We start from the raw sequence: 101,923 nt of genomic DNA on the forward strand, positions 1-101,923 counted from the left end.
TTCGGGAGAACCCGTCCGGCCTCAGGTTTCGTCTGCTGGGGGTTCGGGAGAACCCGTCCGGCCTCAGGTTTCGTCTGCTGGGGGTTCGGGAGAACCCGTCCGGCCTCAAGCCACGTCTGCTGGAGGGCCCGAGAGAACCCGTCCAGCCTCAAGCCACGTCTGCTGGAGGGCCCGAGAGAACCCGTCCAGCCTCAAGCCACGTCTGCTGGGGGGCCCGAGGAGCCCACCCAGCACCACGCCTCGTTAGCTGAGGGTCCTGGAGGACCCAGCCAGCATATCCTCACATCTGCTGGCGGTCCGGGGAAGTTTGTTCAGCTACCATCTGCTGAATCATCCCCTGTGACTCCTACACCGTTGCCTGCATCCACATCACCGCCTGCAGCATTCACGCCACCGCCTACAGCATTCACATCATCACCATTTGCATCACCGCCTGCAGCGTCGCTGCCGTCAGGTTCCGCAGCCGTCCCGCTGCCGTCAGGTTCCGCAGCCGTCCCGCTGCCGTCAGGTTCCGCAGCCGTCCCGCTGCCGTCATCCACGCCTGGTCCGGCCTCCGCGTCTTCAGCCTCGCCTGGTCCGGCCTCCGCGTCTTCAGCCTCGCCTGGTCCTGCGGTTGCCACACCGCCGTCAGAGCCAGCTCGACCTGTTCCGCCTAGCCTCTGCCGGCCATTTTCCAGGCCTATAAGGTGGCCTCATGGCCTTCGGGGACGGCCTCCGGAAAAGGTTTGTCGCCGCTGCTGGCATCGCGGCTGCCCTCCGGACCTGCTCAGTGGCCGCCACTGCCTTCCAAGTGGTCGGCCTCCGGAACTGTTCGCCCGTCGCCGCCGTTGCCGTGTGCACGGTCGGCCCCCTGAACTTGTCGTGGACTCTAGAGCTCCTTGTTTTTTGTTTGGTCTCTGTCCCTCCGTCCTGGACCCCCTCCACCCGCCCTGGCCTGGTGCTTTGTGCTTTTTTTGTTTGGGGCTGTCGGGAGCCAGCCCTTTGAGGGGGGGTACTGTCACGGTTCTGGGTCCGTTGGACCCAGTATTTTGAGTTTATTATGTTTTGGTTCACTTTTGCATCATGGATTATTCTTTGTTTCTCTGGTACTTTGTGTTTCAGTTTAAGCCCTGTGTTTTCCCATGCCCAGTGTTGCGTCGTACCCTCAGATTATGCCTGTGTGTTTTTGGTTTCGGTGTTCAGTCCTCACTTCATGTTTTGTTTTCTGGCCAGCAATAAAGCTGAGGTTTTTGAGTTGCATTCCGTTTTCCGAGTCCTGCATTTGGATCCTCCTCTCTGCCTGCCCGCACACAGAGCCCTGACAGTCTCAGCTGTGTCAAACATATCGCTCACTCTACCCACTGTCTGCCACACTGCACCGAAGTAAGAGACAGAAAGCATTAAAGGATGAACTGCTGAAATGAATAACAGAAGATTGACATTATTTTTTTGTATAAATGATACCATTAAACAAAAGCATCTCGGTGTCTTTCATAGTGGGCACAAACATTTCTGTAAATTAATAGAAATTGTTGATCATTTTGATTATGGAGCAAAGCACAGAAAAAGAACTCCCAGTACTGTCTCTGTATTTTTTTTTTTTTTTTTTTATATTTATTTAGAGTATAAGCTCAGATTTCTTTGTAATGACATTAGATTGGCTGACTGTGGAAAAACACCACAGGCTGCTCAGCGCAGGTTTCATACATGAAGAAGAAGACATTTTAAATTGTGGCAGTCTTTGTTTTATTAAGCAAACATTTTAGTTTTAATGGTCTAACACACAAAAGGGCTGTTTGTGACACTTGAACTGAACACCTGCTGTAACCTGACTGGACTTGACACCAGCTGTTCCTGCTCCTCCTTGTCATCTGTCTGTGCTGCAGTCAGAGCCTTTGACGATTCATCGGGATTCAGTCAGGATGAGAGTATACCTAATGAAGAGAGATTAAATGCTCAGACTGAAACAGCTTCACTCATAAAACATGTGCATGTATTTCATAATAAGTCATTTGCTGAGTGGCATTTGCGCCAACTCCAATAATGCAAATAAACAAACCTCAGTCATCTCTACAGGTTCATTTGGTTCAGTTTTTAAGATGATGCGCTTCTTCCTCCTGGATATAATAAAAAAAAAAAAACAACTTTAGTATAAATGTTATGAACTTTCAACTTTCAAGCTAAGGGTCTAATGGGAAAATAAAAGAGGGGTAAAGTGTTTGTATTGTTTTACCTCGTCAACAGACTCAAGACAAGCAGAGGAATCAGGATCAGGACCACCAGAGTCAGCCTGATGATATTCATGATTATTATTTTGGATTTCCCTAAAACAGAGACAAATACATGGCAGAGATTTCTCAGCAGTGAGATTAGATTGTTTGCCAGGTGATGCTATTAGTTATTTATTGTCATAATCCACTCATACAAACGTTTTTCCTTTAAAATGAATGAATAAATAACTATTTATCTTATCTCCAGCTGAACATATCTAAAATATTTTAGGAAACAACAAAATGGGCACGGAGTCACTTTAATTAAAGGTCAGAAAATAGAGCAAGTGCAATCATATAAATATCTTGGGACCATAATAAATGAAAAACTGAACTTTGATCAAAATTGCAAATCAGTTTGTAAAAAGGGTCACCAGCACCTTTATTGCCTTAGGAAACTTGTTCATTTCCACATTGACCAAAAAATTTTAACTTTGTTTTATCGTTCTTTTATTGAGTCTGTTTTATCCTTTTGTTTGGTGGCATGGTTTGCTCAGACCTCTGTCACAGAGAAAAACTCTTTAAATCAGATAGTGAGATGGTCCAGTCGTCTGATAGGTGAGCCACACAGTGGCGTGTCTAGAAAATTTTTGTTGGGGGGGCCAGGTAGGGGCACAGATTTGGAGAAGGGTGGCAGATTTAATTGGCAGATAATGTTTAAAAAAAAAAAAATTCTACCAACCCTTAACCATAATTCAATAATCCTATAAACCTAATAACCAAATGCACTTTTAACTCTTAATAGAATGAGATTTTACCACTCCGGTGCAAAGTTTTTAGATACTGCGTTGATAAAGTACAAGAGATACAATCAGTGCTTTGTCAGTGTTTACTCAGCATTCAAGGACAGCAATATTTGCATAGTATTTTTACTGACATATAGTGCACATATGTTTTGGGCAAAAACATTTTTGAATATTAAAATACGAACATTTGTAACAAACAATTGACAAATTAGCCAATGCCAATGCAAAACTTTATCTGCCTGTTAAAAAAAGAAGATAATCTTCTCACAAACTGGTGTTTGATTTTGAAACAGGAAAAAAGTGGGGAAACAAATGAAAAGACTAACATTTGAATAAAACCTGAAAGCAAGTAAATACTTTCTATGCTGCCTTATGGTAAACTTTGGTAATATTGATAAAGAACAACACTGGCTGATGATGAAATACAGTCAGCTGGCATGGTGACACTGCCAGTATAACCTGCAGGGCTGGACTGGGACAAAAAAATTGGGCATTTTCACTACAGACCGACCCACCAGGTAGTAAAGCCATAAAGACTTTGACTGAAAACAAACGCTGTTGTGACAGTGATGTACAGTCTTGTTGGTATATGTATGATTTCTATACATTTTACGTCAGATAAAAACTTTGGTTGTAAGATTTAGATAATTATTTAATAAAAGCTAGGTTTTTTAAATGAGAATAAGAAAGAAAAGTATTTCTTTGTGCCCCCCTCTCCCTGTTAATGCCCTGCCTGGCCCCCTGGCAAAACTTTGCTAGACCCGCCCCTGCACAGTTACCAGCTGTCTGCTACATAAAAAAGGATCCTGGTGTTATTTGTCTCTCAGAAACAGTTCATAACTTCCCTTCTACTCATTCATGTCACCTGTTTCTCCATCACCTGTTCAGCTCTGATGATTCAGTAAGGACATCTCCTGGTTTCATCTTCATGTTTACCTCTCACCACATATCCAAACCGATATCATGACCAGCAGCTTTACAGCTGTGGCTCCAGCAAACATCAGCTGATACTAGAAAGTAATATTAAATACATTCTAACAACAGCTGATCAAGCTTAAACGTGCTGCTGTTGTTTAGCGCAACATCCGCTGGTTTCCTCTTTCTGGCGCAAAGTGGGCGATAAACAAACAAGAGAGAAAAGCCGATCAGCTGATCATTGATCAGTTTCATGATTAAAGTAGCAACAGGAGAGGGAGGGGAGAGAATGAGAGAAGAAGAGGCAGCTGTGCAGCGTAACGACAGAATAACTCCAGCTTTGTGTCTTTTTCCATTCTAGCTAAAGTCCAGGACAAACTGCGTCTCTTCTCAGCTCAATACCAAACGTGTAATATTTTCTCTGAATGAGGGACCATTCCATTTTTTAAGGAGCCGTTGGCAACTCTACTAACTAACCTTATGAATAAAATAAAGTTCACTATCAGTAACATCATAGCACCCACCCAGCTGTATAAAAACTCCATCAAGCTGGCTAAAACGCAGTATGAGTTATTGCAACTGACAGTAAAAAGTCAGCAACATGAAAATAAACTCCACCTAAACTTAGTTTATATCTGACCCAGATAGACTGCAGCTCATAACTTCTTACCTGAAGTTCAGTTCACCTGACACTCGGACTGGTGGCTGCCTCGGGTCTCTCCTCCTGCCTCCCCTTCCCTCATCCACCTGCTGGCCTCTGTGGAAGCCCCGCCATAGCCACCACCAAACAACGGAGTTATTTCTACACATCGACCTGCATCTGGCCAATCCACCACCTCTCATTGTTCATGCCGTTACAAAAAAAATAAAAAATAAGTCACTGGGGATATGCCCGGTATGCCCGATGGCCAGTCCAGCTATGTTAACCTGCAACCAAATCTGCAGCTCCATACAGCAATGTTACGACTTAGATTATATCTTATAACTCATAACTCTTATGTTAGCTGCCCTCAGTAGCATACTGTCTGAAATATTCCACAGCTGCAATAATTCTTTAAGTGTTATTTTTTCCTTGGGATTCTAATTTCACCGAAGTTTACTAAACTCAAACTTAATATTACTTACCGGGACATTTATTCTGTCCTCATTTTCTTTCACCGAAGAATTGTTTCCTGCAGTGACGTCTTTCGTGCTTGGCTCTCCTACCTTTGCTAACCTGATGCACATAGAGCAGAAGCCGATGCTGCATTCACTTACACTCGGATATCTGAGCGTCACCGTGAAAACATAATCGGACATTTGATATTTGATTGAATTTTATTGTTTTGCCTTTGGGGTGGCACCTGGGGTGGCCAGTCTGGTTGGGGGGGTGGCCTGTGCCCCCCCAGGCCACCCCGCTGGACACGCCATTGTTTACACTACATTCAGTCATCCACCCATTCACACACTGGTGATGGCACGTCACATTGTAGCTGCACTGACAGAGGCGAGGCTGCCAGTGTTCTAGATTAACTGGATTTGGTTTAACTGGTTTTGTTGTTGTGATTTGGTGCTATATTATAGATATATGATAATAATAAAACTGATTTGAATTCAGTAGTTTATTGAAATTAGCCTTCACATTTTCTTCTGTTAATAACTGTTGAAGATGTAATATCTTCTTTTTCTGTTTTTCTTTCTTTGTGGGGGAAGCAGACGCCAAGCCTGACCAAAAGCACATCGTGGATAAACCACAACACCAATATGAAGATTTTTCTTGCTACAAACTCTAGATAATCTCTCACATGAATTTTCTACAGTGATGTATTCTCAAATCTCAAGCGAGTAAGCTGAATCTGAACCCTGTCTCCTCTCGTTACACTGAGTGACTCAGAAACCTGCTTCCCCGGCCTGACTCCCCTTTTCCCCCACACCACATCTGTATATAGTTTTTTATAGTTGTGTATATAGTTTTTTAGTTGGCGGTGGACCGGCGCCCATTGCGGTGGAAGATCTGGATATGTGTGGGATGAGGTATGAAGTTATTACACCGTCAGTTTCATTACCCTGGGCAGCAATGTTTGTTGGAAGTACTTATGTTTTTGTTTTGTTTTTTCTTTTAATGTATTTTTTTCAGGAGCAGCTAACGCAGGGCATTGTGCCTGTAAGCAATCCCCCCCTCCTCAGGGGGCAACACAACAAAGTAAACCCCATCCCTCACCCCCGCCCAGCCCCAACCCACAGCACAACTGATCAGGTAAACTGACTTCTCAACTGATCAGTTGTACTGTCTCTTGTCCCCCGGGGGGCAAGCACAGAGCTAGCCCCATCCCTCACCCCACCCCAGTCCAAACAAACTTTAGATAATCTCTCACATGGATTTTCATTTCTGCCCCCAACCACCCCCACTATCCCACCTGGGGGGGGGGGGGGGGGATCCCTCGCACCGGCCCAGCCCAACCCCACATCGACAGCCCAGAAGGACGAAGGAAAAGAAGGCAGCAGGTCCAGAGAGAATCTGCTGCAGGACTGTGCAGAACAGCTTTGTCAGGTGATCCTGTACATCTTACATATTTCTCTCATATTTCATCTTGTGTCAGTACCAAAGAATATTTCCTAATAGTCATAGTGTGTGTGTGTGTGTGTGTGTGTGTGTGTGTGTGTTCTTATATCTTATATATCAGAGAGTGAGTGTGTTTGGACTCGCCTTCTAATTTAATGGTTTTCTTCTTCATGACGATTTACATTGTAGATTGTATCTGAAAGAATCAAAACTTTGAATGAACACATATAGTATTATGTAGTAAACAAAGAAAGTGTGAAATAACTCAAATAATGTTTATTGTATAGTCTTCAAAATAGCCACCCTTTGCTTTGATCACTGCTTTGCACACTCTTGGCGTTCTCTCAATGAGCTTCATGAGGTCGTCACCTGAAATGGTTTTCCAACAGTCTTGAAGGAGTTCGCAGAGACGCTGAGCACTTGTTGGCCCTTTTGCCTTCACTCTGCGTCCATTTCTTCCAAAATCGTCTGGATTGGGTTTAGGTCAGGTGACTGTAGAGGCCAGGCCATCTGACGCAGCACACCATCACTTTCCTTGGCCACACATAGATGTGTTTGGGGTCATTGTGCTGTTGAAAAAGTTATGATGATCCAACTGCAGAGAGATCAAAGTTACTGTTTTTGTAGAATTGGAAAGTAAGCAATGTGCTTCCTTTGAGGTAGTACAGCACGAGTTGTGTGTACAGAAAGTGAGAACATTAAGCTTCTTCCTCATTACCGCACTTGACCTTGAACTGTGTCAGTATTGACTCTTTCAATCCTCTCGCTTTGGTAGGTGAGAAGCCCAGAACTAAGGCTGCCAACATCCAGAGACTGGTGACTCCTCATGCGCTGCAGCGCAAGCGCCGCCGCATGGCTCTCAAGAGACAGTGCACCCAGAAGATCAAGGAGGAGGCCTCGGAGTACACCAAGCTGCTGGCCAAGAGGATGAAGGTATGTGTTAATCTAGGCCTTTATTCTTAACCAGCTGCTGAGAATCAAAGATCACACTAGTCTGCTTTTGTCGTGTAGCTGAACACTACATTTATTTCTAGTGGTTCAGATCAATGAAGATAATGTGACAAATACATTTCTGGCAGGTGTGATATTTCCACGAGTGTTGGAGCGGCTGTATTACATCAAGTGCATTGTGTCTAACAACATATTGTAATTAATTTCCTGACCTTAAATATACTTTTAAGTTGTGATTTAATCGTGAGTCACTTGAAATTTAAAGTACCGGACTGTGTTTTTCAGCAGTGTAGTTCTGAGTTGCCTTGCATGATATAGCTGTAATGGCATTCGGCCGATTATGGGTTGAAAACCTTCAAGGAGCACCTGATGGTGAAATGTTAAGGAGACAAAGTTGGACATGTGGGAGCTGTTTGACTGACACGCATTTGTTCTTGTAGACAGGAGGCCAAGGAGAAGCGCCAGGAACAGATCGCCATGAGGCGCCGCCTTCATTCTCTGAGGGCGTCCACATCCAAGTCAGAGTCAGAAGTGAAACGGAATCAAATAAAGTCATGTTTTGCTGAAACAGTGTTGTGCAGTTGTCAGTTATTTTCTCTTCCACATATCCCCCCATGAAGAGACGCATTAGATGATTTTTGTCAGCCCCTTGTGTGTCTACATGAATGTGTATGCAACGGAAACTTTTAGTTAGTGGTGGATAATCTAGAGATACAGCAACAGCCTCAGGTCAGTCGTTGCTATTATGGAGTACTGCAATAGTACTTTTATTTTTTTGATTCTTTGGTATGAGTGAATTCTGGTTCACACTCCGAGCCAGTTGGTGGCGGTAATGGACCACATCGTTGTTTGACAACTGGCAAAACACAGAAAAGGAGGAGGAGGTAACCAATGAGAGGAAATTGTACAAAAAATGGTAAATGGCCTGTATTTGTATAGCGCTTTACTAGTCCCTAAGGACCCCAAAGTGTTTTACACATTCAGTCATCCACCCATTCACACACTGGTGATGCCAAGCTACATCGTAGCCATCCTGGGGCGCACTGACAGAGGCGAGGCTGCCGGACACTGGCGCCACCGGGCCCTCTGACGACCACCAGTAGGCAGCGGGTGAAGTGTCTTGCCCAAGGACACAACGGCCGAGCCGGGGCTCGAACCGGCAACTTTCCAATTACAAGACAAACTGCCAACTCTTGAACCACGATTGCCCAAGACTAAGAGGGGCAGAGGTTTTAGTTGTAGGATCTGGTGTAGAAACCCACTCCCTAACAACACAAGGCTGACGAGACCAGTAATTTTGACCATGGCCTTGGATTGCAGGACAGAACTGTCTTCTGCTGCTAGTCTGCTGCTGCTGCCTTGGAGGAAAAATAAATCTGTGTACCCTATTTTAAGTGTGGGTGTGTTGGTTTTCCTGATGGTCACCATTAAAACTTGTTGCTTTCTTGCACGCAGGCAAGTGACCCACTTAACGTGTTAATGAGCAGTTAAGCAGGTGCACCTAAGTTACCTGATTTTGGTCATTAGGCGTTTTAAAAAGTATTACTGCCATTTGTGGCTTTTTCTGGTGGTAAATTGAATTTATTTGCCACAGACAGTGACTAAATCCAATTTACTCCTAACCCCACTGGCCCTGACGTGAACCTACTTTTAAACTACAGTTAATGGTTATTTTGTCCAAATACAGTAATTACACTGTGTACGAATTTTTTAAACCACAGCTCCATGGTCCCAAAGTCCAACAACCCTACTGGCAACTTTTAATTGGAAAAGGGAGGAGAAGTCAAATGTATTATTATTCACATATTACACAGACTGTGCTGACTGGACAGGCTCAGTGCAGTTCCTGGATTATTTTCAAGCATCATTAAAGTTACAGCATGTAAACTCTCACCATTCTTATCTGTCCTTATTAAAGTCCATAAGCTGAACTACGGTAGCTCTGCTAACTCTGGTAATTCTGACTGTAAATCTTTCCTTAATCTCTTTATTTGCTATTTCGACACATGAAGTTACAAAAATGTACTTTGGTAGACAAAAAGAAAACCTTTGTAGACTTTTTGGAGTAACTTTTCATAATGTGGAACTTTAGTCTTGAATTTTCAAAAGTGAACTTTTGGCTTCTAGTTATGTTGCCACCGGAAATATTTTGTCAACACTGAGAAGTCAAATCATTAATGGTGTGTGGTCAGCCACAGGTGATGGTGTGGCTGTCTTAGTTCTCTTTCTGTACCAGAACTTTAAAAAACTGACCAGGAAGAATGTAACTATAATACTGAACCTGAAGTATGATCCTCCCACCAACCAAGCGGCGCCACTGGTAGCTGTGGGTTCCCCACCTCCTGCTGAACTCAAACAACCAGTCCAGAGACAGACTCTGATGTAGCATCACTTTCATCGCTCACTCCTGAACTCCTGTGAACCATAATGAGTGTGGCCTCTCTAAACATCAGTGACTAAGAAAACTTTTCAGTTTGTTATCATTTGAGTTATTTATTAATGACTCACTTAACTCAGTTAATATGTTACAGGTCACTGTTTAAGGAAAGTCAGAGTAGGGTAGTTTCAACGGGTGGAGAGGCGTGTAACGCTCATCGTGCCAGTGCAGCTTATCCTACAGAAATGTTTCCAAAGCGAGGACGATGGCTTCATGTTTCAGCATGCTGTGGACATTCAGACCTGAGAGAGAAAATATGACAAATAAACTGAGTTTTAAAGAAGAGATTTGTTACATATAACACTTAAAACCCTGAGCTTTTTATGAACTGTTTAATCACGTCATACTGGGCTCTTTTTCTGCCACTTTTTTTATTCGTATAAAAGCCATTTCCGCTGTGTTGGGTGTAATATAGCCAAACTTGCCACCCGGTTTCGTTTTTGTAAAAAATTCAAAATTTCAGTCTGATTTTCTTACATCAGCCTAACACGGCTTAGGAGCAAAAATACTCACACTTGACACCCTAGGGACCGTTTTGCGCCCCATTGAAACCCATTATAAACGCTATTTTTCACGGCAAAAAAATTACGGTCAAATCGATCGTGATCGGTAATGCTTCCGTTTCCGTTTGCAGTAGTGGCCTTAGAGTTGTAATTTTTTTATTTGTCCACCGGGTGGCGCCCTTGCTCCACATTTGACCCCGGGCTGGAAAACAGCGGGCTGCTTAAACAGACCTGCGGGAAACGAAGCCTCATTTCCGGCGTGCAGCAGCGCCTTCGCCCGCTGATCGGGCGGGACCATTTTCAGCCCCTAGGACCGTTTGAGGGTGCATTTTTTTTTAATCAACAGGAAATGACGTATTTGTTGTGACGTGGTACCGGACGTGTGTGTTGGAAAAAGGGGTCCGACGCAACATGCCCCGGTGATCGTCGCGACTTATGCCGGGGAAAGACACTTCTTTCGGCTTAGAGGAGCAACATTGGCCGCCTGGAGACCATTTTCTGCTCCTGCAAAAAAAATAAAAGGCGATCGAAATGAAGGTTGGTGCCAATCTTTAGTACATCTAAAGGCCTAATTATAATAACAATCAAATATTACTTCAAATGTTGTTTTTTTTTTTATATTTCGTTTTGTTTTGGGGGGCTAAAAAAACGGTGCGCTCATGTAATTAAACTGCGATTAAAAGGGTTAAAACCCCCGAAATATAATTAAAACTTTACATGAATATTTCAGGGAGAAGTAGTTTTAAAAGACTGGCTAATTTAAAGTGGAAAAAAATATGAATATATAATCTTTTTATAGCATTTTTCGGGCGTGGCAGAAAACGGTCCCCAGGGTGACGAACGTAAGTTTTTTAAAGTATGACGTGAGGGTTAAACTGTGCCAAAACCAACCCTTTGGTCTGATAAAGTATGTATTTTGTATTCACGCTTCTCTTATAAAGTAATTTGTGGCTGTCGTCAGTGAAAATTGCTCTCTAAATAAATATTATTTTATTTAAAGGAATTTGTGATATTGGCCAGGGTTTTCTCTTTGAAAACTCAGAAGGAGGTGACGAAGTCCAGCTGGCCACAGGATGTGGCATTAGGGCTCTAGGCCAGCCTGTTGATCACATCAGCAGCATTTATGCTCTTTGACATCAGGTAAGCATATTGATATGCTACATGTTACACTTGAACATAAGTTAAAAGAGAGCCTCTGTTCCACAATTTGACTGTTATTGGATATCATTTTTAGCTTCCTGGCTTTTCATTACTTAACAATTTCTTTCCTGATTTTATTTTATTTATGTATTTTTATTTGACCTTTCTCAACTTTAGTGCCAAACATGCTGAAATCTTCAAAGAGTTTGTGCAGTTCACTGACTCAGAGACTCTGAAGATACTCCAATACTGTGCAACCAGGTGGCTCAGCTTGCTGACTTGCATAAAGCGGGTGCTCAACCAGTGGGATGCACTGCAGGCCAGTATGAGGATGTGGAGAAGCCTGGTTAGGTGAAGATGCTGGCAGAGCATTTAACCAGCAAGAAGACAAAGTTCTTCTTCCAGGTTCTGAAGCCACTGGCAGAGTTCAAGGTTATGTTTCAGCTCAGCCAGCCCAGCAAAAGATAAACTTTAATAATTGTGATAATAAATAAAGCTGTTCTCATAATTTTTCAAAACTGATAATCCGTCTTGTGTTTCTAGGCTGAAGGAGTGATGGTCCATAGGCTACCCAAGGAGGGAGATGACCGGCCTGGTGAGAAGATTGATGGGAAGATTTCTCACTGCCAGCCTTATTGCTGACGTCCCACTGAAGGACATCAAGTTCATGGATGCCAGCCTACAGTTGCCAGGCAAAGAACTCTTTCTTGCAGTAGCTGCACAAAGCCTCTTGGAGGACAACATGGATGAACTTTACTCTTCTGTCCCAATGATGATCCAGTAAGCATTATGATTATTGTGTTGTCCAAATAAGCTTACCTCCTAAGAGCTAACTGACTGATAATCCATCATACAATGCCTGTAATCATTGATCCGATCATGTGTCACAAAGCAGTGAGAGACTTCTTTGTATCTGTGACCACAAAGATGATGACTGCATCCCCCCTCGACAACATCATCCTCCAAAGCCTGACCGTGTTGGATCCAGCGTCACGGCATCAATTTTCTCCAAACTCAGGTACATCCCCTTTTTTAATTGATGGTGGTAGTTGTTTAATAATCAACTTCAGAAGTTACAGAGTATAATAATAGAGCAAGCAATTATATCTCCAGCTCACTTGTGCTTAATTTGCTCATTTTCATGTGCAGTCATAGAGCTAGGGAAAAGTCTGCTGCAGCTGCGGTTGGGCCTGGATAGACTTAGGGAAGAATTAGTGGAGTACCAGGTGCTTGGCAGGGAAGATCTTCTTCAGGAAGCAAGGATTGACAGGGTTTGGGCCATGCTAGGGAGAGATGGGAGATTCCAGACTCTGGTGCATTTGATGAAGGCACTATTGTGTGTGGCACACAGCAAGGCATCATCAGAGAGGGTGTTCAGCATGGTTAGAAAGATGGTGACACAGAATAGAACAAGGATGGACAATTCAACCCATAACTCACTTCTTCCAAGTAAATTAAATTTCACAGGTGCTGCCCACACCTGTGCTGCTTCAAGGGGTGTGCTTCTGGCTGCGAAGCATTGCAGCTTCAAATACAACCATGTGTAGAGGAGTGTTGATGTTATGGATATTGTTATAGTTAGGGACGAGTATCCCCAGTTCTGCTTATGTATATAACTGTATCAGTTGTTGTATAGGATGTTTCTGTTGAACCATCACTACCATCTGTTGCACAGGTACTGGACAGCTGTTTAATTTAACTTCTTTTGTCCGATAAATAAACACTGTAAAATTCAAGTGACTCACGGACCGGTAGGGGCTGGAGCGCTGGGTCAGGGTTAAGAGTAGAGTGCTTCATCACAGTGTTAAAATCAGATGCTGGAGAAGTTCATGGGGAAGTTTATTATACAATGATTTGATTTCAGTTCAGTACAGTTTTATTAATGCAGCACCATTTAACAACAACAGTCACTTCACAGTATTTTCTGTTAACCTGTTGTCTGCTGGGAACAAGGCTCACCGTATAACCACAGAGGTAGACTGCATCAAGGTCTAATGTTCATGTCTAAAAATATTCACTCGAAAAAAACCCTGTAAAGTAGCAGGGAGCTACAGAGAGTTTAAGGAGTCTAAAAGCAAAAATAAGCTCAGTGCAAAAAGTCGAGCAACACAACATGTACCATAAAAAGACAGAGTATTGCAGATAGATGTGAACTCTGTGGGAGGTGTAACCAGACAGACAAAGCGACTCACTGATCCAGTCACAGACTTATGACCTTCATGATCCAAGCAATTCAAATTCAGTCAAGTATGAGTGAAGCACCCCAAACACCTGATGCTTACCTATTTAACTGATTCCATTAAAGTGGAGATTGAATATCTTGTATATTTCCAATCTTTCTAAGCCCTCTTCTGTTCTGTGACTTCTCTCTTCCAGAGTGGGTTCCCCAGTGAATACTTTCACTTCTTCTTGAACTCAGTGGAAATGATGACTGTAGAATTAACCTCGCCTGTGGATGCTGTTATGTCCTGCAATCCAGATGAGAAGATGGTGTTGAACAAAGGCAGCTATGACTCCACCAGCTCCAGGTTCTCTAACCCAAGTTACTCTGAGCTTTGTAGCCTCCTCCTATCTCCTCACTGACTGCTGGGAATCTGAAGCCCTGTGCGGCTGACACGCCTTATGGCCCTGTTGGTACTCGGGGTGAAGGAATAAGCACAGAACAGGAACAACTGGTACACGTGTTATTGTTAGCTGTGCTCTTTTTATTCCAGCTGGTGAGGGATCCACAGCCTGTAGCAGCCTCACACACCTTTTATCACTGCCTCCTCCTCATGTCCTCGCAGGGCCTGTCTGCACACTGTTATATCATGAGTAATAATTGAAAAGAAGTCTATATACATAAAAAAACGTGTGTGCGCACACACACAACTACATATGTGATATTTAGAGTCACGTTTAATTTAGATAAAGTAGTTTTTTAGCCTTAGACACAAACAGTGAAGGGCAGAAAGTGAGACCATTTTCACTAAGACAAGAATTCAAATGAACACTTATTTGTTTCTACTTTTGCAAGCTATAAAATTATGGCTCCTCTGACGAGACTCCTCTCTCCTGTCCCCAGGACAGTAAAAATCTTCATGAGTGAAGACGACATTGACTTTAGAGCTGGAATATAAAGTAGACCCCAATATTTCGCTTCACATAAACATCGTCATTTATTCCCTCTTACTGTGGCTGTTTTTCTTCCACCATGATAAAATCACACTTCATGCAGAGCTCTGTCTCTGAGGAAGAGTTTCCCATCTAAAAATCAGTTTTCTGCATTATTCTCTTGCTTATTACCCACCAGTCCAACGTTGTTTGCAGCACTGTCGGACGCTGTTTAATTGTATTTATAATGCACACACAAAGAAGTGTGTGTGTTCCTTACAGAGAGTTACTTACTGGCACTACTCCCTGTGCCAGCTGCTCCTGAAAAAATACATTAAAAAAAACATAAGTACTTCCAACAAACATTGCTGCCCAGGTCAATGAAACTGACGGTGTAATAACTTCATGCCTCATCCCACACATACCCGGATCCTCCACCGCAGCTGGTGGTGATCCCGCTCCCCCGGTGCGGGCTGCCTCTCCCAGCCCTTGCGATACTGGTGATATCTGCAGACATGAGAAAAACCAGTGAGCAAACATGTAACTATCACATCAATGTGAATCTGATGGGTGTGATCACTGCAGCCTGGATCCCTGAAATGAAAATTCATGTGAGAGATTATCTAAAGTTTGTAGAAAGAAAAATCTTCATATTGGTGTTGTGGTTTATTGCTGACTTACATGACAACCCTTTAGCCGGGCTTGTCTGCTTCCCCCACAAAGAAAGAAGGAAAAAAAAAGGAACTTCTTCAACCGTTATTCACAGAAGAAGAAGTGAGCTAGAGCTTGAGAAAAAATGTTAGTCATTTAAATAGTGTCTTACAAACACTGCAAGACGCAGAGGCCAACCTAAACATTTAAAGTTTAAAAACATTACCTAGTCAGAGTCGCTGTCATCAAGTGAAAGGTTAAAAGGCCTTTCCCAGAAGCGTCTGACTCCAAAAGAACCTGAGGATGTTGGAGGGCAACAGAACGTGTCATCACTTACCTTGCACCTGTTTGCACTTACCTCTTCAGTGCAGATGTCTTCTCTGCTTCTCTTTGCTGAGGGGGTGAGAGCTGAGGTTGAAGGAGAAGGTTCATGAGAAGAGGGGGAGGATGAGAAAAGGATATACTCACCATACTCACCTTCACTGACATGCTGGGTATCAGAGTCATCCAGGATCCTGATGACCTCAGGAAGGCCTCCTTCTGCGGGACGCTCAACCACGTAGTCGAGACGACCTGTGAGGAAACAAGTTTAAAATAACATTAAGAATGTAACAAACATCAAGTGCTAAAGGAACAGAGCTACATCTGTTAGTTTGAGCAGATGATGAGAGAAACGCATTTTAGGCTACATTTATGTCAGACTGAATGACACTTCTACTTGTTCACATCATTAAGTGAAGCATCCATTTTTAATAGAAGAGCTTCAAATCACTGCAGCGCGGATCCCTGAAATGAGAATTCATGTGAGAGGTTTTCTAAAGTTTGTAGCAAGAAAAAATCTTCATATTGGTGTTGTGGTTTATTGCGTGGTTATGAGTTCCACGATGACCCTTTAGTCGGGCTTGTCTGCTTCCCCCACAAAGAAAGAAAAACAGAAAAAGAAGATATTACATGTTCAACAGTTATTAACAGAAGATAATGTGAAGGCTAATTTCAATAAACTACTGAATTCAAATCAGTTTTATTATTATCATATAGCTATAATATAGCACCAAATCACAACAACCGTCCCCTGTTGTTATATAAACATATTTGTAAATCACCTTGTTGGTTCCAAAGTTCATCCTTTTAGTTAGGGGCATTTTTATTGATTGAATGATAAAGATCTTATTCATATGTGAGTGTCTTGATGACACAAATACTTTAAGAAAGGTCAGGTACAAGGACTGAATGGAAATGAGTGAACAAGCAGCCAAGTCCAGTAAAAAGCCTGGAGAACTATTTGTATGAGATGTCATGGCTGAAGGCCAAACCAGATAAACGGATTCAATTGCAAATACAAACAGAGGCATTGGTAAATGTGATTACAAAACTTTATTTACAAACAGAAATAACACAACTAAAACTATATAAACAAATAAAAAACTATATACATAGAGCCGCGGCAGGAATCACTGTCCCGGGAGTCACTGTAACGAGAGGAGACAGGGTTCAGATTCAGCTTACTCGCTTGAGACTTAAGAACACATCACTATACAAGATTCATGTGAGAGATTATCTAAAGTTTGTTGGAAGAAAAATCTTCATATTAGTGTTGTGGTTTATTGCTGAGTTCCACGATGTGCTTTTGGTCAGGCTTGGTGTCTGCTTCCCCCACAAAGAAAGAAAAACAGAAAAAGAAGATATTACATAATTAGCAAGCGAATAATGCAGAAAACAGAGATTGGAGATGGGGAAACTGTTCTCTGAGTCCACTGAGAGAGAGCTGTGCAGGAAGTGTGAGTTTATCGTGGTGGAAACAAAACAGCAAAGGTAAGAGGGAATTAATGACGATATTTATCAAATGTGAAGAGGTCGGAGAGTGATGAAACCTATCAGGAGCCTCTAGAATCATAATTCAGCATTATTGCAGGTGTGAGTCTCAAACAGAAGTGGCAGTCCTTTTAATTTTTGATCCACTACGTTTTGTAACTTGACCACCGGGTCGGCTTTCTCTACCGAGGGGGGGATCACTGCAGCGCGGATCCCTGAAATAAAAATTCATGTGAGAGATTATCTAAAGTTTGTAGAAAGAAAAATCTTCATATTGGTGTTGTGGTTTATTGCTGACTTACACGACGACCCTTTAATCGGGCTTGTCTGCTTCCCCCACAAAGAAAGGAAAAAAAAATAAAGATATTACTTCTTCAACAGTTATTAACAGAAGATAATGTGAAGGCCAATTTCAATAAACTGCTGAATTCAAATCAGTTTTATTATCATCATATAGCTGTAATATAGCACCAAATCACAACAACATTCCCCTGTTGTTATATAAACATATTTGTTATATAAACACAAATATATATATATATATATATATATATATATATATATATAAGTATATATAGCTGTACATTTGCATATGGTTTGATGTGTTACTCTATAAAAGCAAACATGTAACAAATTGTAAGGAAGAGTTTATGATGGATAGGGCCTAAACTGGAAGAAAAAGTGTGTTATTAAATATTGAAAAGGGGGCAGGATTAAATAAGATTATGCTTCTTCCTACTGCTTTTTGAACATTTAAGTTATTTATAATTATTATTTTGTTTTCCTTATATTTTGTATTCTTTGACTCTTTTTTTTCTGTTGTTGTTTTACTATTTTAACATGTTCAAAGTAAATATACAATACCAGCTGTTCACTGTCTATAATAAAGACAGTGAACAGTTAATAGTTAGTATTCCCATGTACTCATATTATATTATGATTATATTAATGTAGCACCAGGTTCTGTAAACTTGTAACAAAACTATCTGGTAGAAACTGAGTACATTTCAGAGCCCTCAGTACTTTGACTTAAATAAAGATGTTGAATCAGTACTTCACAGTACTTTAAATATCAAGCATTTTTAAATACTTATTAAGTACAAGTATCTGCACTTCTTCATAAGGACAAAGTGTCAGTATTTTGTCGCCTCTGTTGACAGACAGTGTTAATCTCTCTGTTTTGTGTCACATGTCAGATCAATGTGGGGATATTTCACTTTTTCTGACACAGAACATAAGTGTTTATCTGCTTGGCTCCACTGATCTGAAAATGGGTTCGTTAAACACTTTTGTTCTTTCAAACAGTTTCAAAAATGCCTCCAAAGAGAAACGTACAGAACCTTTTGGTTTCCATTTCCTCGTCTCTTCTAAAAGACAAATGACAGACGAGTGAAGTCAAATGAAATGGGTTTGATTCTTTCCTCTGACTTTTCTCTCTTAAAGACAAACAGCTGATGTGACAGTACTCACATCATTATTGAATGTTTTCAGTCCATAAATGCAATGATCAGATTGTCAGTGTTACACCTGTTACCACTTGTAACAGGTGTAACACTTGTACCACAGCTGTTCATTTTGCTGATGTTTTGATTCAAACTTGATCTTTATTTAAAGTGAAAACAGAGTTTCTGATGAATTGTGTTGTAACAACTGTTGTTGTGCAAGATGCTGCAGAAACACTGAAAAGCACCACAATAAACCAACTCTGCCAACCACAAGTGTAATATGTGTAGTATGTAACACACACAGAGCAACCCTCTGATGTCTTTTCTGAAGCTGCCGTGTGTATTAACCAGTTTGCATTTTCAATATTCATGTGTAACTTGATAATCTGCAAACGTGCATTTGTTGAATTTGTCTGCAATAAAAAGTCGAATCTGTCTCGTCATGCTTCTTCTGTCAATATCAAGAGACGGGCAGAGCTCTATTCTCTACTCTATGCTATCAAGGTTATTATGTACACTGTGTTTAGTCAGCAGATCATACGGGCACCTACACACACATTTAAACTATAATGAATATGCAAAGAAGATAACCAGGAATTAGCTTTCACAGTTCATGTGTGCTTTTCTCAGCACTCGTGGTTCAGACCACGCTCATCTTTAACTCTGACCTCATTTTGAGCTCAGCTCTAATTCTGTAAAGTGTTGTGAGTCCATCTCACACACTTGTATCACATCAAAAAAATTTGTTCACAGATTGAAAAAGGCTTCCTGCCACAGAGAGCATCTCCTGGATGACTAAGACGTTGTAAAGAATATCAGACACGCTGTCACTGCTGGTAAAACTGCAGCTTTGCTGTCTTGAAGTTGTATCCACTTGCATCTGGTTAACCATGTATGCAAATAAGGAGGAAGATGAGAGGGTGTCATTTTTTAACACTTCACTTCTGTATCTTAAAGACTGGGATGAGTCGACTTCTGCTTTACAGAAAGGACTGTCAGTTATCTACTTGCATTTTAACGGCTCACACAGAGCAATGAGAGGCGCAGCTATGAGTGTAATAACAGCAGTCAGTGGATTTGTTCTCCTCACTGTGACAGGTTGGTCTGCTGTGAGTAATTCTACTTTGAGTAACCAAATGTGACAGAAAATATAATTCAGACACTGATTTGTTTTCAGGTGAATGTATTTTTCTTCCATCTGTAAAATGATGCTGTGTGAAACATCGTCTGTCCTTACAGCTCTGCAGCTCCAGCCTTCTGTCTCCATTCTTGAATGTTTTTCTTTGCACTGTTAACACTCAGCAGTTCAGAGTTTTCCAGTCTAATCATTTTATCTGCGTTTTATTCCAGTGCCATAAATCTGGACACTAATGATGTTTGGGTGAAAGACCCAATAATTTAGTCTAATTATTATAAATCATCTGTCATCTTAGATTCACAGAATCTATTTGTTGTGTTTAAGTGGATTTCCTCAGGATGAACATGGCCGACGTTTATCAGTGTGAACTGTTTGTTCCTCTTTTTGTTTTCATGCTGACAAAACCCAGACTATCAGTCTCATTTCACCTCTTTCCTTTTTTCTTTCTCTACATAAAGACCAAATTGTAAAGTCATGGCTGCCATTGACTAAGTGATAGTGACACTACAGCCACTTCAAGCTGCTCTGTAAAATGAACGAGTCATTTAACGTTTAACAAAACTTTATCTGTGAAATGGAAGTTTTTAGCTCGTTACACAGAAAAGCCAACATGTAACGTCCCCATATGAGAACATGTCTCTGTGTCTGTGTTTGTGTCCTTCTTTGTGGTTCTGCTGAAGTGTCTCTATGTGTCAGTGTGTCTCTTGTTATATAAGTGTGTTTGGGTGTAATTTATCCTAGAAGTTCCTTGTGTAAGAAATTGTTAATTCCATAGACTACATTTTTATTTTTTATTCTTTACCCTTTAAATCAGAATGAGGTCCAACTACTTTTATCTGTTTTATTTATTTATTATTTTACTTTCTTTTTAAAATCCTGTCCTGTTCTCCTATGTTTTCCATTTTATTTCTGTTTATTGTGTTTCATTTTGGTCAGCAGTGGATGTTTTAAGTGTGTGCTAGAACTCAATTTGACTAAACTACCAAAATACTCCATTAGGCTTATTTTGGGTCTAACCACTGCTCTTCAGTAGTGCTTAGAGTACTACAGTAGTGATTAGTGCCTTCCTGTTTTGGAGTGTTTCTGAGTTAATAATTGATTATCTACCCTTTAATAACAAAAACTCTGATACTGACTGTGTAAGAATCTATATCATTGCAGTGACGGGCATGTCACTGCAACCCCCTCTGGCTTTTGCTCCACGGCTGCGGGGTGACCCTTGGGCTCTCCTCAGCTCTTTCATGGACAGTGGCACAGTTGTCCCTCCAGTTAATGTCCCATTAAAAGAGCCATAAATGTAATAAAAAGAGTACTTTAGGACCATGGTTGCCTCGATTTTTATTTCTTTCTTCTTCTTTGTGGTTCCGTTCGTCGCCACTCTGCCCGTGTAACCAGTATGTAAGAAAAATAACAAAAGATGGCCAATTTTAGAAACTTAAGGAATGATAGGAGCCAAGAGGATGGGTAACCACAAGGAAAACACAACCACAAGATGTTGAAACTGCATCTCGTTGTATTAAAATATTGTAAGCTGTATTACAACCAACAACAGTAGCGAATACAGCGTGCGTGCACGAATACCAAAAAAATATAATAAAGTAAAATGAATTCAGACCTGGGTCTTTTCAATGTCAGTGTTGTCCAGTTCAGGCCTGTTGGGTGATCTGGGCACTTTACTGGTGTGAAACCAGTCCAACAATCAACGTATGTTTTGCACATTTTGTTCTGCCACAATCGGACTGCAAGATTCAGTTCCATATGAGCTGTGCCTCACCATCCATCGCAATGGAAGATCATCATTCTTCTGTTGATTTCCAGAAGGTCTGTGGAAGTTCTCTGTGGACTCTGTTTCTTGATATCCATCACAAAAAACAGGTTTCCAGATGTAGCAGCTGACCGAACAGACCTCAGGCTTCAGCCGCTATCCAGCCTGAATAGCAACAACATTCCTTTAGCATTGTAGGTACACCTTTAGCGGGTGTAGCGCTAAGCAGCTTTACCAGTGTAAACAGACAGGAAACAGCTAAAGGCGGGACAACAAATCCGATTGGTTAAAAATGAAATCGTCCATCAAGGTCAGAAAATAATGATCATTAAACACAACAGAATATATAACAAAACAAAAAGTAACAAGGCTTTCAACCCAACAATAACTTACTTTTATACAAGTTTATACAATTATTCAAAATTTAGTTGTGCTTTATTTTTTTTTTGTTTCTTTTTCTGATTTTGAAGATTTTAGACTGAAATACATTAAACTACATGAGCAATAATTCCAACAAAGGTTTCTACTCTTATGTGTTTGTTACTGTTACACGTGCTTCTCCTCTCCCATGTCCTCTCCTGTCTCCATCATCAGTGCTAACCATCTCCATGCTGCCTTCACTCTCATACGATGGCTGAAATATGTTTAAATTAATTTCAAGCTCATCTTACCTTGTGCACAGAGCAACAGTGGGTCAATGCAGTCAACTCTAGCAGCCTGTAACTTCTACACATTTACCTTTATCATCAGCAAATCATTTTTCATTATAGTTTGTTTTATTCTAACATTAAGTGAGAGTCTAATTATCTGTCCAAATGACAACAGTAACTGCAGGTTCTCATTACACTCGGTCTACAAAGCAGCTGCTCTCACTCAGTTCCTGCCGTCTAATGTGAAGATCAGATGAATCTTTAGCTGAAAATAAAAACCTGCAAACTTTGTTTTCCATGACATGAAGCTGAAAATGTAGCCTACAGAAAAATACTAATCCAAATGAGTCTGTTTAATTTTTGTTAATCTAACTTTATTTTTTGTTATGATGTGCTCTGTGTTACAGTCGTTCTGGGTCAGTATGGCTGGGGAGTGACTTACACTTCTACTCAGATCTGTGCTGTAAAAGGATCCACAGTGGGGATACGCTGCACCTTCACATACCCATCGACTATAAATGGAATAAGAGTTGACAAAAAATTCTGGTTCATCAGAGACGAAAATAAGGAACCTGTGGACCTGAAAACAGAGTCAGAGTACAGAGATCGTGTTCAGTATGAAGACAACAACTGCACTCTGAGAATCACAGACCTGAGAGAGAGCGACTCAGCCGAGTACAAGTTCAGATTCATAACAAACGATCCAAGAGGGAAATATTCTGGTGTACCTGGAGTCACTTTGACAGTCACAGGTAAAATAATTTTCAGTGGAAGTAACTTTAAACATTTATAAGCTTTGCAGTATGTTGAGAGTTTGTTTTAATATAATATCTGTTGTTTGCTCCCAGGTCCACAGCTCCAGGTACATGTGAGGAGATCAACAGTAAACTCTTATTCTAACTGGACAGAGCTGACATGTCACAACAACTGTCAGCTACCTGATCAATCTTCCTACATCTGGTACAGGAATGGACACAAACTTTCATCAGACGAACAATATTTACACCTCAACACATTTGATTCTGCAGACAGTTTTCACTGTGCTGTGAAAGGATATGAGCAATTCCCTTCTCCAACAGTGTGTGAGTTCACTACTTTTTGTTTCATTAAGAGAATTATATTTAATTTTTCTTTATTTACGTGAATGTGTCTGTATGTTAGTTTTAGTCAGAGGCCTTTCTTTTGGGAGGTTTACAATGTTTTCTTTTTAGAATATAAATTTCTAAAATTTGGTTTTGTTGTGATTCTTATGTTTCCTCCTCCAGATGCTCCAAAGCTTCCCTCTGTGTCAGTGAGTCCCTCTGCTGAGATAGTGGAGGGCAGTTCAGTGAATCTGACCTGTAGCAGTGATGCTAACCCAGCACCTAGTTACACCTGGTACAAGGAGGATGTCATCAACCCTCTCAGTTACCAAAACCAACATGTTTTCAGCTCCATCCTGCCCTCTGACTCTGGAAAGTATTACTGTACAGCTGATAATGACCTGGGACAAAAGAGATCTGAAAGCAGAACTATTGATGTGAAATGTGAGTAAAATACATTTATAAGCTGTAAAGACTTTTTGAAGAGCTGTGAGACTGCTGCAGGAATATGGAAAAACTTGAATTACATATCACGAAGACCATGTTTGCAGTTTTTAGAAATACTGTTATTCTTTTTATTTTCAATGGTTGAGTGTGTGAGCTGAACTATTTTTATGCATTCAAATAGAAAAAAAAACAGAATTCCATGATTAGAAAATGTCATAAACAAATTTTACATGTTTTCTATTCATAATAGAACATAAAAAAATATCAGCTGAGAAAATGTACGATTTAAAGAGTACAAGTAAAGTATTTGTTCATTCTGAGTTTCATGACAGTAACACAAGTCCAAAAATTTGGATGGGGCCAACAAAAGGCTGGAAAACTAAGAGTTACTAAAAACATCTGGAGGAACATGTTGCATCAAGTTAACTGGTAACAGTCTCGCAACATGTTTGGGTATAAAAATAAAATCCGAGAGACGCAGTTTCTCAGAAATAAAGACGGGCAAAGGTTCTTCAATCTGTAAAAACCTGTGACTACAAATTGTGGGAATTTTACAAAATTATCGTCCACGATTTTATGTTTTAAGACTCTGGATATCTGACAAACTACATTACATGATACCATCAAATATTGAGCGAATCTAGAGAAATCTGTGTGCATAAGTTGCATTGACTGAGATGAATATTGGATGCCTGTGATATTCAGACCCTCAAAAAGGTAAAAGTGTCTCTGCTCCAGATCTTTTGAAAATGTGCTGCTGTCACTGAATTCAAAATATGCTTATTAGTTTGCAGAGTTTGGCTAACCTTAGCAGCACAGACAGAAGTTGGTTTCTTCCAAGCTAGCATCCACTCCTTTATGCCGAATGAGACTGCCTTTGCCAGTGGGCTGTCATTTGCTTCCTTTCCTGGTTCTCCTTTACATCCTTCCTTCTTTTTGGATGCTCAGTCATCGGTCAAGAGTGCAGCCCAGGTTACTGGCCAGTGGGCTCTTCATCTTTGAACAAGTAACTGCCATTATATATTAATACAATAAGAAGACCACAGACTAGAGTTTAAGGTGACTAGCAAGGGCAGCAATATTTCTAGTTGGTCATATCACTAATAAAAAAAAAGTGTGTAGGGTATGAATGCTGGGTATTCCATCCAGCCTAATGCAGAAATTAGTCAGCTTTATGCTTTTGAAAATTGGAGGACAAATGGCAGGATATGTTTTATAATCTAAGATACAGTGGCTTGCAAAAGTATTCGGCCCCCTTGAACTTTCCCACATTTTGTCACATTACAGCCACAAACATGAATCAATTTTATTGGAATTCCACGTGAAAGACCAACAAAGTGGTGTACACGTGAGAAGTGGAACGAAAATCATACATGATTCCAAACATTTTTTACAAATAAATAATTGCAAAGTGGGGTGTGCGTAATTATTCAGCCCCCTGAGTCAATACTTTGTAGAACCACCTTTTGCTGCAATTACAGCTGCCAGTCTTTTAGGGTTTGTCTCTACCAGCTTTGCACATCTAGAGACTGAAATCCTTGCCCATTCTTCTTTGCAAAACAGCTCCAGCTCAGTCAGATTAGATGGACAGCGTTTGTGAACAGCAGTTTTCAGATCTTGCCACAGATTCTTGATTGGATTTAGATCTGGACTTTGACTGGGCCATTCTAACACATGGATATGTTTTGTTTTAACCCACTCCATTGTTGCCCTGGCTTTATGTTTAGGGTCGTTGTCATGCTGGAAGGTGAACCTCCGCCTCAGTCTCAAGTCTTTTGCAGATTCCAAGAGGTTTTCTTCCAAGGTTGCCCTGTGTTTGGCTCCATCCATCTTCCCATCAACTCTGACCAGCTTCCCTGTCCCTGCTGAAGAGAAGCACCCCCAGAGCATGATGCTGCCACCACCATATTTGACAGTGGGGATGGTGTGTTCAGAGTGATGTGCAGTGTTAGTTTTCCGCCACACATAGCGTTTTGCATTTTGGCCAAAAAGTTCCATTTTGGTGTCATCTGACCAGAGCACCTTCTTCCACATGTTTGCTGTGTCCCCCGCATGGCTTGTGCCAAACTGCAAACGGGACTTCTTATGGTTTTCTGTTAACAATGGCTTTCTTCTTGCCACTCTTCCATAAAGGCCAACTTTGTGCAATGCACGACTAATAGTTGTCCTATGGACAGATTCCCCCACCTGAGCTGTAGATCTCTGCAGCTCGTCCAGAGTCACCATGGGCCTCTTGGCTGCATTTCTGATCAGCGTTCTCCTTGTTCGGCCTGTGAGTTTAGGTGGACGGCCTTGTCTTGGTAGGTTTACAGTTTTGCCATACTCCTTCCATTTCTGAATGATCGCTTGAACAGTGCTCCGTGGGATGTTCAAGGCTTGGGAAATCTTTTTGTAGCCTAAGCCTGCTTTAAATTTCTCAGTAACTTTATCCCTTCATGGTGTTGTTGCTCCTAATATTCTCTTAGACAACCTCTGTTGCTGCACTCAGACCAAAGGGGGCTGAATAATTACGCACACCCCACTTTGCAGTTATTTCTTTGTAAAAAACGTTTGGAATCATGTATGATTTTCGTTCCACTTCTCACGTGTACACCACTTTGTGTTGGTCTTTCATGTGGAATTCCAATAAAATTGATCCATGTTTGTGGCTATAATGTGACAAAATGTGGGAAAGTTCAAGGGGGCCGAATACTTTTGCAAGCCACTGTATATGAACACATGTAAGAACCGTTACAAATGTCTACATCGAAATCTCAGTAAATAGTGATATATAGTTTGATCCGATCATTTCCACTTTCAAAAGTGTGTTCATACAAATATTTGAGACATTTCTTTAAATAACAGACTGCTTTATCCAACTGAGAACATCAACTGCAGCTTCTCATTACACACAAAGCAATTCTTCAAAGCAAAGCGGTTTCATTGAGATTCCTCTAATATTGAAATCAAACAAGTTTTTAGCTGAAGAAAAACCTGCAGACAGTTTTAACTGTGCTGTGAAAGGATAAGAGCTTTTCCATTCTAACAGTGTGTGAGTTCACTTCTCTTACTCCTTTACTCCTCAATAAAGCTGATTTGTTTCGTTTTGGGAAGTTTACAATGTTTTCCTTTTAGAATATAAGCTATTAATATTTGAAAATTTGGTTCTAACTATATATTGTATATATTGTAATTACATATTGTATGTTTCCTCCTCCAGATGCTCCAAAGCTTCCCTCTGTGTCAGTGAGTCCCTCTGCTGAGATAGTGGAGGGCAGTTCAGTGAATCTGACCTGTAGCAGTGATGCTAACCCAGCAGCTAACTACACCTGGTACAAGGAGGATGTCATCAACCCTCTCAGGTACCAAAAACAACATGTTTTCAGCTCCATCCTGCCCTCTGACTCTGGAAAGTATTACTGTACAGCTGATAATGACCTGGGACAAAAGAGATCTGAAAGCAGAAACATTGATGTGAAATGTGAGTAAAATAAATATATTTTTTAAGTACATTGTCTTAGTTTAACATGTGGTATGTTTTCTGTGTTCTGATGATTTGCAAAACAATATATTGTATTTGTATTTTATTTATATTTTACACAATTTTGTCACACTTTTTTGGACTAAAGGTTATTTAGGATTTTTTTTTGTTCTGTGAATGTCTTTTAATAAATATAACACATCAATGTACTCTTTTACGTATGTAACTTAGTTTTTTCATTAACAGTGTGTGTGTAAGACACTGATAATTTACATTAAACTCTTATATATTAACAGATGCTCCAAAGCTTCCCTCTGTGTCAGTGAGTCCCTCTGCTGAGATAGTGGAGGGCAGTTCAGTGAATCTGACCTGTAGCAGTGATGCTAACCCAGCAGCTAACTACACCTGGTACAAGGAGGATGTCATCAACCCTCTCAGGTACCAAAAACAACATGTTTTCAGCTCCATCCTGCCCTCTGACTCTGGAAAGTATTACTGTACAGCTGATAATGACCTGGGACAAAAGAGATCTGAAAGCAGAAACATTGATGTGAAATGTGAGTAAAATAAATATATTTTTTAAGTACATTGTCTTAGTTTAACATGTGGTATGTTTTCTGTGTTCTGATGATTTGCAAAACAATATATTGTATTTGTATTTTATTTATATTTTACACAATTTTGTCACACTTTTTTGGACTAAAGGTTATTTAGGATTTTTTTTTGTTCTGTGAATGTCTTTTAATAAATATAACACATCAATGTACTCTTTTACGTATGTAACTTAGTTTTTTCATTAACAGTGTGTGTGTAAGACACTGATAATTTACATTAAACTCTTATATATTAACAGATGCTCCAAAGCTTCCCTCTGTGTCAGTGAGTCCCTCTGCTGAGATAGTGGAGGGCAGTTCAGTGACTCTGACCTGTAGCAGTGATGCTAACCCAGCAGCTAACTACACCTGGTACAAGGAGGATGAAGACTCACCTAAAGCATCAGGACACAACTTCACCATCAGCAACATCAGACCTGAGCACAGTGGGAGTTATTACTGTGTGGCCCACAACAGCAGAGGACGTCATAATGTCACCTTACAGCTGACTGTCAGGGAAGGTACATTTTTTATTTCACTTACTCATTTGCTCATAGATGTCATAACCCACTATATACAATAATGTGTGTGGTAGTAATGAGCAGCTCATGGCATTGTTTATAATCAGTGCATGGACACACTAAACAATAATAGCAAACTATTCACAATCACTCGGAGTTTAACTTATACAAATCTATTAATATGGTGAGATAACAATAATGCTCACAAAACAAACAAACAAATCAAGCAGTCCATCAATTACAACTTAAAAACCAGCAACATTTATATAGAAGAGAAAACAAAGCAAGGATTATTGTCTGTAATCCGTAATCTGGCTGCATATAAATACATGTTTTTATTTTTTATATTTGTTTTTAAATCACAGATTTCCCGCAGGCGGCAAAACTAGCTGTCACTGGAATAACTCTTGTGGTTTTCCTAGTTATTATATGCCTCTTGGTCTTTTTCCTGCTTGCGTGAGTATCTGCTGCACATTAAAAATCACCTTTGTTGGTGCTCAGATTGCTTACTTTTAATTAAGTTTTTCATTCCTCCCCCTGACCTAGAAAAAAGAAGCCCTCAGCATTATTTCCTGTGCCTGGAAACAGACGGGACAACAACAACAAGGTGAGCATTTAATAACTGAGTGTGAAATCCTGTGAAACTGCATTCTGGTTAAAATTCAATTTGAACAGTCAAAGTGAAGTTTAAAATTCCAAAACACCTGCAGAAGAAAAGAGTTGAGCCACCCCAATTAGACTCATCCTTAACAATGTTTTTGATAAACTCAAATGTGGCTGTAGTTCTCACAATATTCTCTGTAAATCAGAGTTTTCTGCTAAAAATGTCATGAGCAACTGAGACATTAATAATGTCCATTCAGGTGACATCACGACTGATAAACCACCCAGTGGTATCAGACCCCCTGCTGTCTGTGGCCATAGACGCACACTGATTTAAAACTAGCTTGGAATCTCTGGATGTCTAATCTAGCTGGCTCCATAACATTTCCTTGAACATTTTCTTGAACAGGTTTCCTGCACATCTCCAAGTCAGCACACAGGGAAGACAGAGGTAAGACTGAAAACCAGATCTGAACTGCAAAAGAACTTTATACTGAGAGTCAGGGTTGTTGAGGGGGAGCTCTGGGCAACGTTACTTATCTTACTTTAAATATGAGTATGAGTATGCTTACAGTGGGGCAAAAAAGTATTTAGTCAGCCACCGATTGTGCAAGTTCCCCCACCTAAAATGATGACAGAGGTCAGTAATTTGCACCAGAGGTACACTTCAACTGTGAGAGACAGAATGTGAAAAAAAAATCCATGAATTCACATGGTAGGATTTGTAAAGAATTTATTCGTAAATTAGGGTGGAAAATAAGTATTTGGTCACCTCAAACATGGAAAATCTCTGGCTCTCACAGACCTGTAACGTCTTCTGTAAGAAGCTTTTCTGTCCCCCACTCGTTACCTGTATGAATGGCACCTGTTTGAACTCATCATCTGTATAAAAGACACCTGTCCACAGCCTCAAACAGTCAGACTCCAAACTCCGCCATGGCCAAGACCAAAGAGCTTTCGAAGGACACCAGGAAAAGTATTGTAGACCTGCACCAGACTGGGAAGAGTGAATCTACAATAGGCAACCAGCTTGGTGTGAAAAAATCAACTGTGGGAGCAATCATCAGAAAATGGAAGACATACAAGACCACTGATAATCTCCCTCGATCTGGGGCTCCACGCAAGAGCTCATCCCATGGGGTCAAAATGATCATGAGAACGGTGAGCAAAGATCCCAGAACCACACGGGGGGACCTGGTGAATGACCTGCAGAGAGCTGGGACCAAAGTAACAAAGGTCACCATCAGTAACACACTACAACGGCAGGGAATCAAATCCCGCAGTGCCAGACGTGTTCCGCTGCTGAAGCCAGTGCATGTCCAGGCCCGTCTGAAGTTTGCCAGAGAGCACATGGATGATACAGCAGAGGATTGGGAGAATGTCATGTGGTCAGATGAAACCAAAGTAGAACTTTTTGGTATAAACTCAACTCGTCGTGTTTGGAGGAAGAAGAATACTGAGTTGCATCCCAAGAACACCATACCTACTGTGAAGCATGGGGGTGGAAACATCATGCTATGGGGCTGTTTTCCTGCCAAGGGGACAGGACGACTGATCCGTGTTAAGGACAGAATGAATGGGGCCATGTATCGTGAGATTTTGAGCCAAAACCTCCTTCCATCAGTGAGAACTTTGAAGATGAAACGAGGCTGGGTCTTCCAACATGACAATGATCCAAAACACACCGCCCGGGCAACAAAGGAGTGGCTCCGTAAGAAGCATTTGAAAGTCCTGGAGTGGCCTAGCCAGTCTCCAGACCTCAACCCCATAGAAAATCTGTGGCGGGAGTTGAAAGTCCGTGTTGCTCGGCGACAGCCCCAAAACATCACTGCTCTCGGGAAGATCTGCATGGAGGAATGGGCCAAAATACCAGCTACTGTGTGTGCAAACCTGGTAAAGACCTATAGTACACGTTTGACCTCTGTTATTGCCAACAAAGGTTATGTTACAAAGTATTGAGTTGTATTTTTGTTGTTGACCAAATACTTATTTTCCACCCTGATTTACGAATAAATTCTTTACAAATCCTACCATGTGGATTCATGGATTTTTTTTTTCACATTCTGTCTCTCACAGTTGAAGTGTACCTCTGGTGCAAATTACTGACCTCTGTCATCATTTTAGGTGGGGGAACTTGCACAATCGGTGGCTGACTAAATACTTTTTTGCCCCACTGTATTTATCCCTAAGTTGGTCAATCTTTATAACATGAATATTTATAAACATAAATAAGTAAAATGACTGTAAGTAGAGCAAATGAAGGAAATCAGCCAAAGTTCAACAGGTTTCTGAACTCTGTGTTTTTTCAGTCTCCACCCAGTCACTCAGAGGAAGATGAAGAGCTTAACTATGCTAGTGTCCGATTCTCAACGAACCAGACTGATCCCATTTATTACAACATCCGATCAGCTGGATCCCGCAGACAAAAGGTGAAAGAGGAGGATGAGCATGTAGAGTACGCTGCAGTCAACTTCAGTCCTGCCCTGAGGTAACCAGCACTATAGATGCATGCATCCATGTAAGGAAATCCAAGAACGTAACATTTACAGTGGGAAAAACATTTCATCCAACTGACTTCATAGCCTGAGGGTAACCGCTGTGGACTTTAGTGATTCTCTGACCGACCTGGCCTGCTGCTTTATACACTAGAAACATGAACTTGGGCACACATATTACAGCACGCCTCCTTCATCCATCCTATTTTTTTTTCTCCAGAACTGTACACCAGGACAGTGAGGAGGATCCGTCTGAATTGTACAGCACAGTCAAGAAAATCTGATAAAAGCAAAAGGAAGCCGAACTGTGGACCATTCTTTAATTGTCAGTTCCTAATAGAGCTACTGGACAGTAGATATGATTCTACAATATAATTTTGGTCAGGCGTTCATTGTCCCCTGAGGGTAACTGCTGTGGACTTGATTGTCTGATTTCATCTGAAGTTTTGTACTACACCTCTAGTTTTAACTTCAACTGATATTTCTTCAAAAGAGTGTCCAGATGTTTGGGGAGTAGAGGTTATTTTGTCATTTTCTTTGAAACTACTTGTTCAACACTGGAAAAAACAACAAGTCCATTCAAGATTTTTCAGGTTCTTAAAGTTTGGTACAAATATGCAGGTTATCTGTTGCTGTCTATTGCCAAGATTTAGTGCAAACCTTCATGTCCACCTTCTGATCCACCATCAGGCAAAAAATTCATCTCATACGTTTGTTGGAAGTCATGTATACTTGACTAAAATGTATATTTCTTTTAGTTTCATGAGACATAGGAAATGTTTTTGCACTGCAGCACTGTATGTAATAGCTAATACATGGTAAGCTTGTATTTATTAATATTATTAATATTATTGTTGTTGTAATACATCAGTATGCTGAGTTAAAGAGCACCGAGTTATTGGAAAAGAACATGCGTCCTGTTTCCACTCCATAGTAGTACAGAATAATATTTTACACATTTTCCACGATTCACTTTAGTTCTGTCTGTTTTATATTTTGTCTGCATCATTCCTGCTCTCAGTTGTTTAATTGTAATTTGCTTAAAGTAAAACCATCATTATTTAAAAGAACTCTTCTGTTTCCTGTTGTTAACTCTGATGGTGGTTTTGAATGTTGTTTTAAATGCATTCTTTTCACACTGATTGTTTATAACATGCTTTACAAATAGAATAATCTTTACATCTGAGTTCCCGAGTTCATGTTTTTGTGTCAGATATTTCTGTTTCAAAGCATTTCTTGTGTTATTTCTTGTATTATATTGTAACCATGTGCCTTTGTGTGCTCATGTTAGTTTTTACTTCATCTGTTAGCTTTTGTATTTTGTATATGGTGGTGCAGTGGTTAGCACTGTGTACTCTGGCTTCCTCCTACAGTCTAAACCATAGGCCGAGAGGCAGGGTACACCCTGAACAGGTCACCAGCAGGGCTAATACAGAGAGATAAACAACCACACAGCTAAAAAACCCATCTTTTTAAACTTGCTTTTAGTTGATTTTTATTTTTAGGTTTTAGCTTCTGTGAAGCACTTTGTGATTTTTATCTTGAAAGGTGCTATATAAATAAAGTTTTACTTACTTTTTACTTACTAAACACATGCAGTAAGCGGGGTTATGGTGATTTGAAATTGCTCCTAGGTGTGAATGGTTGTTTATCTCTCTGTATTAGCCCTGCTGGTGACCTGTTCAGGGTGTACCCTGCCTCTCGGCCTATGGTAGCTGGTATAGGTTTTAGTCCCCTTGTGACCCTGATAAGGGTAAGAGGATGGATGGATGTTAGTTTTCTGTCATTGTTGTTGACCGTCCTGAATAGTTTGTTGCTGAATACTCAGCTCCATCAGATCATCACTTACCCCAGTACTTCCTTGCCACCCTGTTTCTTAATTTGTCGTCATTTTTCATTTCTTATCTTCCATGTCTAGAGGTTGTTTTTGTGTCTGTGACTTAGGTTTTTTTTCTTTCTTTTTCTTTTGTTCATTGTTCTGCTGCATGATCACCAGTACGTGACCACTTCCTGGATTTGACTAAAGGTTTGGAACCACACCTGTTCAAGTAGATGGAACAGTAGATAAATAAGAAGTCGGGGGAAGTCTAATGTCAAACCCATGTGTTATGCAAATGAATAACAGATAGATTTCAGTACACCTATTAGTAATGCAGCACATTGTTAAAGGGCATAGGGCCAAGTATAGAGTCACAGATTCATTTTTTCTAGTTGTGAAACTATGTAAATACAAATCTAACAAGACGTTTCCTGTACAAAAAGGGCAGGAAAAGAAATGTTATGAAGCTTGCATCTCTTACCAAGTTGCCTTTTACTGGCACGTTGTTTATTCTGCAGAGAGGTAAAGAGGAAGGATTTAGCAACATCTTAATCTCTTTGAGTGTTTGAAGTGATTAATCATTTGTTCACTGTTTACTTTTAACTTCTTGTATTGTCACTAAAATCACAGAGAAAGCAGCTGTAAGTCTGACAGCAGCAGAGAGTGGATGTATTGTTCTTGTCCTCTTAGTGTCCCGTCAGTCCATCCATATTTACACTGAAGAGCACTTAGCCTTGTTATTCACAGCTGGTTTAATGTAGATTACAAAAATGAACCAGCCCCGTTCTATGATGACTGCTGAGCAGGTGTGTGTCTGTGCATTACTGCCTCGTTCATGTATCATTACAGATTATGTTTAATCAAATATTTCATTCAAACTGTTTATATATATCTGTGTGTGTGTGTGTGTGTGTGTGTGTGTGTGTGTGTGTGTGTGTGTGTGTGTGTGTGTGTGTGTGTGTTCACATGATGTGATGGCTCCTGACAGCAATCACAAATACAAATAAAAATGCAATCAGGTACATCCCACAGTGGATTTAGTTCTTGTATTATGAAGATAAAAGTATTAAAATAAGCGTCGGTGGAGAGTTTTCTACAGTCGCTGGTTTTACTGCAGGCCTGTGCATGTTATCATGTCTGTGGTCTTATTGAAAATTGCACAAACAAGTTACAAATCACTTCCTGTTGCTCTGCATGCATCACTTTTCTTCTTTCACCACAACGAACATGACATGTTTCTAAGTCACACATCAAGCATGTCTCATTACTATCTTGTTAATCTTCCCTTTCACTCTTGTTGTTATTCATCTGTCACAAATTACTCCACCCGGCCTGCACTCACTTCTTCATCTCTATTGGGCAGTGTTCATTTCATGGCTGACCCCAGGTGTTCATATTCATCCACCTTCACTATTGCTTTTGTGATTCTTGCACGTTCACCTTTCTACCCGTCTCCCTCTCATTTATACATGTATTTTGTCTTGTCTCCACTGACTTTGATTCCTTTTCTCAAACCACCAGCATTAGGGCAGGGATAGCTCAGTAGGTAGAATGGTCGTCCCTGTGATCGGAAAGTTGGGGGTTCGAATCCACTGAGCGGCTACCCTGAGGTACACCTGAGCAAGGTACCATCCCTACACACTGCTTATTGGCTGCCCACGGCTCCACTGAGTGACTGGGTCAAATGCAGAGAAAGTAATAATTCAAGCTGGTCCACTCGTTTCTCATGTGTTTATTTTCTATGTCATTAAAGATGTTTGCCGTACAAACATTCCACCGTTGAAAAAGAAAAGTTGGACCAGTACTCAACTTTGATCTCTCAAAGGACTTTTTACATTTTAAGTCTTATTCACACACACACACACACACACACACACACACACACACACACACACACACACACACACACACACACACATCTTCATTACACTGCACTTGCTTGTCCTTTAAGATAAATTGATCTTAATCTGTGTTAAACAGCGAGACAACTTTAGAGGTGAAAATAACATCATTCATGCGGTTATCTACCAAGTCAGAGCCAACAAGAAGAGCACTGAATCAAGAAATCATATAAATAGAATCTGTCAGACAAAGTGAAGTAGGCTACAAGATCAAAGAAGGTCAGAAACCATCTAAAGAAATTCAAGGACAGATTTAAAATACAATCATTCATATCTATCGGTTTGTTAAGCTTTACAAAGCCTAGGGCTTTGGGACTCAAGTGAACCACAGAGAAAACCATTATCTACACACAGAGGAAACTGGGAAGAGTGGTGAAACTTCCCAGGAGTTGCAGGCTAAAATGACTTCATGAGTGCACTGACTACTCATCCAGGAGATCATGAAAGAACCCAGAGAAACATCTGAAGAACTCCAGACATCATTTTTGACCAGGACATGTCCTTCAACGCACATATTAAACAAATATGTAAGACTGCGGTCTTCCATTTGCGCAACATCTCTAAAGTTAGAAATATCCTGTCTCAGAGTGACACTGAAAAACTAGTTCATGCATTTATTACTTCCAGGCTGGACGACTGCAAATCATTATTATCAGGATGTCCTAAAAACTCACTGAAAAGCCTTCAGCTAATCCAAAATGCTGCAGCAAGAGTCCTGACAGGGACTAGAAAGAGAGAGCAGATTTCTCCTGTTTTGGCTTCCCTTCATTGGCTTCCTGTTAAATCCAGAATTGAATTCAAAATCGTGCTCCTCACATACAAGGTCTTAAATAATCAGGCCCCATCTTATCTTAATGACCTTGTAGTACCATATCACCCTATTAGAGCACTTCACTCTCGCTCTGCAGGCCTACTTGTTGTTCCTAGAGTATTTAAAAGTAGAATGGGAGGCAGAGCCTTCAGTTTTCAGGCCCCTCTTCTGTGGAACCAGCTTCCAGTTTGGATTCGGGAGAGAGACACTATCTCTACTTTCAAGATTAGGCTTAAAACTTTCCTTTTTGCTAAAGCATATAGTTAGGGCAGGACCAGGTGACCCTGAATCCTCCCTTAGTTATGCTGCAATAGACGTAGGCTGCCGGGGATTCCCATGATGCATTGAGTTTTTCCTTTCCAGTCACCTTTCTCACTCACTATGTATTAACAGACCTCTCTGCATTCAATCATATCTGTTATTAACCTCTGTCTCTCTTCCACAACATGTCTTTATCCTGTCTTTCTTCGCAGCAGATGGCCCCGCCCCTCCCTGAGCCTGGTTCTGCCGGAGATTTCTTCCTGTTAAAAGGGAGTTTTTCCTTCCCACTGTCGCCAAAGTGCTTGCTCATAGGGGGTCATATGATTGTTGGGTTTTTCTCTGTATCTATGAAGCACCTTGAGGCGACTTTTGTTGTGATTTGGCGCTATATAAATAAAATTGAATTGAATTGAATTTTCCTCTGTTATGGTCAGATTTCGTGGTTCAACAATAAGAACGAGACTGAACAAAAATGGCATCCATGGCAGAGATCCAATAAGAAAACCACTGCCACAATAACTTGTCTCACATTTGCCACAAAACATCTGACTCCAGGGAAAATATTGTGTGGACTGACGAGACAAAAGTTAAACTTTTTGGAAGGTTTGAATCCTGTTACATCTGGTGTCAAATTAAAAGCATGTTATAAATCAACATCATAAAAACAGTCAAACATGGTGGTGTTAGTGTGACGGTCTGGGCTGCTCTGCTGCTTCAGCTTTCTACCAGAAAATCCAGCCATCATTTTGTGCCTGAAAACACAAGCTAAGTTTGGTCATGTAGCAATGACCCACAGCAGACCAGAAAGTGATGGCATAATGAAAGTCCAGACCTAAAGCCAATTAATATGCTTTGGATTGGACTTATTGGCCATTCATGATCGTAAAAACTTCCAGTGTGGCTAAATTAAACAATTCTGCAAAGAAGGGTAAGCAAAAGAATTCCTCCACAGTAATGTGAAAAACAGTTTATGGGGTTTTCAAATAGGGTCAGGTAGGTTTGAATAGCCTTTTACCCCTTAATAAAAAGATAATTTAAAAAAATGCATTTTATAATTACGTGTATTTTCTTTGTCCAGCATAAAAATTAAGTTGATCTCAAACATGTAAGTGTGACAAATATTCAAAACAAAGAATAATTACACATCTCTCTCTGCGGTTTATACTTCTTCATTCTTGTTCAAAGTTATGGTAACTGGCAAGACTCTCACTTCCCTTTTCACAGAGAAAACTAAATATAGATTGAAAGAATTTATCAGGAGTCCACAGTAAGTTGAGCATACAAAATGATTTCCTTTTTTTTTTTGCCACAAAATTGTGTGCGACAGCTGCCCTGACACCTCTACAGCCTGCAGGCGTTGACCGACAGTTCGTTGGCAGTGTCGCTTAGACTCCTGCATTTGGCTTGCAGGCTGGGATGGCTGGAGCACTCTGCGGGTGAAGGCCAGCGCTCCACCCAGGTGTCCTTCCCCAACACGTAGATGAACCTGACACACAAAATGAAAAAAGAAAGAAAGACAGATGGCAAGTTAACAAGTAAGAGCACCCAAGTGTCTCATAGTAAACTTGTCCTGTCATAGTTCCGTATTTGAATCAACACAAAATTATTTGTAAGCATTTATTTTTCCTGTTCGGCTCACTTGTTGGTTTCAGTATCAACATTCCACTGGTCGTCCTTGGGGCCAATGATGAGGTATTGGGAGCCCTGCTTCAAGTCTAGTCCATCTCTGCAACCTCCGTGAGACATGAAGATCCTCGTCTGACCCGCTCCAACTCCACCCTCCAGACCTGAGTGGGAGAAGAACAAATATAATAAGCCTTCATTTGTCTTTGAGTTACAAGAATGCACAAGCAGCACTTCATAAATGGGGTCACCAAATAATGAAAAAGTTAACTGGACCACATCATTCCTCCATTGCTCACACTGAAAAGACTGAGAGGTGAAAGCCAGTCACTACTAGGACTCACCCAGTTTGATAACTTGTGTGATCTCCATCTCATATTTGTCGTAGTAACTCTGGATGACATTCAGCACCTTCACCTGGAAAACTAAAACACAGTAGCAACCAAACCTGAGCATCATGAGCAAATTACTGTAAAATTAATCGGACTCTTAAATGGGTGAGGCACTGTTTCCATAAATTAATAGTAACTGTTTCCACGACAAAATAATAATAGCATTACTAACAAAAGGGGGAGGTGACAGTTTCCCACCCTTTTCCAGTAAGATACTAAACTGAAATTCTGTATGATGCCCTGGGGAGTTGCTATATGAGCGATTCATGGTCCACATGGTAAATGAGAGAAAAATAAAGCAGGAGAGCAATAGTGCCATCAGCTAAACTTTCTTTACAATGTTTTAAATATTACAGTTTCTGTGAATGCTCACATTATGCTTCCATTTATTACTCAAACAACATATTATTTGTTCCTACTCTAACAGCTGATTCGCTGCAGGGCTTATGTCATTGTTACTGCTTGAATAAGGGCATTTAATGTGGCTTCTTTTATTTCTATAAATATTAAAATCTTAATTTCTTCATCTAGCGGCAGTTTTGACAACGTACATCTGAATATTTTTAAATCATTTGAATGGCAGTCAGCCAATGAACATGCAAAAGTGTAAGCCTCCAGTGTGCAGGCATGCATGTTGAAGGCGCCGGAGTGTAAAAGCACATGTACCATGGTGTAAGCTCTTGCAGGCAAACGTCTCTCTTTCTTTGCTGGGGAAGTTTTCACTGTCCGCTTTGGAGATGCAGCAGTCACCTGGAGGTTTTGAAACCACGGGAGGTCAAATGTGCAGAGGTGGAAAAAAAATACACGCATCCTTTAATGCATTGTTGCAAATCCCATACTTTACCCTGTGTGCAGCGGCAGACGTTGTTTCTGCAGATCTGGCTGAGCTGCTCCTTGTTCTCACGGGGGGTGTAAGTACGACTGCAGCGGCGGTCTGTGACAAAGTGAGAGGGGAGAAATCTAAAAGCTTTAATGTTATTATTATTATTATTTATTTATCTTGGTTTTATGCGAAATATAAGGACGCAGTACAACTTGGCCACTTGGTTGGCTGCTCTTAGCCATGCAACATATGGTCACCTGCTCATCCCAGTGAGCTAAACTGCCGTTCCTTTTATAAGTATTTCTTATAATACTGTATCGCAGAATCTCTGATTTTTATGTCTACAGCTGTATTTCCCAACCTGGGTTGTAATACTCGTAAACAGTCACTGAGGATGGCTGCAGGAGGCCAACTTTGAAGGTCTGCTGGAGTCTGAATATTAGGATCTCAGGCTCTTTGTGAGAAACCTACAAAGAGAAACAATGCAGAGCAGGGGGAATGTTATAAGACATACTTCTTAAAAATGGTACATAAAACTGACTTAAACTGGACAGATTTTAACTCCTCATACTCTTTCTTCCTGTAATCCAATAAATGAGACAGTGGTCTACAGCACAGTTACCTTAAACAGGTGGATGATCAGGGATCCCCTGTCACTCAGGTTATCTACTATCTGGAAGTTGTTGATGTAATGATCCACTGAGTTGGACAACTAGAGACAAACATGTTCAGAATTTATTAGTTCAATTTAAACAGAAATAAAATGCTGCCGTGTAGAAAACATTCTATAGAATTGTATTTAAAGTGTAAATTCACAATGCAATGCTGTATTTATTACCGAAATATGTTAAACCCATTACAGCCTTAGGTGATGCAGGGGTCAAACAAGTGAGCTGAGGTGTGCTTTTTGGTGTGATACTGATAAATTACAGTAAAGAAAACTAAGCTTGCAGCTTAACTTTTTCACAACACGCACAGAAAAAAGTTTGAATAAAACAAAATAAAATAGATGTAAAATAAATTCAGGTTTACTCTGTGTAAGAAAGCTAAAACTAAACTTGGATCATTTCTTAGCCATGAAAGCTTTGTTTCAGATTTTTGAAGCACTGGCCTAGAGGCTGATTACCATCTCCAGGTCTGAGTTTTCTGGGGTGAAGCCAGTGGGCAAACTGATGTCAAGAACCACCATCCTGACGTCTCTGGGTCCTAAAGCCCTGCGAAAGAAAAGCAGAAAGCACTGGCAAAGGATATGAAATCTAAATCTGAAAGGACCCAAATGATCTGATTAACCTCATGAGAAATGTGAGCAGCTGTTCTGAATCGCTGGATCAATAACTCACATTCAGTGGACCAAATGTTCAAAGAAAATTTATTACGGTCAGACAGACTCACATTTGGCAGTTTTTGTTTAAAAATGTGGTCGTCCCATATTAAAAAGTTGACTGTTTTTGCTGTTTGCTACACTTTGTATGAAGTAAAAGATATAAAAATACACTTTTTTTTCTTATTCTCTAAAATTTAGCAAGTAATTGTATCTTACCTCACTTTGATGGTGATCTGATAGGACTTTTCTACATCTGCTGGAGGCTTTTCTGTTATGAGATGGAGGAAAAGTGTTATTAAATATGTAATCCATAAAGCTTGCTGAAGATACTTGGTGTGTATATGTATTGATAGTTTTTTTATGTATATGTTTGTCATATTGCAGTTGCTGTCTTTTCTACTGTTTTTAAAAAAAAAAAATCAGATGTTTGATTTCACACTACATGCCGTTCATGATTGAAACCTCCCATTTACTAGCACACTGGCTTTTACCTCCCAAGGTAGGGTTTGTGTCCCCTCCAGGTCTTGAACTGGGGATCTTTCATATAAGATAAGATAAGATAGAACTTTATTAATCCCTCGGGTGGGTTCCTCTGGGAAATTCGACTTCCAAAAAAAGCACAGCAACGACCGAAGAAAGTAGAAAGTTTTAAAATTATTTTTTAAAAAGCCACATAAATGGTCCTCCTTGGGGCCTATGATGTTTGTATTAATGTACATACATCAGTATTTTAAATGGTATTTCAGCCATTCCCAAAATTAAGAATAGAGAGATTTTCAAAAATCTTCTCCAGCCCACGTACACCTTAAAATCAAACTCTGACCACACACCAGCCTGAGAGGAGTTTCCTTCTTTGTTTTTATGTGAAACCTCGATCTGTTGATGACTGACTGTTTAAAGCTGATTCTCCAGTAACAGCTCTCTTTTCCCACCTAAAAGCTACTGTACAATTTGAATTCTTTCTGTACCAGTAATGACATATATAACATACACTCCAGATTCCATTAAAACATTAAACAAATAACATGTTTGTGTTACGGCAGGCTTGTAGTTTACAGTTATTTAAGAAAAGTTAAATTTGTATCTTTTGAACTAAGTCCTGTTTTATCTTATTTCAAAATATCAAGGAAATGAAACGTGCTGAAATGTGTTTCATCATTGTTTGACCCTTTCATTGACATGAAATTATCGCCACATGTCAGTAACATCCCAACACACCAACTGACATGTATTTAATGCCTCAAACAAAATTCTTTGTTGGTGATGAGAGCTTCAAGATGCCTCCCGAATGGACACGCTAGTCACATGCAGTGGTCAGGTGTGATTTGTTTCATTTTTCCACACAAACAGTCTTCAAATCCTGAGGTCTCTGTGGGCTCCTTCTCTGAACTCGTTCAGTAGATTTCTCAGCTGGATTCAGGTCAGGTGATTGGCTGAGAAACCAGCTGAGAGTTTCCTTGGCTGTGTTTGGGACGATTGCCTTGCTGAAACATCCACCCTCGTTTCATCATCATAATCCTGGTGGAGGGCTGCAGATTTTTATCAACAGTGTTATAGTACATGTTTCTGTAACATATTGGTCTAATGTTAGCTGTATAATTCATCTCATTGTTTGTTGTGTGAAGTTGGCACTGGTTTCGTGTGATTTTATGTGTCACATTTGCTGTGAGCCAATGGCTGTGATGGGGTTGGATTAATTGAAGGCCCACACTACAAACACTGCTGTGATATTTTGTCTCTGAGGTATGTTATATGGCCAGAACTAAGATGACTTGATTTAAATATGTTGATGGTGGATAGTGTGCTGCTCTGTGAATTGTATAATGAAGATGGGGTGATATTGTGTGTCTCTGTGCAGGCCAGGACCTACTATATGCCACAGCCTAAAGGCAGAGTTGGGTTGCTGAGGTTGGAGTAATTACCAGCCTTCTACTTACAGGGTGGGTCTTGAAGGACAACTACTAATCCCAGTTAAGTAGTTGGCATGTAAAGTGCAACTGACTTGTGCCATCGCAGGCTCGCGCCTTCAACTGGTGTGTTTTATACCTTTAGCAAGCGGGGCGCTGGACTGTGTATCTCTTCATTTTTTTGATCATTGTACTAATAAATTATGTCAGAATTGTATTAGTTGTCATCTTTTGCCCACAGCTGAGACAGCTGGTCAGACCTAGAATATGTCTGTGTTCGATTTCCATTCATCCTTCCTGAAATTACATGAAGTGTGCCAGTGCCGTATGCAGAAAAACAGCCCACACCATGATGTTCCCAATTCCAAGCTTCATTGTTGGTATGGTGCTTTTGGTGCTTTCTTTTTCCTCTGAAAATATGCAGTGCCCTTTGACCTCGTAACATTGTGTGTATTATGGTGTCAAAGGTCAGTTTTGACCACACTATAGTCTCCCAGTATATCACAGGCTTGTCTAAATGCTGTTCAGCAACTTTGAATTCAACATGCTTTTTCTTCAGAAATTGAGTGTTGCATGGTGAGTGTTCATGCAGGCCATGGTGGTTGACCGATTTTCTTTTTTCTGTAGGTCTCTGTAAGTCCTCCTTGGCTTTTAGACAACTCTTCTGAATACTTTTCACTCCTCTGTCTGAAATCTTGCAGGGAAGATCTGGTCCTGGCCGGTTTGTTGTGAAGTGGTGACTGCATTCTTCAGTAGTTTAGAAACTCTTCTGTGACCAATGCCATCAGTATGTTTTCCAACAATAAGGTTGTGACAGCCTCATATTGTTTTAACCCATCATGAGATGTTTCTTGTGTGACACCTTGGTAACGAGACACCTTTTTATAGACCATCAGCCAGGACTGAACCAGCTGATATTAATTTGCAATAAGTGGCATGATTAGTTCCTAATTACTAACAGATTTCAGCTGGTGCCTTTTAGTACCTCCACTTTTTGTTCAGTATTTTTCCCCTGTGTCATTTCTCATTATAACGCGTAACATCATTTGATTTCTTTGCATGTGTAGATGTCAATTGCACCTTTAGAGATACATTTAGTTAAATTGGTGACACATTCAACACTTATTTTATCTGCTGTATTTGAGACATATAAATGGAGTTACCCTGGGACTCTTCAACAGCAACACTGAGCTCAAAGTGCTGGCAGGGCATTTTCTCATCCACCTCATGCAGCTGGTTATAATGGGTCACAACCTTGGGTCAAATTTCAGGAAGAGAAATCGATCAGTCAAAAACGATTGTACAGCCAAATATAGGTACTGTCCTACTATTTAATTTAATTATCTCTAATGAGTTTTATTAATAATCATTCAGTGCATTTATACCTCAAGTATTCCCTGTCCGTTTCCTTGAGCTCTGACTTCCAAATCAAGGTTAGCAGGCAACTGTGCAACAAAAGCACCGCAGAAGAAGAAAAATATTGGATAATGATGTTATTACACTCAGTGATGTTCTTAAATCCCAAATCATCACAGTTCAAAGTTACGAAACTCCGCTACAAGCCTGGATTCTGTTTATATTTCTTTTAATGTCTCTCACCTTGGATGAGCGAGCGCCATAGGCTGTCCTTGGGTCAAAATGGTAGCGGATGTCTCTGCGTCCAGTGATCCTGATGTCTACATTCAGACTGAGGTCATCAGGAGGTCTCTTGATCATATACTCTGACAATGCCTGAAGCACCACCATGGTGGACTGGAAGAGTAGAGAACGAAAAAACCTAACTGGCAGCCTTCTGACAATTAAATCTGGCATGAAATATAATATCAACAAGTGAAATAAATCTAAATATCCTTTAACTGACCTGAGTAGAGCCAAAGCCGCCTCCTCTTCTTCGCTGGCTGTTCAGCCATTTAAAGGCTGCTGCTGCTTCCTCCATGTGACCCAACTTAATAAGAGCCAGCAGGGCATAGCCGGTCGCCTCCAAGGTGAAGAAGTGGTTTTCCCTGTCAGGCCAGTGGCTGCCACCTGCAGCAGCGACAGAATTAGAGGGATGTTTTACACTTATCCTCAGTGGCTTTTTGATACTATTTGAATGCCGGCTTTAAGAGCACACAGCTTTAGTCCGTACAGCAAAAGTGCAGTGATTAGGGCTATGTCATACCATACTGTCTGCCATAACATCAGTACAAACTTTTACGTGATTGAAAAATAGTGTTATATGACAATATCAACGATATAGCAAGTAAACAGAATCCTGCTAGTAGACAGAAATTAGTTAAATTCAAATATATTGTATTTTATTTATGTAGCACTAAACCACAACAGTTCCTTTAAGGTGTGTTTCATTTTCAGGTGAATACCTTATAATAATACACAGAAAACAGCCAGATGACTCCCTAGGAGTGATTTGGCGACAGTGGGAAGGAAAACTCCCTTTTAACAGGCAGAAACCTCCAGCAGAACCAGGCTTTTTGTTTTACTGATGCTTTGCATGATGATAAACCAGGACTTTAAGCAAGTTTTAGTTGCTTAAGGTACATTTACTCTGGTAACTCAAATGAAAACAAGAAAACAAAACAAATCAAATTAAAAAACAGAACTATAATCATTCTGATTGAGGATACCTCGGGCTGCAGCTTCGAGTAACGGTTGATGAACATTGTGAGGTGCCCCCACAAGAGCCAGAGCATAAGAGGTGATGGCCACGGTGTACGGTCTCCTCCCATTTCTAGTCAGTGCATTGGTCAAGTACTGTGTCGTCTTACCCATGGCATTCTATACCACATGAGTGGGTAGATGATGGGTTAGTATAATTACAATTACAACAAGTGTTAAAGAGACATTGCTGCTTGTAACTTACCTCCATCTCCAAACCAGGAATGACGCAGGTGATCCCTGCCTGCTTGGCCTCAGCTAGTGCGATGTGGACAAAGGCGGTAAGTGTTATCTCTGGGTCATCGCCACGGAGACCGCCCTAGAGGCGATGAGAGGGAGAAGGGCTTTATCGCAGTTATCAAAGATTTTGGGCAGAAAGCACCTAAAGTAAATTTCCTGGTTCCTTTATAGCACTTTTCTTTCCTACTGAGCACTCAAGGAGCTTAGACAACATTACCCAAAGAACTTCTATCTAATATTTGTCGATGATATAATCTAACAGTGATGATCCGATGAACGCATCAGAGGAACTCAGTATCTTTCCGAAGGATACTGTGCAAATTGCATGCAGACTGGAACAGTCCACCAACAACCATTCAGTTAGTACGGGACCTGCTCTACCTTCTGAACTAGAAACTTTTTAAGGGGTTATTCAGTATTTGAGACCTTCATCATCTCTTTCTCCCATGCCTTGTAATTTTGTATTACAGTTTTTTACAGACGCTAGGACACATTTCTCAATACTTAGGTCACGTTTGCAAAACTCCTCACACAGTGAGCACAACAGAAGTCTATGTGGGCTAAACTGAGGACCAGTTATCATTGTTTTGGCACAAAATGCATTCAATGACTACATCTCTCAAATTTAATGAATCATCTTCTCACTCAGACACAACAACTGCCAAAAAGCTTTGTACGGACAGGACATTTTGCATGTGCTTACATACTGTTTTCAAAACTGTTAAACTTATGGCCAAAACAATAACACAATGCAAAACTTGAAAAGACAGCAAAATTCAACAACAATATTTTATTGAAACATATTTTAAATCTAAAAATGCAGTTTAACCAGCCACAGCTTGTTCTCATTGTAGATGAACATCTACACAGGTGTTACTCCTTCAATTTTTCAACTCCTTCAATTCTGGCATGCCAGAAGATTCTTTCCTAGGTGTGTTGCCCTAGATGACATAAGATGTGATGTGGATGAGAACCTGTGGCCAAATGGAGAAGACCGAGTAGATTAGCATTACTATTGTATGTGTATCAGTGGATGGTGTGTATACAAATTCTTGTATTTTGGGATTACTTAGTGCAAAAAAATAAAAAATACATAAACAAATATTAACAAATTCTGCATGATGTCTGATTCATTCCAGTAACATATATTGAAATTATAAACAGAGATGTGTCCTTGTTTTACACAAGAAAACACTGTGTAATGCTACATGTTGTTAGTGTTTTTTAGGTCATTGTTTTGTGGGTGACAAAGTGTGTTTGTCGGCTGTCAACCTTTGCTAGTGTTCTGGAAGAATGAGTTTATTTGAGACCTGAATGAAGTGTTTTGGTAGTTGTAGTGCATTTTGAATGTGAAATGAACTGCTTTGCCAAGCTGACGGTCAGTTAGGAGGATTGTGTGAAGTGTTTTGCAAAAGTGACCTAAGTATTGAGAAATGTGTCCTAGCGTCTGTAAAAAACTGTAAAACCATCGGAATAATTCAAGTATTTGATTATTTAGAATTTTAATCACTGAATAAAGTGTCTAAAATAATGGAAACTATTTTAAATGAGTTAAATAAAGTTGTTTGTTAGATTTTAAAAATGTACAAATGCTTAAAGTTAAAGAAAGAAAATATGTCATCAGAAAATAGTGGCATGCTACATGACAGCGTGCTTTTTCTGTTGTTCATCAGCAGAAAAAAGGATTATAAAGACTGGGCCTTTTTGTTGTATTTACATTCTACTTTCATAATAATCTCTTTCTTTTCAGTTTATTGATTTGATTTTGTTAGTCTTGGAAGTTGTGATTGAATAATAAAGCAATCATTTTGAAAGGTGTAGTTTTTACTTCATATATGTGCCTGCATGTATTTTATCGATCTATCCTTATGGGCTCAAATTGTGGTCATAAATATTTTGTACAATGTGAAAGGACCATAAAGCAGCTCTATAAAGCACCCCTTCAATAGCCAAACCCATCTGTTCTCCGATTGGATTGTTAAATTTGTGATTGACATGACATTGGCCAATCAGATGAAAGGAAGAAAAATAGGGTCAAAATTTGTACTTGTAACTTGAAACTTGAGTGCAGAGTTTCACACGTATTTTTTGGCTAAGTCCACACACAAATCTTTTTTACGCACACACAAATTCTTTTTACACATACAAATCCTGATTTACAAGTACAAAATATTTATGACCACAATCTGAGCCCATATATCCTACCGACAGTACAGATTCAGACAACAATTAACACTCACATTTACAGGTGTAAGCGATGGTACAACAGGCCATCTACCAATCAGAAGGTTGGTGGATTGACTCCCAGTTCTCCATAGGAGAGTCCACGCTGTGGTTGAATCTCAGATTCAGAGGGAACAATATAGTTTTTGCCTGGGTTATGGATCACAAGAACAGCTCTTTAATCTGTAAAGGATAAGGGATTCTGCCCAACCAGTCTACATCTTCTTGGAGATGCCTGGAGAAGGCATCAACCGTGTCTCTTAGGGGATCATGTAGGGAGCACTGTGGGAGGATGGATATCTAACCTGTTGTGCCATCTGGTCATGAGCTCTGGGTCATGACTGAAAGAAAGAACGTCTGGGCTTCTCTGCTTAGACGACTGCCCACAAGACAGACGGACGGATGGACGGATCAATAGACTGATGTTTATTTTCCAAGTTACAGTTTGTCTGAATGGTTTAAATTTGATAAACTTAGCTGTAATAGCTATCATAATGAAACAGCTTATTTTGTTATTATACATTGTGGTGGGGCGTGGTTTGCGGTGCCGTGCGGACGCACCTGCACGGCATCCGCAATCACGCCGGCCGTGTTAAAACACGGGGACTCAGGGGTTGGTGTGTGTGTGGTGTGACGTGAATTAAATAAAGTTGGCTCTGAACGTTGCTCCGTGGTCCCGCCGTGCCTTATTCACGCCACATCACACACACACCAACCCCTGAGTCCCCGTGTTTTAACACGGCCGGCGTGATTGCGGATGCCGTGCAGGTGCGTCCGCACGGCACCGCAAACCACGCCCCACCACACACATTTATTGCAATTAAAGTTTTTATTTATTCTGTCGCACTCCATAAATTCTACATTTCTGTGGCTGCACTGAATAAATTTGTCCTTTTTCACATCTGATTTTCAGTCGTGTGTTCAGGCTGAGAGGTTATGCTCGTGAAGACGTGTAGTTTACAAGAGAAACAATACAAGGACCAGGAAATGAAAACTTTTCTCTCTTTGAGTGGAAACCACATAGATTACCAACCTCACAGTGTGAGTGTGTGGCTGTATACGTGCATGTGTTTCTCACCGTCATGGTAGTGCTGTAAACTGGGTTGTCCTCTACATACATTCCTTTATTTTCTCTGAGTTTGTTCATCACCAGGTAGACCAGAGGGTCGCACACTTGTTGCTTCTCAATGCCCATGATGGAGTGAGCCATGGAGAACACCTTTACCACATATGCTGTGATCCTGTCAATCACAATCTATGTCATATATATGATTTATCTAACAGAATAAATTTATCTATTTATGAATCTCAAACTGATTTTCCTCACTGACTCACTTCTGTACAGTTTAGCACAGTAAAACTGAAATAAACATGTATTGTTTTTGTTATGTGACACATGTAAGTTGGAAAATCACTACCGCAAAGACTAATAAAAATAATATTTTAGTGTTGTCAAAACTGAAATACTTGAAAGCTCTAAGAATGTAAGGATTCGTCAGTACCAGGTACTCGCTCCTTCCCTCCTGTAGGGCGGGTAAGAGCCGTCACGCCTTCTGTATGCCAGCTGATTGTCATAGCCTGAAAACACAAAAGAATTTCCTGTTTTAACCACAAAGACATAGACAATAACTAGGTGTTCATATTCCAGCCTTTTGTGCTTAGTCAGAAAGTTTTTTGCAAACTGGTTTTAGATTTCTTTTGCAAACCTCAGCTTTTATTGTAGAATTAAGCCATAGAAAATAATAAAAACAGTAAATCCCCCTTTCCTTCTTTTTTGTTCTTCGCTTTTTGCTTTCGTCTCACCTCTCTTGATGTACTGGAGAGCCTCTGCTCTGCGCTGCACGCCTACGCTCTCCCAGTTGTCAGTTCGGTCTAAGTAGAGGGTGGCAATGAGGGGCAGAGTAATGGAGGCTAGGTTCTGCTCCACACAGCCACCAGGCATCCTGATCAGAGATCCCAGAGAGTCCTCGTTGATGGAGTTCTCAATACTGTCTGCTAACACGCTGCCTAGTAGGGAAAAAGAAGTTTCATGAACAAGCCTCCTTCTTGGTTTCATTTTTGATCCTTCTCACCACTCTGACAGTTACTGACCTCTGACATTGATCAATGACTCAGGTTGAGAGTTTGGCACTACTGACTCCAGTTCAATCTTTCCAACACGGACTGTCTGCGTTCCTGTTTTGGATGCAAACATATTGACACCGAATTTAAAATGAAGAAACTCAAAGGGAGCAGATATAAATGTGAAACCTCATAACTTTGGTAAACTTTAGACCCAGTTCCATAAAATCTAAATAAAAACAGAATGCAAAGATTTGCAAATGTCACAAAACCACATTTTATTCATAATAGAAAATATCAAATGTGAAAATGCACCATTTTAAGAAAATTGTTATTTCATTTTGAATTTGATGGCTGCAACACAATACAGGACAGGGCTGTATTTATCGCTATGTAGCATCCCCTCTTCTTTTAACTACAGTCTGTAAAAGTCTGGTAACTGAGGAGACCAGTTGCTGAACTTTTGGGAGAGGAATGTTTTCCCGTTCTACATCCGAAATAACAGTCTGCAATGCTGGGATCCACATGGCCTGACCAACAACCCCAATGCCAAACGATGGCACCTCTCTTTGGAGAGTTTTTCAGTCTATCCCAGACCCTAGCTGTTCAACGGGTGTCCTGGGTGTTGGATTTTTTGTTTCACGTGTGGTTAAAAGTAGTTGTGGGTTTAAAGAATCGATTTTCCTGATTCAAATCGATTTTAGTTTTAGAAATCGCTCCCAAAACTATTTCAACAACCACCAAACAGCTAGTGTCAGCTTTGTTTTTATACATAGGCTAATTATAAAAACATGGATATGTCCTGATAAATGATCAGAATTATAACATTTCTGACTGTCTGAGTCAAATCAAATCGGGACCTTGTGAATCAGAATCAAAGCAGTTATAGAAATCGAGTCTCTTTTGAATGAGGTTTGGCACAGAGAAGATGAGGCAGGAACTAGTATGTGTGGATAGCTAAATGTATTCACAGACAGTGAGTTCGGGGACTGATCACATGCCAGTTATTACTGCAGTGCTGTCTGAGAGTCTAAAGATCAAGGGCACCCAATTTTTCAACCCTGCCCCCTTGCACGCAGAGAGATTCTTTTTTTAGATGATGTTATGTATGATAACTGATGATAAATAAATGAGGGATACTAGAGCAAAATTTTTCTGCAATTTTTAGACTCAGTTTGTGAACTCGGTGAGCCTCCGCCCTCCTAATCTGTTCGTTTTAGAACTATTCATGTTACTGAGCTGCTACCAATAAACCCAGTTAGTCTCCAGCTGTTCCTCCAGCTGTTTTGTTTAGTACCACATACTTTTCCCACTTTTTTTGAACTGTGCTTCTGCCATTAAATTCAAAATGAGCTAATTTTCCATGAAGTACTAAAGTGTGTCATTTTAAACATTCGATGTTCTTATTATAACTCTATTGTGAATATGCATCTATGAGATTTTCAAGTCATTACATTCTGTTATTATTTACATTTTACATATTTGTCACAACCTTTTGGGAACTGTGGTCATAAAATAGGGAATGACACATTATCATACCTCACTGCTTACTCATCTACTTACCCCCCTCAGCGGATGGGTTCAACACCACACTCCAAACTTCAGTCTTCTGCACTCCATCGAGCTGTTTGTATCAGGAAAAAAGGTTTTGATTCAAGAAGATATGTGTTACTTATTAATTATCTTCTAAGCACACAGAAAATGCCAGTTTCATCACACAGTCACTTACCACTACCCGTAAAAGCTTCTGGATACGGTCTCCTCCCGTCATGTCTCTCCCGAGCACCATCACCTCCAAGGGATGTTTTCCCACCACCAGCGGTACAATGGTGTAGGGCACAGCTATCGAAGAGCCAGCTGGCACTGTCACTTCCTGTGTGTGTCTGTCCTTGAAAGCAATGCTGCATATGCCTTCAGTCTTCATGAGCACCACCCTGACCTGAGCAGAAAGCGATCAGCCGTTACAGAAGAAGAAGCTGGTAATTTATGAGAAAGAGTAAAAGTAAGTCAATAATCTTACATGTAGTTCCTCAGAGCCGTAGTTATGGACCACAGCTTTTATTTCAACCTGTTCGTGTCTCGCCACTGAATATGGCAGCTTCAGCTCCACAAAGAAACGTTTCCACGCTCTGAAGTTGTAGGGCTCCGCAACACAGAAACCTGCAGATTCACAAGATGGTGAAAAACGTCTGTGAGGGATTAGGATTCTGACAATTTCTCTATCATTCGGGTTGATGATAGAAAACAGGATAGTTTGGAAACTTTTAATCGTGGAGCATTGTTTGCCACTGTTTGTTTTCACCTGGAGGTGATGGAGGTAGAGCACATTCACTCTGTTGCCAAGTGTGAAAGTATATTATTTTCTTTTGCTCTGAGAAATTGGTGGTTGACAGAATGTGAAAAACGTTGTCCTTAACTTTTAGTTAAACATAGAAAAGCAAAACGTATTTTTTTAAAATGGTTAATTTAAGAATTGGGTTAATTTTTGATTGTTGCCAGGACACGATATTTCTTATTAATATAAGACATCCCTACAAATCATGCTTTAATCTTACATGGTAGTGTAAAACTTGCTGTCATTTCCTCCTGATTAAACTACTGTAACTCCTTATACACTTGATTGAGCCAATAAAATACACACTGTCTGGAACAACCTCATAGAGGAAATCTGATCACAGTATCTTCCAAAACACTCTTAAGTTAACATTTGTATACATTTCTCACTGACTCTTGTTTTATGTTGTTTTTTTTTATAATATTTTATCATCTCTCCTCTCCAGATCTCTCCTGTCTCTCTCACTATGTCTATCTCACTTTGTAAAGTATTATGTCAATGTGTTTTGAAATACACTATATAAATATTGTGTATTATTACCACTATTACAAAAAAAGTGTTGTAACAGTATATCCATAATCAAACATAATGATAATTTTTAGATAACATCCTTTTTTGGGATTACACAAAATAACCGTTTTTTATCTGGAAGTTTAAACGTGTTTCCCATTAAAGCCAGACTGCATCAATTTCCAAAAACTGAGTCCCTAACCAGTTAAGCACTTTGATTCCCAGTTCGCTGTCATCTCACCTGTGTGGGGTGATGCACTGACAGCCAGAAGCCCCCATTCTGTGATGCTATCAGGTAAGGGGTCCCCCATTGTCAGCGAGGCCAGCCTGTTGATAAGATCCATGTTATTTTTTTTTTTTTATCTTACAATAGATCCAAGCTCAAAACTACAAGTAGACAATTGCTATACTATATTATACTATGTAGAAATTTTGCATACTCAACAGAAAATGTGTACAGTATAGATGTCTAAATATATATTTAAAGTAAGATTTTAAAAAAATAAACCTTTTACAGTTAATACACAGAACATTTAATTTTAAGTAAAGTTTTTCTTTTTTGTTTGTTTGTTTTTTGCTGTTAACAAACAACAAATCAGTGTTTAATCACTAACTCCATCCCATTAGTTTGAGTCTGATCTATCATGAAGTCTTTATTTCAGAAGAATAACATTTGGTAATGATTAACTAATGAATAATGGAGTACACTGAATTTTACTTTCCACTAATGTCATTAGACTTAAATTTATTTATGAACTTACCACCTATGACACCAAACATGCTGTATATAAAAAATAAAGCACTGACTAATAAATTAACATGAATTAGATATTACTAATCACCTGTGTATATTAGTTATCATTGTTAGCTGAAACATAACTAGCCAATAACAATTCATTAACTACCAGTTTACTGTAGTACGAGTTATGATTATGGCATAATAATGTGCAGTTTAAAAAATGACACTTCTCACTCTCTTTTATCTCTATTAAACTGCAGTGAAGGTTTCTGAAGTTTCAGCAAACAATCTATAAAACATTAACTTGGTTCTAGACACTAGCAGATGGTTTTCACAGAGCAAGCACGACACAGATACAGTGCAGGAATTTGTGTTGCTACATTGTGAGTGTACGCACACACACCGATGGTCACGATGGTGAAACACAGAATGATGTTGTGTTCATGTTTTCTGCACTTAGAACTGTTTGTTCTGCTGTTATCACTGACCGAACAGCACGATCCCGCTCGCTTAAAAAAATGTTTTTTTCTTTTATCAGACAGACAGATTGAGAGAAATCAGTGAGCGATGATCCTAATTAGTCCATTAATCTGTGGATGTTGACAGAAGGACAGCATTTCAAGCCAAGTCTTGTAAACTTTTCAAATACTGCGGACATTTAAGTGTTGCAGCAACACGTGTTTAAAAGTCTATTAGTTCAGTTCGATTTGATTTACTGTATCACACCAAAACACAACAGTATTCGCCTCAAGGACCTTTATATTGTGAGGTGCAATAAAAGTCTTTAAAGGTCAATGGATATAAAATACTGTGTTCCTGCTAACCCACAGAAACGCTGGTTTACTGTATATTTTTATCAGTGACGATGAATCATGATATTTTACAAACCGAGTTACACACTGCTAGTAGAGTGTACACCGCAGTCAAATCAACCCACTGAACTTGAGTTCAGTTTTTTCCCACTGGAGCCCACATGATATTAAAGCATCTGTAACTAATACTTTCAGTTTACCTGTTTCCTCCACCATGCTTTCACACTGTGATAAATTTGGTTTAATATGAATTACATGCAAGTGGGAACAATCACAAAGGCTACACTAAGGGCGGATATTTGCATTATTGTGATGCGGTAACTGTGGATTTGCCTAGAGCTGATACTGATCTGTGTTTGTCTCTGTGCTTGATTTTTAAGATTTCATTCAGGTGGTTTATCACTAAAGAAAAAGCTGTTACCAGTGTCCATGATGAAGGGGTGAGAAGTAAGTGTAGGAGAGAAAGGCAGTATATGACGATGCTTTAAATATCGGACTAGTGGAAAGTTAAAAGTATTAATGAACAGAGATGGGCAGTAACACATTACAAGTAACACGTTGCTTTTTTCAAAGAACAAGTAAAGTAAGGGATTACTATTGCAAAAAAGTAATTAGATTCCTATTACTTTCCGGTAAGCACGCTGCGTTATGGTTACTAAAACGTCATTGTGTTTGTGAGTATTGTTATGATATTTTGATACCACGGTTAGCATTTACAGAAGATTGTTTTATACAGAAAAGAGTTGCTCAATAAGGCCCATCTACTAGTTGTTTTTCTCTTTCTCTGTGACCCAAGAATTAATGTGTAGGACTCACAAGCTGGTACCCCAAGGTCGAAAACACCACAGAGATGAGACCACTTCCTTACTCCCATCCTCCCTTTTTCTTTATCTCCTGGAAAAGGCTCGTTAAAGGCTAGGTGGTTTGTTTCAGAATTCACTGATGAAAGAACTCTGTATTCTATGTCTAGGAGTGTATTTTGCTGGGATGATCATAAATTGTAGCTGAGCTGATAAACTACACACAGGATACTTCTTTGCTCACAAGGCAGGAAGACGTTTCCTTATTTGGTCTGTACCGGTTTGAACTGGGAAAGCTGACACACGAACCTTTTTTTCATCTATATAAACTGCTGTGTATCAAATAAACCTTTGAGTCGATTGGGAAGGCAACCTAAAGCAGTCTCTGTTTTCTTGTTCTCCCAAGCTGCTCCCGAGCTCGTACTAACACGCTGAATGGCATACCTGAGTGTTACTTTAAATAATTAGGAATCTTAGAAGGAAAGGACAAAACTCTGCTTATCGCTCACGCCACGGAGGAAACCCGGGATGGCAATTTCCTTCAATTTTGGTGTCAGAAGTGGGATTACTGACAGAAGGTAAATATGCGTCTTTCATATTTATATAGAGACCTATTATACCTCTCTCAGTGATCGATCCATAAAAAAACGGGATATGCTGACGAAGTTTCACTTAGTGATCCAGAGAGATACACTGACTGACTTCCTCAGTCCCCGAATAAAGTAAATTAACCCTTGTGTGGTGTTGGTGGACACAGGAAGTTGCCTGTTGTCTTGAATATTTTAATTTTGTTTAAGTTGCTCACTCAGAAAGAGTGACACAGGAAGTTGCCTGTTGTCTTAAATACTTCTCGTTAAGTGAGAAGTTGCTCACCAAAGAGTGACACAGGAAGTTGCCTGTTGTCTTAAATACTTCTCGTTAAGTGAGAAGTTGCTCACCAAAGAGTGACACAGGGAGAAGTTGAACGGGTCTCACAGACCCGATTACCATACAAGGGTTAAAAGCAGTAAATTAAAAGCAGAAAGACACAGGAAGTTGCCTGTTGTTTTACGAGAAGTTGCTCGTTAAGCGAGAAGTTGCTCGCTAAGTGAGAGTTGCTCACCCAAACAAAAATTGCTAGCAATAAATTTAAAGTGACCTCAGCTGTGCCGCAGCGAAAATACTAACATAAATCCTCCTAGCGTGTAAACCCCTCTGGAAATCACTGAACATGGGTCAGAATAATTCAAAGACCACAGACAGGTCCGATAAAAAATCTAAAGTACCTGTAAAACCAAAAATTAATAAAATACAAAATAAAGTCTCAAATAACGGCTCAGTATAACTCCCATTTCCGGTTACGTGTAACCTACGTCCGCGAATCGGTGAAGACGTCCATGATCACGTATCCAGAACATGCGGGAGTGCTTATGTGACTGACTTTGTTTACAACTTAAGAAGTTCAATGCATTCTAATTTCTTTTCGGAGCCTTATCCCGAACGATTATCGCCAGAAAACAGGTCAGTAGAAATGTTGAATATCATTTGTGATAAGAAAAGTAGTCTGCTTAAAAAGTCCTGTAGAAAATATATGATAGAATGCCGCGACGTGATGCATCAAATGTTACCGCTATGGACAAAAGGAGGGTAAATAATGACAAAGTCGCCGATTTCTTTAAGAATCTAAAGAAATTCCTGCTAACAATGTCCAGAGACAAAAGTGACTTAAATACAGTAACTATGTGTAAACAGAAGCCTGATGAATCTATCCTAGTATTCATGAAACGCTTTATGCACTGTTGGACAAGCTAGAGGTGCAAATTTAGCTCAGTTTTCCAGCAGCCGCAGACACCCAGAGCAAAAATGAATTTGTGTATTTAATTTAACACAAAGGGTGAAATGTTTGCTGACACTGATAACAGCTTATGTTTTCTCTGCCCTATGTACCGACATGATGGAGAAGGAACATCCTCTGTGTCAGCTGGACCCTCAGCAGAGAATGAACTCAACATCCTTTTTGTCCGGTACTCTATGTCACACACTGTGCCAAAAAAACGTGTACAGACGCCACTAACAGGTAATCCCATGACTGGGAGCCACACTTTTGTTTCTCTCACACTGTTCAACAACATGATAACTGCTCACACAAGTGAAGGTCAAACAGTGATTTTGTTACATAACTCAGACATAGGTTACGAAATATGTCGACACATAGATCTAACCTACCCTATCCACTGTACTATTTCTGCAGTTACATTGCCAGCTGAATACCAGAATATGACATTATGGTCTAAAAGTGAGAATGATATAGGATTTATTGACTGTACACTTTATCACGTACACCTATTAAAACACAACAAGCAGTATATGTCAAGCAACATCCCACTTCTGACACCAAAATTGAAGGAAATTGCCATCCCGGGTTTCCTCCGTGGCGTGAGCGATAAGCAGAGTTTTGTCCTTTCCTTCTAAGATTCCTAATTATTTAAAGTAACACTCAGGTATGCCATTCAGCGTGTTAGTACGAGCTCGGGAGCAGCTTGGGAGAACAAGAAAACAGAGACTGCTTTAGGTTGCCTTCCCAATCGACTCAAAGGTTTATTTGATACACAGCAGTTTATATAGATGAAAAAAAGGTTCGTGTGTCAGCTTTCCCAGTTCAAACCGGTACAGACCAAATAAGGAAACGTCTTCCTGCCTTGTGAGCAAAGAAGTATCCTGTGTGTAGTTTATCAGCTCAGCTACAATTTATGATCATCCCAGCAAAATACACTCCTAGACATAGAATACAGAGTTCTTTCATCAGTGAATTCTGAAACAAACCACCTAGCCTTTAACGAGCCTTTTCCAGGAGATAAAGAAAAAGGGAGGATGGGAGTAAGGAAGTGGTCTCATCTCTGTGGTGTTTTCGACCTTGGGGTACCAGCTTGTGAGTCCTACACATTAATTCTTGGGTCACAGAGAAAGAGAAAAACAACTAGTAGATGGGCCTTATTGAGCAACTCTTTTCTGTATAAAACAATCTTCTGTAAATGCTAACCGTGGTATCAAAATATCATAACAAGTATGTCTCATGACAATGACATGAGTACGTGCAACAACTGTGGCAGCAACAGACGTGTGTAGATCAACATGCAGCGTTTAAAGCTTGGAGGTACTGACATTACTTTTAGTTTGATTCCGTAAAAAGTGGCAAAAACATTAACGTCTGCTGCACACTATTTTCAAGTAATTTGACCAACATTGTTTATGACTCAAGTACTCAACAGTGGTTTAATTGCATGTCCCGCTTTGCAGCTGAAACAACCAAGTTACTAACTAACCAATCAGACTTGTCTTCATTAGATGTAACCTCTGGTCTAATCATTTACTCACCCGTCTCTGCTGTCTCTATCTGCCTGATTGGGCAGGTTAACATCCATCCACATCCAAGACTCATAGAACTTGGAACGCAGATATACGTCAGCCTCATCTGTATACTCTTCTTCCTCTTCGCCTTCCTCGATGATCTCTTTTGCAATTGAACTAAGCACATCATATTCGTCCTCTGCTTTCCTCGCATAATTCTCAAGGTACACTTCACGCCCAATTGGTCCAGGCTGGCCGGGAAATGAACGCAATACTTCAGTTTCAGGTCGTCCTGGTAGTCCAGGTTGTCCTTGTAGTCCAGGTTGTCCAGGTCGTCCTTGTAGTCCAGGTTGTCCAGGTGAAGGATATCTCCAGTCTGTAATATTTGAATATATTCACACAGTTATGCACATAGTGTTTTAGACAACACCCAGCAGATTGTTAATCAAACAATCAAGATGTGATTAAAGTATAAGCGTTTAGCTTTTACTGGTGTTGACTACATCCATAGTTATTATTGGAGAAATTAGTGAAATGTTTTTTTGTTTCTTTTTTTTACATAATAAATAAAATGTTTCTGTAGAACATGAGGTGCTCTTAAACTCCAAAAATCTATTGGCGATCTCAGTAGATGGAGCAGGAGATGCCTTCTGCCCTGATCAGAGAGTTTCAGTGCTGTGAGTAAAAGAGGACAAAATGCCGCAACTGGCGCTCCACAGGAAAACAGTAAATGTCAAGCAGACTGTTTTCCTAAGAAGCAGCTCCCAGTAAGCTAGCAGAGGTCAATGTCCTTAAACTGATTTGAGAGGACCCAAAGTTTTAGATTTGTGCCAAATCTAGAAATGTCTTTAAATAATAATATGAACTATTTTTGATTAACTATTTTATTGTTATACTGCTAAATTTTAAATTAAATGTAAAAAGCTTTGACATATCAAGCTAAAATCAAAGATATGAATGCCAAATTGATGAGAAAGAAGTATAGAAATTACTGAAGTTCTCTTGCGAGAGATGTATTCTCCGATGTGGCATAATAATGTGAGCAGCAGTGGTGGTGGGAACAGGTGTTGTAGTGGGTGATGGTGTCGTAGGAATCTCTGTATTAAACGGCTGGTCCCTCAATGTGGCGCAGCAATAGCGGAACGCCCGGATGCACTCCCATCCCTCAGTGATGTAGAGGGAGCGTCGTGTGCAAGAGTACGGCATCGGGATCTCCCGAAGGCCATCTTTACAGCAACGATACTGCAGCTTCTCCTTGTAGTGACTCTCTGGAGGCAGAGGGGTGGAAGAGAGGTAAGCAGCAGGGTCAGCACCAGTTGTATGATACTCTGTATTTTGCCATTTCTATGTTAATGAAATGCCAAATTCTAAATGTCTAAAAGTGCGTATAATAAAATTGTTGATAATGTTGCCCTGCATCTGCTGTTTAACCATAACATTTAATGAAATTCACCTTCTCTTAACTTAATTATTTATTTGATGCCATAAATTTCACACTAATGTTACAAGGTGGAAAAGCATAGAAAGCAGAGTTAAACTGCAGGCACAATTTATACGAGCTAATCTCAGCTGACTAAAAAAACAGACAGCACTCACCCAGCTGTGCTTTACGTCGCAGCAGTTCAGCAGAGCGCCGCCTTCTGGCATTGCCTGGACACTGCATGGCTGGGGGAAGAAGAGTAGAATAACACTATTAATCTTTGTATACATAATCAGGGTTTAAGGTGGGATTTGTGAAGTGTTGAGACATCTGGCATGGTGGTGTAACACAGGGAGAAGAATAAGATGCGCAACTGCACTGAGGTTTACTGCTTTGTATGGGTTTAATTCAATTCATCAAGACATATAAGGGGACAGATTGGCTTAAATATAAACGGATGCCTGCTACACTTAATGTAAAAAACTGAAACTACTTGCCAGTTATACCCTAATTTCAAAACAACTGTGACATTGTTTAAAATAAACATAAAAATGCAATGATTTGCATTTTTCATTGTGAATAAAATATGGGTTTATGTGATTTCCAAATCATTGCACTGAATTTTTATGTACATTTAGCTAAATGTCCAAGTTTTTATGGGACCGGATTTGTATAAATCTTAGTTTTAAGTCAGTTTTAGTATACTAACTTTTAGCTAAACCCATGCCTAATAGAAAGCACTGTAATATACAGCACTGTAATAGACAGCACTGTAATAGACAGCACTGTAATATACACCATGATGGCCCAAGTGATGAGCAGATTGTAGAAGAAATGGCCTTAGTAGATGTAGAAAGGTCTGATTTGCGGCAGAAACATGGTCTTCAGCTGCTATAAAGGTAAAGAGGGACTAAAAAGTTTAAACTTTCCACAGATGCTCCATGCTGATAGATACCTTTCCTATTTGGGGTTTGAAAGCCACGGCTGGAGGAGAAAAGCAGTCCTGCATCTTGAAATACCCCATTGGCATCTCGGCCTCCCCCTCGTGTGCAACCAATATCACCGTGCTCGACCACATCCCAAATCTGAGCAGAGGGTTCCATTAACAAAAGGTGAAAGGACTTCTGCATTGCAATTGTCTTTTTCAGTCTATTATCAATATTATAAAACAGAAATTTTCCAAATCCAAAAAAGCACACCTTCTTTTGCGTAAGTCTGTCCCTGCTGAGAAGATACACAGCGTTGTCCACGGCCACCAGGCTGACCTTTGCCCCCGGGTCACCTCTTATCTTAAAGCGAAACATCTTCCCAGGAAGGTAGTCTCTGGGTGCGCCGTCCACTGGCCCCACTGTGAGCTATAGCAGAGAATGAAAGCAAAAAAACCCAAAAACACACAAACAGAACCATAAAAGACTAAAGAAAAGAAAAAAAAAACTTTTGTTTGTTGGTTTTCTTGTTATCAGAAACATTTAAGAATGCAATAAAATCATAATTTAAGACTAGTTTAATAATGGTTAATGAACACACCCGGAGTAACTGGGGGTTCAGTGTCACGCCCAAGGATACTCTGACACGCAGACTGAAGGTGGCAGGGTTTAACCACCAACCCTCCAGCTGGTAAACACTGTACCTTCTGAGTGAGTGAGAGAGCTGAGGACTCACCCCTCCTCCAAGACAGGAATCCACCACATCTATCCAGAGGGAGTCGGACACCACCTCCTCTGTGTCCATCCAGGGAATAGTGTAATACGCCACAATACGAAATGATGGCATCATGTCTGGTGTTACCATCAGCCCGATGCTGGTGACCAGCTGACCAGTTATATCCATGCGCCCGGCTTGTATGATTTTTCCTTTACTGAGAATCTGAGAATCACACACACACACACACACACACACATATTTAGTGTATCGAGGAAGTATTCAAAGTGCTTCACTTTTCACTTTTATTTTGTCGTGTTATTTTAAAATGGATTACATTTATTTTTCACCTTAAACTTCTAAACACAACACTCTATTATTAAAAGATGAAAATATATATATATAAAACGTATACAAAGGTAATTCCAGCCTTCGCCATGCCATTTAGAATTGAGCTCAAGTGCATCCTGATTACACTCATCATCCGACAGATTGTCCTGTTGTAAATTTCTTAGATTTTTGCATATTTATCACACTTTTTTATTGCCTCTATCAGTTTGAATAGGGTTACAAAACCATTTCTAAGGCATTACGACTCCAGTGAACCACAATGAGAGCCATTATCCGTAAATGGATAAAACTTGAAACAGTAAAGAACCTTCCCAGGAGTGGTTGGCCTCAACAACTCAGCATCAACGGCTCATCTGTGAGGTTACAAACAAAGCTAGAACAACATATAAAGAACTGCAGGTCTCACTTACTTCAGTCATATTCAGTGTTGATTCATCAATAAGAAACACACTGAACGATAATGGCATCCATGGGACAGTTCAAATGAGAAAACTACTGCTGACCAAAAAGAACACAAAGGTTCTTCTCACATTTGGATTCACAAGACAAAATGTGAGTGCTGTTGCATCTGGTATAAAGCTAGCACAGCATCAAACAGTCATGGTGGTAGTGTGATGGTCTGGGCCTGCTTTACTGCTTCAGGACCTGGATGACTTGATGGAGCCATGAATTATACAAGACTTTCCTGAAGGAAAATGTCTGACCATCAGTTTATTTCCTGAAGCTCACGAGCACTTGGGTTTTGCAAAAGGACTATAATATGAAACAGATGAAGTCCACCCCCAAAGACTCAAAAAAAAGAGGTTTTGGAATGGCTTCATCAAAGTACGACCTTGCCATTCATGCTTGAAAGCGGAAGAAGACGGCTGTAGTGATATATTTTTTCTTGATAGATAGATAGATAGATAGATAGATAGATAGATAGATAGATAGATAGATAGATAGATAGATAGATAGATAGATAGATAGATAGATAGATAGATAGATAGATAGATAGATAGATAGATATTTGTATTTGCTTTATCTTTGACTGTGTGTTTTATTTTTTATTTTTGTGGACAGCTGATTGTCCCACATTCTTTTTTATGTTCACGTGTATTAGAACATGTCAGCTCACCAGGTAGGTGATAAATTTGATGAATCCTCTGAACGACTCATCTGCAGGACTGACTGTGAGCTTCACGGACAGTCTTTCTCCTAAAGACACTGTGGTAGTTCCTGTGGAGACATGCAGGTAGTTCTTTTCATGGTCATGGGTGCTGTAGGAATAAACAGTGAACTGCTGCTTTGCCTGCTGCTCTGGTCTCAAGCCATCCTGTGCTGTTTCAGCCTGCAAAAGAGGAACAAACAAGTAGAAAAGAAAAAAGTATTAAACTAAGACCAATACCTGTAGCTAGAAATGTAACTAACTTATTAGCCTTCATGACTTTAAAAAAAAAATAGATCACACACACAGGTAGAATCAGTGAGGTAGAACAGTCATACTAACAATGATGGTTTGTGGTTGATCATTCTTGGGCATGTTGATGGCAGCTCTGGTGGTTCCGGAGGGCACGAATAATGGGGTGTCCAGCAAGTTCAGCTTAACCAGGACGTTACGAGCCATGGAACCATCATGGTGGCTCACCTGAATCTGGAAAAGATTGCTCTATCTTTTTAGATGCTCACTACAATATTTATTTGAACTTCAATAATTAATTCAAATAGAATGAAAATGCAGAGAATGACCCTTACTGTGAAGTCAAAAGGCAGGCCTGGCTTGAAGTACTTTGGTATGTTTTGGAACAATAAGACGTAGGGAGATTCCACAATTTTAATGCCAGACTTCTCGGCCTCAACCAGATCACTTCCTGTAATGATCATCAAACAATCCAAAAAATATATATATATAAATAACCACTGACGTAATTAATGTTGTGAACAGAGAATCTAGCCTGCATCAGACTAGTGACATGTCCAGGGTGTACCCCACCTCTCACTCTATGATAGCTGGTTCTAGCCCCCCTACGCCCCTGATAAGAATTAGTAAAAGAGAAAGGATAGATGCATGGTGGAACACAGAATCAAAAGGTTCTTGGAGAAAAGAGTTCTGTGCAGTGTGGAGGTGCACTAAAGGTGAACCATTTCATGTCCATTTTCAGTTATTGTTGCTTGAGCTGTTAGTTAGTACTGCAGCAGATAAACAGGATTTTGCTTTTCAGCATTTTAACTGTTTCCCCCCAGCAGCAGCAACATGACCTACATTTCCAAATAATATGATACTAAAGAGAGTCAAAGGTTTTGATTACTTTGGTTTATCCAGAATGCTAAAGGGCATGTTGATACAATTCAGAGCGTAAGTTGCGTCAGTTTGGAGTTTCACAGCAGACATTATTGATCCTGGCGAGCAGTGGTTAATTACAACACACCGGAGAGTTTGATCTTACTAGGCTATCAGAAAAGGAGCAAGGCAAAGTTGACAAGCTGATCATCAACTAATGTGAGTAGATAAAGCAGTTACAAAGCCAACTTAACACCATGTCCAAAATTCTGAGTTAGTTGCATTAGAAAGCACACGAAATTAATCTGCTCATTTACAGCACATTTTATCGTTGTGTTAGATTTGCAGGATTTTAAATGTGCTTATTTTATTTTATTTTTTTTATTTATTGTTTTATTTATTTGTGGTTCAAAATGTTGACTTTCTTTAGTTTGTCTGAAATTCTGGCTCACACTTCATGTTTACCTGTCTTGGTGAGCACAGAGGCCTTGACATACACAGAGTTCCCGATCAAAGATCGAATGTTGGGGTAAGCACTTTTGATCTCCTCCATGCTCAGTGTAACAGTTCCACCATCAAGCTGCATGAAGAGAAGCAGTCATGACAACACATTTAGCAGCTATAAAGGCCATTTAGCCTACCCAGTATGTAAAATTATTAATATAAACTCTTGGCTCAAGCACCTCTTTACAGCCACTATGCTTTATGAAGACATTTGGCAAGGATGCTTCATCAGCAAGCTATTGTCTGTACACAGAGTACGCAAACTTCATACATCAAAGAAATATTTGAAATTTAGTTGAAGCAAAGACTTTGGTGGTTTCTTTGTTTGTTTGGGGGGGGGTTATAAGAACTTTTTTAAGTTCTTATAAATTACTATTTTTGTTCTCCAGCTGCACTCACACCGTATGTTTGAGTCCCATGGCTCTCATCAACTTCCTTTTTAAAACTACTTGCAACTATTTTGCATATAGATAAAAATGACTTAAGCATTGCGGTTTATGGAATAAGCCGGTATGGTCTGAGTCACCCAGCCCTAGTGACCAGTATGTGACCGCACTGAGTTGTCTGCAAATACTTCCCATTTGCTTTCTGAGTCGTAGTAAAACTTGTAAAAGTGCAACACAAACCAAAGACAGAGAATGCTATCTTGAGAGCAGAAGTTGTGTCTTCCAGTTAGCATTACTCTGTTCAGAGTTTCACTACTGCTAGGTGAGTAGGTTTTTGCAGGTGAGCTATTGTCTTTCACATGACCTGCAAGCAACCAAAGCAGTCACACAGAGATTTTTCAAATAGCAGGCCCAGGGGTCACTGGCTGGTCTCCAGGCCCATGTTACTGGGGCTTTAACAACTGATTTCACAGTGAATGCCACCAACCACTCACACCTGATTAAAGCATAGATATGTTATCCTTGCAACAGGTGGTTGCCAGATATGATGCTGCAGGCCTGTGTGACTAAGGCCTAAGTGTTATTAACAGAAGTAGCTGCTAACAGTGTCTCTTTTTGTCACCTTTTTTTTTTACTGTCCCAGTATGGTTGTTTAACACCAGAGCTAAACAAAAATAATAGATAAGTAAAAGGAAGCAAATAAGCACATTAATTTTGACATAGATCTGAAATACAGAGGCCAAAATCTACAGCCATAGTAATGTAAACGTTTAGAGTAAACTTACATCTGACACCTGCTTCACTGAAGGTAATCTTATCATTTCTTTATTGAGCTTGACTCCAAACACAACATAAGCTGTCCCCTGGACTGGCTCTCCATACAGGTACCTGAAACACAGTCCTCAAAACAGTTATCCACCAGTCAATGGTGTGTTTATAATACCTATCTAACAGTTCCCAAGCCAAATGAAGCCAACACAGAAAATGCAGTTGCTCTAATGACCTCTTGGACAGACAGTAAAAAACATGGACGTAACGTCTGGGTCAGAAAAACTAAGGCATTGCAGATGAGCCTTAAATATGTATTTTGAAGCCCCAACGTGCTGCTTCAGAGAAAATACAAAGTCCAGAAAATGATGACCATGAATGTTCTTATGGCTAAGAATGTCATTACATTTGTATTTTTAAATTCTAGAGTCTGTTTACAGGGTAGGACATCATTTCTAAGGAAGAGTTTAGAAGAGTTTATACTCAACTCAGCCCAAGATTAAATAAAATAACCTAAAATTCATTGTGATGGAAATAACATTTCATCATTATCATCATCATTTATTTATATAGCACTTTAAAACACACCTGGTAGACCAAAATGCTGTACAATACAAATATAAATATAATAATAGAAAGCAGAAACCAGACATAGCAATAAAATTAATAAAAATGTCAGTTATCCACAGAGTTAAAAGCCAGGGAATAAAAATAGGTTTTTAATAAGGACTTAAAAACTGGAACTGATGAAGCCTGTCTAATATGGAGAGGAAGGTTATTCCAAAGCATCGGCGCTGCGACAGACAACGCTTGGTCTCCTCTAAGTTTCAGCCGTGACTTTGGGACCGAAAGCAACAACTGCTCAGCTGTCCGAAGGGAACGAGTGGGGACACGGGGCTTCAACAAGTCAGACAAATAAACAGGTTTCAATAGCATTGAAAGGCTAGGATTTAGTTAGAGACTAAATATGACCAAAGGATGTCACAAGTAAGAGAGTTTGTTGGTGTGTTTAAGTGTAATAAACAAACCTGGCTGAGATTTCTACTACCAGTTCACTGTCATCCAAGCTAAGGAAGGTCTTCTTGGGTGTTAAGGTAACATTGAAGGCAGGAAGCACTAAAAAAGAAACATTACAATGAATGTGACATTCAGAAAACACAGGGAAAGATATTATTCATTTGATTAGCATAATAACTCCACCTACCATATTTCTTCACCTGAAACTGAGAGGTGAAAGTGTTCTCCTCCCAGTGGTCAAACCTTGCTTTAATAATCCATGTTCCTTCACTATAAGACATAAATGTTGCTCAACACCCAACGCACTGTTCATCCCAACAATGTAAAGGTCAAATAAAATGTCTTTGCTTTTGTTCTTCTCTTTCCTAACTGAGATTCTAACATTCTGCCATGTTGTTCGTCTTGCTGACTCGCTGCACATATTAAGCAGCAAACAGGTACTCTGTGTGCCACCCAGTCAGCATTTGTAAGATACTCTAAAATCTAAACTGGTGCAGGTGGTGGCCTAAAGTAACCATGTGCATGAGATAAAATCATACTGGAATGATGACTTCCTAAAAATTTGATAAGACGACTTAGAAGCCAAGAATCTATCAAACATCTGTGTTAAACTTTCACACAGCTTGTAATATAACGAAATAGTTACCAAATGAGTCGATACTTACTTGACGTATTCAGAGAGTGGAAATGTTTCTGAAAAGATCCCATCAACAGCCCTGGTCCTGGAGACCTGTTTAACCACCACACCATCTGGATTCTATAACACAGAAACTACGTCAGCATTTGAGCTGATACATTCAGTACATGACAGGGTTATCACCAAAATACTGCCAGAATCCAGTTTCTACAAAAGCTACCAAGTTATGTAGCTACAGGACAATCCCTCTTGTACTGTCACATGGATGGTTTTAACATCTTTTGGCACAACCATTTTATATTTCAGCATTCACAAAAAAAATTTTTATATTTGCAATCAATGGTTTGTTCACCTCAATATCTATTTCGATGGAGTTGTTGAAGGCCCTAAAGGTTGGAGAAGACACAAAGGCTCGAAGTCGAACTGGAGACGAAAGGAAAAGAAAGTGGACATTTCTTTTAAATCAGTCAAACAAAATTATTATTTATGATCTTTGCTACTGGAAACGTTTTAGCAACCACTATCACTATCATCTCAAAATAGTCCTTAACAAATACGCTATTTAAGATTCAACCTGAAAACTATCTCGTCTAGTCATGTTATAGTTGTTTTAATTGTTCGCATCTTTATTTTGAAGTTTTCTTTGAAGTTTTAATGAATATCCTCTGTTCTCACCGGTATCTCCTGGGTTGTAGATGGGTTTGTCTGTCTGGATAAAGATGTACCCAGAGTGAAAGGTTACCATCAATAGCCTCTTCTCAACGTGGAAACCTCCAAAGGTCACTTTCAAATTCACCAATTTCTTCTTCTTTTCTTCGCGATTCAGTAAATCAGAGGAAAGCTGCGATGAGATGTGATTGTGATATAGAAGACAGTTACTCTCAAAAGCTGCTCTCAGTCAGTGAATTTTATCAGTATTTTATTTCTAATTTCTTTCATTCACTTTGACTTTAGCATTTATTTCAATTTGAAACAGTTTGGATTACATTCTGTCAACCAGAATGTCAAAGATGATTTTGCTCAGGATCCATTACAGTTGACAGGTTACTACAATGTGTGAAGTACAGAAAGACAGTTATGTTGGCACTGGTTGCCTGTACGGCACAAGGTAGTGAGAACCTAAATTAACTGAGAAGTCAAGGAAGTTCACAAACATTCATATCCAAGACAAGCTGTACAAATTAATCTCGTTCCACAACAAACTGACTCTCAGGGGGACAAATTCTTGGGAATTTTAGGCGGGGCAACGTCTTACCATCGCATTAGCTCACTGGTGCTTTGACTGGATGAGCTAACAATAAATAAATATGAGCGAAGGCGGCTGCATGCAACAATGAGAATGACTTCTTTTTATTTTAAGAAAAAACAATCAACATCTAAGATTTTGCACTTCTCCTTTTGTAACTGTTTGAGGCTATTTAGTGAACATCATATCACAAATAGTTCACACATTTTTCAGATGTAGGTTAGTAGCTTCCGATAAATGACACTTGTGCACGTATCCTCTGTTTGAGTTGAATGGGTAACCTTAAATATGAGCTTGCTGAGTCACCTGTATAGGCTTGAGGGTGCTGAATCCATTTGCCTGATTTAGTGTGACTGAGTCCTGTAATAACGTGACAGCCTCGTTGAAGTTCTGGATCACGATGGAGACAGCAATGGGGTCAGACACACTATCAGCCTGTAAGTAGATGTTCTCATCGCTGTCTGTCCTCAGCACATCTGGAGCCAGCAGAACGAACCTGGAGGAGAGCAACAAAACATGGATTTCAGTAATACTACTGTCACCAGTGGTTCAGTCTTTATTGTCGCTACTGCAGCACCACTGTTATACAATTTCAGCACTCCTATGTTACTCTGGTGAACAATTCTAGCAAAAAACCAATTTCATTTTGAACCGACAAGCCAAAGCATGAAATATGAATATCTAACAGAGTAATAAAATTAAAAAAAAAAAAAAACAAATAAAGATAGAACACACTTTGGTAAACATAATATACAATTTGGTTTGACTGATGTATTAAGAGAAGGCATTTGGTGAGCATCTGTACCTTGGTGAAGGATTAATTGTTTTCTGTGGTTTTTCTTTCCTACAAATAAAGAGGAAACGTATTAATTTCAGTCATCACATAGTGCTGCTAACTGAGACTCGGATAAAACATATTTTGCACATATAACAATGTACGGCTCATGACACTGCATTTTTCTATTCATCTTCAGTGTGGGAACATTTACTTATGTAATACCAAGTACCATATTTGTTGCATGAGATTTTGTGAGATTTTGAGACGTCTGCATCAGCAGCGGGATTTTTTTCTTAAATAAAAAACCTAATTAAAAATGAATTGTACAAAATTCATTTTAAGAAATAAGATAAGATAAGATAAGATAAGATAAGATAAGATAAGATAAGATAAGATAAGATAAGATAAGATAAGATAAGATAAGATAAGATAAGATAAGATAAGCCTTTATTAGTCCCACAGGTGGGAAATTGTTTGGTCACGGCAGAAAGTACAAGTTTAAGATCAGTAAAAGTTAAGAAAAGCACAATAGAATAGGATAAGAAAAAATAGAATAACACACTATACAACAAGAATAAAATACTTTATACAATAGAATAAAGTGCTCTACAAAATAGAATAAAATTCTTTGTCATAGTAGGAAAAACTGTACTTGGTAATATTGCAAATCAGTTACAATTGTGTATGGGATGTGTGTGTGTGTGTGTGTGTCAGCACATGTGCTCATCTGCAGAAACCATGTTATAAATAAACTGCACAAAACATATGCCACATGCAGCAAATATGATACAAATTTAAACTGATATACAGTATTTCATTTCTTCTTCTTCTTTAAATGTCACCAGGTTCAATAAACTCTTTTCAAACAATGCAAATTTTTGGCAATTATTTCAGACTGGCTTAACAGGGTTACAATTAAAACGGAGAGGGGATAATGACATGCAAGTTGCAATAACAAATGTAAAAAACAAATGAATAAGAAACAGCATGCCTTAATGATATTTTTAAAAGGGACATAAGAAATTCTCAATCATTATAGCAGAAAAGGCCACACAAAACCATGATGAGAATATGTTTGATAAGGAAATGAGAGCAAATATCCAAAGATTGAGGGTAATAAATATGAATTGATATTTTAAAATACATGTTAAAGAAAAACAGTGAATCAACACATCTTAATTTCTTAACTTATTCCTTTTTTTAGTTTATGCATATTTTGCTTTCTGTTAGGCCGAATCCATCAAAGGTTACTTACTCATGAAGATGCCAGTATCGGTCAATTGGTACAAATCTGGGGATGAGATTCAAAAACAATAACTGAAGCTACCAGAGGCTTAACCTTGTCTGTACTATATGATTCTTGCTCACAGACCTCCTGTGTAAGCATGTTTGTGCACACACATACATACCTGTCCCTCCATGGATGCCTGTAAAGATCACAGCACGATTATTATACAAAACCTCAAAGATGTAATGTCCAACACACAGCAGGTACTGAGTAAGTAAAGCCTCTTACCTCCTAGAATGGTCAAATTGTCCATTTGAGTTGCAGAAAAGTACAAGGAATAAAATGTTGTGTAGCTTCAGTCGAACCATAACGATTGTCTTGGAGTTTCTGTGGACTATGGCTACCAGTCAGTCACCTAATTTGAGAGACCCAAAAACTACTGTAGTCAATAGAAAGGGGAGGGATGTAGCTGCTGATCAATAAAACAAACTATAGACTTGTTTGGCAAAGAATGATGGGGAGGTCTTAACCAGGGCAAAGGGTCATTTTGTTTTTAGTTCACTTATTTTACTTACTAACATGACGAATGAAGCTCAGCTGGAAGTTGCAGTAGCACAAACCGTGCATTTCATTGTCAACTGAATGTGCACGCAGCAGTCATGTGGTAATGAAGAAAATGTGTAAAGTTGTTGTATTATTTGTGACTGACACAGCACTGGCTTGGCTTTCTTGTTATCTGTGTCTGTTTTTTTCAAGCAACTGGTGGGTGGACCTGACCCAGTTTCAGATTTTGGCCCCATTGGGATCACCCATTTAAGCTGCATGCAGATGTCACATATCAACTCCTATCAGGTTTAAACTCAATGAAGAACCCAAATCACAGGCTCATCTGGTGGGCTTTCTTTCAGTCTGACAATTTGGACATTCAGCATATCAAAGATAATGTCATGGCAGATGCTTTGTCCCGTGTCCCTCAGGCATTTGTCACAGCTGTATCATTAATATGCTTTGTACTAGTTCCTCTTCAGTATTCCTTCCTCTGCTAGGATCCAAGACAGCTGAGTCTGGAGATGGAAGCGGTTTGAGCATATATCAACATGCTTGGCAGTGAGATTGATTATGAATAAAAAATCTGTAAAATGCATATGTTACATGTGTTAGGTTTATTTATAATGTCAATACAGGGAGTGCAGAATTATTAGGCAAATGAGTATTTTGTCCACATCATCCTCTCCATGCATGTTGTCTTACTCCAAGCTGTATAGGCTCGAAAGCCTACTACCAATTAAGCATATTAGTGTGATGTGCATCTCTGTAATGAGAAGGGGTGTGGTCTAATGACATCAACACCCTATATCAGGTGTGCATAATTATTAGGCAACATCCTTTCCTTTGGCAAAATGGGTCAAAAGAAGGACTTGACAGGCTCAGAAAAGTCAAAAATAGTGAGATATCTTGCAGAGGGATGCAGCAGTCTCAAAATTGCAAAGCTTCTGAAGTATGATCATCGAACAATCAAGCGTTTCATTCAAAATAGTCAACAGGGTCGCAAGAAGCGTGTGGAAAAAAACCAAGGAGCAAAATAACTGCCCATGAACTGAGAAAAGTCAAGCGTGCAGCTGCCAAGATGCCACTTGCCACCAGTTTGGCCATATTTCAGAGCTGCAACATCACTGGAGTGCCCAAAAGCACAAGGTGTGCAATACTCAGAGACATGGCCAAGGTAAGAAAGGCTGAAAGACGACCACCACTGAACAAGACACACAAGCTGAAACGTCAAGACTGGGCCAAGAAATATCTCAAGACTGGTTTTTCTAAGGTTTTATGGACTGATGAAATGAGAGTGAGTCTTGATGGACCAGATGGATGGGCCCGTGGCTGGATTGGTAAAGGGCAGAGAGCTCCAGTCCGACTCAGACGCCAGCAAGGTGGAGGTGGAGTACTGGTTTGGGCTGGTATCATCAAAGATGAGCTTGTGGGGCCTTTTCGGGTTGAGGATGGAGTCAAGCTCAACTCCCAGTCCTACTGCCAGTTTCTGGAAGACACCTTCTTCAAGCAGTGGTACAGGAAGAAGTCTGCATCCTTCAAGAAAAACATGATTTTCATGCAGGACAATGCTCCATCACACGCGTCCAAGTACTCCACAGCGTGGCTGGCAAGAAAGGGTATAAAAGAAGAAAAACTAATGACATGGCCTCCTTGTTCACCTGATCTGAACCCCATTGAGAACCTGTGGTCCATCATCAAATGTGAGATTTACAAGGAGGGAAAACAGTACACCTCTCTGAACAGTGTCTGGGAGGCTGTGGTTGCTGCTGCACGCAATGTTGATGGTGAACAGATCAAAACACTGACAGAATCCATGGATGGCAGGCTTTTGAGTGTCCTTGCAAAGAAAGGTGGCTATATTGGTCGCTGATTTGTTTTTGTTTTGTTTTTGAATGTCAGAAATGTATATTTGTGAATGTGGAGATGTTATATTGGTTTCACTGGTAAAAATAAATAATTGAAATGGGTATATATTTGTTTTTTGTTAAGTTGCCTAATAATTATGCACAGTAATAGTCACCTGCACACACAGATATCCCCCTAAAATAGCTAAAACTAAAAACTACTTCCAAAAACATTCAGCTTTGATATTAATGAGTTTTTTGGGTTCATTGAGAACATGGTTGTTGTTCAATAATAGAATTATTCCTCAAAAATACAACTTGCCTAATAATTCTGCACTCCCTGTAGTTGTCCAGGTTTGTAGGAACTGTTTTATGGAAATGAGCAGGTCAGGCTAAGACGCTCTATAAAGAAGCCCTGCCAGGACCTCCTTTCTTTTCCTAATGGGTGCTGCTTGGTTAACAAAGCATTTTGGTTTTTGGTGTTGGCACATGCTCACTCATACACCAACGCTTTCAGACATGGCATGCATATGCTGACAATTACTCAAGCTTTTTTTTTAAGTTTCTTTATTTCATGAAAGTATTTAACAACCTCCCAAGTCTACATATGGTCTCACACCTCATTGACATATACTTTGAATCTGCTGCTAAGGGGTTTTTTTACACTGCTGTAATTGCAGCTACTAGAGCAGCAAACTGATCTGGGTGTTTATCACCAAAGATAAATCAATAAAATTAATTGCTTTTCAATCTGGCAATAAACTACAGGGATTTCACCACAGCGCCTACATTAACCTTTAATGTTGAAATGTATCCACTTTAAAGCTTCAGAGCGCCAATGTGCAGCTGTCACTTTAAAAATAAACTCCAATACTGAGAATTAGCGATAAAATAATGATCTACAAATAATTACTTTCCACTTTGCAGGTTAAATCCTAAGAGCAATGATTTTCTGCAGTATTCATTTCCTATGTTATTGCAACAGTGTTCTGTTTCTTATATTCTTTATTCATTTGTAATCCCTGTTTCATCATCATCTGATAACATCAACGATTGGAGTAGGCAGCGCTCATAGAGATCATTTTGTGCCCCTTTTTGTGTGAGTGCACACAAAGTCTGAATCAGAAAACCTGGCTGGTAACCACACTTGTGACTGTGATTATCTTCAGCTGGGATTTGTAAAGCCAGCCGAAGTAAAAGGACCGGCTGTGTTGAAGCTCCTTTGCAGTAAACCCCTCAGGCCTGTGATAAAAATGAACTTTGCATCTGGTACAAGTTATTCTACTGTGGATGGATAATTTCAACACTTTGAGCCAACATACTGAACTAAAATTTAAACAAAAATGCAGCAATACTAGATGAAGCAGTTGACATTTAATTTTACAAGCTTTTTGGCTGTTTTATTACTGGGACACATGTTTGGGAATCTGAGGGATGTAGATTAGATAACCAAATACCATATGCTGGGTCAAGTTCTAAACATTTTTTCCAACACATTCACACATGACACTGTAATCTGCAGGCCACACAGATCTTAAAGATGAATGCAGCACTATTACTTCAGCAGATAAAAGAAGCATATGTTAGACGTCTGCAGCTGTGACAAATATCTACAGTTTGTTTTTATCTCCATTTTTCTTGTGACTCTTCACTGAAAACACAAAGTGTCCCATTTATCATTCAGTCTCACTGTCCAGACTCTGAATCCGAGTCACTGTAGTCTGCCACCAGAGATGTGACTCCTCCTGAGCATTTACTCTGGTCCTCCACCTTTCCATTTGTCAGTTTTTTGTCTGCTTCCTCTGTAGGTCTGATATGTACTTCCTTGAAACCATCACCATTTGTCTCATTCTGAACCATTTGTTCCGATACTATACATGGGGTTTCCACTGTGGGTGTGGCCAATGAAATGTCCCCATCGCTTGTGCTGACATCATGGTGTGACTTTCTGCGGGTGATGGTGGCACACTGTTCAGTCTTGTTTCCAGACTGTGATGTCCGTTTGCGGATTAAAGGACTGTGTGAGGAACCCAGGGCTTTGGCCACAGCTATTTCTTTCCCTTGGAGTCCAAGCTTATGGAGCAGGCTGCCTGCAGCACCACCTGGTGGTGTTGACGCAGAGTTAAACCATGAACGAGAGGCGATCTCCTTCCTTTTGCTCTGCTGTTTGTCCTCATATGCTAATCGGAAATGAGGAGAAAATGATGCAGAAATTGTAAAGGATTTCAGACATTTTCAAAGTGAGACGGTAAATAATTCACTATACGCTCTTTAAATTTATATACTTGTGACAAAATATGTTGCTTACAGTCAGGTGCCTGGTAGGTAAGTAGTGCTGCCAGTTTCTTATCCTCCTCCTTCTCTGGTAACAGTGGGATGGATAAGTTGGTTCTCATCCTCACCGCATTATCCTTCTCCTCCTGATCAGCCAGAACTTTCTTCTCTTCCTATACAGCCAAGCAACACGACAAGGAAGACATTGTATGAAACTTTTAATTTTGTCATTAAAATCCAGAGCTTGAAGGAAAATTTGAAAACAAAATCCAGTCACACAGGCCTAGAGACTAGGTAGTAGCTGCCTGGCAACCACCAAATACAGGAATGTGTATTCCCTGACCAGCTGAGAGTACTATAGGTTGACTCCTGTTGGTCTGTGCAACACCGTACACTTCAAACAAGTGTAAGCTGTTGCACTGAAAACCTGTCTGTGATTACTTCAGTCAGTAGCAGATTGCCACAGTCAGCCATGGTTTATAGGAAAGGCGCAGACTTATGTATAAGCATTCGCCAACTAGCAGTAGTAAAACACCCCAAAGTGTCATGCAAACTGGAAATGAAGCTTGTTTACCTTTACAGTAAAAGTTGTGTCCTTTGAAACATGCTGGCTTCAGCAGTGGGGCACAAATTTTGTTTTAACAATGAAAACTGTCAATTTTAAAGTTCTGTGGGACAGTGGGCAATCCTACAAACTATGAGCACTAAAGTTTGTACAGCACCCGCTTTCTGGACAACTTTACAGTGACAGCCAGAAACCCACAGCAACCAGCCAGAGAACGAACATTTTGGTCCTGATGTCCAGAGGCTGCCTGGTGGGGTCGCTGACAGACGTCTAGGCCCGTGATAACACAAAGGTATGTAAAAGGATGAGTAAAAGACTATTACAGAGAGTGTTGAGGAAAATGCAGTTACATGCATATTTTATTTTCACTAGCAGTAGTTTAGGTCTTTAATGTGAATATCAGTTCACAGACACGTGACTAAAATAAATGAAGAAAATGCTTGATTTTTTTGAAAACACACAAAAGAAAATATGAAAAGTGCCGCTGTAGGGGGCAACAAGATTTAGCTTTTCATTTGAAACATGCTATATTCTATGCATTATAAATTAACACAGCAGACATTAAAGTTTTACTGGCATGTGTTGTATTTTTCTTTTGAAATGTGTAATGACTGAGTGAAAATATAATAATAATTTACAATGGTGTACTTTATTTTATAATGTCTTAATGTTTTCTGCAAGCAAAGGGTGTCATTCCAGCCACCGACCTTAATTTTAGGCCTGAGTGAAACATTTAGAAAATGTTACTTCTGAATGTCTAAGCAAATGAGAAAAGTAGTATTACTGCAATGGCCAAAAGGATGTCAATATCTTACTCTGAATTTCCTACGGAGGGTGCTGTTGAGCTGGAAGTCATCCTTCTTCCCGGCCTGATAGTCCTGGATCTCTGACAGAGACGGCAGAGCCTTTTTTAGCTTCTCCTTGTCTTTCCCACCGTGGTCCAGTTTGTACATGGCATCCGTCTCCAGCTTCTCCTTCTCTGCCCGCTCTGTCCAAAGAGGAACAAGGAAAGTTACATTGTATCGAGTAGCAACAAACAAGCACTTTTTTTGTAAAAATGACATCAGATTACATCAAGTATTCAAACAACCATTTGTGGAGATGTCTTTTGATGTGATATGTGCTGTCTATATGATTCTGTCCAACACAGAAAAATGATTATTTTGTGCATAATATTTACACACAGTGCAGGTAAGAGCACTGACCAAACCATTTATTTGTTTGTAAAAGCCACAACTGTGTTACCTGTAGTGAGAATCTGTTCATTCTCAGCCATGTCCCAGCGCTCCTCCTTCCTGCGAGCCCCGCTTACTATGACATAGTCACAAGTGGCTGGGTCTGTCTGCATCTCAATGTAGTTCACACAGAGATGGCACTTCATCCGAAATCTGGTTAAGGAAACAAGATTTTAATTCGAGGACAGCTTCAAGATGAATTTTACTGTGATACTGTAAAGTGCAGCATACAAACACACACGTTTATAGTTCTGATTTAAAGTTTGCACAACAGCAAAAGCTTTTTCTTTTAACAGCTGACCTGATCCCCCGTTTACCTGTAAATTGGCGTGGTGTAATAGTTCCCCACTTTCTTCTTCTCCGCGTTGTACCGAACCCCTGTGCAAACAACACATCAGTGTTGTGGAAATGAAAAGCAGGACTGATTGTACCTCAAAAAAAATGATACAATCTTATCATTCATTCATTCCAAACTTACCCATGCCAATGTGATTTTTGCAGCCATCACACCAGATGTTGTAAGGCATCTCAAACCTTGATGGAACCAAAATAGATCATTAAAACATGTAATTTGGGTGAGTTTTAAAGAAAAACCCTTATATACAAAAGCTCCAGGTTCTGTTCAATGTTTCTGCCATTAAAAGGAAACGCTTTATTTTAATAGATTCACCATTTGGCTATTTTCTGTAATTTAACACAAAAATGATAATAAGTTATTATAAAACAATAAAATTAAATCCATACAATTCTAGACAGAAAAAAGCTAAAGCTGGAGAAAAAGCCAAACAAAAATGAATACTAATCAAAAACACACAAAACTCTAATAACTATATAATACACATATACACGTACATGTATCATTTTTCTTATTTTTAATCATATGGTGATGGTGGTGGTAGAATATCATTCATGAAGCCACAGCTATACTGTGGCGTCTGTCATTTGAATGTACAAATATTTTTGTGGACGGTAACTCATACAAGACTGAAAATGTAATAATTTCCCATCTCCGGCCTCAGTTCATTACTACTCTACAAGTGTGCACTAACCTGATAATGAGGATGCCCTGGGACAGTTTCCGGGCTCTCTCACGCAGGGCGTGGGTCTTATGGTAGCCGTTGAGGGATCCATGCTAAAGATAACGAATGATAAAAATGTAAGCCGTGCAAAAAAGTAAAATTAAAACAACTGACACCCATAAAGTTTGTGTGATCTAACATACCTTGGCCGGATCAAAATCTGGAGGATAATACTTGTTTGTTCCCTTTCTTTCACCCTGTCAAGAAAACAATGCAGAAGACTTTATTAATAAAGAATACAAACTATTATTCTTTAGCTAGTATTTCCAATTGTGTGCATCCCTGGAAACAGCTGAATTAAAGCTTACCATTGTGACAACTGGAACGCTGCCCCAGGAGTGAACTCACTCCTTTTCACCTGACAAAAAAAGAAGGTCAGTCATTGACACCACACTGTAACAGTAAGGTTAATGTACCTTTCATTGTAGCAATTTAAGCGCCCTCCTTAATTATTTTTAAGAATATTTGAAAAGTATCCTGTAAGTTAGGAAACATACTGATTTCGCAAGGAACACATAGCTTTGCATATGTTATCGTAGTTTCTTCTAAACCACAGACAGCATAAAACACCGCACCTCGCTACCTAATATTTCAAAAGCTGGTGAAACTGATTTCATCTGAAAGCACGTTGAAACAAATAGCCCAGTAATCTTTTAACAAACAGCTAAAGACAAAATGAAGCTCTGATTCGGATGTATAACAAAAGAAACCAACTGTCTTCGAAGCGCAAAACGTCGAAATTAGTTTGTTAAAGAGCACGTGAACACTGAAAGCATTTCTGTTACACTAGTGTCGTGTACATTAAACACTATATCAAAGGGTATTTTGACAAATTGCTGGAGAGGATGAGCTATCGCAAGCTGGCCGAAGGCTACGTAGCCTTAGCAAAGCTAGCTTGCTACTTAATGTTAGCGCCTGCTACTAGCGTGAATGAGAAGAACGTGAACACAAAAACATCCATAAATAAAAAATCACTGCAGTGACATTTGAAAGATCCAACAGCTGTGATTACTCGTGGACGAAAATCTAAGGTATACTCACAAACAACCTTGGAACTGCCGTTTGTACTGCTGCTGCACAACAACAACATCAGAGGGTTGATGGGTAATGAAGACGTAATTTCCTGGCATCGGAAGTGGCGTCACGTCGAAAAGCCCTCTGGGAAGCGCCGGTATCGGGAGAAAAAACGTGTTTTTGAGCGAGCTAAAAACAATTCGCCTGTCAATGCCGCAGAAATGGAAGCGAAAGTGGACTCATACAAACGTTATATCTGTTCGTTTAGCGGCTGCTCGGCTGCCTACAACAAACAGTGGAAACTGGACGCTCACTTGTGTAAGCACACGGGGGTGAAGCCTTACTCGTGCGAGCGCGACGGCTGCAGTAAGGCGTTCTGTAGTAAGTACCACCTAGCGAGGCACGAGCTCAGTCACAGCGGAGAGAAGCCTTTCCGGTGCACCGTGGACGGCTGCGCGGAGGCCTTCACCACCAACGCAAACCGGGCCCGACACATCGGCCGCATCCACTGCCTGGAGCCGAGGAAATACGTCTGCAGGTTTGAGGGCTGCGGCCTCGAGTTCAAGAAGAACAAACAGCTCAAATCTCACATGTGTGAGCAGCACACTCAGCTGCCCCCTTATCAGTGCACTTATGAAGGCTGCCAGATGCGATTCAGCTTCCCCAGCAAACTGAAGCGTCACGAGAAGGTCCACAGAGGGTACCCCTGCAAAGAGGAGAGCTGTGTCTTCACGGGGAAGACCTGGACCGAGTACCTGAAGCACAGGAAGGAGCAGCATAGAGTCACCCTGAAGTGTGAGCAGTGTAGCCGAGTGTTCAGGGACACCTGGTTTCTGCAGCAGCATCAGCACATCCACTCTGAAATGAGAGTGGTCCTCAAATGTCCCAGGGATACCTGTGACAGGTCGTTCACCACTGCCTTCAACCTGCAGAGCCACATCAGCTCCTTCCACGAGGAGCACCGACCCTTCGTCTGCACCCATGCCGGCTGTGGGAAGACGTTCGCCATGAACCAGAGCCTCCAGCGTCACAGCGTCGTCCACGACCCACAGAGGAAGAAGCTGAAGAAGCCAAGAGCCAAAAGATCTCTTGCTTCGAGGTTAAGCGGTTACTGTGAAACAAAGAGAGTGGTCTACAAAATGCAACCCGAACATGCAGCGCATAGACAGTCTTCACAAGAGAAAGCTGACCAGCCTGGCCCTTTTGAGCTGGTGTCTCTCCTACAGGACGCATCCTTGCTGTGCAGCCCTGCTGTGGACAGGCAGGGACTTACAAACACCCTGGCTACACCATTATCAGTGTAGCGTCAAATGAAGAGGAGCACCCCAGTTTTGTGTGGACAGCAGGCACTTTTAACAGAGCATTTATAATATATATTATTTGTGACATGGTTGTTGGGAGTCTTGGTGTTGAACACTGGTCATTGGTTGATTCATTATAATTTACAGTCTTTCGGAAAGGGAATTCAGAATGAAGAAGTGGAACGTGATCCTGGTTGTCTGTCCTCTGGGTTATGTCCGCTGCAGTGTTTCATTGTAGAAAAACATTACACTGTTTTGTTTTTCCCCAGAGCCATTCAGTTATTTATGTTTGGTGTTTGTATTTAAGAAAATATTTTTTTTTACTGTATAAAACTTGAAAAAATGTGATGGGTGTTTTGTTACTACATAATGACAGTATTTCAATAAAACCTGTGGAATGTATTTGTTTTTCTTGAGTGCTCTTATATGTTCATTTAAATAAGTGGGTCATAATATAACCTGTCCAGGAGTTCAGTACAACTAAAATGCAGAGCTCGGTGTTGACATTTATCTGTTGGTAATTCAAGTCTTAAGACTAATAATAAAACAGTCTTCAAATCCTTTGAACTCAGGGTTCGTACGGGTGCTTGAAATCCTTGAAAATGCTTGAATTTCAATGTTGTCTTTTCAAGGTTTGAAAAGTGCTTGAATTTCAGATGTGGTGGAAAAATGTGCCGTGTTGACCAATCAAAAATGATATGGCAACATGTGGCATCTGGTTGTTTGGGAAGAGGGGGAAGTTTTAGGAGTGACCGGCGAGAGAGAGAGAGAGCAAGAGTTTTGAAACCTGAGAGATTTGTGACGTTTACCGTGTTTGGAGTCTCTTTTAGTGTGTTGTCTTGTGTGGTTAGTGTGTAGTGTAGTCGTCGTTTTGTTTTGTGTGTCAGTTCTACTAGTGAACGTCACAGTTGCTGCCTTAAAGCCACCAAAGGCAGATTGCAGTGTAAACGCTGAGTGACACACCTGCTGTCAGACCTGCAGGTTTATCCCTGTGCTGTTCTCATCTGTGTTATAGTGGACACAGACTATTTTTTGGAGTTGCATAAATAATTTGTGTGCCTTCTTCTTTGATGTAGAACACCTGATTGTTCTGTAAATAGTTTTAAATGGTTATATAAAAAACGTCTGAGCCTTGGCTGCATTTTTAGGTAAATAGTACCATATAACTTTGTTGTTTGCAAAACTTGTGCACATTTTTAAAAAATGTACAGTTTCTATTTGCATTTCAAGTTATGAAAATGATTCGTTAAACGTGCTTGTGGTTTTTACAGTCAAAAATATCACTTTCTACTCATGTTTTATGCACAATATTTACATATTTACAGTATGTCAAAATGAGTAAATAACAGATTGGCAAGATAAACAGTTTTTAAAGGTGAAACATAGAGGCCAAAAGTAGTCAGAAACGGCCAATTATTCCCTGGACCCCAGAGGGTTAGACGCTAAAAGCAAAGTTGTCACCAAGTACTTTTTATATTTGTGTGTATTGCAGCTTTTTTGAGTATTAACTTGGTGCCTTTGGGTGAAATAATGGTAATATGAGGGACCGATCCATATGGTCACAAAGAATAGTCACTTGTTTCTGTGCTACCAAAGTTTCATTCAAACTGTTTATCGTCAGCACCGACACATTAAACTACTTAAACATTATAAATGTCTTCAAGCTCACACTGAGGCCTGTGGGGCACTATCAGCCGCTCAGACAGTTCACACATTTATGTGTGTTTGTATATGAATATTTCATACTTTAAGGCTGCCTGTTTGTTTAAGGGAGATGAACAAAATACATTAGAATTCTACATAATAATATGACAGATGATAAATTCAATAGATTTTAAGTTTAAGCTTGTGCATTCTTAAAGTCTTATATGTTGAATTGAACTATGTGATGTGTTCAAAGCCTCCCAGTCAGTGCTGTTCTCCATGCCTGTCTGACTGTACATGATGTTATTAGCACAAACACTTTAAAGGTGATCATTTAGGACTTCAGCAATAATACAGACAGCAATGTAGTTAGCAATAAAACAGTTTTATTGGGAATTAACTTAAAAAACAAACAAACATCTGTCTCCTATTTTCTGTCACACAGGAAAGAATTTCTCATCAATATCTGATGAGAAGACTTATTTATTTCTCTTTGGGGGGGTTTTCAACAGGAGAAGAATATCTAACAAGTTGATTTGTTCACATCTTAATTTTTAAGTGAAATGTGCATTTTGAGTTTATACACTATGTATATAAGGCGCCCGTCCTTTTGCAGTATTTTTGTGTGGTGTGTTTTTCTGTCTTAACAAAAGGGGATCAAAGGTATTTAAGTTCACCTGGGATGATTTGTTTTAATTTTCACATGGTCTTACAGAAGTGATGCGAATTGAAACATGCACTTTTTTGAAGGGGGGGGGGGGGTGCTGGAAAAAAGCTTGAAAAGGGACCTTGAAAGTGCTTAAATATGTACTTGAATTTCACCCTGTGAACTGCAGCATAATCTAAAACACTAAATTTTTCACAGTGATGATAACAGTGGTATTTATTTGGAAATAATGTCTTGCTGTTTAGCATTTTTGTTCACATCCCAGTCTTTAAAGAGTTTAGGAATGAAAACGAAACTTTCACCCTGACACTACATGGCTAAACATAACAATAAAAACATCTGGACACACCTGTCTATAAAATACAATAAATGAATTATATTCCGTTTTGCTTTAGAAGTGTTTCTAAGTTTCAGTTGTGTGCAGGTATCCCAGAAGTCTTAAAAATATATTAATTACATCTAATAATAAAAAGCCTTGAGTACTAATTTGTTTAAAAGGCTTTGCATCGTGATGCAACTTTGGTGCTCTACAGTTCCAGCTTTTTTTTCTATGTGAAAACCGATTACATTCTCTAACTTCAAAGTCTAAAAACCAGCTTAAAGATGGTAAAGTGCCACAGAAAAGGCCTTGAGGATGATGAAGATCTTGCTCACCGACCTGAATGTCAGTCTGCAGAAACAGAAGAAGCGAGATTAACAATAAATTGAGAAAATCTCTGAAGTCGGTCTCTGTATTTTTAAGGTGTTTTAGAGTCAGACTCAGACAACAGCATAATAATATGGACAACTTTGGTATGTTGGTATTCAAAGGGGTCTTCAGTTGAACTTTTGGCTACTAATAGACACCCTGAAAATGTTGAAAAACAGCAGTATCCTACACCCTGTGTTCAGTATGAACTTTATCTCACCCCATTCATCACGTTTGGGAAAACTGGATGAGTGTTTGGACAGGAGCAGATATCTGCAGCCAGGTTCCAAAATCTAAGAGCAGATTAATGCCAATGATAATGGAACTGCCTGCCTGTCTTATCACGTACAGGTGAAATGTCACTGTGTCATCATGGTCTAGGAGTTTTCAGCTGATGCCAACAACCTTGCACAGCCTCAATCACAGGAGGTGTGTGTGTGTGTGTGTGTGTGTGTGTGTGTGTGTGTGTGTGTGTGTGTGTGTGTGTGTGTGTGTGTGTGTGTGTGTGTGTGTGTGTGAAATCACCTGCTGCTCAGATTAGCTGGAATGAAGCCCTGTGCATTCTTGTGCCTTGATGACAAACGATAGAGCGTCTCCGCTTGGACCAACAGATTTACGGCATGAATAGGAGAAGCTCCGTGCAAGTTTGACATTCCAAGGCTAAATCCTCTCTGAATATTTCCAGTTACAGGAAGGCTGCTCCCTTCATTCCTGACCCGCTCAGCTCAGACGAGCCCTATATGGACTGACTGTCTGACCAGCTCCTCCAGGAATGCACCAGAGACTGCAGCCAATTAGTATTCATAGAATTCTTGGGGGTAACTGTGACCGAGGACCTGTCCTGGGGCAACCATATCACCTCAGTTGTACGGAAGGCCCAACAGCGCCTCTACTATCTGAGGAGACTGCGGAGCGCACACATTCCCAGATCTCTGATGTTGAACTTCTACAACTGTGCCATCAGCAGCGTTCTGACGTATGGATTTCTAGTGTGGTTCCCCAGCTGCACCAAGGCCGATCAGCAAGCACTCCAGCGGGTGGTGAAAGAAGCTGGCAGAATTATTGGAACAAGTCTGCCAGAGATCAGTAATATCTTCCCCACTCGCTGTCTGAGGAGGGTGCACAGTATCCTGCGGGACCAACATCACCCTGCGCGCCACCTTTTCCATCTGCTGCCCTCAGGGAGAAGGTACAGGTCTATACAGGCCAGAACATCCAGACTGGCCAACAGCCTGTATCCACAGGCTGTGAGGCTCCTGAACTCTCTGCCCCCCTCTCACGGACAATAACCATATCCAACTTCTTAATAGCAATGAACTGGTCTGCATTGGTGCATCATATCTTTATTCTCTTCCCCCTCCTGCCCCCCCCCCCCCCTTTCTTAAATAGATAACTATCATATCTGATATCATATCTCACAGTACAATAATATTGAATGGGTTGCATTGTTGTATTTTGTCATGTTTCTCAGGTCTTTGTCTGAATTTCTACGAACATTATTGCTAAGGATTGTCTTATTGCATTGGAGTCACACTGGGTTAAATATGTACACTTGGGTTTTAAGGGGTATTTATTATTTTCTTCTTTTTTTTGGGTTGTATGGAAGCCCCAAACGCAATTTCATTGTTCTTGACAATGACAATAAATAAATAAATACTAAAAATATGAGTGTAACATGTCCTGTTATCAGTTCCTATTTTAAGAGCTTCCTACATGACTATTAGAGTGATAAAAGCCAAATTCATCATGTAGAACTAATTCTTCTTGGATGACACAACTGCAAAACCCTGTGATAGCTCTGCAGTCATCAACACACAGATGCAATATAATACACACGCTCTTACTTTGAAATTGAATCACACTCTTTTTCTTTGATGAACATTAGTTTCTCTGTTTTGGGGGCAGGGGTTGTTGTGTTTGTAGGTTTTGAAACCTACACTGCACACTGTGTATTAAAAAACTTTCCCCATTACATGTATGATGGTGAACTTTTCACTTCATCAAATCAGTTTTTGCAAGGCCACAGTTATCCCAGTTTCTGTCTGAACATGATTATAGGCTGATGGCACTGGTTTAAATGTAACTGCTATACAAACTTGTATTTGTAACTCAACACTTCACTGATACTTGAAAATGTAGTTAGATTGTGGATAATTATATATTAGAAGCACACTATGTGAGTATATTCAGTCAGTTGATACAAAAAGCACAAAAAAAGTATAATTTGTATAATTTAAGAAGTGTTACAATTTTAAAAAACCTTGGTGACTAAACTCGCTTTGGTACTAACAATTGGTTTAGGCTAAAAAACTAATAACCACATAAAAGCATCTCTGAGTCCATCCTTTAACTTGCTACAGCATGGAGTGTATTGTAGGGCAATGAGGTGTCTTTCTTCGTGTTGGACTGTACAACATTTTCCCACATACTGAGACAATTTCTCACAATTTGACTTGTTCTAGTTTTTCTAAAAGCCGACTTGCATATAAAATTAACAGGTAACAGCAATTTCAAGTGTCATTAGGAGAAAATGTAGAATATATGACAGGAAGAAGACTTTAGGTCCACTGCACTTGCTTAGTGAAGGAGGTAGGAGTATCACAATCAAATGTTTAATGCCTCTCCTTACCCAGGTAGGATAATTTTCCTCATTGTTGAATGGACAGACACTAAGGAAGCAGTACACTCTAAAGGAAATATATCTTTGATTGTATGCATGTGCTTCACAAGATACAAAAAACAAGGTGCTCAGCATGTAGGAATGCAGAGGCAAAGTGTTATGGAGGGCAGTGATTTTCACTTTAAGGATTTACAATGCTTTGCAAATGTAAAAGTAGGCCAGGAACCAGACAGTTTATTAAAAACCTAGAAGTCAAAGAAGCTGTAATGTGGCCTCTGCAAAATTAGGCCAGTCTAAAGAAAATAGAAAAATACAGGCAAGCATTGTTTTTGGATTTGAAGAGGCCACCAGTACATGACCAGTGGCCATGGCTTATTGGAAAGATGTAGATTGTAGATTTCCTGTGTTTAGGATTGTTGTCATGCTGCATGCAGGACAATGACAACTTGACCAAGTTTTACCTGTCATACAGATGGCCTTACATTTGATTCTACAATACTCTGGCATACAGAGGAGTTCATGGTTGACTCGATGAGTGCAAGGTTCCCAGGTCCTGTGTCTGCAAAATAAACCCAACTGACCATGCCACTGTGCTGACAGTTTGTATGAGGTGTTTGTGCTGATCTGTTGTGTTTGGTTTTCACCAAACGTGGGAATGTGCATTATCTCCAGACATCTTCATTTTGGCCTCGTCTGTCCAAAGGACATTGTTCAAGAAGTCTTTTAGTTAGTTCAGATGAAACTCTCCAAAACAAAGCTATGCTGACATATTCATTTTAAAAAGGATTTGTCTGAATAAGGCATACTTGTTCAGTCTTGTTCTAATTGTACTCTCATGAACCTTCATGAACTGAGATGAAGCTCTTGGGGTTTATTTTGCAGTTTCTTCGGATATTGCACATCTTGGGGTGAATTTGCTGGGGCGTCCACTCCTGAGAATATTGTGGCATTGTGTTAGAACACACCTGAATGCTCCAGGACAGCAAACGGACAAAAACTGCTGACACTGCTGAAGATCATTTAATCGAGTAAATGTGATTATCAGCACATGACTTACCATCTTATTTCCTATGTAAGCAGTAAGTGTACTCAGTTTTCCAGGACTCCATAGAGCCTGCCTACAAAGTAGAAAAAGACCTTAATGGCAAGAGGTGTTTGCAGTGGGATGAAAACAAGCAAACAAAAAAGAAAAAACTATTCAAGGTTTGCCTTCGTTTTTAAGTGGGGCGTAACAGTTTGCACAGTGCAGGGCTCCGTTTTATTCAACCAAATAAGAAAGAGATGTTTCAAGCACCTCTGCTCTACATCAGGCCATTGGTTCTCTGTGGTGCATTAAAAACAGCTAGAGACATTGACTCATTTCTTTTGAAATTTTTCTAAATTAGAAACCATGTGTAAACATCAGCAATTGGATCCACAAAATTATATATATATATATATAAAAAAGCACAGTACTTACAGTGATATCAACCTACTTTGTTTTATTTTGACATACAGGTTTTGATACTGCTTTAAATGCTGGGTTTCTAACTTTAGAACAATATCAGTCAGTGTGCTTGATGATGTCTGATAAATAGCATCAGATTTCTATCTTTTCTGTTTTTGTTCATTTACAGAAACTGATGCCACGTTCTTTCCATTCCTGTCTTTTGACAACAGTGGAATTCCAGACGGGCTCGTCACCCTGTAATCCAAAAGGATTGCTCTTGCTCCACTGTATTTCTCCCACCACCTTCTCCCCTTTCCCTGTCTCTTCCTGTCTCTTTAAGAAGTGGAAGGAATGTGTTGGGTCCTTTGCCCTTTTGTTTTCTGGTTTTCTATGCAAATAGCTGGGAAATGGAAGCTTTCTGTAATAAAGGTCTTAATATTCTGAGGACAGCCAACTGAAAGTTTTGTCCAGGCTACATATACATTTACAATAAGACCAAAAAAGATAAGCAAGAATGGCTGGACACATTTAAGTGGTGTCTAGCTGTGGTATTGTGGTGTTTTTCTCTACTTGACTGGTCCTGTTCCAAGTCCTGAATCCATATGGCAATTTAGTCATATGAGAAAGATTTAACCTTTCACCTTTGGTTTTAAAAGAAATTGTTTGTTTTTCAATCGCATTCAATGGTTTTCATCAGAAGATGGAAGCAGCAAGTGTTATTATGTAACTAAAAAGTGGAACATCACTTACCACGTGTGACAAATATGGTCATAATGAGGGGGAGAGGGTCTGCGTACAAATAAGACTCCTGGTGTCAGATGTGAGCGAGCCTGTTGATTTATCCACATCAGTTCAGTGATTGTTGGTCATACACTCTCTTCTCCAGATCAGGAATTCATTTTAATGCCCAAATCCAGTTTCTGAACTTTGCAGACATTTTCATGTTTAAATTTAAATTCCACATACCAAAACACATAAAGAATAAGAGCTAAAGAATTACAAAAGATAAGACGTGCAAATCGTGCTGTGCTGATAGCAAGAATTACAACACAGCAATCACCAGAAAGAACATTAGTTTTACTGAGTCTTCTTAATATTAGAGGTCTGGCTTCAATCCTTTGGACAAAATGAGTGTGTCCAAAGAGATTTTAAGTGTATTTATTACTGCATTAAACAGCACCAGTTCTCATCTATTATACCACTGTTGATATGAATTACTGAGGACTCATCCGTAAGTCTTGAACTAATAATGGCCCACAAAAATTATTGCCAGGAATTTCAATAATTCTTTCAAGGATCAGGCTTTGAAGCCTGAGTAAATTTCTCGATTGAATGAAAAATGAGTATATTTTTAAATAAGCTCTTTAATGGTAAAAGCCTTGTCTATTCATCGAAGACTCAGGCAAATGTAATAATATATAATATAAAATAATATCATATTTTTTGCTCCTCCTGAACTGACTGTTACAAGTTTACCACTAATCATTTTGTCTTCTTCTCGTTTAATTTCTCTATAGGTAGAAGTCGCCACATTTAAACTAGATTTGGTTTAATTCCGTTTTTAAACATTTAAACGCTCACATAAAAACAGAGAGTACAGACTGTCCTGCGGGAAGTAATAAAATCGAAACACAAGGACATTATGTAAACTCCTCGTCTGCTAATTCTGTGTAAAAGCACTTAAAATGTTTCCTCCTGACCTGCTCACAATAACTTTAGTGCATTGGGTCTGTGCACATTTTTACTGCCGTGCAATGAAAACTTACAGGCCTTTTTCTTCGCCTTATATTTTTCAGAGCATTTCTGAATGCTCACAACTTCCGTAGTGCATGTTCAATATTTTGAATATAATGTTGTCATTCATTTGGGATTTTCATGGCATTAACTCTCTTAATCTCATATTAAACATTTACCAAGTGTATAAAATATGACCATGTTCATATTAGAAAACAATTTGGATACAATATGAGCCTTGTGTCATAAAAAGGAGACCTTTTTATAAGATGTTGCTGTTTAGACCAGCCACTTATCCCAAAAGGTGATATGACCCTTCAAAGTTTAGTCAAAAAATTTGCAGAATTAGGAGAAAACATCCAAATTAACAACGCCTGTCTCTGTTACTCTATGTCACGGATACTAGGTTTGCAGTGAAACTACAACATATCCAATCCCCAAGTTATCTCCAATGCATCCATTCGAGTATCAAAGTCTATGAATAATAGATAGAAAGCACTTAAAAGCATAGCAGAAGGTGCTTGTATGAGTGGGTGTAAATGAGGCAAGATGTATAAAGTGCTTTGAGTCCTCAGGTAGAGTAAAAAGTGCTGTATAAGAACCAGTTTATTTACTATTTGTTTTTCAGTGCTGGATTTTTGAGATAATGAGGACTCAAAAATGCAGGACTGAACAAGGCAACTTCAAAGTGGCACATCTAAACATACTCCTATATACTGTACTGTATGTAAATAATCATTGTATTTAGATACATTTTTTTAGGGTTCATTAAATTCGCTAAATTTGCTTTAGCCCAGAGAATATGATATATATACTTTCCGAAAGGAATTTTGAAGCGTTAGAGCACAGGCTTTCCACATCACCTCAGTCCATCTCTAATAATGGATGTCCCAAGCAGAATATCTTTAGTGGGAAGCACAGAGAAAGGCCAAAATAAATGCACAAAGTTTGGTAACTTACAAATGAATTTGAGCTGATTGCATATCTTCAGAATGATAAAGATCATTTGCTAAATAAGGACCAATCGGGCGTTCGCCCTGCATGCGGCTGGCAGAAACTGCCCCCAAATACGAACTTTGATGAAAACGTGAAATTCCAATAGCACTGCCTGTTTGGGCCCTATAACTGTTACATAATCCACATTCTACATATTCCACTTGTCAGCCACACATTGCTGGTGAAATCCCTCAATTTACAGACCAGCTCAAGAGAAGTCACCCAATGTGGAATGTCTGTTGAAGCAGCCCTGTTATGTTCTAATTATAGCCTCCTCTTGTTATTCTTAATGTGTTTCACATTTTCACGTCTCTTGCATTTAATCAAGAAGCAGAACATAAGAGGGCCCAAATATGAGACATTCCACAATGACTCAGTAGGTCTTTTTTATTTCTCAGCCCGTAACACTTCTCATGCATTTCCTCCATTGGTTATTCCCTGTATTTATGTTTGGATAAATTACTATCTATGAATGTTTGACTATTTGCTTGTCTGCATATCTACTGATTCACACAGTCGCACATACCTCTCAGCATTACCAAAGTGACATCACTGTCCACCACTGAGGAGCTTTTAAGAAGCCCTGAGCCTTTGGGAATCCATATTGCTAGGGGCCAGCATCCTCTGGAAAAACATCTGGGAGAATCTCAACAATAAACCAGTGATTTACATCAATTAGATAATCCCAACAGGACAAATTCTGGGTCAAGCGCCCGCCTGCCCTCCTACGCTCCCTGTCAGGCTCAGGTGAGTAGGATAGTCTGTTGGCAAGTAACGGGTTAGTGTCTGTCTCCCCGCTACACCTCCTTGCCTCATCCCTTCACCCCCCCTTATCTCCTGGGGCTATATATTGGAGGTCGCGACTCGTCTGCATCTTAGGCATCACTCGCAGACATACAAACCCACCCCACTTTGATCGACAGCGAAAAACGAAGACCAGAACATAGAGATGAGGTCCCTGTTGAAGTTTGTGGTGATTCTTTTCTGCGTCGAGAGGGGACAAGGCCACTTGCTGAGATCGCTGATTGGTAAGTGAAGACTCAAGTGACGGTTGGAACCGATGACTTTTCGCTTTGAGAATGTGAAAATGAAAGTAAATATAGTTGTAAGTGGGTTTATCAGTTGTATAAATGACTTTGTCTTTTCCAGATCTGAAACGACAGACAGCATCTGCACACATTTCTCCAGATGAGGACAAAAGGAGCAGTTATTCAGCTGTGGAAAACAGCCACATGGAAGCTTCTGGAGTCGGACCATCTTTGAATCCCATCGTACCGATCCCAGTTCGATCACGCCGCTCAGCTCTGGACTCCCAGTGCGGCCTCCACTCCATCCTGCTGCAGGTTCGGGACCTGGGGCTGGGCTACGACTCAGATGAGACTATTTTATTCAAGTATTGCAGCGGCACGTGTCCCCGTGTGCGCTCCAACCACGACCTCACCCTCACCAACCTGCTGCTCACTGGACTTCTCCCCAGCCCAGTGCTCGGGGAGCTGTGGCACAATGCACCGTGCTGCAGGCCCACCCACCACGAGGACGTGGCCTTTCTTGATAACTCGCACCGATGGCACAAGGTGGAAAAGCTGTCAGCTGCCGGCTGCAGCTGCGTGGGCTAGATGGCTGAGAGTAAACGGGTACTGTAAAAGGGGGACATGAACTTGGCGAACCTTCTCTTGTAATCTCTGTAAATGAATGAACTTTTGTTCTTTCGTGGTGTGCAGTTAATGAAGCGGAAATCAGTTCTTATGAAATGAGAAACTCAATAAGCTGAAAATAAGCTGTTTTCTTTATGACTTCTGGGTGAAAATATCAAAACTACTTAAATGTTTGATTGCAGTTGCTGTTCTCATTGACTCAGTTTTAATGGCATGTCCGCTAATAATATGTGTTTATGGGGCATTAGAAGTTATCTGTTCAAAAGTGCATTGATCGTTTTTTGTCTTTTAATGAAAGCTTTACTATTTTATTATTGCTAACTGATTTTTGTTGTAAATATTTTCTGATCTAAAAGGGTAAACTAAGCTTACGTGTCAACGCAATTCTTCAACAACAACGTGACCATTTTGTAAATACACTCATATGTATTTATTTAAACTCTTTGGTGCGATGTTGGGGTTGAATAACAGAACTGACATGTACAAAGCTGCGTAGACACGCCCAGTGGTTCGACAATCACTGCGGATTGCAGTGGACAGTTTTTTGTATGTAAGATAAAATGTATGTATGTAAGATAAGTTATTTATTTATTTGATACTTTTTTGTCATTCTCATTATATTTATTTTACAATTACAAATTACATTGCAAATCTACGATGTCCACAATCTCTGATAAAAATAAACTCTTGCTGACCACATCTGTATTTATGGGAGTTTTCTTAGTTGAAAAAGACACATGCAGTAAATGCGTTTGTGTAATTTACACAATGTTTATTATTGAAGGATTTTATATATATAAAAAAGAATGGCACAAATACAAAAATCACTCATTTTGCAAGCTTGTCTGTTTAACTTGTGGATTTGAAGTGGATTCACAATCACAATGTTTATGTCTGTGAACCAAAGCCAAGTATTTTTCTTTCTTTACTTTTTGCCTCTATATGAGTTGGCTGGTTTGTTAAGGATTCACTTGTCTTCTCGTCAGACTGATTACAAATTAAGAATTTAGTTTACTGATGTAACTCAGCTTCAAACAAAAACAACTCTAATACTTGGAACTTTTTAAGAATTAAACAGTTTCTTTTTAAGATTTTATTCAAGCTGAACCTTTTTCACTTTATTTATTTTTGAGTGGAACACAGAAATAAAATTAAATGGAGGAACATTTCTATTTAGCTCTGATAAAAAGCTTGGTTTCTCAGGCATGTCCATTATCACTGGGTGCACACCTAATCCCATTTGATTAGTATGCCAGAGAACAGGTTCTCCTGGTAAGACTCACATAACAAACACTATAGTGATAACTCCAGCACCAAATCCAGTGTTTCCAGGCACAACATCTGGCTGTGGGAGGAACAGGTTTGTGCGCTTCTCTAAGGTCCGTAAGATAGACTGTATGTACAGACAGCAGGTTCTTGTTTTCACCCTCTACGTGGCTATCACATCCTCCTCCATCTCCTCTTGCTCTGCGCCCCACACTTGGACACGCCCCTCCATAGCTGTGAGGAGACGGGTCTCTGTAGGGTGGAAGGACAGGGACTGGACAACTGCTTTCCCCACCGGCAGCTTCAACGACAAAGACCCCTGAAAGTAAAACAAGCAAAAATGTTAGTTTGGATGCTAGACTGTATGCTTTTAGTAAAGAATTTTTGTGTGGGTTTGACAAATAACCTCCACTATTCATTATTTTGTCACAAAAAATCACACAGGTTCTACATGATAATGATCTGCTGGGGGTTTGCACTGAGAACGCTCTATTTCCACCCACTGTGGTTCTGACTAACTCTTGCATTTCACCTATTATTTGAACAAGACATGCAATGTTTTTCATGTATTAGACGTTTCTGAAGACGACATTTTCAGACCATTGGTTGCCATCATTTTCTGTGAAAATCCAAAAGATGTGTTTCTTATTCAGTACTTCAGTGCTTCAATCCATCCCTGTGCTCTCATTTCCAAAAGTGGGCAACATTTTGGTGGCAATCAGATTAGCAAATTAGCTGAGATTAGCCAGCCTGCTGCTAAATTTATAATCCCAAAATATATCTGCATTAGCAGTAAGGCTAAAATAAGACACTTGAATGACCAAGTGGGAACTTAACCATCAGTGGAAATGCACAGTCAGGATTAGCAAGGCTAGTTGTGCATATTAAATCCACCTCTACGCAGTCTTTTTCCAGTAAAAAGTTAGTATACCAGCTAAAAAAATATTGTTTTTGAGCCTTTAAACTCACAGAGCTGATCTGGTAACTTAGCGGGCTATTTTGAAATTCAATTCATCAGCTAATGCTATAAGCTAACCATCACTAGATTTGTGTAGCAAAGCTAGTTTACACTCTGGATCTTGCCTGCTTAAGATATCATTTATAAAATGATACATGTGTCTGGAAATGCTACTTGATTATCTTCCCTGGTTACTACACCTAACTGTGATACTAACAAATGATTACAGATGTAAAACCACATTGATGCAAAAGTGACTGACAGAATACAGATGTTGTTCACTTCATTTAATAACAGTTGTTTTCTGCAGAGGCCCTTTAAGTACCCTTTGAAAATCAAATTCATAGTTACCTCCACCAGGTCCCAACAGTAAACGTGTCCGTCCTCTGAGCAGCTCAGGACGTGCGTGTCTTTACTGGACAGGCAGCAATCCAATTTGTAGCCCTTCATCTTGTGTCCGGTATACCTATAAAAACAAGTATATGATAAAAACACGAGTTAAAAAACGTATTTACATCAGTAAACCGTACCATTTAGAATCTTGTAATGATTCACTATAATTTAACTGCGCTCTGTGGTAAATTTCTAAATTTCATTTTATGTCATTTGGACCTGAGGTTATGTTAAATGTTGAGGTATCTCGAGTGATGTCATTCGGACATTATTCAAGAGCACAACCAACGGTCGCGAGGGACAAATGTATGTTCTCTGACAAGCTGATGGGTGGTTCCTGGCTGCTGCTGAGCGAAACTTGTTGCAAAGAAAATATTGCAACCAGTCAGCTTGTCAGGGAACAAGTTTTCAGATTTCAGTTAGTAACAAAAAGGTAACAAAAAAACAATACTTCTTGTATTGCTTTTACTTTATGAAGCCATAGTGGCAGCACATCACACTCTAAGTGAAAACAATCAGCACTCACTCTCCCAGCATTTCACCGGTGCTCTTGTCTAGAAGTCTGAGTGTTGAATCCAAGCTGGAGCTCAGGGTGCACTGACCATCTTGACTGAAACACACACAGGTAATAGGACCTGGAACGCAAGGATAAAAACACTTCAGTGGTTTTATATTTTCAGTGAAACTGTTTTGCTACAAAAATCAGTTTAAAACAGTAATATCTGCTGAGATTAAACTTTAGAGTTAGATTACTAACTGCTGATGAAGTCAACATGTAGCTGTCCCATTCTCAGGTCGTAGCGCCTCACTCTGCCGTCCACCGACCTAAAACACAAGATCATTATTATTATAAGCTGCCATAGCAAAAATGAACAAAACAGTTGAATAAACGAATCAAATCTCTGTTTTTAAATTGTGAAACTTTTAACATGCAGGTTGTTTTTTTTTTTCAACTATGTCTGAAGTGCTGACCCGGTGAGCAGCTCGTGTTGTGCCACCTTGAGGCTGCTGATGCCGTCCCGAGCTTCGTCTAGAACCTGGATTGGCTCATATCTTCTGGATCTGGTGTCCCAGCACCGAACCGTCCCGTCTATGGACCCTGAATGACGAGAATACATAAAAATGAAATGCAGTAAATACAAATGTAATAGTTTACACATTTGCTAGGCAAATACGAGAAATACTAAAAAGAGTTCCATTAAAGCATGGAAACTTTGAGAATTTACAGATAACTGACTTTGACATAAAGCAGACACCGGTTAAAACATCCACATTCCATAAATAATTTAATGTCATTATGACTCACCAGACAATATGACTGTTGCCTCCTCATTAAACTGCACGCAGTTAACTTTCTGCAAAGGAAAATTTGAAAAGGAGACATACAGTAAATATTACATAAAACAAGTACACAGGCACAAACAACAGTGCAGCCGCCATGAAAACATGCAGATGTTTTTCAAATGAAATACCACGATGCCCAAAGTGAAACAGAGCTAAAAAGAGAAGGACCCACCCCGGCATGACCCCTGAGTTTGCGTGTGACCTGGCCAGTGGCAACGTCCCACAGAATCACCGTCTTATCTGAGCTACATGAGCAAATCTGGCTGTTGTCATAGGACCTGTGCAAAGAGCCAACGAGAAAAGGTCATTCATTTATATTACTTCTGATCCTATATTCCTGAGACTAAAACCCTGTGGACAACCCAATGGTAATTCTCTCACCCATCTGCATCCAAAACCTCATATCCATGACCACTGTACGTCTTCAACAAGGTGCCTCGGCTCGTACTCCACAGTTTTAAAGACTTGTCACTGCCACAAGACAGCAGGTAGTTCCCATCAACTTAAAAGACATGGCACAGAGACAAGCTGATATAAGTGGATAACTCAGAACTGAGGAATAGAGCTTACATACTTTGAACTAATGAAATAAAGAACATATTTTATTGAGTTGACCTGAACTTGTAATATTTTATTATGCATATATACATTACAACCAGATTTAGCAATTGAGTCTGTTCAGTCTGTTCAGCCAGCAGCTGAACAGACTGAACAGATAATTTTGGTGGGGCTTTTTCTTACTGTTGAAGCGAACAGCCCTGACAGCTCCTTGCTGACAGTCTATGGTCCTGAGAAGATGTTGAGGAATTTGAGGAGCCTGAGGTCTGGGCTGAGGAAATGCCATCACTTAACCTCTGTTTAAAACACACACATACACACAAACATTTTAGCTACCCACATTAACATCTCCTTCTAAAATGAAAGTCAGAAGCAAGACAGAATACATGTGTATGAATGGGAGAGAGGCGGGTGTTATGGTGATGATGCAAAGAGTAGTAGTGGCACTGCAACACTGGGGGAGATTAGAATTAGATTAGATCAGAGAGACAGCTCAGGTCGAGCAGTTTGGAGACAAAGTCAAAGAGCCAAAGCTGAGGTGGTTTAGACCATAGTATTGAACAAAGGATGTGGAGGTGCCACGTGTGAGGGAAAAGACGAAGACCACAGAGAAGACAAACTGATGATATGAAGGACATGCTGTGGCGATCCCAAACTGTTAAATTCTTCTGAAAGTAGTAGTGTGCTGTAGATTTAAGACAAGAGGTTTACACGGCTACAAAAATTTAAGCTGGTTACGAGTATGATATTACGGAGTATATGATATTCATACAGAAAGGACAGGTTTTTTTATTAGCTTTCACAAAAGCACTACATACCAACAGAAGTATTTAAACTATTTAAGTTACATCACGGATACATTTTGTCAATTTCTCCTTATTCCATGAATGACTTAAAAGACCTCTTGACTAAAAGCAGTCAATTTTATTTACTTCTATGTAACTTATTTCGCTCACTTACTTTTACTAAGACACAGTTTCAGGGACGTGTCATGTTTGCATTCTTGATTAAAAGCAACGTTTCTGCTCAGTTTGTAGCTACAACCGGCTCCTTTAAATCATTTCTTCCATGTTTGTAGCACAGACACGCAATGCATCATGGGAACACTTATTCCCGTCAAAATAAAAGCTCAAATAGCATTTACCGCTTTGATATTGGCCTATGGATTGGGTTAAGCTTTTATTGTTAAATACACCGGAAACGACTCTCTCTGTCGACGCTTTTCCTGAAGTGGCTGGTCAGCTGTCTGTCGGTTTTCGGTGTTTAAACTTATTTTCATTTGCTTACAGTAGGAACACCTTGAAACATACTATGTCATCCAACAATATGGCAGACCCGAGGAGGCAAAATAAAATCTTAAGGTGGGCGTTTAAATCAGTAAACAAGTTTCTACGTTATAGAATAGAGCTAACAGCTAGCTAACCTATATCATTTATAATGAGTGAAGCCTGAAAGGATTAACTGGGCGAATTAGCTGTAGGACTTAATATATACTGCTCTTGGTTGTTTAATTTTTTCCATGACACAAAATCGTCGTGACTAACCCAACCTGTTCCCATTTTGGTTTAACCGTTATTTACCATTGTGATTGTCAATGGGTCTCTTTTGAGTTAGCTGTCAGTCAGTAGCAGTTTTCATAAAGATGTACAATGGTTAACTAAGAGGTTGTTGTAGGGAAAATGTTAACAGCTGCAAATCAAAAACAACCAGTACCAATAAATTAGGCAATAACTTGTAAAATGTGTGTTTATTTATATAAACTTAAGACCAGAGATTTTAACAGTGACCAAGAAACAGTAAGTTTCCCTTTTAGTTGTCTTTGGTTAAAATACGTTTGTGTTGTGACAGGTACAAACCTCCCAGCACAGAGACCAACCCGACACTGGAGGACCCCACGCCTGACTACATGAACCTGCTCGGCATGATCTTCAGCATGTGTGGACTTATGCTCAAGGTGACCTACACACACACACAGCCCTCCTCACACCAAAACTCTGACTTCCATCTCCTTTGTTCTCTGCATGTTTGTGTGTCCACATAAACATGTGTTGCCCAGGAAGGATAGACCTTAGTCCCATTCATTCCATTTAGAAGATTAAAAGTAAACCTGCCTTTTTAGATGAAAGGATGAACAGCAGCTATTGACGTGACCACAAAGGACACGATGAGTGGGGGGGAAAAAAGACGATAGAGCTGAAGTCATTCATTCAAGGTCCAAGGAGAACATTTTTATAACTGACTTTCTTTCAATCACCAACGGGTCATTTTTACTCATTTTTGATTCAAGTCAAAAATTTTAGAAAGAGCATCTTAAATTTTAGGCAAATGCTGGGAATTATTGCATTTGGTGTTTTTAAAGATGGTGTACAAACAGTGGCAACACCTAAAAATGTACTCTCTTGCTGTTTTCACATTTGCACTTAAGCTCTGAACTTTTGTACACATTACTCAAAGGATCCCTGTGTGAGAATGCAGCTTTCTGAATCAGTTGGAGCAGGCATTAAACACACTTTACTCTCTTCCAGCTCCTCAGTATATAAAACCTGTGGTCTTATTTTGAGCCCATGTGATTCATGTTCTTTCTGTTCCATTCTCTACTCAATACTGTAACTAAGGATTTAGTGATTTAGAGGCTTGTTTGAAAACAGATTTCAGGACCACCCTTGGCTTCAGACTAGATTTTTCCTGGAATGCTGTTATCCTATTTGGACCTCTGTCCAAATGGGATAACAGATGCTCAACACAGTATAACCCCCACACGGGTTATGCTGTGTTAAGCATCTCTGTATGCTTTCTGTGATACGAGCACTTCCAGACCACATAATTGTTCCTCATGTACTTCATGTACCAGTTAAGAGCAATTTAGGAGCTGTGCTGTTAGATGCCCCTCTATTTCTTTAGCAGATTTCAGCCTTGCAACTTTTTCACCTTTTTTTTTTTTTTTTAAAAAGGTGAAAAAGCTAATAAGCTCGTCAGAACATAAAGACAGTCTAAAGCTGACTCATGTGTTTGTGTTTCAGCTTAAGTGGTGCGCATGGATTGCAGTCTACTGCTCGTTCATCAGCTTTGCAAACTCCCGAAGCTCAGAAGACACCAAACAGATGATGAGCAGCTTCATGTGAGTGTACCATCCCATCTGTGGATGCACTATAAACACACTACGCAATGCATGTGTGGCAGTCCTTCGTAGATTGTTTAATATTTATCGATGTTGAAGGCATTTGATATAAAAGTAAAATTTTTTGGCTCGAACTGGAACAAACTTAAACTATTTTTGTTAGTTCTTAGTTATAATGGCAAGTAAAATGAACAAATGTTTAGATTATAGGAGAGGATTTTGCATTTTTGAAATTGGAGTTTAGACCTATTGTCTTGCTGCAACTGCAAGTCCAGACAAGCCATCTTTAATGTCCAAAAGCTTTTAAATGTGTGACCTGTGATGGACTGAGCAGTGAAGGAAACTTAGGCACAGGTTAAAGTCCAAAAAAATGATTTTTTTTATTTAACCCAAAAAACGTAATTGGTTAACTCATGCAAAAAGAATCAAAATCTTGGGCCCATAAAAGAGGTCAAAATAACAAAACTCTACTCAAAGTTGACAACACAACTGATAACTCAAACAAACTGACCTAACTTAACGAGACAAAGGGGAAACTTAAATAGTGGCTGATCAGCCCACAAAAACAGGAGAAGGGGTAAAAACACACAAAACCTAACAAAACCAAACATAATGAACTCCAATCCCCCCCCTGGTCCTGAGTTATGGCGTGAACCAATTTGTAGTCTTCCTTTAAAGCTCGCTCCGCCCCTTTTCCACCTCTTGGCTCCTTAATCAAGGGACTGGAACAGCTGCAACTACGGTAACTCAGAAAACAAAAAGTTAATCATACATAACAGTGTAAACTAAAATGTGTGCACTTATTTTAGAATGCAGTGTTATGTGGATATGTGAATTAACTCTAAACCAAAACCAGTTATTTATTGTCCTGTAAATTAATTCCTATATTTAAAGAAAGAAATGTGAATGCAATGTTACTAATAAGCCTCTACACTAACATGGTGGGTATTACCACTGTGTGGCTGTAAGTGCAGCCGTCACAGACCCCTCTAGGTGGTATGTTCGCCTATAAAGAGCACTACAGTAGGGCACCTGTCCAGGCTTCACAGACAGATTTGCAATGAGGAAAACCTTGTCCATTGTCTGAATGACGTCGTATTAAAAATGAACCTAATGCACTCAAAGATTAGTAATGCAAAATGTTTGGCTCGGCAAATAATGTCGGACGACGAGTTAAAGGCACCAGCCTTGTGTGTGTAGAAGCTGGTTCAAGGCCAAATTTAGGACACTGGTATCCTTGTGTTATTAAACAACAGAAAGTGGCTATGCAGGATAAATGGACAGTGGAGAGCAAATATGACATTGAGGTTATCAGATGAAAATGGTCCCACGTTTGTGGGTGAATTTATGCCATAGAAGCTTCAAAAGGTTCAGGCACAAATTCTACTCTTAGCTGTGCTCAACTGCAGTATTTCATAATACCCAAAGTATTCAGCAAAATAATACAATTAAAAGCAACAAGGAGTGTGTTTTTGTTTTGTAAGCAGTGTAACAATGAGTCATTTTAAAGAGCTCCCCTTTGCAGAAAAAGGTGCTACAAAGCAAAATTTTAACATGCCTTTAAAAACCCAAATTTCACAGTTTTCATGATGGTTTGAGCCCATTTTCTGTGCTGTCTTCAGGCTGTCCATCTCAGCAGTTGTGATGTCCTACCTCCAGAACCCACAGCCAATGTCACCGCCATGGTAACCAAGGGCCAATCTCAGGAGAGAGCAGAAGTTAATTGTGGATGCAGGAGTGGGTGACGGCACATCTGACTGAATCCCCCGGCCATCTATGAGCATAAACAGAGACGAAGAAGAGCATAATGTAATAGAGAGAAAACAGACGAGCAGGAGAGGTAGACAGCAAGGACAGCTCTACGTCAAGATAGAAAGATAAAATATCTTGGACTTCTGTTATATCTTGGGTTGGTAAATATCTTGGTTTCTCTGTTTTTTCTGTTTATAACCTTTTCTAAGTCTTTTGCTTGTTCATGAACTGATGTTGTCAATAAAGTTGTACGGTTTTAAAAGGATCTGCTGGCTTTTATTACTCTGGAGGAAAAGTGTTAAGGATTTGCTTATATGACATTTAAATTGTTTACTTGGCCTTAAATAAATATTTTAACATCTCATTTTTGTGACGCTCGGGTACATTTGACAGGTCACAAAATAAATAACAGACTTTGACACCTCCTATCAAGTTAATCTCTCCCCTATTTACAGTTTGGTTTATTCCACAAAGCTTCACCATCATAGTGAATTACACTAAGTCCTACTGAATCCTCCTGCGAATACTTGGATGTTACTGTATGTCAGTGTTTTGATGCGTGCTTAATTAACCAGGTATGCAAATCCCAGAAAGTTAATTCTGTACGTTTGGATGTAGAGTTTCCAGTGGGAGATACAAACGCTTCACCCAAAACTAAATCTGTCTGAACAGAGTCAACATTCTTGGATCTGCATGTCTCTCACCCTTTCCACAACTGCTAACCGCATCTGCTTTAAACTTGTCAGGTACACAAGTGTTTGTTTGCATGCCTTTCTGAACTCTCAGCCCTCTTAACCAAAAGTCTAACCATCATCAATAAGTTCTAAAACCCATCCTTAAGCTGTTGTTGGTCCCCAGATACTTCAAGGAATCCACCATCACTCCTGTCTCCAAGAAACCGGTGGATTCATGTCTTAAGGACTACCATCCTGCACCAGACAACACGAAGAACATGTCTGCTCTTCCATCCCTGACATGTTGGACCCTCTTCAATTTGCCTTACCAAAAAAACAGACCCATCAACCATGCCATCGTGTTGGCAATATACACTGTGCTCACCCATCTGAACAAGGGGAATACGTATATAAGAATGCTCTTCACTGATTACAGCTCTGCATTCATCACCATCATTGCTCTGAAATTGCTTCCAAACATCAGAGGTGTTAAGGTTGAAAGGGTCAGCAACTTCAAGTTCCTTGACAT

General features: G+C 39.8%; 7 protein-coding genes and 3 long non-coding RNA genes across 13 annotated transcripts; 5 read left to right on the top strand and 5 right to left on the bottom strand.

Moving 5' to 3' along the window:
• Nucleotides 1–1,613: 1,613 nt before the first annotated feature.
• Nucleotides 1,614–5,197, bottom strand: LOC147327182 (uncharacterized). Of its 2 annotated transcripts, XR_015129827.1 has the most exons (4): nucleotides 4,581–5,197; nucleotides 2,213–2,303; nucleotides 2,039–2,096; nucleotides 1,614–1,913 (listed from the first exon to the last, which is right to left on the bottom strand). It is a non-coding gene; the product is annotated as an uncharacterized LOC147327182 (long non-coding RNA). The 2 variants fall into 2 exon arrangements; XR_015129826.1 differs by lacking the exon at nucleotides 4,581–5,197 and having other exon boundaries at nucleotides 2,213–3,715.
• A 1,025-nt stretch (nucleotides 5,198–6,222) lies between these two features.
• LOC147327183 (uncharacterized) lies at nucleotides 6,223–7,956 on the top strand. Its single transcript, XR_015129830.1, has 3 exons — nucleotides 6,223–6,440; nucleotides 7,228–7,385; nucleotides 7,844–7,956. It is a non-coding gene; the product is annotated as an uncharacterized LOC147327183 (long non-coding RNA).
• LOC147327184 (uncharacterized) lies at nucleotides 6,552–10,692 on the bottom strand. Of its 2 annotated transcripts, XR_015129829.1 has the most exons (5): nucleotides 10,575–10,692; nucleotides 9,912–10,082; nucleotides 9,685–9,818; nucleotides 6,822–7,364; nucleotides 6,552–6,648 (listed from the first exon to the last, which is right to left on the bottom strand). It is a non-coding gene; the product is annotated as an uncharacterized LOC147327184 (long non-coding RNA). The 2 variants fall into 2 exon arrangements; XR_015129828.1 differs by having other exon boundaries at nucleotides 9,685–10,082.
• On the top strand, nucleotides 10,626–17,541 carry LOC147327185 (uncharacterized). Its single transcript, XM_086294818.1, has 6 exons — nucleotides 10,626–10,880; nucleotides 11,344–11,483; nucleotides 11,661–11,915; nucleotides 12,027–12,263; nucleotides 12,376–12,501; nucleotides 13,860–17,541. The coding sequence occupies exons 4-6, from the start codon at nucleotides 12,067–12,069 to the stop codon at nucleotides 13,894–13,896; spliced, it is 360 nt and encodes a 119-aa protein (XP_086150944.1). The 5' UTR covers nucleotides 10,626–10,880; nucleotides 11,344–11,483; nucleotides 11,661–11,915; nucleotides 12,027–12,066; the 3' UTR covers nucleotides 13,897–17,541.
• Nucleotides 17,542–22,422: 4,881 nt separating this feature from the next.
• LOC147327186 (B-cell receptor CD22-like) lies at nucleotides 22,423–32,729 on the top strand (the record flags this gene model as incomplete). Its single annotated transcript, XM_086297369.1, has 11 exons — nucleotides 22,423–22,789; nucleotides 22,886–23,119; nucleotides 23,303–23,563; nucleotides 26,766–27,026; nucleotides 27,323–27,583; nucleotides 27,856–28,140; nucleotides 28,506–28,596; nucleotides 28,687–28,747; nucleotides 29,153–29,194; nucleotides 31,053–31,231; nucleotides 31,459–32,729. Coding segments are annotated over 11 exons (2,106 nt in total), but the record flags the coding sequence as incomplete, so codon positions are not given.
• A 2,045-nt stretch (nucleotides 32,730–34,774) lies between these two features.
• LOC147327187 (venom factor-like) lies at nucleotides 34,775–70,466 on the bottom strand. Its single transcript, XM_086294809.1, has 44 exons — nucleotides 70,326–70,466; nucleotides 70,219–70,236; nucleotides 70,065–70,100; nucleotides 68,837–68,875; nucleotides 68,338–68,527; nucleotides 67,461–67,626; nucleotides 67,138–67,208; nucleotides 66,814–66,905; nucleotides 66,336–66,418; nucleotides 66,160–66,247; nucleotides 65,149–65,251; nucleotides 63,939–64,053; nucleotides 62,948–63,063; nucleotides 62,703–62,846; nucleotides 62,331–62,543; nucleotides 60,884–61,087; nucleotides 60,421–60,576; nucleotides 60,177–60,306; nucleotides 59,398–59,466; nucleotides 58,794–59,069; nucleotides 57,829–58,177; nucleotides 52,365–52,450; nucleotides 51,299–51,438; nucleotides 51,008–51,217; nucleotides 50,842–50,902; nucleotides 49,309–49,392; nucleotides 49,021–49,224; nucleotides 48,720–48,795; nucleotides 48,296–48,458; nucleotides 44,960–45,073; nucleotides 44,724–44,874; nucleotides 43,961–44,124; nucleotides 43,699–43,851; nucleotides 43,485–43,544; nucleotides 43,263–43,353; nucleotides 40,409–40,460; nucleotides 39,995–40,082; nucleotides 39,491–39,580; nucleotides 39,230–39,335; nucleotides 38,890–38,979; nucleotides 38,712–38,795; nucleotides 37,998–38,078; nucleotides 37,670–37,817; nucleotides 34,775–37,516 (listed from the first exon to the last, which is right to left on the bottom strand). Exons 1-44 carry the CDS (start codon nucleotides 70,403–70,405, stop codon nucleotides 37,372–37,374), a joined length of 5,379 nt encoding a protein of 1,792 aa, XP_086150935.1. The 5' UTR covers nucleotides 70,406–70,466; the 3' UTR covers nucleotides 34,775–37,371.
• Nucleotides 70,467–72,980: 2,514 nt separating this feature from the next.
• On the bottom strand, nucleotides 72,981–78,733 carry yju2b (YJU2 splicing factor homolog B). Of its 2 annotated transcripts, none has more exons than XM_086294822.1 (10): nucleotides 78,625–78,733; nucleotides 77,892–77,941; nucleotides 77,727–77,780; nucleotides 77,554–77,636; nucleotides 76,983–77,038; nucleotides 76,822–76,882; nucleotides 76,515–76,657; nucleotides 76,085–76,257; nucleotides 74,739–74,877; nucleotides 72,981–74,610 (listed from the first exon to the last, which is right to left on the bottom strand). In XM_086294822.1, the coding sequence occupies exons 2-10, from the start codon at nucleotides 77,892–77,894 to the stop codon at nucleotides 74,117–74,119; spliced, it is 1,206 nt and encodes a 401-aa protein (XP_086150948.1). In that variant the 5' UTR covers nucleotides 77,895–77,941; nucleotides 78,625–78,733; the 3' UTR covers nucleotides 72,981–74,116. The 2 variants fall into 2 exon arrangements, with proteins under 2 accessions (XP_086150948.1, XP_086150949.1); XM_086294823.1 differs by having other exon boundaries at nucleotides 78,632–78,675.
• Nucleotides 78,669–80,428, top strand: LOC147327189 (transcription factor IIIA-like). The gene has a single exon (XM_086294821.1). It carries the CDS (start codon nucleotides 78,684–78,686, stop codon nucleotides 79,899–79,901), a length of 1,218 nt encoding a protein of 405 aa, XP_086150947.1. The 5' UTR covers nucleotides 78,669–78,683; the 3' UTR covers nucleotides 79,902–80,428.
• An 11,576-nt stretch (nucleotides 80,429–92,004) lies between these two features.
• Nucleotides 92,005–96,933, bottom strand: wdr83 (WD repeat domain containing 83). The gene is made up of 10 exons (XM_086294824.1): nucleotides 96,811–96,933; nucleotides 96,034–96,146; nucleotides 95,674–95,794; nucleotides 95,465–95,570; nucleotides 95,255–95,303; nucleotides 94,921–95,047; nucleotides 94,706–94,773; nucleotides 94,475–94,583; nucleotides 93,907–94,021; nucleotides 92,005–92,916 (listed from the first exon to the last, which is right to left on the bottom strand). The coding sequence occupies exons 2-10, from the start codon at nucleotides 96,134–96,136 to the stop codon at nucleotides 92,761–92,763; spliced, it is 954 nt and encodes a 317-aa protein (XP_086150950.1). The 5' UTR covers nucleotides 96,137–96,146; nucleotides 96,811–96,933; the 3' UTR covers nucleotides 92,005–92,760.
• Nucleotides 96,934–97,033: 100 nt separating this feature from the next.
• wdr83os (WD repeat domain 83 opposite strand) lies at nucleotides 97,034–100,985 on the top strand. Its single transcript, XM_086294825.1, has 4 exons — nucleotides 97,034–97,211; nucleotides 97,699–97,804; nucleotides 98,871–98,968; nucleotides 100,591–100,985. Exons 1-4 carry the CDS (start codon nucleotides 97,162–97,164, stop codon nucleotides 100,655–100,657), a joined length of 321 nt encoding a protein of 106 aa, XP_086150951.1. The 5' UTR covers nucleotides 97,034–97,161; the 3' UTR covers nucleotides 100,658–100,985.
• Nucleotides 100,986–101,923: the final 938 nt, after the last annotated feature.

Source organism: Aulonocara sp. 'chitande type north' Nkhata Bay, linkage group LG6, assembly GCF_057382095.1.
Source record: "Aulonocara sp. 'chitande type north' Nkhata Bay isolate Kocher_YH1m ecotype deep benthic linkage group LG6, A_spYH_male_GT1.1, whole genome shotgun sequence".
Classification (NCBI taxonomy): domain Eukaryota; kingdom Metazoa; phylum Chordata; class Actinopteri; order Cichliformes; family Cichlidae; genus Aulonocara; species Aulonocara sp. 'chitande type north' Nkhata Bay.

Excerpts from the sequence above, each read along its gene's own strand:
- LOC147327185 (XM_086294818.1), top strand. The coding sequence starts at position 12,067 with ATGACCGGCCTGGTGAGAAGATTGATGGGAAGATTTCTCACTGCCAGC. Across the intron at positions 12,264-12,375 it reads TCTGTCCCAATGATGATCCA|CAGTGAGAGACTTCTTTGTA; the intron begins GTAAGCATTATG and ends TGTGTCACAAAG. Across the intron at positions 12,502-13,859 it reads TCAATTTTCTCCAAACTCAG|AGTGGGTTCCCCAGTGAATA; the intron begins GTACATCCCCTT and ends TCTCTCTTCCAG.
- LOC147327187 (XM_086294809.1), bottom strand. The coding sequence starts at position 70,405 with ATGGTTCGACTGAAGCTACACAACATTTTATTCCTTGTACTTTTCTGC. Across the intron at positions 66,906-67,137 it reads CCATCGAAATAGATATTGAG|AATCCAGATGGTGTGGTGGT; the intron begins GTGAACAAACCA and ends TCTGTGTTATAG. Across the intron at positions 62,544-62,702 it reads ATCAACCACAAACCATCATT|GCTGAAACAGCACAGGATGG; the intron begins GTTAGTATGACT and ends CCTCTTTTGCAG.
- yju2b (XM_086294822.1), bottom strand. Across the intron at positions 76,883-76,982 it reads CAAAAATCACATTGGCATGG|GGGTTCGGTACAACGCGGAG; the intron begins GTAAGTTTGGAA and ends TTGTTTGCACAG. Across the intron at positions 74,611-74,738 it reads TACCTACCAGGCACCTGACT|CATATGAGGACAAACAGCAG; the intron begins GTAAGCAACATA and ends ATTTCCGATTAG.
- LOC147327189 (XM_086294821.1), top strand. The coding sequence starts at position 78,684 with ATGGGTAATGAAGACGTAATTTCCTGGCATCGGAAGTGGCGTCACGTC.
- wdr83 (XM_086294824.1), bottom strand. The coding sequence starts at position 96,136 with ATGGCATTTCCTCAGCCCAGACCTCAGGCTCCTCAAATTCCTCAACAT. Across the intron at positions 94,774-94,920 it reads CAACACGAGCTGCTCACCGG|GTCGGTGGACGGCAGAGTGA; the intron begins GTCAGCACTTCA and ends CTTGTGTTTTAG. Across the intron at positions 94,022-94,474 it reads ACCGGTGAAATGCTGGGAGA|GTATACCGGACACAAGATGA; the intron begins GTGAGTGCTGAT and ends TTGTTTTTATAG.
- wdr83os (XM_086294825.1), top strand. The coding sequence starts at position 97,162 with ATGTCATCCAACAATATGGCAGACCCGAGGAGGCAAAATAAAATCTTA. Across the intron at positions 97,212-97,698 it reads AGGCAAAATAAAATCTTAAG|GTACAAACCTCCCAGCACAG; the intron begins GTGGGCGTTTAA and ends GTGTTGTGACAG. Across the intron at positions 98,969-100,590 it reads CAGATGATGAGCAGCTTCAT|GCTGTCCATCTCAGCAGTTG; the intron begins GTGAGTGTACCA and ends TGCTGTCTTCAG.